The 144,179-nt window shown below is 40.2% G+C and overlaps 1 protein-coding gene across 5 annotated transcripts; it reads right to left on the bottom strand.

Annotated features, from left to right (window-relative positions):
• Positions 1-47,749: 47,749 nt before the first annotated feature.
• zeb2b (zinc finger E-box binding homeobox 2b) lies at positions 47,750-115,281 on the bottom strand. 5 transcript variants are annotated; one of them, XM_056750525.1, is made up of 13 exons: positions 115,195-115,281; positions 114,763-114,873; positions 104,213-104,244; positions 103,856-104,066; positions 102,454-102,617; positions 65,499-65,766; positions 62,071-62,139; positions 60,190-60,384; positions 59,109-59,323; positions 57,048-57,156; positions 54,597-56,590; positions 52,857-53,037; positions 47,750-50,654 (listed from the first exon to the last, which is right to left on the bottom strand). In XM_056750525.1, the coding sequence occupies exons 2-13, from the start codon at positions 114,779-114,781 to the stop codon at positions 50,092-50,094; spliced, it is 4,020 nt and encodes a 1,339-aa protein (XP_056606503.1). In that variant the 5' UTR covers positions 114,782-114,873; positions 115,195-115,281; the 3' UTR covers positions 47,750-50,091. The 5 variants fall into 5 exon arrangements, with proteins under 5 accessions (XP_056606503.1, XP_056606504.1, XP_056606501.1 ...); XM_056750526.1 differs by lacking the exon at positions 115,195-115,281 and having other exon boundaries at positions 114,763-114,975; XM_056750523.1 differs by lacking the exons at positions 114,763-114,873; positions 115,195-115,281 and adding an exon at positions 105,981-107,028 and having other exon boundaries at positions 65,499-65,762; positions 102,453-102,617.
• Positions 115,282-144,179: the final 28,898 nt, after the last annotated feature.

Raw genomic sequence — 144,179 nt, 5'->3', positions numbered from 1 at the left:
TATGAGCCTTAATATGAAAATCCATTCAAATCCGCCCCATTAATGTGAGTGTTTGAATAGATTTAGCCATGATTTTGTTTAGTGAAATCACGGTTCAGCCAGAGAAAGAGAGAGAGAGGGGCTGGCTACTGAACTGAGAAGAGGGACCCTCACTGAAATATATCCGTCATAACAAACACCTTCATTCTACATCAAAAGAGAGAGAAAAACATCTCGTTAGATAAAAATAAGAGAGAAAGTTGCCGTGAGAGCGCGACAGAGGCACATTCAGGAAGGTGATTAACGCAGAACGACTTTAACGCGCACTGCTAATTAAATGGATATGCTAATGTTGTCATACTTAGCAGATGGAATTAGAATTGCTTATTGTAATGCACACGTTATTGTATTATTAAAACAACATGTTTAGGGTTTTTGCGGTGTCATATCGCAGTGTCGCACTGCATGCAGAACGATGTGTCTAACGTCTCTCTCCTTTGCATTTCTTTATTAGGACACGCAAGAGAGAAACACATTTATTCGTTTGGCAGAGGCTTCATGTAGAGAGACCGCCATTCTGTGCATTGTTTTCTGCTTAAAAACCATATAACTGACTTGCAGGTTTCGCATTTTAACAGTTGATTCACAGGAATAATAAACTCTAAATATGTACGCGGTAAGTAATTGCTTTTACTTACATTGTTGTCATTTTATTTTTATGTAAACAGGTTGTTCAGTGCTTAAATCTGATTGGCTGACTACAAGGGCATGGATTTGTTTTGAACTTTGGGGGTTGAAGCTGTACATGTTTTTATTAATCATTTATTAAACTTTTTAGGCGGGTTGTAATATCTAGTTTGGATTATTGGGGGAGGTGTTAACAACCCTTCAGAACCACCTTCAAAACTACGGCCTTAGGTGTGTGGTGTTCCGGAAGTACTGATTTTCAGCACTGCAGAATGTAGTGTGTTAGGTTTTGCCTTTGGATCGACTTTCTGCGACTATACATAAAAATCTAATTGGCAATATATTAAAAGGTATATAGTTGTAAAATAATGAAAGAAACAACATTTTATTTTTTGTTTATCATCAAATATTGTATTTTGTATCCCCTAACTTTCATCTAGCCCTAAATCTAACACTCAAACAAACGTTTCTGTTTTTTTACATTTTCAAATAAGCATGATTTTGTATTTTTATTAACATTTTGGGTTCCGGCTAGTATGAGATTTGGTCCCCACTATGTATAGAAACCTGTACACAAGGGGTTGTCAACCTTTTTGACTCCAAGGCCCCCCATTGTTTTCAACAATATTTAAAGCCCCCCCTCACTCACAATTTCTAGCCAATCAAATATTTTGGAGCTCGTAACTATCTACAAAAACAATAATTAATTACAAAAATGGCCAAATAACAAGAAATATGTTGTTTTTTAGTTTAAAAAATGTATTTTTTGTATTTTGTCAACATTTTCTCATCACGAGTCACCTTAAGGCCCCCTTAGAAGTCAGCTGGGCCCCCTTTTCGACCCCGCCCCCCATGTTGAGAACCACAACTGTACACACACACAGAGAACTAATTCCAGGTTTGTTCTGTATTAACTGCTTTAGTATTTGTACAGTTATGACTGTTCACTGTATAGCAGAAATAATATCTAATAACGTCAGCCCTCCTCTGCGTTAAAATAACTTGTAAAATCCAAGTAGACACTTGAAATGCATCACTATTGGAGACTCCTAAATCCAGTTTATAATTTGCTTTCATAACTAAGCCTAAACCTGCTCTGAATACCACTATCATAACCTATATTGTGCTAAGTGAAACATAAAGTGAAACATTGACAGAGGAGGCGTTGAACATCAGAGCATCAGATCGGAAGTCTGATGTTAAGCACATGCGTGTGACGTTAGGGTGCAGTTTAATGTTCCACACGAGCACCTGTCATCCATCCGCGGGGAAACGCTAGCAGGTTACTGATCGCCGCATGAGGGTCATTTAGCTGATGGTCTTTCTAAATGAACTCACTGTCATTCAGTGCCTGCCTTCCCTCATTTCAGCGTCAGTTAAATGGATATGAGGGGCTGATAATTATGAGACGTCTCGCACAGCATCGGCCCAACTTTTATTTGAAGATAATAACAGTCATTTTTATTCTGTCTTGAATTAGCTCAATATACGTCTGCATTAACTTGAGGAGATGTGGAATTTCATCATAATTTCCAACCTGGGCCGTACCGGATAATAACGTTACATTATTGGTGTGGCCCATTACATTAAGATGTGATGTGTGTCAAATTGAGGGAGTGTTTGTGTGAAGCATCTCAAAATGAGGCAAAATAGCACAAAAATCCATAAGTGTTAGCACTAAACTGTTTCTCATGTCTAAGTAACCTGAGCTTTCTCACTTTTATGTGTTTTTTGACGTGTAAATTTACAATTACATACAATAATAAGCAAAAATGTTACAGCATGCTGGGTGGGCGTGGTTGTTTGAGGGTTGTTTGGGTGGGTGTATACTGAGGCATTTTTAGTTGATGTGATGTATTCAGTGGGTGGGGTTTGATACTGTAAGTGTTTATGTAGGTGGGGTTTGACAAGTGCTCGAGTGGGTGGGTTTGATGAGTGTTTGGACTTTATGTAGGACTGCTCAGAACGATCGGCATGTGATATCACAGTACCACAAGAGAGATGATAGGCTTGTTCGACTTGATGCGCCACCACAAGATCCGACAGGCGGATGATATCAAAGTGCCTGTCAGATCTTCTGCCATCGCATCAAGTCGAACAAGCCTAAGAGCTGACTGCTCTGTATGATGTCATATCCCACCCACTCAAATACTTCTTTAAGTTTAAGTAGGTGTGGTCTGATGAGTGTTTGAGTGGGTGTGGTTTAATAGGTGATTAGAATATGCATGGTTTGATGTGTGTATGAGTGTGTGAGGCTTGATGATTGGTTTGCTAACTTTTCAATAAGCTTGTTTGAATTCATGCGGCGCTACTCAGACCGATCAGCGCATGACATCACATCGCGAAAGGGAGTCGAGTGCATGCTTGTCCTTATGCCTTTAAGTCGCTCTTGCTGTACTGTGATGTCACACGCCACAAGTTGAACAAGCCTAATGAGTGTTTGACTGGGTGTGGTTTGATGAGTGTTTGAGTAGATGTGGTTCAGTCAGTGTTGGAGTGGGTGTGGTTTGATGAGTATTTGAGTAGGTGTGGTTAAATGAGTACTTGAGTGGGTGTGGTTTAAAAACGTTAGAGTGGGTGTGGTTTGATGACTGTTTGAGTAGGTGTGGTTAAATGAGTACTTGAGTGGGTGTGGTTTGAGTGTTGAGGTGGGTGTGGTTAATTTAAGTGTGGTAGTGAGAATGTGTGTGGTTTGGTGAGTTCTTTAGTGCGTGTGGTTTGATGGGTGTGAGTTGGTGTGTTGTTTTGAAGTTGGTGTGGTTTGAGTGTTTGAAAAGGTGTGGTTTGATATTTTCCTATGACGTGTCCTGGTAATTTGAAAAATCAACTATAAATGTAAAGCCAGATAACCAGATTGGATTGTTATTACACGAGCGGCCTGTGACGCCATGTGTATAAGTAGGACTATGGTCAAGGGATTCAATTGTAGTTCTTGGCCTTTTGACCTAGAGCAGATTCAGAGGGAATATGATGAATGAGAGAACATACAGTAATGCAGCTTGCCAGGATCTTTCTGAAGTCTAAAGGAGTTACCCCATAGACAAACCGAGTCACCAGCCCGAGCAGGAACAACCCAAAAGCCCAGTAATTAAACAGAGAGAGATGGGCAGAGAGATTGTTGAGGAGTTATTCACTGGGGATAGTAATCCAATAGCTTCCCTCGACTGCCACCTCCCCAGTGGTCCTCTCCATTTTCCCCTCTCATTTTCCTGTGTGTGTGTTTATGTGTGTTATCACCGGCCTGCTATGATCTTTTGTTTTGTTTGAGAAATGTTCATTCTTTCTCTGCTTCGCTAATTCCTTCTACATTTTTGTCTCTCTCTGTAGTTGTTAATGCTGCCGGACACAACGAGATGAAAAACGGTTAAAATACGATAACGATAGATAATAAAATAAATATGGACAAACTCCCCCAGAGGAAGTGAACAGTGAAACGTATCTCCAATGTCTGCTGATATGAAGTAATTAAGCAAAGTACATGAACAAAAGACTGGAGGGTTCCGCTAATGGAGTATCTCTCGACCTCTGGGTAAACACGGGAATGTTTTAGATAGCGACCGAGGGTCATATCAAACACGCGCTAGCGTTCGGTGAGTCGAAATGGACGCCGAGGCCCGGGAGAAATGTCAGATGTTCGGCATGTAAATGTCGATACCTCTCCAAGAGAAACAACCTTTATGAGACCGAGACGCTTCAACACACCATTACAACGCGGTGGCCCATCGGCTCAGCGGAGATAAACACGACGATGGAAAAACGCCACTAGCACGGGCAGCTAGGCTAATCAACGCTGCCCACCCTGCAAGCATTCACGCGAACCCAGTGAAGGCATCAAGACAAAGAGTTTGTGGACGCATCGGCGACAAAGACTGTGCACGTCAGCGTGAGTGTGTGTGAGGGAAATTGCAGATAGAACGAAATCTTTAACAATTCAATATGTTGCGAACTGATCTTGGATGACAGTGGTGGTTTGTCTGAAGTTCAGGTTAATTAGCTGCTGCTTATTTTTAATGAACTTCATGCAGTTGTTTGCTTGTATAATCAAGGCACAGAGGCAGAACCACAAGCTAAGGTGCCAAAAATAAGCTGACAGAGGCACGGAGAGCTTTTGCTGCCGCCCTGCAAATGGGAAAAGCCAACTGCCTGCTTCATAAAACTCGCTTAGCACACACTCAAACAAAATGAACTGTAAAGTTCGTTAGATGGAAATATTAAAAAAGAATTAAGCTAATGGAGGTAAAATTAAAAGAAATGAGGCAACAAACACATCACACCAAAAATGGTATCACTCTGACAGCTAAGATCTCTAATGACGGAATACATTCGGAAAAATTAAATGGCATTCCGTGCTTAAATTTCTTTGAAAAGTAATGACCCGTGAACGATGCTCACTCCAGGCAGTTTGTCGAGAGAGGAGGGGCGGAGAGCGAGCGAGATGGTAACAAAGAGAAATGTCTTGCAGTCAGGCATAGGTGACAGGAAATGCTGAGCGCAGGGGAACCGCGCCAGAAATGTTGAAGAAAGGGAAAACCGGGAGTTAGATAGAAAGACGAGTACATAGTGAAGAAGCAACCTGCAAAAAAGGTTGTGAATAACCTGAAGACTGTACATATTCATTTGTAACTCACAAAAAATCTATTCTTATCGATTGGTGGGTTGTGACCCCAAAATGTGTTGTAGGTTTGTTCAGATCAAATAGGGGTATTATTAAAAGTGGCATCACAATATACTGGTATTGTCAATAATTGTCATTTAAAAAAATCACAACTACAAATATTGTCGTAGACAAAGTAAAAAGACTCATCCACTTAAGGAATTAAATGTTTCCTATATCTTTTGAAATGAAAACAAATCAGGCTCCTCTGTCACGTGGACGAAGGAACAGGTTGTGTGACGTGCATTTCTCAAAAATTCCAGATTAAAAGAAATAAGGTCTAGTTGAGAATCACTGCATTAGACAGCAAACAGAGCACCAGCATATGGTGCAGTTAAACTTCACAGATTATGGCAGATTTAGGTTGGACGGACAGTGAGCAGACATCAGCCCTGGGTTGTAGGGCCGGATACCTCTTCTTTTTTGTCTCGAAAGTGCTTCGTTTTAGCCAGATCAGAGAAAAGACCCAAATCCTGGATACAGTGAGTTTTTTTGTGCTGACGGTTAATCTGCTCAAGGAGAAAAGCAGATGACAATGGAAAAGCACCTTCGGTAATTGGGTCCAACAGGCTTACCGTATTAACCCAAAATGAGCTCTTCCCTCTTTAAAAGCCCAGATCCATTATTTCAATCTCCTCTAAAATTCAGCTTTTGAAAGCGTTCCGTCTCACACGTTGTACATTTGAAACGTACTCCGCGTGGGAGATTCTCCGTACCTGCTCACATGGACAAATCCCACCAATGACACGCGTTTCCCTCGAACCGTCCACTTCAATGACGACCTTCATCGTGCTCCCTTGAAACGAAACAAATAGAATTTAGGTCTTTTGATTGGACGCAGCTGTCGCCGCCGTACCACGAGCGGATTTTGACTTCACAGCTCTCAAGATTCTTGAAGTTACCATTGAAGTTCTCAGACTTCATACAGACAGTAGGTCTTAAGATGTGCGATCCTTCAGCTTCCCTACAGCAGATATCCAAAAAGCATCCAGAGTCGAGAGTCTTCGTCAATCATGATAGAGAATGTGAGAGATTGTTTATACCTGCTGTTAGGGATTATGTGAGATGATGTGAGAAGATCGGTGCACAGACAAACCAGACATGATCATTCATTAAATACAATTATTTGTTGTCATGGGTTTCAAAGGGATAGTTCACCCAAATATTGAAATTCTATCATCGTTTGTTCTCCTTCATGTCATTCAAAACATGTATATGATATGCAGTGACATGTACTGCAGGTGAAGGGGGCCAGGAACCAACATTCATTAAAATATCTTCTTTTGCGTTTTGCCGAAGAAAGTCACACAGGTTTGAAAAGAAATGATTATAAGTAATGAAATAATTTTCATTGGGTGAACTATCCCATTTATTAAAAATGTAAATAGGTCATTCCTATAATGCAGTCATGTCTTATCATATATGTGTTAATGTATTTTATAGACTCCAGTGAACTGACATCCCTCCTGCAGAGCTATAGAAAATTGTTTTCAGATGTGCCAACTAGGGCTGTCACGATATCAGATTGTTACTTCACGGTTATTGTTGCCAAATTTTTTTGCAATAGCAATACAAACACAAAATCTATATGCACAGCTTTTTATGATTAGAGAATACTATCAGTCTGACAGTCAGTATTAGAGAGTTTGTTACCATCATGGCTCTTAAAGGTCAGTGTGCAATTTTTTGGAGGATCTATTGACAGAAACTATGTTTTCAGAGGTGTAAAAAGACCTTACATAATGAAGCGTAATGTTTTTCTTACCTTAGAATGAACTTTCTATCTACATACAATGCAGGTCACCTTACATGGAACTCGCCATTTTGAGTCTACATTACCCCTAAATGGGACTGCTCTATTTCGTAAAGATGCTATATACTTTGGCAATGAAGCAAAATGAGATGACATCTTAGTTCTGTGCTGCCACCGTGTGCTTTGGAGTGGAGTGAGCCATTGCTTGCAATTTCTTAACCTCTCGCTAGGTGCCACTAAAATCTCCACATTGCTTCTTTAAAGCAAAACTTTAAAGCTATAGTTTGTAAAAATTGCCACTACACGATCAAATCAACAACAATGCCGTAGCTTGATGACGGTGTGAAGGAGCATGGAATGATGGTATCTGTTGTCTTGAGCTCCACTGCTGATGGCCATCAACCAGACGGGAATGAGAAATCATGTTAGCAGATGAGGTATAGTTGAATAAATGTTGCGAATAATTGTGGTCCGTAAATAAGTGACTGCTCGTAAAAAGCTAGTGGCTTGCTACAGTAGATACTAGACACTACTTCCGCATTTGTTCATGACACTATTGTCCTGTGGTTTCTATGTCAGTAAAGGAGGTAACAAAGGGTAACCCAGATATGATGCCATTGACAGGTGACTGCACAGCCCTGTGTCACTGTTTAGATTTGCGAATTTCTCACGATTTAAAAGTAGTTGGAAACATTTGAGATATTGCAAGTACTCAGCTGAACAGAATATGTAACACTAGACTAGTTGTTTTTGGATGTTTTATTGCAAAATTGTTACAAACTGCACCTTTAGATGGATGCTAAATTATTTACAAAATTATCACATGTGTCACATTGGCATGGTATTGTTACAAATAAGTAATCCAGGCAGTCGAAATGCACACGCAAATTAACTAAAAAAATAAATAAACTTAAGATCACACCTCTAACAACGACAGACACCAAAACACAAGGGCTTAAATACACAAGTTAACGAGAGGGCTAACAAGACACACCTGAAATAGATCATGACAAAAGAACTACAAAGAACTACACAGGAACAGGAACAGGAAGTAACATAAGTCCATAACATGAATGGGAAACACAGACAGGGATCATGACAGGTTATCATGGTTTTTAATATCACGGTTATCGACAATACCAGTAAACTGTGAGTATTGCTTTCCTTTAGCGCAGTGGTAAGAGCATTGTGTCCAACATTGCAAGGTTGTGGGTTTGATCCCAGGGGATTGCACATACCTATATATAAATGTGTAAGAAAACACAATGTAAGTTGCTTTGGGTAAAAGCGTCAGTCAAATGCATAAATGTAGTGCCAACAAAACAAAGTCTGAATTTAAAAGTCAGATTTATTTCTATATGTATTTTTCTATTTTTCTCCTAATGGTCTTATTTATCCACGCTTTGTGGTCTACTCTTGGTGTATGGAATCAGTTATTGCAAAGACGCAATAAAGTAAACTGTTACTGTACTACAAAGCAGCGGTTTTGAAGCAATCGCATTTTCCCGTCAATTTCACACACGCGCGGGTTTTGGTACGTCTGCCCCACCTGATGTCCATATCCGTGTGTATCCCCTGACATCACACAGTCTGAAAACATGTATGCGTGTGTGTTATTTTCTCAACAGTGATTAGTTAATGGGCTGTTTGGGAGTGTGTTATTGTGTGTCACTGAACAGTACAGGTAGCGGAAGAGACGCACTCGTGAAGGTAATCAGCCATGATTTCTGCACACAGGCAGAAACAGTTTCCTGTACGCACAGGTGTCTCGCTCGGCTCGCTTGCTATTGCTTAATTGAGCAAATCTCTTATTTTAGTCCCTCCTGCAGCTTGTTAAATGCATGCACACGAGCGCTCACACACAGTGCTGGTTATTACAGACGAGTTACAGCAGCCTGTGATTATTCCACAGATAGTTGGTGAGTTTTTATTCATTAAAGCGAGTAAACAACATTCGCCAACAGACTTCACAGACTACAAAGTTCCTGTGAGGTGAAGGTGGACTGTAGTAGAGTATTACCTCAACATAAAGAGAATTTCATCATAGTTGTTCTCTTAAAAACAACGAGACTGTAATATAGTTTGATCAGGGGAGATGTCTGTCTTAACCATATATTAACCATTTAGATGAAAGTAAAATCCCTTTAACGGTTCCAGGAAGAGATGCGTGCGTACATCTGGCTCTCACCTCAGGAAACTGATCATGTATTAAATATGCATGACAGAATGAGCGTATTATAACATTTAAATTTGGATGGTTCCATCAGAGACCTCACAAGATTTAGAGATGAATTAAATATCAGCGGTTCAATCTGGAAAAGCTCCTGGCAGAGTAGAGAGAAGAACAGCATGGCAGGTATTATTTGGATGGTGTTATTGTGTGTGTGAGAAAGCGAGGTTATCATTAATGGACCATATGAGCTCCTACTGATCATCCTTGACCTTTTTCATTCAAATATTTGTATTTTAATCAAACAAAATGCGCAGAATTTTATACATAAACACACATCACTGGAGTGTTGGATCTTGTTGGGCTTGCTCACCGGAAGCCTGCTAATATCAGGTTTAGGGCTTTATACATGAATATCGCCTTGAACGTATTAGTCAGACTAAAATCGAAACAATTTTTTCCCAGGAATGCTAATCATGCATTCCATTATAATGCTGCAAATTCTCTTTGACTCTTTTTTTTAGTGTTAGACCTGTGTGTGTTCAAATATGTTTTCTTTTGTGATTTCTTGTACAGCTGCTTTAATGCAATTCAAAAAAATAAATGTTGTAAAAATCTTATTGACTCAACACATGAACACACTGAACTGGACTTTACACAGACACATTGTGGCCCACTATAAAATATAAGCATTGTGTTGAAACTGAATGAATACACCAAAATGGTAATAAACAATGATTTGAGAGCAGACTCGGGATATACCATGCAGGCACGGGTTTAGCCTTCACAGCGTTGCCAGGTCTAGTTTAATTGAACATTTTTATGTTGTTTTTCCATCTAATGACATAGAAGGTATTCATTGCAGGTCATTGTAGGTATTTTTTTATGTTTTAAGATCTGGCAACATTGCATCATGTTAAGTCCTAATAGAGCTTGAAATGATAGCTTGCAGGCTAAGAGCTTTGAATAGAACAAGCATGTTGCATTTGTTGTGGGGGGCCTGCAATTTTTTTGCGTATAGGCTCAGGGATGACTGAAACTGCACCAGACTTCACACGTGAACACAGTAAACTGGCGTTAACACAGACACACCGACCTGATCTCACAGGAATTCATAACTATTTTACAATGTGGCTAATTCTAATGAATTTGTGCGTTGTGAATCGTACAAAAACGCATGATTACTGAAAAAAGCCCGGCCCTAAACCTTTTTATTAGAATTGATCCGAATTGGCCAAATGAGACAAGTCTTTGTATGTGGACACACAACGTACTGGACTTTATGCAGAAAGTTACTACACTGAACATGAACACACTGCAAGTGTACAGTACAGTTTTGTACTGTGTGTGTGTGTGTGTGGTCTCTGATCAGGTCTGTAACTGTCACACAGAGACGAGCAGGCCTCTGTCTGTGTCTGATGTTGTTTCTCAGTACGGAACATCATCTCCTTCACTGAGTCTGTCTCCTGAGGGCGGTGTGTGTGTGTGGAACATGGCCTTCCTCTCTAAGCCTCTGTACTGAAGGTCATACTGTGTATGTGCGTACCGATGTTGAAGGTGTTTCCTAATTGTTCTGATTGGCTGGGGCCCTGCCTGCTCTCCTAAGGTGAGGTATTAGCCAAGATTATTTATTTTCATTTCCCAACCTTTTATTCCCGAATCCCCATTTTACTCATCAGACGCTTTCTTTCCATTTTCATCTTTCTTTCTTTCTTTCTTTCTCTCTCTCTTTCTTTCTTTATTTCAGTGTCTCCTCTCCTCCAGAATAATGGATCTTCTTCTCGAGCGAACGGGCTACCGCTGGGATGACGGTAAACTGGCTTCTTTTTTCTTTGCAATTAATTGGTGTACAGCCATGTGAATATATGATAACAGATTTTTTTTCCGCAACCAGGAAAAGGGAGGTTAATTAATGTAAGAGCTGTGTTCATGGAGATGCAGATTTGACTCCACACACACACTCCCCCCCCACCCCTTGTGCTGCCTTAAGAGGCCCGATTCCCTGCTAATGACCTAGTTCTTTTAATGAGCAGTATTAACCCCACGGCTACAGTCGCCCAGGTCTTAATTGTCAACTGAGGCTGAAACAGGAGACCCCCCAACCCCACCCCCCGTCAGCAGGTATGGAACATTACCACATGTCATCACAGGCGACCATAAATAAATGTGTCACCAAGGTAACCGAACCGGTCTCTCCCATCAACAGCAGCTCCGCTGTCTGTTCAGACCTCTCCCCTTTATTGTTATTTTTACAGTCCCGCAGTTTGTCAGAAGGTACAACCCCTAGAGCCCGCCCCCATGATAAAAACGACATGTCAGTTACAGGCGCAGCCAAATAATGCAGTAATTATGAAGTGCATGAGCTCGCAAACCTACAAACTCATTAAAACGTGTTTAAAATGTGTTCTTGCATTTGCAGGAATATGATTAAATATTCTGCTTTATATCATACCCAAGAGGTGTTTTCCAAATTCAGCCATTATTTACAATGAAATGTAAAAAGAATTTAGTAGGCAGATATGGACAACGACTCTGTATAGATGACCACCGTGTCGCACACTCGGATGTGTCAAATGTTTAGGATTTCATACAATTTACAACACACATCTTTAAGCAGCATCTGTGTTTTATTAATCTGAAATTTACTGTGTATTTTTATTTAAGTATTGTTAAGTTGGGTCAGCCAATCATATTATAGTTTACTAGATTGAACAAAGTCTTTTCCGGATCTGTATATGATTCGCCAAAAGACTTCAGAGTTAGATTCCGTGTGATGTCTAAAGTTATAACAATGAGACATCAGGTTGTACAAAACAGTAAGAGGAGGGAAAAAGAGACCGTGAGATGGTCCTTCAGAGCGGAGGAGAGAAGGTGTTGGTCCTAGAGAACAGGAGCAGACAGGGCAGAAGTTTGACTGATGGTTATTTAGTCTAAATGTGACCCGAGAGGGCAAAGATACAGGAAGTGCTTTTAGCGTGTGGCAGTCTGACAGGAGCAGAGCAGCTATCGGGTCACACGCTGTCCTTCATATACTGCCATTCTTGTACATGAAGGTCCTGTCAAACATACAGTCTTCTCCCCTGTCGCTCTACCACCACAGTTCAAATGCACATAACATTTATCTCACACATTCACATCTGAGGATGTCTGCCACTGTAGGGAGACTTTTTAAAATAGGCTTAAAGTTTGGTCTAGTTTGACTGACATGCGACGTAAAGGTCACAGTTCTTTGTGTTTGTAATGTGTGTAAACTTTGTAATCAGAATTGTCAACACAGAAGCATGCGAGTCTCAATTATTTGCTTCTAAAGGCCCTTCACACTAAGAACAATTATGACTATAAATATAATGTTTAGAAAAATGTAAGGGAATAGAAGAGAAACGATACAGAGGAAAAACAATGTTGTGTTTACATTTAGAGTGTTTTTTTGCTCCTGATGAATGCTAAAACATTGACAGCTTACTGACATAAAAAATAATCGCAAACATCCAAATAAACTTTAAAATATAAGTTTAAAACAGCCAAGATATTACAACTGCTTATACATATGGTTTCAGCAGCAATCAACATAAACAAACGTAATGGGGCCCAAACCTCCACAAAGAATCAAAAACTGTTGAGAAGTTTTAATGTTATTTATTACAATAATTTTACACACAAAAAATATTAATATACCATAAATATAAATACAATTGTTTTATCCAAACAAGACCAAAAGATAAACAAAATTTAAAAGTCATATTCTATCGATAAAAAGCTGTGAACCAGTGTTGTATCTGAAAGGACATCTGACTCATATTTTCACAACTGATCTTTGTATTTAATTTTTTGTTATTTAAGACGGTCTGGTTGGACTGTTCACACGCTCCAGTGACACAGGTGAGACTGAATTTGTGCGAATATAAACACACGACGGGTTACAACTCCAGTGACTCTCTTCATCTCATTACACTGTTTAAATAACCTCTGAATTATGCATCACACAGTTCGTTTGAAATCAGGTTAATTAGAGAAGAATATTTTGTGTTATTTATGTTGTTGTCTGAGAGAAAATACTTTTTTCCTGTTCGTAGCCGCTGTAGTTTGCGAGTTCGTGTCTCTTCTGTGAAGCTCCAGATGAGGTTTAAAGGGGAAAATCTCCCACTTGAATTGCACTTCAGAGACGTCACGGTAAATTTACACAGATTCGCTACCTCAGGAACTGTTCACACACACACTCTCGCTACCGCCCCAGGATCTGCTAAATGTTTCTTTGACACAGCTAGTATCTCAAAGGAGAAAAGTTTGTCTCATTTTTGAACGGGTTCACAAATAAAACGGAACTGTGTCAGACCCCCTTCATCACCACCATCATCATCATAATCATCATCTTGGTGTCGATGTGTTGGATCGCTGGTCCTTTCTCTGTCGTTACAAACGCCAGCATCTGACGGTTCTGGAATCACAATGGCTTTGATGTCCTCTCGTCAAGTGTTTTTCTCCATCTTCTTCGTGGTTTCTTTATGCCTGAGGGTCTCACCGACGCTGTGGCGTCCCTGTTTATTCTGGGTAATCTCGCACTCATCTCTGTGTGCCTTTGACAGATGGTTTCAGGCACAATAACATTAAGAGTTTGATTTTTCTGCTGCCTGCAACACAAAAAAAAAACATCAGAGCAGCCATGTGTGTCGTAGGCCAGGTCGTGTGTTTGTGTAGTGTGACATCGACAGACACACACACACACACACACACACGCATCTCCGCTGCTAGATTACACCCCTTTATACTCCCCCTGTGCAAGGTAAACTACATTAACCTTGCTTGCTGTTATTAAAATGATAGATTTGCCAGGTTTACCTTTTTATTCCTGAGACACGCACACACTCGGAGATGCAGCGGAGGCACGGTGTCGTCATTAATATCCGGGCGTGTGGTGGCAGTGGTGTCATTTTTAAAGCGGGTGTCGGGGTGTCAGTGCGGCGCTCAGAAATGATGCATAGAGGTAAATAAGGAGGGTGAAATTAGCCCTCCTGTCACCGCGCTACCTTTCACCCTCGGGCCGGGGGAAATTGACTGCACGCTAGATTTTCAAAATTAGCCCTTAATGTTGGCCTGACAAACGGGGGCTTCATAATGCTTTTCCGTGTCATCCACAAAGAATCCATCATCACCTGCCCCCCCGTCCACCTCCCTCTCTCTCTGTCAGATTTCCGTAATTCAGTAATACGGTGAAGGAGAGCGAGAGAGGTACAATGCAGTATCATTTATATGCAGGGTTTGCACAGGTATTTCCCCATAAGGGATTTGCATTATAATAACGGCTGCCATTTTTATGGTCGGAAATCGGCCAATGAACTGCGGGAGGTTATTGCAGGATGTTTTGGTGGCAGGGTGCTAAATGTGTCTGCTACTACATAAAAACCTCATACCCTGAAAAATTGTTTGCTAATACAGATGATGACCCCTAATGGCACTCGCATAAATAAATCAAGATTTAATATTCTAATGTGCCCTCATTTAAATATTCCGGTTTTATGGATACCTGAAATGGCCATATATCTGATGCTTCGGTTATACGGATCTCGCAGTTTATGTTCGCATTCCAAGGTTAAATATTTTATAACGCAATTTGGCCCAAATTTTGAAATAAAGGAATGCTGCTTCATACCAGGTCGTGAAATACAAATGCTTTTCTGGGATTTTTCTTCTCTGCCACATTCATAAACTCATTCATAATCTCTCTATTCTCATGTCGCCCATTTTAAACACTTTGGTCCGAGTTCAGATTCACAAACTACCTAGGCTCAATACCAGTATACATCCATGACAAGCTATAACTAAATAATTTCAATCCTCATTTAAGAATTTATGTTAACAGTATTGCACTTGATATAACACGGGATGACAATGTCTAAGCTAAATCTTGCAATGCATAATGTACTTTATGGCCTAGTTTCAAAGAGTGCTTGAGCCTATAGTCCCAGACTGCTATGTATATTTGAGCTGTTTTAACTAAAAACAACTTGCATTGATATATCTTAAAATATATCAGAGCTACTGTTTTGTCTCAAGATGCCCACCAGTAAGTTTTTTTTCAAAGCCAAATTTATAAAAGATACTTACTCCAACACCTTTCCTGTCTGAGCATGCTACGCAAGTTCTTGTCCAGGCCCTTGTCTTGTTCAGACTGGAAGATTGCAATGCTCTACTGGCTGGTCTTCCAGCTTGTAGAACCAGACCTCTTCAGATGATCCAGAATGCACCGGCAAGAGTGGTCTTCAATGAGCCGAAGAGAGCACACGTCTCTCCTCTCTTTGTTGGGTTGCACTGGCTCCCTACCATCTCTCGCATCCAATTCAAATCTCTGTTCTTGGCCTACAAAACCACCACTGGTTCGGCACCCCCATGTCTTTACTGGCTAATTCAGATTTATGTACACGCCCGATCCCTGGGATCAGCAATCGAATAAAGTCTTGTGGTGCCGTCCCAGAAATGGAAAAATCCCTCTCATGCACTTTCTCAGGATGTGTTCCACTACTTGGGAACGATCTCCCTCTTGCCACAAGATCAGCGGATTCTATAGTTGTCTAAAAACACATCTCTTCTGTCAACATCTTACCCATTAGTACAGTCTTCTAGTTCTTTTCTACTTTCCCAGCTCCCACCCCAAAAAAGAAAGCAAGTAAATACATGCTTTGTATGCTGTGGTAAGCTAGCTGAGACCAATTTTACTGCACCTCTGCTTTGTTATTCTTTTGTTGCACAAATTGCTTCTATTGTTTGCGTCTGCTAAATGACTAAATGTAAATGTACTCCCGGCTTAATCCAAGCCTTGTCTGAGAAACCACCAAATATTTCGTAACAAGAGATTAATGTAGAATATGTGCAATCGATGGGATCAAAATCATGACCTTAGCGTTGCAACTGAGCTACAGGGAAGAGTTTCAGTCTACAACATACATACATCCACCAGCTCAGTTTGAACTGCAAGTTCACAGATACAAGACAAAATAAATATTTTATGATCAAGAGATCGTTAGTTCTTTTGAAACTCATTTATTTAAAAACTTAAAGCTATGCGTTCATTACCAAGGAGCCAATCCAGATAAGAAAGTTCTTTGCTATCCTGCTAAAGAACCTTTATTTCTTTCATAAGCGAACCCAACTCTGTGCTCACACCCCACACACTCTCATCCTACAAGCTGATGGTCTCCAAGCCATTTATTTGTTATTAATGTCAAAGTCTAAGGAGAAACTCGCTCTTATCCAAAGCTCCTCAGTGCTGACAGACCTGAGAGGGATCAGGAACAGAGGCATTTCCACTCTCCCTGTCCTCTCACAGAGCGTGTGTGTGTGGTGCTGACACAGACCAGAGGCCTCTTCTTAACATTTAGCTTCATTAAATATAGACGCACTTGAAAGTGACATGTGAAATTGTTTGAATGATAAAATGCTCCATTTGATGTTAAGAGTAACTGTGAGTGAATCATTGTTAGTTTCACTATACCTGAAAAATATACTTGATCTGTTTAGTAAACCGACACGTTCCATTCTGATTTAAACGATGGGGCGAGACTTCATGTCTATGAAGTTTTGTGATATGTTTTTGTTACCACTTTTGAGATAGAAGACCATTTGGGTTTTGAAAGACATGAGGGTTAGATGATGTTGAAATGTAATTTCTGGAACTGATAACAGCCATAGAGTTGTGTTGGATGGTAAAGTGTGTTGCCTCTAGTCTAGGAAGAGTAAATCTATGTTTGCTTCTGCAGGTCTGAGCTGATGAAATATGATTTCCATTCATCACATTCCTCTGAGGCTCTTATCATGGCACATAGGTGGTCCACAGATTCTCTTTCAGATTTATTGATACCTCTCGCTGGGGGACTTTGTCTTCTTGTAGAACCTCAGATGTGTAGTAACGCAAAAAGAGGAAAAAAGCACTTGTGCTGACAATGCATTTGTTCCGTCAACACAAGCTGTCACGGTCATTGTGGTTATATCGTGCAGGTGCTGATAACAGCCAGCCGGACAAGAAAATCTGAGCTTTTTATTCAACTGTGCAGGCATAGAAAACGCCTCGGGCTCTTCTGTTCCTCTGTATTCAGCTTAAATAAACTAATTACAATAAGTCATGGTCAACAATTACAAAGGTAGGGCCGCGGCAGATGCGCTAATAACATGAGAGAGAGCCGCTGAAAGACACATAAAGGTAAAACTAATTGTGTCTGATAAGGTTACGGTTAAACAGCACTTTGGGATCGAGAGACTGCGGCCATGAGATTCCCATTAAAACTATTATCTCCATTATACACGTGAAATTCATGGAGCAAAGTGCTGAAAGTGCCTCTCATATTTCATATGCGTTTGAAAAGTAGCAAGTGTAAATGATGAAGGCAAGAAAACGTTACCAAGACTGATTTAATGTGACCTTTAGATAGGCCTACACCGAGAAATATATTAGTTTAAATAAAAAACAACCGCAACATACAAGTGCTGAAGAATCACCAAGAGATAAAAAAGCACGTTTCATATCTCAGAGAATGCGCATGCACAAATATGTACATTCTTAATAACAAATGTAGAATATAATGCAATGTAAGTCGCTTTGGATAAAAGACTCTGCCAAGTGCATAAAAAACAGTAGGCCTTTATAGACACACAGCTAGACAAAATTAGATAATAGATTAAATAAAAAATAAGATTTAAGAAAATAAGTAAAACATTTATGAATATAAAACCAAAGACGGATTATAAATGATAAATAAAAATATAGGAGATTGCCTTCAGTCAGAATCTAATGAAATATGTTAGAGCTGCATAACTGCGTAATTCTGTAAGAAATAAGAAAGGTACACGCTTTCAGGTGTCATTTAAATGATCAGTAACAATAGAATGATGGATAGAAATGATGATTGGTATGAGGAGACTTCTGCGCGTTCATGCGCTACTGATGATTCTGCAGTTAGCCTAAATGAGAGGCGCGGGTTCGAATGCGCGTCTCCTTCAGTCTCTGACCTTATTTGTTTGTGCGGAGGTAATTTCATTAAGCGTGCGATTCCCTGAGCGCCACGCTTTACCGCTAAACGCTGGTGGGGGACGCGCGGCGTGGGATTTGGCACCGGACTGCTGAACGGAGAGGCCGCGCAACAATGCGACTCTTTCATGTTGACAAATTCCATTAGTGAGCAAAAGGTTGAGCTTAAGGAGCGTTTTATTTATGATAATAGCACGCTATAACGTGAAGAAATATCCATCACCTGCCACCTATACAGACAGACACAATGCGCCTCTGCTTTTCTTTCTCCTGTCAGCGAGGACGCGTCAAGCGCGCTTTCTGTCGCCCTGCGTTCAGATAAGCAGCTCTCTCTCTCCATTTATATGTGTGCCTGTGTGAGCTCAGGCAGGTTCCAGGTTAATCGCTACAGGAAGGGTGAACATGTAGAAGATGTTTAACACTCTCATCTCCGATCCTTTGCTCTGACATCCAGCAGAAGAATCAGTGATGCGAGAAACAGAGAACACTGTCCGTAAAACATATACTGTCCAAAAGTTGGGGGCTCTTATTGTTTTTTCCACATTTTAGAATAATGGTAAGCTTATCAACAAATAACACAATTTATGTGTTTCACTAAGCAAATGAAAAAGTAAACTTTTATTTAACGTCTTCAATAGTCATTCATTTCGTATTTTCAGAAATGTTGGTTTGGCATTTTATTAATCAGTTTACGGTTTATTCTGGGCTTCATTATTCAGTAAAAAGTAAGATTTTTTTATGAAAGAAAATGTTTGCACAATTGTATTTGTGTCTACAAAGCTAATTTCAGACATTTAAGGGTACAACTTCTGACTAATAATCCTGTAAAAAGTTGTTTACACTGAATCTTTCCCTCTCTATGTGCCATTCACAATAAAAATGTAAGGGTTTTTAGTAGGAGCAGAATGATGTCATTACCTTGATTTAGTTTTTGGTGCACGTGAGAAACATTATGTTTTGAATGCTTACAGTATAATTCTACATTTGAATTTTGTCATTTTTTCGATGCACACTAGGTTAACCTCAAGCCAACCTAAAAGCTACAATAATACAGTTTAGTTGGATGGGGATTTATGAAGAGCACATCTGTTGTTACAGGGCTGTTCAGACCAAAAGGTAACTGTTACTTTCAGTATATATTATCATGACATTGCATAATGAATAAACTATAAATACACTATCAGCTCCATCGGGTTTAGGGTTGAAAGCAACACAAAGTGTTTTAATGAGACAGAAATGTGCATGGCAGAAAAGCACAACATTGCTACTGACATCTTCAGCTTTGGTCAATTAGAGAGTAGAAACTCAAGTGAGAGAGAGAGAGAGATCGATGTCTGGACCAGCAGAATGGAAAGCACATTTGAATAGTTGGTACAGACACGCTTTTGGGTTTAGATGAAAGTATGACAGATGTTGGAATTATAAGTATTATATGGTGGCTCTTTAGCCTCAGAAACAAAAACAGAAGACCATGAGAGAGGGACCATCACTGGAGCACATGTTGGACCTATTAGAACTGCTTAGTAATTCGAAAAGAAACCATTTAAAGAAGGCAAAAATAGATTCTTTATGGACTTCCCAACAACCAAAATCTCTAAAAAAGATAGATATTGTATCCAAATTCTGCTGTGTGAGTCTTAGTATAACTGCCTCCTGAACATTGAGCCTGTTATTCTTTGTCACGACTGAATTATTCAGAACGGCAAATGTTCTTATTCTTATAAGCTCTTATAAGTTGGTAACTGTTGGTAACCTCAGTGCAGTAGATCATTGCGTGTAACTTGATTTGGGGTGCAGGCGGGTAGGTCTACATTTTTTCCATAGAAAAATTATGTTGCAAGGGTGTCATCTCTGTTTTAAACTTAATACCGAATGCTAGTAATTGATAGTAAAAAAGTGTTTGGATTTTGAAAATAACTGTAAAGAAATATTTTACTAACACATAAATAAAATGACAACACAATAATTTGCTTGTGAAGTCAATAGGAAACTCTGGATTTTCTCTATAAACACTGAAATCATATCTCGGCATAATTATTTCTCCATTCACGCACTTTTGTATGTTCGCCTGTCGACATATTTCCAATAAGAAAAGGTTTGGGCGGAACATACAATATAGAAAGTATTGTCCCAAGACTTTTTTATGAAGCCAATAGGCATTAATTTACATATGGTGTTATTGGGGGCGGGGCATTGCACACAATAGCAAAATGAGTTTATTTTGAATCCATTTTCCTGGAAGGACTGAAACTTTTAAAGCGTGTTAAGTGTTAACTTTTGTTTACGTGAGCACACATATGGCTTTAATGCTAATAGACAGGGACTAAACGGCACAAATTTAGATTGTGCATGGCTTTTAACGGATGAAGGTTTCTCAAGGTAAACCGGCAAGGACAACGCTGCTGCTTATTCCTCAATGCTTTACCGCACTTATAAACACATTTGCATAATTTGGTTACTTGCGCACTAAATCAAAATTCTGTTCTTTATACTTCGAGCTCGGGCTCTTAATTTGCAATCAGGAAATGCTACAAAGGACTTTTGTCAAGTACAGCGAATCAACAGAACGGGAAACGAGTCTTAAAAAATGAGAATGATTTGGATAGCCCACCCTCTCCTCCCACCCAGCCACTTTAGCTGCATAATCTAGTAAAGATTAAAAATAACTATCATAAAACAGGCATCGGCTGTAAGTAATCCACCTCTACGGAAGAGGACGGGCCCCCGTGCCTCTCCTACCCGATCTGTCAGCCTGTATTTTAAACAGTCCTAATCATATACCTTTGTGGACACTTAATTAAAATTACAAAACCAATTTTAATCTGTAGTCCAATTAATATGCAAATATATGCAAATGTAGCGAAACAAGGTGGTGATTAAGTTAAGAACACTCTCCTTTAAGTGTGAAAACAAACCCTGTTTTTTTTCCCTTCCTCTCTGATGGATTGTAATGTTTACGGGGCCCATGCTGAGCAGCAGAAAATAGCCTTAGCGGAATCGTCTTTGAGAATGGGCCAAAGAAACGCACGATTGCCGCGCGTCTAAACGGGGATGCGACGTGACCGACTGTTACGATTCCATATGTCGGAGCGTCATTTACACTCGTCGCAGTCATTCAGTTAAAGGTCGTGCCAAAGTTAGACGTCCGCCGCAGCTTTTTAAAATGCAAGACTTGGTTTATCCTGCTCTAGGTGAGCGCTGACAAAAGGATGGTCGTATTTCTAATTAGGCCTTGGAGATAGTCCTTCAAAGACATCTCTGGAGGGGGCCGCCCAGACCAGGTAATGACTGCAGCTCATCATCAAATCGGTTTTGTCGAGAAAGTGTTTTAGCAAGAGATGAGTGGGTGTAGAAAGGCCACGGAAGCAAACTTTTCTCTTTCTCATCCCAATTATTTTATTTCAGAAGGTTAAAGTGACACTTTCCGCAAACAGCGTCGTTGCCGTCAACAAAGTTTCCACTTGAGGAATCAGATCCTCTTCTTATCACAACACGCCACCTAACGCACTTAAAAAAGATGTCTATAAGTTGCGGTTAATTAGAGCGTTTCTGACGAAACGGCCAAAACAATCGAAGCAACGACATCAGACGACTCCACAATTTACATCCCGCCCGAGTGGCGCGGGGCTGAGGTGTCTGTTGGACTCTAATTAGTTGTGTTTGAGGAAAAAAGGTTCATTTTTCTCTTCCTTAACAAACCACACAGAAACGGCCTCATGCAAATGAAGATCTCCTAACCAAAAACAGAGATGAGTGCAGAACACGTGTCACACAACTAATGAGAAGCCAGAAACCTACTGTACATAACATGATTTTAGGATTAATGGGTGGGCAGGTAAGAGCTATGCAAAGAGTTTAACGGAGGGCTTTCCTGTACTAAACAGAACCAAAAAATGGCTTTAAAAAAATGGTATTTGTTACTTTTATAAGGATAGAAATGTTCACAGACATAGGAGAAAATAGATGATTCTTGGTTGATTAATATGTGATGATAAACTTGGCCGCGAGGGGGTCCGCTTTGAAAAAATCAAAAGATGAGGGAATCTCTGCAGTAGCCCCCATTCATCAAGACACGTGTAGAAAGGTATTACTGATGACACTGTCAGTCCTCTCCGTCGAGACGTTCACTCAATAGTCATTTGAAAATGAAATCAGAAGGTTTGACAGAGTCATAAAACAGATTGTTTGCGGCCAAGCAGTCCACTTAGGATGAACGCCACCAAATATCTCATTTCTGAATCAACAGCAATTTCACTGATGACTTCTGATTGGATTAGAGATCAATTTTAAAGTCAAAAATCATTTGATTTAATTCTCTTTATTGGTAATAATCTGACATCGTCCCAGAGCTCCAACCAATCAAAACTCCCATCGATTTCAGCAGACCAAGCTTCACACGCACTCACGCAAAATTGACATTGTATATCACTGACAAACTTTAACAGATCTGTACCGTTGACCTCATGAGTTCAAAGGTCCTGACATATTTTGAATTTACTGAAATCTCCATCCTCTCAACCATATGATGCCACGAGCCTCTAGTTGGTCACCGGTCACCAGTGTGGAGTTATGGTGGTCCGGTTGGCTCTGAGGCAGTGCAAAGCAATGTGAATGTGTGATTGTTTTAAAAGTCCTTTGAAGTGGTTATTCTTGAGCACTTCTGTTTGGAACAACCCTACAACAGCGCTGCCAAGTTTCTTTGATTCTTACAGATTCTAACATTCCATATGTAATCAACACCTTTAATTATAATCAGTCATATATTTGTATGCGCTATGTATTTTTGTGCTTAATATTTCAGAATCTTAGCAATATGCCAAGGTCAAACATGACCTGAACTATTAACACAATCTGATGGCAACTATTTTACAAAGAGGCTAATTGTTTGAATTTATATAATATTAATCAAATGAGATAGGCGCAGGCTCCCCGTGACCCGAGGTAGTTCGGATAAGCGGTAGAAAATGGATGGATGGATTAATCAAATGGTTTATTATGTTCTGCTTTTGCCCCACTGATGTTAGACTTATGGTGGGGGGGTAAGCGTTGCTTTTTTTTTGTTATAAACGTACACTACATTTTTTAACACAAAACCTTTAACAAATATATTTTTTCCCTATTAGATCAGTTTGGAACTATATGTTGCAGCAACTAATAATCTTCATTCATTTTATTTTAGCATTTATTAATTATTTTATTCGAAAGTATAACTGTTAAGATAAGTTAACTAGTTGAAGTGATAGTTCATTTAAAAACAAATTCTGTCATCATTTACTCCAATATAAATTTCATTGTTCTGTTGAACACAAATAAAAATTTAGAAGAATGTTTGTTACCCAACAGTCCTGGGGCACTATTGGCTACCATAATAGGATAAAACGCTTCTATTGAAGTCAATGATGCGCCAGAACTGTTTGATTTTACACATTCTGTAAAATATTATTATTTCTGTTCGACAGAATAAATATTTTTTTACAGGATTGAAACAACTTGAGGGTGAGTAAATGATGATAAAATTATCTTTTTTTTGCATATTATAATTGTTTTTAGTAGTTTCATCCACAGTGTTTGATATATAACACAAGTTGTTATAACTTTCTGAATAAATCAAATCTGCATTACCTGCTATGCAGTTTGTACACACACAAGTAAGCAGTCGACACACGCAGATCTCTCATCTGAGAATCTAACCACTGCCTGGCAGAGGGAAACCAGATCATCAGACTTATATGAGAATATTCAGCATTCCCCTAGAAGATCAACCGCGCAGACAGAGCCCTATAATAATATCCAATCCTGTTCGTGTCAGTCTCTAGAGGAACAGCACAGGGTGATAAAACATGCATAACATGTTAAATTTTTCACTATGTACATAGTTCGAGTAAGTCAACACCCAGGCGATGTGTACTACAGTAATACCACACTCTGCAGCCTGTGAGATCTGTGTCTATAAACACACAATAACTCTTAACTCTCCCCAAATCATCATTCACACATCAAAGCCTCATATTCACTCCATTATTTCTCCATCCCTTCTTTTTTGCCTTTAATCTGTGCATCATTTGTTTTTTTCTAATAAAAACAGCAATTCCCTTCAAGTATTACAACATGCTTTTTTCATATAAAAGGTTTTTTTAAATTTTAAGTGCAGGATGTCAAGAGAGAATATTCTTGAGACAGAGAGATCATTTCACCCAAATACTCTTTCCCTGCTCAAAGATTTTGTGAAATATCATCACTATTAGGCAAACACACACACAAAGAAATTTACAAAGTAGCGCAGAAAGTAAGAAGCTGCTTTTACTGGTTAAACAGTCCGAAATGTCAAATCATTGTTAATATGTAATCTTTTACAGCTAATGTTTGTGAGACATCACAATAAGAAATGCAAATAAGTATAATGTCCTTTATGAACGTCCTCAAAACTATCTAGAATCCAGTTTTTTTTAAATGGGAGTATTTGTATCAAAAGCCAAAAAAACATTATATGGGTCAAAATGATCTATTTTTATTTTATGCCAAAATACCATTGTTCTATGAAGATAATTTGTACATTTCTGACGAAAATATGTAAAAAAACTTTACTTTTGTGAGTGGATGCAGCAAAATCGCTAACAAAAATGGCCGGAAACATGCTTACAAACTTCACTCGCTGCTGCCTGATCTTTGAGAATTACCCACTCAAGTTCATATCTGTGTAAAGTTTTATTTCAGCTTTCCGGTTCATATACTCTCCAATATCATTGATAAGCCAATAGAGAGCATTAAAACAAACCTGTTTCTTCTTAGCAACGGCCTGCTACAGTCCCTCCTATTAACAACTTCAAAGTTGATTTTCTCAATGTTTTTTGCACCCTCAGATTCTTGAGTTTTAACTAGTTGTATCTCTGCCAAATATTGTCATATCGTAACTAACCATAAATCAATGAAAAGGTTATTCATTCATGTAATACACTTCAGACATGGAAGGAAGGAGGCGGGAACCGGCAAACATTTAAATATTCAATAACAGAAATAATAAAAGCCGGCGGCCCCTCACGGACGACCGCCGGCGAACAAAACAAATACAAAATACAAGAACATAAATACAAACTTAACATAAGTTCGGGCCCGGTCCTCTCTCTTCGACGGTCCGGTCGCTCGTTCCTTTTATATGCTCCCTATCTCCTACGTGATTCAAGCCCGGTGTGCGCACAGCTGGCGCTAATTCACAATTACTCACCGGACTCGAACCACGGTCTCGCCCCGTCCACTCTACTACAATTCAATGTTCAGATGGTGTATAAATCTCAATTTCTAAAAATTGACCCATAAGACTGGTTTTGTTGTCCAGGGTCACATTTCATAACTGTCTCTGGTAAACAAGAGCAAGTCACAGATTTAGCCAATAAAATCAATCTTTATTCTTAATTTCCTTTTTAAATATTTGTCTTTCAAAACAAATGTAAGGATTTCCTATACAGCTTGACTTGGAATAATATAAGGCTTCTTTGCTAATGTCAATAAACCGTTTTATTCTCTGGTCGTTTCCATCCAAACTTGGGTTCTTTCCAGTATGTAGCCCTTTTCTTGATCCAGTTCCCATCAACATTCATCCTAGTTTAATTTCATTTGACATCATTGTATTTCAAACACCACATTTGATTAACTAAAATGTTCAAAAATATTTATTTATGACGGTAACATGATAGTAAGCTGTGGTAGTACGTTTTTTGAGAGATTAGTACAATCTTACACAATAAAGATGCTTAAAAGGTTCTTGACAGCGATGCCAGAGAAGAACCATTTTTGGTGCCTCAAAGAACCATTCACAATAGGTTATTTTAAGGATCATCTCTATCTTGTTTTTTATTATCCGAATAAGCTTTTTTGGCCACAAAGAACAATTTGTGAAGCAGAAAGATTCTACCGGTGTTAAAGGTTCTTTATGGAACCAAAATGTTCATCTATGGCATCGGAGAACCTTTTGAAGCGCCTTTTCATGAAGAGTCTACTAATCTGTTTTTGCAAATGTACTCAATTATTAATGTCATCCTTTTAAAATCTTTCCGTTGAATAACATCATACGTGTGACAGCACCTTTGCTTACCATCATCCCACAAATTCTATTGGAATTCATGGGTTTGTGCTCTGTGATTGGTTCAAAGTCAGACTCGTGCTTGATGTGGCACACGGTTAAGGATAGCACACTTTTCCTTTCTGTCTGTTTCTATCCCATCAGCGCTCTCTGTCTCTCCCGTGGAGAGCTGTTTCGGGGAAGGCTTGGGGAATTGTTCTCAATACCTTCAGTGAAAGCGTTTCTTCTCACTCATGAGCGTTCTATATGTCTGCCTCTCTGTACCAAAATCGCCCCTGGCAAAAGGAAAAATCCTTTGACTTCCTCAGCCTGTAGTTGTCCATGATCAAAGCTTCCGTAAGTCTGTCCTGACAATCCGATATGTGCCGCTCGTGACTCTTTGTTTATGTCCCATTGAATCCATCACACGTCCTGAGAGTCATGAGAGGACAAAAGCCACACAGAAGGAACACAGAGCTTTTCATCTTTTACACCTGAATAGGAAATCAAATTTACTCCCAAACCTGCTAGTGAGAAAATTTATAAGACATTTTCTTACTGGCCATGAAACTACATTTAACTGTATGATTTTTACATGACAATGCAGTTATTAAGGTTGGTCCTTTATCAAAACCAAATGTGACCCTGGTAAACAAAACCTTAGTCTTATGGGTCAATTTTTACGAAATCTTTATTTTACATCATTTGAAAGCTGAATACTTAAGGATATTATAATACTTTATAATTTTTTTAGGGTATTATAATATCTGGCGGAGATAAAACTGTTTAAATCTCTGGAATCTGAGGGTGCAAAGGAATCAAAATATTGAGAAAAGTTGGTAATAAGAGGCCCTGTTACTGGTCATTCACTCAGAAAAATAAAGTTTTGATATATTACAGTAGGAAATTTACAAAATATCTTCATGGAACATGATCTTTACTTAATATCCTAATGATTTTTGGCATAAAAGAAGAGTCTACAATTTTGACCCATACAACGTATTTTTGGCTTTCACAAAAAATGTTCCCCCGCTACTTAAGACTGTTTTTGTGATCCAGGGTCACAAATGTGCTGACTAACTTATTTAGTTTCTCTTCTCCATGAAAGATAAATGTTGTGATGTTTTCTCAGATCCAAAAGATGTGATCAGATCAGATAAGATTGGTTGTTAATGTGTAGACAAGATTTTATCGGCATGGAGACTTTAGATTACAAACACACAAAATGGATCTCTAACTTCCCTCCAGATAGAGTCATGAAAGATCAACTTCGTAAAGCAACACCTGCGAACCGCTCACAGCCCGCCCGCGATCAAGGCAGCGGGGTCACAAACTAAGAGAATGGGACGCACAGCGCTGTATTTGAGCTGTGCTGATGAATGAGTTTGTTTTGTTCGTCTGTGGGGTTTCCTGTCAGACAGGTCAGTCTCTATTAAATTAGCACTTGTCAATGTGGCCGTCGCTGATTGATAAATGGTCGTGTCAGAGAGGCGAGAGAGAGAGAGAAGTGCATTGTTCAACCGGGAAAAACTCTTTGTGTTATGCGGCAAACCACAGCTAATGCCGAAAGCGCTTTAATTTAGTTTAAACCTTTCATTGATCACATTGTTCATCTTTACTCATTCTGTTAAGAATGACATCTTCAAAATCACACACAATTGTGAATGACTTCTTTTAGTTACTCGGAAAATTCTTCTCTGGTATATTTATTTTTGGACACATATATACGTATTTTCAAGAATTTAAACTGAATTTGTAAGTGGTGAAAGGATAGTTGGTCATAGGGTGTGGAACATTAACAGGAAAGTACATTCGTGTAATTTGTGTTTTTACAACATATATATATTTTGAAATATTTATGATGATCCCTTCTGCCATTAGTTGCATTACAATTTAATGCATAATGACAAAAATGAAATTAAAATATATAAAAAAACAAAGGAATAGTATACTCAAAATAAAATTTGTTATCATTTACTCACCCATTATAACCTCTATACATTTCTTTATTGTGCTGAACACAAATGAAAATGAGTTTGTAACTAAGCCATTTTGGGTCACCATTGACTCCCATAGTATTCTCTTGTTCTGCTAAGTTAATGGTGACCCAAAACGGCTTGGTTTTTGCAAACTTTCATTCAAATATCTTCATTTTTGTGCAGTACAACAAAGAAATGTATGCAGGTTTGTAACAACTGGAGTGTGAGCAAATGTTGACACCATTTTTATTTTCACTGAAAAATATGCATTTTCCCCAAATCTACTGAAAATCCAGAAAAGTCTGTTTCCATTTCCCTCTTAAACATGATAATTTGATCAACATTTATTCAACCCTGCATGCTTCTCTTGCCCTATATCATGTCCTGATGCAAATAAGGGTTAAAGATTGCCTGTGTAAGTCTGTGTTTTATGCATGTGTCCAAACACAAACAGACTTCAAAGACACGTGCAATGAAAATCACCTCCGGTTGCTGAAAGCGTCTGTGCGTTTCTCAGCAAGTGAACAGAAAGCCGTCAGTGAGCCACAGGCTGCTGCAGGACTGTCACTCATGCAAATAATCACTTACTGTACACTGGTTGAGTTTGCTTTGGTTAAGGCAAATTACCATCTGAAAATGAGCTGCAAAGGACTCTGGGCGAGAAGCTTCTATCACCAGCTCTCTCTCTCTCTGTCTGTCTCTCTCTCTCTCTTTTTCTCTCTCTCTCCTGTTTTTCTTGTTGAGACGAGAGAGAAAAATAATGGGAAATGTTGCAAATCCTACTCTCCAATATTGCTTCAGCGTAATATAAAATACATTTTGTGCATGATAGAACATCACATCTCCACTTTCTCTAATTTTATGACTTTCAAATCCTTCTTGAAGTTTGCGTCCAAAAATACCTGTTTGAATCCACGATAAACCCAGTGTGTGTTTGTTTGATTTGTTTATTTCATCACTTCAGGAAACTTTGCACTGACAGTATGTTTACATGACGACAGGAAAGATGTCTTTTTTGATACGTTAAAGTTACATTGATAAAATGTTCTGTTTTCACGTGGATCCGCAAATGGAAACACATTTTCTAATTTTGGTCGTATGCCCATTGCGTTATCGATGGAGACATGTGGTACTCTGAATGTAGGCTATTTTTGTTTTGTTTTTTGGGGATGTTTGTGTACAAAAAATTAGAAGACCCTTTGCTCATTATTTTACAGAAGGTAAAAAAAGAAAAAAGCAGTTTGTGACTGCACGTTCTTTGTGTGCCGCTTCAGTGTTTCTCTCTACCTGATTTCAGCAGCTGGCCTGGACGGATTAAACCTGCAGCGATGTTTTTTAATCAAAGTGTGGTGATCCCTAGAAGGCAAATTACTGCTGCAGGGAGGAGAGAGCCAAACCTTCTGATAGCAGCCAATCAGAGAGCAGAGTGAGGTTTTGGCATGACTCTTTGAAGAGACATCCTCAGTCCTGGATCTACAGCCCTGTGGTCTGGCCTGCACACAGTCTCCAGTCAAGCGAGACTTTATCCTAACCTTAAATAGGAAAGAACATCTGTTTCCAAGATGCAGGAGAGAGAATCCAATAAGGATGACAACATATGCCAGTGTTATTTACAGCCGTAAACTTTAAACCTTTACAAACACTCACATGACAAAATCAGCTTTGAATAAAAGACACTTTAGAAGAAATCCTTTTAAAATTTCTAAATAGTATTTATGTAGAACGGTACAGCCAACGTCTTTGAACGTTCTGTGAAATGTCTTTGACACAAACCAAGTTACACCACAAAACATCACAGAATTAATAAGATCTATTGTTTTTTCATCGTCTTCCATCCTCTGAAATGATGCCACTCCCAGGAGGAGGATAATGTCATGAAGGCTTTTGCAAGTTTGAAAAAATACATGAAAAACTTTAAATTCACACACCTAGAATGGTTCTAATAAATCGGCAGGTATGTATATAAGGTGGGATGTATGATGGCTGAAATGACCAAAGCCAGACTCAGAGATTGTTAAAAGAGGTCTTGTGCACTCACGTCCAAACAGATACCGTTAAATTCTTCTCAATGTTTACTATTGATGTATTTTTAAGTTTCTGCTGTGGTAAGGGCAAGGTTTCTGATAACTCAATAGGATCACAGTCTAAAAGTGAAGAGGAAGGTGGAGGAAAATCTTCTAAAGTCGTTTTCATCTGCTCTGGTCAGCCTGGGCTTTCTGAATTAGAATTAAAGACTTGAGGAAATGACGATTCGGGGGGGGAGGTGAGCTTTAAACCTACAGCTAATGCTCGGCATTCACACAGCAGGGGGTTCTGGGTATTTTGTGGAAAAGATTTAGCGGCATCTCTACAAAATCAAAATTATCCTTCAACTATTAATGAGTGTTTCAATGAGAATAAGACGTTTTGTCTGTTTAAAAATATCTGGTGACTGAATGCTTTCTCTTCCCAAAGACAAACAATAAATAACAATAACTCTGGCAAAGATAAAGTTTTGTCTGGTTGATTGTCATGCGTTAATAATCTGTTTCTTGATTTTTTTGTCACAGTGTTGCCGTTCCCAAAAATGGTCAAATAATTAACAGCCCACTGATGAAGATCATTTGGAAAATTAAAAATCATCAACAATAATTTTTGTTTGGAACGCGCATCTTTTGTGCATATTAATTAAGCATTATTGTAAATAATTAGGTGGCTTCTAGTAACAAATCTTCCGCAGGCAGGAGAATTCCGCGGACGCTTTCAGAGCGGTGATTACCTCTGCGTAGTTAACCCTTATGATGCCTGTCAGTCATTTATTTATAATAAATAGTGTGTTATTCTGTCTACCGTAGTGAGAGCTTGTGTGTCCAGGTGAATCTTGTGAAACCCAAAAACATGTTATGCAGTATGTAGGCTCACATTATATAATAATATTATTATTATATTGATACTTATACAAGTATTTAGATAATGCTAGTATTTGTTACCTAAGAATTCAATTAATGCGAATAAAAGTAAAACATAGAGCTGCGCTGGAATGACGAGAAACTCTAACATAGATTGTATTTCTGGTAAAAGAAATGTTCTGATTTAAAAAAATGTGTGTGGGTCAATGTTTACATGTCAAAAAACTGCCATTCTCTACAATTACAATTAATTAAGTATCATTATATGACACGTAGAAGAATATGTTGGACAAACGTCTGGTGATTAAGACAGAGAGAGGGAGAGAGATATGGCTAAATAGCAGCTCATGAATCTGTGGTAATTAGAGCTGTGACAGCCGACAGCTCCCATACACCACACTCACTGCAGAAAGAGCTTCAGATGAATGCTGACAGGTCAAGAGTGAAAGGCCAAAGGTCAACCTGTTCACTTAAAATGAAGAAGGATCTGAGCCGGGCTGAGGTGACCTACATCAAAAGACGAGGAATTACAGGCGAGAGAGAGACTTCCTCAGGGAGCGCTGTATCGCTGCCAGGCTTTAGATGGAGGCGTTTGAAGGAGTCCACTCAAAAGTGTGCATCCCTTTTGAAAGCAGACGGAGCAGTTAAGAGCAGAAATTGAGTGTTATAGGAGAAAAGGCCCTCTTGTTTAGGAAAGGTGAAGGACACTTGCGTGTTGTAGATCCGCTGTATATGTATGTGGTGCACGATGACCAACTCAGTTGCAGAATTCAGTAATTATTTATGCACCCTCATGTTGCTTAAAACACATATTTTTTCTTTCACGAAGCACGTTTGTAGTTTATTGGAGTCGACAGGGGGATTGTTTGGTGTGGTCATTGTTAACTTGTATAAAACATTTCACAAATTCTCTTCTTACAGGTTTGGCTCTTTATAACGAGAAATGAATACGGACAGGTTTTGTTCTTTTTAAAAGCACAGTTGTCCTAAGTGTGTGGTTTGTAACAGCGAAATACAGAGAGCTGTTTTCATGTCGGCCTACGTAGAGATAAGAAGCAGGTCTGTTCATGTGATTCGACGCCGGGGACTCCACGTTTGAGTTTGGAAGTAGAAGAGTTTGTTGTTTCACCGCCTTTGACTGAGGTCATATCAAATTAACAGTCTATCTTCGGCGTAAAAATAGCATACCATTAATTTCTGCCGGGCATAAATCTTAAAGGTTGACCTGATTTTTAATGTTAAACTCTGTGAAGAAATTAAAGAGTGCAGAGTATGTTACAATACGCAGACGGAACTAATTTTAGCTCCATCTCTGTCAGCACGGGTTATAGTCTGTCTGCACAGATTTTAAATTGTCTGTCTGCCTTTATGTCTGTCATGAGAGGTGTTACGGTGATATAACCACAGGTAAGAGCTTTACTGTAGGAAAGTGACGGTAAAGTATTGCCTCCAGTGATTTAATTCTTTGAAAGGCAACAGCAAAATGATCTGAGACACCAGTGTTCTGTAAGCAGTTCTGTTTATTAAATTCAGTAATCTGAATAACCATTTCTTGTATCCAGTGCTATAGATTATTAGTCAATACAGGCAGTTCCCGACTGGCAAGTAATGAGCCGCATTTCACAACGGCTGATCACAGAACAGTTTTATCCGTATTATAATTAGGATTTTAAAATGTGTGTCATTACGCAAAGAACTTGGCAACACTTTATAATAACTTTCATTTAATAAGCCATTAACAAATATCATACAGCGTAATGCTCAGCAGATCGCTAGTGCATGCAGACCCAGCTATGAACACGTATGAAAATATATGAATCAACGTTTCTTGACATTTCTATCTTCCCGAATGTACATTGACTAATGATGTGTTAAGCGTTATATAATGTAATAGCATTTGTTCATTTAACTCGTGGAAGTTATTATGAAGTGCTTCCAAAATCCATAATGGAAACTTCAACTTTGTGGGCAACAAACTCACGCAGTCACAATCATTTTTCAGGTAATGCAATTCAAGTTTAGCAGGCTTAAATTCTTTAATTGTATCCGCAGCAGTTAACAAGCTTTGCGCTGGGCATACAATGTGGTCAGCGTAGTTTAAATAGATCCTAATTATTTCTTGTTAAAGGTTTTAGATTTGTTGCCTCTTGTGCAGCGCCATGATAAACCTTCCCGCTTTCAAAAGCAGCCATTACAAGTGCATTAGCTAAGCATTAGCACCCGCTACTTTATTAGCACGTTCAGCCGCTAGCGCAGATGCTGGCACCGGCGAAAGCAGATTATGCCTCCAAATCAAGGCTGAACTAATGATAAAGTGCCACAACAGAGTCAATTATAGTATTTTCATCAGTCTTTGCGCCGTGCATTTACTGTTTGTTATTTCAATATCACGGAACGCTGGATGTGAAGTGACAGTGGCTGAAGATGAGTCAATCAGACTGCAGACAGCTGGAAGTCTGACAAAAAGATGCTTTTAAAGAAAATAATTTCAGTTAAATCAGGACGGTTTCCAAAAGCTGAGAGCAGAAGGCATTTAAGTGTGTTTCAGTTTAAGACACAAATGTTGGGAAGAGCTTTTAAAACGTGTCGTGCTGCAGGCTACAACATTTTTTTCTGCATTAGGTGATCATATTTTTTAAAGAACCCCTATAGATTTCCTCACTAAGGTCAGGATTGATCTTGCACGACAGAAAAAATGACTTTTTGGTTTCCCATCCTTTGCTGGTTTAAACTGGTTTAGCTGGTTTTTGTCTTTGGGGTCAAACTAATGACAAAAATGTACAGCACTGTTGCTTAAAAAAACATTCATCATTTTCTTAAATGTAACTGTAAAGTTAGAAAAATGACCTTAATTTACATAAAGCTCTCTGAATGAAATGATTTATTGAATCGCTTTAAAACAGTAATGTGGTATTGTATCATTTTTCTCTCATGATCGCTGAAGAAAGCAGTTTGTTACACTGCACTGTTTTGAAAACAATACATCGACTACATGTGTCCAAATATTAAAAAAACTCGTTTTATAAATAAATGTAATTATTTTGCATTATTACAGTAGTGAAACCGCACTACTGGGTTCCAATGTTTAGAAGAAGATCACGTTCTCAGAAAAAAAGCCACGGCATTTTCACATCGAGCTTTATATTTAGAACCGAGAAAGCTCAAAACAATTAAGTGCATTTGTCACAGTTTTTATAATGTGCTACATATCTTCATAACCTCAACCATAAAGCATCTGAAATGAATCTTTGATCAGCAGATGTTAGAGGAGAAAGCTCTTTACTCCAGACAGCTCTTCCAGCTGATGAACAACCTCAAAAAACAGTCGCGATAGAGCTTTAACCTAATTTAAGTCTATACAAGGTTAAGGTCCAAAAATATGCGACGTGTGATGATAACTTCACAAACTTCACCCCACCAGTAAAGCAATAAGAGTCCATTTAAATAGTTTCTCAATAAGAACGACTTGAGTTATAGCGTTTAGGGGCTAACACTTTTTCTCATCAAAACGCGATGCTGTTGAAGGAGAACAATTTAAGAAAAACGCAAGAGCATAAAACAGCAAGAAACGATGAGAGCCATTAATAAAACGCATCTTGCGGCTGGCGACGTGCAGACTGAACCTTTGAGCTTCGGAAAGCGGGCGTGTCTCTTTAACGGTACCCGCTTCCAATCCTTTCATGTGGTTCAGCCCATGGGTCTCCAGCACATCACCGCGCGTCGTCCCATCCAGGAATATTTGCCTTTCCTGCGCTTTCTACGTTTCAATCAAAACTTCAGAACAAAAGCGCTCCCCTCCCAAAGAAGTGCAGATGCCTGAGTTAAACCAGATGAACCCCCTCCTGTTTTTACCCACCGCTGCCAAGAAGAGTCTCAGGGACATCCTGTGCGCCGAACCCCACATTACTTTAACTGCGTTCAGAAACAAAGACATTCCTCAGTTCGAACCATCGGCCTTTGAAAATGATCCTGATTACTTGATTATTTCTGCCTTTTGAAAGGGTGGAACCCAACATGCATTTATCAGAATCCACACCGGCATCTGGGACGATATTATGTGATCAGCTCCAACACTGATTTCACATAACAGATAACAGCCGGTAAAACAGGATACATCTAAACCTCGCTGATCAAACAAAACATTACATAGATCAAATGAAATCCGGGCCGTGTTTACACACACGGGAGCTTCATGTGATCTTCACTACTGTAAATGAGATTTAGTAAATTCAGATATGGTAGCTGAATGGTTTACCACAGGTTCGGTGACTACTGTATTACTCACATATGGACGGATTGTTTAGTGGGCTGTTGGTTGCTGCTGTGGGTTTTTGAGACCACCACAGGTGCCCCACACAGACCCGCCCTAGCGCCACAGCTTCACCCCTAAACCCACCCAATCATATAATTTCACCACACACACTTTCATTGGTCTAATTCTGTAAACACTTCAACGGCACATAATCACACACAGATGATGTGTTACGATCACATTTATCCTCACACAGAACTTATGCATAGCAAAATACACACAACCGTGACCAAAGTACAACCTTTCGTGATTTAAAGGTGAAATTCCTTTCCACCCATCTTCCATTCTTCAGACAAACAGGAAGCCCCTAGTTCTCTTGACTGATCTGGAATTATGTAAACTTGTGAATATGGGACAGTATTGTATGGTGTGTGGTGTTTAATTCTAACCCTTGTGATGTCAGAGCTGCAGCGGCTCATTTCTAATTTAAAAGCAGTAGCTCCTTCATCCTTATTAAAGACATTTGAGGGCATTCGGTAGCCAGAAGGTATGCTTTAAATATATGTCATTTACCGGCTTTTTGAAGAGAAATCTGGTTTTACTGAAAAAAAGTTACCGTAACAAGATGTTCGCTACGAGTACAAATGTACTGAGAACACTATTGGGGTAGAATGTGTTAAAGTATGCAAGAGGAAAGGCAAAAGCATGCAATGTCCAGATTACCTAAAACCTGAACACTATTTGAATAAAACGACAGTTTGACATTTTTTATTCTATGCAAAATGACTAAACCACAAACAGACAATCAGAACACATCATATTATTGATATACAGACATGGGTGGGGTGGGGTGGGTTGGGCTGGGCATGTTGGATGGGCGGGGTGGGGTGGGTTGGGCTGGGCATGTTGCATGGGCAGGGCGGGGCGTCCCAGTGATGCTGAAGAAAAAGCAGAAACCATGAAAAACTGACAGTCATTTGTGCTGTTATCAGGTAGATACAACAATGTCAACTCGAATTAACTGGCACATTAAAATTCTCCTCTGACATTTGCTGACCATAGAAGAGGATGCTAATATAGAGCATGTTTATATTAAATATTTCAGAACGCAAATGCACAAAAGGTCGAATTATTCACCGTCACATACATACATTTGAGATTGAGAGTCTGAACTGGACAGTAGAATACTTTTTTTGTCTAAATGATTCCATAAATAACCTTTAACATTCAAATAATCTTTCTGTTTAAAATAGAGGTCTTCAGATTATAAAAAAGTAACAAAGACATGGTTCTTTAAAGAACCCTTGACTGAATGGTTCTTTGTGGAACCAAAAATGGTTCTTCTATGGCATCTCTGTTAAGAACCTTTAAAGCACCTTTATTTTTAAGAGTAAAAGAATCATCTCATCATTCATGCTGAAGGAAAACTGCGACCTGTATAGAGCCCGGATTGTTGGTGAAGTGTCTAAATCCCCAAAAACGTCCTTAGTTTATAAATGTTCAGTAGAGTTATGCATAAGAATGGTTGAGGATCGTGAATACATTCCTCCAGCTGGAGACTTTTTTACAGATTGTGTTTCCTTCTGAACACGGGTTTTCTTAACATCAGCACAGACTCGACAAATCAAACTTATCCAAACATTATCAAAACAACTCATTTGCACGCAAAAGCAGAAGCAGAGAGGATTCAGTACGTCCATCCTTCAGCCCCTGTAAACAGACATTGTGTTGAGACGACACAGCTGTAATCCTACTTCTCTTACTTCTTTTGTACTTCAAGTTCCTTTTATTAAAAATACTTTATGCAGTAACTGCTAGTGCTAGTATACTTAGAAGTGTACTAAAAACTATTTGGGACTAAACTGGCGCCTATTAGTTTATAAAAGTGTCTTTTTAAGTAGTAAACACTAGTAAATCTTGAGTACACAGCTAGTTTACACAACATTTTGTCTGAGAAGTAGCCAACATAAAACATTGATAGCAAGTCTACTTTCCTTTTTATTCTAAAAGATGTTTATTAATAACGCACTTGAATTTTTTTTCTAAGGGTTACGCAAGAAACACATACAAAACCTGACAAATATGTTAAGAATTTTCGACCATAAGTGCTTAACTTCAACACTGACATTCTATACAGTATATATTGATTTATTTACAGATTATATTGTAAAAGTCTAAACTCAGAACAATAAAACTTAGATTTAACATCTACAGAGCATGGGGGCTGGGGGATCTGTGACCCCCAAATGGCATTATAAGAGGAAAAAATAGACTTCGGATATATTTTGTAAACATTAATAATTATTAGTAATTAAAAATGCAAGCATTTTTGATGATTGTTTCTGTTCAGCCCGCTTGTTTTATTGAGTTTATCTACAGCTGTTGTCAGTGTTTTTGTTTGACAATTGCAGGTATGTGTTAAAAATCAAATTGAAGACTGTTTTCTTTCGATTTCTGGCACTAAACAATACAACAAGATGATATTTTAAACTCCTTATGAAGCCGAAAGTGTGCTGGTTTGTATTTTTCCCTTTGTTTTGCCTCCAGCTAATGCCGTGACATCAGCGTGACGTCGGCCGTAAATGGCATCGGTGTAAAGGACCCTCATCAGCACCTTTATTGTACATGAAGATGCTTCTCACAGTGGAAAACTGTTGAAATGAAACCAGAGGTTGTTTTGCTCTCCAAGCTTTCCGGAGAACCCGTGAACTCTATTAAACTTTGACAGGTCTATTTAAGTTGAACTTAATTGTTTACAAACCTGTTCAGCTGAGGTCTGCAGGAGAGATTTCATTTAGATTAATGATATGGAGCTGCTTTCTAATGAGGCCGTTTGACAGTAGACACTTCCATTCGCTGGGCCTCGGGGAAGTGTCTTTGTAGTTCAGGTAATTACACACAAACCCTTCACAAACTCTAACCTTTAGAGCTTAACACACACACACTTCTGTTAGTGAACAGTAAACGCATTCAACCATTGGACAAAATGGTCTTAGACAGACACGTGCAATTAGCTCGGACTCTTTTTGTGTTGTAAGCAGTGAGGATGCTGTTCTGCCTGCGGTTTATTTGTCGAGTCTGAACTCATATAAATCACTTTAACGTTTCTCCTGGACGGCGTTGAGATCAGATGAAAGGTTTCGCTGGAGTCTAGGGCTTCTCAGATTCTCTGACGCAGACAGCAGTTTGCTCATTTGTTTCCTCTTGTTTCAGAAGTGATGGCATGGATATCTCATTCTCTCAACCATTTGCTCGGTTGAAGTTCTCGCAAAGATCCGAGCTATGTTGCAAATTGCAAAATGACATCTCTTCAGGAATTTCAATAAAATCATTTGAGATTAAGAGACCAATGTGAAGCATAACTGAGATCTCTTAAAAGTATTCAAAGCTTTGTAAAAGCAACAATACAATTTTCTGACAAAATCCGCTGCTTGTAACATTGAAAGCACATTCAAGAAAAAAAAGCCAGAGACGGTTCACTCTCGTAATCGTCCCTCATTTTGACTTTAATTCAGCTTGGCACGCATTCTGCAGAGCTCAAACTAAAATATATGTTTAGCCCTTGTTGTTCGATGCGGTTTTGTGCTGGTAAAGGCAGCAGACAAAAGATCGCGGGCCGGAGACGGGCCGCAGCAGCGGCACTATTGAGAGCCGAGAAAGTGCAGAACAAAGTGATCTGTGTGAAAGGCGAATGGAAGAAAGAGACAGATTATCTTAATTATCATTCAGAGGCAGCGCTCGGCAGCACCTGTGCATGAATAATAACATTTATCAGCGCTCGGAGATGTGCGAACATTCTTTAAATCACCCTCATTACTGCCGAGCCGAGAGATCAGCCCTGAATTATCTGTGTCTACACACAGACGGACGGAAAGCACCTCCCTGTCTCAGGGGATGGGGCGTACACGGGCCGCGCATCAGTGAAAGGCCTCGCCAGGACCCATAGAGTGCCATGGTGGGCATGGGACACAAAGCGCTCCGGGGGGAGATGGCATGGCTTCACCCTGCATTAGCTCACAAACCTCACAGCGCTCGGCTTCAATATTGTCTTGATGTGAAAAGCATTTGATGGGATAAGGCCCGGTGAATGACTGAGGCTCTCTGCTGTCACACGCGATCACTTCGGTTTAATTCAGAGCCTGTCAGGAGACACACGATCATATTTACCAATTGCTGTATGCTGATGGAACGCCATGCAGGATGATATGGGAAAATTAAAACCAAAACAAGTTAGGAACGAGTTCGAACAAGAGAATAGAAAAGCCGATGACCAAGCTTTGAACCGGGTTTTATGTTTTCCGCACAAAACTGTTGTTGCTCTGTTTGAGTTCTTCCAACAATGTTAATTATCATTTTTTTACTCACCGCAATTAAAAATTAGAATTTTCATTTGTGTTTAAGTTACTTACTTGCTATTCTTAACAAACAACCTGAAAGACGCACAATTCATGCTCTCTATATCAGAACTGCTGAAACCATGTCTGCCAAGTTTCCTAAAATATCTGACACTCGGATAATTTGAGAGTTAGTCACTCAGAATTAAAATGTCTTTACTGAAAAAAAAGAAAGACTTAATTATGCTAGTGGTAATGTTCCTCATTCTGTGTTTTAGTCCAGAGACTACAGAGGTTTAAATAAGAATCCATTTCCAGGTCCGGTGAGACGTTACATTCCTCCACGGGCCGCAGCTGGTCACTTTCTGGTGGTTTGTAACTTCTCCAATCACGTCATGGTGAATTGCGAGGATTCCCCGACCGCCCACGTCAACAAGCATGCACTACGTTTGCAAACAATCCCCATCCCCCCCATTTCATGCAAAACTTCAGCACGCCAGTCGCCTACACAAGCAATTGCTATGATCTCTCCCTGCTTTCTAAAGCCTTCGTCGTAGGCGAAGAGGAGACCCTCATTTATCAAATACACGTCATCTGTGAGGGGGACGGAGGTGAATAGTTTTAGAAGTCGTAGGGCAAGGGTCCGAGGTTGAGGAGGGCGCACCATGGGAGGGCTTGAACAAAGACACGCTTAGAAAGGAGCTTCAGTGCAGCAAACACATCGAAATTTGAAAAATTCACCCACTGCAATGCAGCCACCAAAGCAGGAGGAGATGTTGAGTAGTAGGGCTGTCAAAAGTTCAGCGCTATAAGAGTCGCCTTTGTCCACGTCGTCACGTGTGAAGAAGAATAGACTCTTTTATTTGAACTGGTCATTTCTGAGGACGAATTCGGTTGTGTCATTTCCTTCTGACATCAGAAAAATGCTCTGGAGTCTGGACTTGACTCAAACTCCAATGACCAATGCCTGTAGGTTAAAATCCCTGAAGACTTGATCACGAATATTAAACCTCAACAGGGCGACTAAATCTGAAGCGAATGACACACAACGTACAACATTTTCCTGGAAATCAAAATGAGATTTGAGGATGAAGTCTTATAGGTTTGTGTCCTGAGCTGGTTTTAGGGCTCAGGTCTAGAACACGTCCTACTTTGTTTGAAATAAAAATGTCCAAATCATCTCTAATGTTACCTCAGACCACAACAGACCAAGACCTGAATTAAAAACGTTTTATCAATTTGAGCATCTTGTCGAATCACATCATATGAAACGAATAATTTTCACCCTTATATTCACTTCACACTAATGTGATTTCTTCTCTATGCTCTTTAAAGATGAACACTAAATCAGTCTAAATTCACCTCCATCACCGCACATGTGTGTGTGTGTGTGGGTATCACGAAGCACTCCGAGACTTTTATGAAGGTAAATGAGATGATATTTTTCTGCGGTGTGATACGGTCTGTGTGTTGAATCATTTATAGATCTCTAATAGCTCTTCAGAGTTTTGCATGTGTCAACCGGTGAATGTAGTACACTGACCTTCAGACAGCAGATTAAAGACTCGTATGTCATTTCTTATGAATATTCGCAGGTCCTCCTAATATGTGAAAAATTTGCTTTTACTGTCTCCTACTGTTTGATTTATATAAAATATCGCATCGCGATAAATTATTCATGTCAATTAGCTTTTCATCTTCCCGGATACAAACTCATTGATCCTTTTTAACAACTGTTTGTTTCAGCTGGTGAGTGTGTTTCCACAGCAGTGGGGCGTCAGTGGGCCTCGGGCCACATTTCTTTAATAAAAGCATCAGATTTTTGCATACCTATGATTTCCATATTAAAGGCGTGTGTGGCTCTTTAAGTGGATTTGGGCACTCCAAAATTCCCCGGAATTCTGAGGTCCTCAGCGTCTTCCCATCAGAGACTATCTGCAAATTAACAAAATCTTTTCAAACTCTATTATAATCAGGACTGCACTTATTAAAGAAATGCAATACAATGTTTTATATTATAAATTAAAAGACCATATTATATACTACTTTCGGCATGAATTGGGGGCAATTGTGCCCAAAATCTCTATAATCCTGAACATAGAGTTATTATATTAAGACCTTAAAATAAAAATAGATCTCTTAAGCAGCTAATAAAAATCATAAAAGTAATAATATTATTATTAGTGTTGTACGTGTTATTATCAATTGTAATAATAATACTTTTTGGATTTTAGATTTAATATTACAAATAAGCCAAGACTGAATTTATTAAAGAAATGCAATACAATGTTTTTTATATTATAGATTAAAAGACCATTAATTACTAATAATTACAAATTACTATATCCAGTAAGAATTGGGGCAATTGTGCCCAAAATCTCAATAATCCTGAATATGGAGTTACTATATAGAAACGTTTTAAAATAAAACTAGATATTTTAAGCAAATAATAATAATGACAATAATATATTTAATTTTAGATTTAATATTACAAATAAACCAGGAGATGTTATTCCTTTAACCAAAATATTCTACGAGAACTTTTAATAAAGTTATGATAAATCAGGAATGATTATTTTTAAAGGATTCATCTTCTATAATTATAAAGGCATCTTCTTTTAGACTTTTGACATCAGAATGAAGTCTGATTGAGATGACGACCTCCGATGCGATTTCTCCTCAGTTCTGATCGTATTTGATTTCACAGTAGATTAAAAGACATTTTGTCACAGATGAGATAAAATTTAAGAACTTTGGGAAGTAATATTCCAGTTAGATTAATATGGATCAAGGGAAACAGAAATGAGAAGAAACTTTAATCTGTTCTAAATACTATCTTAATCTCTGTTCCTGTCACAGAACATTACACTGTCTCTTCTTCTCGGGTTGGCATGCGTCACGGGTTGAGGTTTACCTCGACGGGACAGAACGATTGTACGCTGGCAGTTTGCGTGTCTTACAGATGTCAGACGGGTCACGGACAGTAATCATAACACATAAACATATATCGGACATGCCCATTGGTCAGGTACAGCGAAACCTCATGTCAGGTCAGGTCAGGTTTATTGAAAGAGCACATGACTAAATAAAGCTTATAAAGGCCCATATGGACACTGGACTGTATTTTCCCTTCGGCTGCACAGGAAGTGACCTGCCACCCGTCAGTATAATGTAACTTTGACTGGTTGTTCCTTCTGGGCATGACCGTTTGAGTCACTATAACCATCTGAAGGAGAAAGACTGAGCAATGCTGAGGTCAACATTTTCATCATCATGTCCCTCATATGTTGTGACCTAGATACGTTCCATTCAAGAACATAGTTTTGTGTTTGCTAGGTTGAAAACGTGTCGCCTATAGTCAGTAAAAAATGGTAGATGCGTGTCTATTCACTTCCACTGTAGAAAAATTAAGCCAAGATGGCGCCGATGACATCATTTGGAGCCAGAGTCTCTAAAGTATAGTGATATAGTTTTATGATCACGCCCATATTCCTCAACCAACTCTGTTGTAAATGAAAAATGTTAACACACCAATTTTTTGTAACATTTTATAACTAACTAAAACGAAACGTACATGTAATAGAAATATGAACATTTGAACATTCATCAGTGTGATAAGAACGAACTATAAGTGACCATCTTTGCTGTCCCATGATTCTTCCTGTTGGTAAAGGGCGGGTTTAAAAGTGAGGACCCCCATTCAAAGCTCATCTCCAAAGATGACGAACCAATCAGCAGCCTAGCAGGATTGGGATTTCATCAACTTCTGAAAGAATTCCGGCATGGAGTTGTATTTTTCTTTGGTTGTTTTTCCTGTGGTGAGAGTTCTCGTGGGCTCTAGTCTCTGCTTTTAATGAAGTAAAAACAACTCCCACACAAGTTCATGAGTGTTTCTGAGCAAATTCTGAGATGATTACAAGTGAGCGAGCCAGAGGGGGTCTCTGACTCCTGAGGAAAAACTGATGTTTTTTTCAGTGTCTCTTTTCCCCTGTTTATTTTTTCACACGCCGATTCTGCCGTTTTAATCACCCTGCCTTTTTCATAATCGATACATGGCTTCTCGCCAAATTGCCGTTTGCACTAAAAAGAAATAATTGAAGAAGTCGACACCACACAAGCACAGATAAACATTTCCAAAACGTGCAGTCCAAGAAATGATTGTCCTGGATTTCATCCAGATCTGAGACATCACATTTCACAGGTCTTCAAAGATCTTCGTGCAGGAGACGGTGAGCTGCATCTTCCAACGAAGCATTTGATGTTCCTCTCTCCAGGAGGTAAACGCAGAATCCGACCGGACTCTTTTACATATCAGGAATGTTTCAACTGATTGCAGCAAATCTAAAAAAACAACATCAAAATGGGATCCTGAACATTTACACAACCATCGCTGCAAGAGAAGGCAGACGCGTGCAGACGGATGCGCAGCTCTCGGCCTCGTTAATGTATTTGCTGGATAATTACCGGTCGAAATTTCTGCCTCACCCTCAAAAATGACATGCAAATGAGACACGCATAAAATTAGGCCGGTGAATAAGTGAGTAATTGAGCCTCCAAACCTTTCCTTTTGTGTGAGGACATTTCACACTTTCTCAAAGCCTTTCTGCTGTTTTCGCTATAATGGACGGGGTTGGAATCGGTTCGCTCTCGGCTCTTTGATCTGGTATTAAAGGATAAAGGAAAGTTGAATTTTTCTAGATTAAGGTTTCAAAGCAACAAAATGGCCGAGGTTCTCCTATTTCAATTGAGCGAGTCGGGAATCTCTTTGACTCTCAAGAGTGGAACTTCATAACCGATGAAGAAAGAGAGAAATCTCACAAAGAGTCTTGAGGTTAATTATAAGACGCAAATGAACTGCTGGACGTTTGTGACGGTTTCACAAATGAAACTGACACGTATAGTTTGCGTCCCAGTTAAAAGTATATGCAACAAATATTGTTTAAGATCATTTTATATTAAACAAATGAAAGAGAAAAGCATGCCCCAATATTTTTCTCTTATAGGTGATATCAGATTCTAACTGGGCGTAAGTTAAGTTAACATAAAATTAACATTCACAACCAACTTAACTTCTATGGTGTGACACATTTTTAAGTGAAACTGGGCAGGGCTTGTACAGTGAACCTTGGGTGGATGGAGTCAGAGGGTTGAAGGGGAGGAGTTGAAAAATTTGAAGCGTTGTTTCAGAGGCTGAGCAAGTTATACGATTTTGATGAAATATTTGAGACAAGCATCTTATTATTGGCAACGTGTATTGAAAAAGTTAACAGTTTTTTTGGGGATATAGTCATTTCTTCAGCATAGTGGATTTTTTTTCTACCTAAATACTAAAATAGATTATTATAATAAGTATTATGAATAATAATTCTACAGTACTGAAAAAATATTTTAATACTACTGACCTTAGAATGTAAATAATTGTTATATTATAACTTCTATTGCTATTAAAAATAAAATTCGAAATATTCACACATTAAAGTCTGAATAAAAGCAATATAAACACTATATTTTACACGATAATCAAAGTGATGTGTAAAATTATTCATCCATATAAATTGTTTTCCACATCTCTTTTTTCTTTGGATCCTTTATTTTTTTTATGTGATATTAAGACGTGTAATTAACATGAAGCGCATTAAAGGGGCTCTTAACTATAATTTGGAGTTCATGAACTGTTTTTAAAAATTACACTTAATATAATTAACTTCTGTCATTAGGCCTAATCCCCAGCGGCTGTGTGTAAATGCTTTGCCTTAAAATATTACATATAGAGAGAAGGATAAAATGAGACGTACTGTAGGTTTCTGTGTCCACAGAACAGCTCTGATATCTTGCAGCGATTTAAATATGTGCGAAACAACAGAAAATCAACAATGGTAAGTTTTTAAGAAACTGACTACTCACAAACACTCAAATACATATTTATTACAACCCTGGAAATAAATCGGCAGCACTGCTTAAGGATCTGCCTGTGAAAAGTTCAAATAAATCCAAATATTGAAAAGTCTTATTTATTATCTGGTAAAACGTTTGACATCATGACAGACAGCTGTGGAGTCCCATGACTGTATCAATGACATCAGTAGTGTTATATGTGTTATAAGCGTGCAGTGGTACAATGGTTTGATGGTTCTGTCCTGAGCTCCCGTGCCGCTTTTACCGTCTGTCTGTGTGTGTGAAGGAAACAGAATGTGTGTGTGTGTGTGTGTGGGGGGGTGGGGGGGGGGTGTAACTGACCGCTAATCTAAACAGATATGATTATAACCTGTACGACAGGCCGCCACACGAGCACAATTCTGCTCCCCTGGAAACACGTAATGAAGGATGTTCCTGGTCCCCAGCTGAGACCCTGCAGTCAGAGCCATGATAAGCCATCTAATCAGAGCTCACACACACACACACACACACACACCACAACCTGCTGCCTGCCGTTCAAATCTGCGTTTCTGCATATCAAAGGCTCCACAAAACGAGCTGGTAAAACCTGTAATTACCTTCCTCCTCTTTTAAACCAATAGCCCCAATAAGCTGTTGCTGTAGGTATGTGTGTGTGGACATTAAAGGCAGATGTGAATGTATGTGTGTGTTGAGCTATAAATAAAGGTTGAAAGGTCATTACAATATTTTCCCAGTAGAAAAAACATAATTAAATTTAATATGCAATAATTTTTATAGGTTGTAGTTTGTGTATTGCTTTTTAGGTTTGTGTAATTATGAACTTGTTCACAGGTTACGAGGATTGTGCAGTGAACCAGTTCTGATGTGTGTGTGTGTGTGTGTGTGTCTCTGATAGTCGCTCTTGGCCTCTCACTGCTGTCTGTCTGTGTCTGACTGTACGACATTGAACTTTCTCTTTGTGACTGCCAGGCTGCACCCGCACACACACACACACACACACACACACAACCACACGCACACAGATTTGTACAGCCAGCATATGGGAGACATGAATAATTGAGTTCGGTCAAAAGTGTGAGACCAGCAAAACTTAGGAACAAATCAGACACTTTAACCTCAGAAATGTGTCTGAATTATCTTTAACAACATTTAATCTATAAACATAGTAACGTATAGTGTAACTTATTGATAATATTACATAATTTGTTGTAAAAATGTAATAAATGTGTAATATTATGACTGCAAAATAATAGACATCATGGAAGTATCTGTAAGTAAACTGAAAACATTTTATATTTTCTTATGTTATCTTAACTTTCATCTTTAAAGAAGCTTAAATCTGAAAAATAATAACTTTCATTCACCCTGCCATAAAAAAACTTGAAGCTTAAAATTTCAGTTTTTGTAAATTATTTATTATTTGTATTAGTAGTATTGGTATAATCAAATTGTATTTATTGTCTAATACAAAATTATATTTTAAACATTTCAAGCAAAGCTTTAAGATCATACTGATAATATTTATATTATAAAACGTTTGGTAGATATTCATGAAACATAATACTGTATATTAAGTTATAGTTCATTACCTATACATTGCCTTTTGTGTGTATGTTTTTTTTAACGAATAAAAGTTTACAACCACGTGACAATTCTGGGCAACAACCGAAACCATGTCAGAATAAATCTGTATTGTTCCACTGTTCTGTCCATTGCACAAAACTATTATAAACTATCACTAATTTTTACTTAAACCTACACAGTTAACTTAATGTGTGTACGTTAATTCTGTCTACACAACATATAGAGCAGGAATGCCCTCAGTATGAGTATGTGAGCAAGAGAGAGAGAGAGATAGTATCTGTGTGAGTGACTTTGTTTTTACTTTGGAAGATTGAAGCCATGCAAAAGAATGATGTTTTAAAAGCACATGGCTGAGCCAACAGCAACACACGCTTATGACAGACAGAGAGAGAGAAAGAGAGAGAGAGAGAAAGAGAGAGAGTGCCTCTTAGTAAGATTGGTGAATGATCTACTGTGAATCGTTTAAAGGGAAAAAACTCAAACACAGCAAAACGTTGCCTTTTGTTTTTTAACTTTTTTGTTTATTAAATATAATGAAAAATATTTTATATATTTATTTGTATGTCTGTACATACGTTTTTAATAAGCTTTGACTGTATGACAAACTATCAAATTCTCTATAGGGAGAATGAATAATGTTTGAATGAATAATTTTTGAATGTAGACAAACCTTCCCTGATTTATTTTAAACACAGACCCTATAGCTGTTAAAAATTCCATACTGTATAATAACCCAATGCACTTTATATGTAGACAAATAAGGCCGGGGCTAGTTTTTACACGTCAATCATTTTGAACCAAAATTGTAGATGCACAAATGCTTTTTTCTATCAGTGCTTGTTGTTTCTCAGTTCAACTTTATTTTCAAACTACAATCTAAAACTGCAATAGTGACATTTTTTTGTATTATCTGTTAAAACAAATAAAACACAATAAAACCACACAGGCAAACATTAAAATCTGTACAATGAATGAAGTTTAATTTACATAATTTTCATACATTAATTATAATATATCTGTTGTCTAACACAAACGGCAAGTACAGTGCAAATGTTTAGTCGTTTTTCTTCATTGCATTAAAAAGTGTGACAACTAGCCCCGGTCCCTTGAGGTAAGTTATAATATGTTTTTATATTTGAATTTTTCCTGTCATAAAATGTCGTACTCTATTTATATGTCATGCTTTGGCAGCATTGTAAGAAACAGTCCGTTGAAATTGAAGAAGATTTGATAAAGGCCATTGTGATGTATCAATAATGAGGCGTCTTTATTTCTAAAGCATCAGTTGATCAGGTGAGGAGGAAAACAGACCGATTCCCGTGTGTGTGAGAGTGTTTGATCTGTCTTTCATATGCATATGCCGTGAGAACTCAAGATACGTTAAGCTTCGCTGTCCTCTCTCTCTCTCTCTCTCTCGCTTTGTTCGACAGGTTCTTTGCTCTTTATTTGAAGAGTTCATTGAAAACCTGCTCGGCCTTTATCGTCTGTGAAGTTGTTGAATATCTAATGATGGAGGCCGTGAATCACCTCTGAAAGGTGAAATATCTGCCGCTCTGAGACTGAAGATTATAATGGTGTGTGTCCTCTAAAACAAAACACATGAATATATGGACGACCTATGATAATTCAAACCGTCTCTTTAAACTAGCACACACACGCTCACATTCACACACTGGCGTTCTCGGAAAACGTTCTTTAATTTGGCTACTTTTATTTGAGCATGGTCATTTCCAAGAGAAATTACAAATTAAAAATTCCATAATACTCTTACAAAGACATTTTCAGGAAAGGTTCTCGTGTAGTCAGTTACGGTATCTTACATTGAATTTCAACTGTCCCTATTCCACTTCAAACATCAAAGTGGAACTTTTTTTAACGCTGTTCAGTTGAAAATACAGTGATCTTACAATATCGTATCAAAACTTCCAAATTTTGGAATTTCCAGTAACTGGAAAATAAAAGAACAGAAAAACGAACCATTTAATTGAAAATTTGTATTTCACAATTAAAGTTTCAAAACACAATAAATGCTCTCATTAACTTCATGTTCCATTTTACTAAAATAGATCTATTTCTTGAAGAACTATAATACTGTACTGTACAGTATGAAATAAATAAAATTAGGAGATACAAAATGGGCCACATAAATAAGATGTCCTTTAAACCTACGAACAAAAGGATGCAGTTCCGTTGTTTGGTGTAATACTGAGAACAAAATTGCACAAACATCATTGTAAACCCAAGAGCTGCTTGGCTGACGGAGAGAACGAGAACTGAGCGTTTGTTTTGGAGAGAGGGTCTCTCTTCTCCTTTTAACACTGAACAGGGTTGGCACTTCAGAAACGTGCTGATTAACAGGTTCGTCTATAAGGCAACACCCTTAAAAAGGCTTCATCTGACCTCGCCTGTTTATTTCCTCATTCTCTCTCCCACAGCCCCTTTAAGACTTCTTCAAAACAAACAGAATACTGTTACGTTCCTTCACATAAATTAGGTGACGAGGCCATAAATTGTGTGTGGTGAGGGCAGAAACACGCATTAAATACTAATCGCCCGCAGATTCTTTTTTAACACTGTATAAATATACATAGGCGAATAATTTTATTATTTCTGTAGTGATTATAGAAGCGGAGTGCAATTTTTTGTACAAGTTACTAGTTTGTGCTATAAATACTATGGAACACAGGATTTTAAGATGGTAGCACCACACATTTTTTAGGCCGTAATACTGTACACTTAAAAAAAAATCATTTTATTCCTTTTCCTTTTTTCATGTTTGCATAATGCAGCTTCTCAAACGTCCCCTGAACAACAGTAGAGGAAAAACGTGGCCTGAGATGGCTACACGGCGTCCTCGTGATCCGACTTGGATTCCGCCTTCCCATCCACGGAGCTCTCGTCCATGGAGTGCTCGCCGTTCTCCTCGTCGTCCCTCATCGTGTCGCCGTCAGTGTCCATGCTTTTGTTCTCGCTCTCTTCCTCCTCCTCTTCGAACTCCTCGTCTCGCCGTCCCATCTTCGCGAACGTTCCTTCCACCTCCTTCAAGCGCTCTCGTATGCTTCCGTTCAGTCCGTCTCTGAGGATAGGCTCTCTCTCCTGGTGCTCCGGGTATCCGGGCGGAGCGATGCCCTGCAAATACGCCCGGTTCAGCAGCAGCTCCGTGGGCTCCAGGTGGCCCTTTTCTCGCGCCTCCCTCTCTGCCGCCTCTCGCTCCTCCGCTTCCCTCTTGCAGTACGAGTATCTGTGGTTCATGTGCTGGGAGTACGAGCCGGAATGCGAGAAGCGTTTGCCGCATTTGTCGCACTGGTAGGGTTTTTCTCCCGAGTGCAGGCGACTGTGTTCGATCAAGTGATGCTTGTGTTTGAAGGCCTTCTTACAGATCTGACACTGGTGCGGTCGTTTACCTGCGGAAACACACGAAAACAGACGAGACGTCATAAGCGAGCGCTCCGGCACGCACCAACGCATCACATTTTTCCACACTAACCAAAATCAACTGCAAATAATAAGGGATACTAAACGGTTCGGATGAAAAACAAGCGAAAACAATCGAATACAGTCGTGTGTTATGAGTGTTTGTCTTCTCTGGTTGCAGTTCTGCTCGGCGTGCCGTCTGTGCGAGCGTTTGTGTATTTACTTTCTAACATTCCCTCACAGAAGTGAAGCGTGAAGCGGTGAGCCAACACAGAGCCTCACCGCTACGACGCTGCAACATAAATAAACCATCGCAAAACCAAACAAACACACAAGAGCTGTAGCGCAGGAACAAACAAATAAAGAGTGAACTGAATGAGTGTTTCCTGCAGCGTAACTCAGACAGACAAAGTCGCGAGCTGCACTACGTGTGACGCGATATCAGAGGATACTGGATGGTGAGAGCTAAAGAAGAGAGAGGGGGTGAGGTAGAAAGCGAATGGGTCAGATTTGAACAGGAGAGAGGGTTTGGAAAGAAAAAGGCACAGAAAGTGACAAAACACACCAGCTATTTAAATGAGGGGATGGAATGAATGTTTTGCATTCAAAGCCACTTTCGATTGTTTGTTGTGTATGATACAACAGTTTAGAGTCACAGCAGGTCATGGCTGTTTTAAAGTTAATTGTTTTATTTAATTTTTGTTCAACCCTTAATGACAATTGTATGTATATTAGAATGATCAAGGTAAATATTACACAGAACAGAAATTTTATATTAGTGCAAATAAAAAGTATGTATGACCAATTTTTTTCTTCTTTTCATGCAATATAAAAATAAAATAAAAATGATATACATTTTGGAGGAAAGACATGAACGGAGTTTATAAAAATATATGATTGTTTTAGCGGTTCTGCTCAGTGCCAGTTTGAACCTCACAGTCATGCTGTGACACACAACTGCAGCTGGCTGAGAGCTCCACGCAAACAAGAGCAGGAATGCACAGCCATAATACACTATAGCCCAATTGCAGGAGAGGGAGAGAGAGAAGAGAGAGAGAGAGAGAGAGACGGGGGGATTCATGTCAGTGAAATCATGTCAGTGGATTTATTCCAGATTGTACGTTGTGATGCAATCAAGAGAAAGATGTGTGTGTGTGTGTGTGTGTGTGCATTAACTGTCTTCTCTTAATTTACTTTACTGTTCCTCACACTGGTAACCATAAAATTCCCACAAAGTACTACTAAATCACCCCACACTGGATGTGTCGACTTGCATCAGTTACCAAATTTCTGTTTTTTGACATGCTGCCATTTAACACAATTGTGATTTTGGGGGGGGTATGAATTATAATCTAATGATTGTCATTATTTGTAAATAAATATTGCACACCACAAGACAAACAGCCTGTTGTTTCTTTGTAATCAAAGTTTTCTCTGGCTGCTTGTATGACTACCTAACATACTTCATACTGTATTATATTAATATGTGATAAGAGTTCATATTAACTTATATATATCATATAATATTTTGTGTATGCAATTAGAAGAACCTTAACGTCTAATTTGAAATCCAAACATTATCATTAACATTCTATCAACATTCCATAAAACCTCTTTTGTCACTGTTGAAAAAATATATATAATACAAAATAGATGTTTTTTTGTAACATAATTTACAAAAATGACTAAATAAATAATTAGGTTTTAAGTTGTTGTTTTATTATATTTTAGTGATAACAGTAAAAATAGCACAGACCCCACAAAACTTACATTTTAATAATAAATAATATTTATTACTACAATAAAAAATGAATAGCAGAGGCTTTGTATAGCGTCTGCTAAATATCTAAATGTAAAAAGATCAAAGTTCATGCATTCTTAAACTTAATCTTCAATTGCGAAGATTATTCAGCCGGACTTTTCTTTTTGTTTGTATATTCCGTTTAACATTTGCTTAATGTTTTTGCAAATTCAGTACAATGTCATTGTTGTGTTTGTTCTATATGAATTAAATTTACAATCCTCTCACTGGCTGTCAACAGTAAGTAACTTAAGAAGGGGGAAAAGAAAAGTTAACATGATTCAGGGAAAAAAATCAAGAGAAAGAGAAACAGCATCAGTGTGAATATCTGACGTGAGTTAGACAGACAGTTATTCAATGATGGTGTCTAGAACAGTATATATATATATACCTGTGTGCTCATATTTGTGTCTGAGGAGGGAACTGCTCTTCTGGAATGTTTTGTCGCAAAGGTCACACGCGTACATACCACTTTCTGTCTTCTTAATCTTCTTCCTGGACAGACAGGCCTCGGGGTCGGCCATATCATCTAGACTGCTCAGATAATCTGCTGTCCCGTCGAGAAGCTCAGTCTGGAGAGAGACGACCATCATTAGCTCTGGTACTGTCAGCACACCACATGAAAATAGCAACAACTAAAAAACTCAAAAATGTGTTTTTGTTATAAACGATTTTACAAATATTGTTTATTTATTACATGATTGTAAAGTTGAACCAGAATATATTTAGACTAAAAATTTTAAACATATTTAAAATGAGATCAATTCTGTTTAGTTAAAAAAATGTTTACCATGACTGATTTTCCGAATGAACTTATTTAAAAAATAAATACTTTGCTTTAATAAATATTTCTTCCAGATCCCCCACACAACTTTGAAGCATTAAAAGAAACATTAATGGCCAAAAATACAAAAACTGACATTCCCAATGTTTGATAAAATTTTAATCTCAGAATTGCTAATATAAGAACTTGCTTGTTTTACCCAACGATGAACAATATTTAATACATGTTTAACTTTTTAACAATTCATTCCATTTGCTAAAAGTGCAGCCTTTTCTCCGAAACGAGAATTGACATTGAAATATTTGCAACCTGAAAAGCCATGTAAAGGCAGGATATTGCAAATGAGGCCTTTCTCTCTGAGGTTTCTTAATCGCACCTTATTCCATATATTTGCATTCAAATTTGGTTTAATTTCATACATGAAAGGGTGTTAGCGCAGTATTTATCTGAGCAGAGATTACCCCGATAGGCTTAAACTTAAATTAATGGGGAAAAAATATTATTACATTAGAAGCTAATAACAATACGAGGAGAGGCTTGGCAGGGCATATTGCCACAGTCCTCTAATTTCGAGCAGTAATGATTAAATCAAGAGAGGCGCGAAAATGGCCGAAACGGCAGTGCCGGTGCCCTCATTAACGACAGTCGCTCTGGACTGACAATACTTGTGCGCGCTCTCTTTCTCAAAGCGATCCGCTATCGTTCCGCTATCAATTTAAGCTAAATGCCCTTAGCTGTATTTTTAAAATCTAATTTAATAACTTAGAATAGGAAACATTATTAATACTTTTTATCAGAATGGTTTCCCCGATGTTAAACAGCCTTCAGCGCTCAGATGTAATGAACATGGGGAGTGTGCATTATTAATCTTAATGCTCAAATTCATTTGAGCTTTTCTTACTGTAGAAATTCACAAAAAAGGGAGCAGAAAGGAAAAGGGCACAGGAATAAAGAGATACGTCTGACTCGCTAGGTCTCGTAATCTTTTTCTCACACCTGAGACAGGAAAGAGAACGGAGGCACCACGGGGCGCTCGTACACGAGCGTTCGGAGCACCTGCCACTTTGAATCTGTTTCCTGCTCTCGTTTCCATGGATGAGCCAATCGAGGGCTGGCAACAGAACCATGGCGCTATAAGAGCGAGTGTACAGCACTAGAGGCGATGACGTCTGCTGCAGGTTCGCTCTCATCAGCCGCTGGGCGTGAGGTGAGCTCCCCTCTCCCACTCTCTGAGTGGCTTTTAATTAGTGTCTCAAAGAGCCGGAGCTCCACTCACACCCACCCACCAACCAGAGGGCTAGAAAAAAACACAAGGCTTTATTAAACAGCGTTTGGTCCGTTATTTACCTGGAACCCTGGTTTCCTCTGGTATTTTCTTCTCTGATGCATCTCGGCGAAGCTGGCCGCCCCCGCCGCGTACGTGTAGGCCATGTGTGGCAAAAAGCTTATCTGGTCGAGGCTCGGGTAAGGTCTAAGCCCTGGGAGACTGGCTTGCACCGGGGGCATAAACGTGGGGGGTGGAAATGCGCTTTGGGGCGGCAGGGAGGTGTACAGGGGTTTAGCAGCAAAGGGGTTCAGACCAAACATGGGGCTTGAGCTTTTCTCCAGATTGTTGTTTGCATTGGGGCTGCCAAACTCCTTCTTCGAGAGATAAGCCAAGTCGAGCGGCTCTTCGGCGTGCTCGCGGGGCGTCGCGACATGGTTGTTTTCAAAGGGGATGCTGTTGAGTTTGAGTCGGCTCTTCATAGTCAAGATATGCTTTGGCTCTTTCATGAGCTTTGGCAAGGAGAGGTCCAGTGGTTCGGCCTGCAGGTCTTCGGAGGTGAAACTGTTGGGCGTGTAAGAACTAGTGTGAGAGTTTTTGGAGGAGGCAGATGACAGGTTAAGAGGGGATGGCGTGTTGCTTCTGGAGTGATCCAGCTTCTCTCCCAGTTGCTTGTGGTTGGAAAACTGAGGTGTTTTTGAAAGCCTGAGTGGAGTGTCACAGTTGTTATTGTGAAGCTCAGGGATGGAGGGGGATGTGATGCGATCAGGACCTTTGATCAGGGACATCGGAGACCGAATGCCTAAAGAGTCTTTAGTGGGCGTGTGCATGGAGATTGCGTGAACCGTCTCCGCGTAGCTCCTGTCTAACGGAGGAGTCCTGGAACTGTTGTACTGAAAGACTTTTCTTTGTTCAAACCACTCTTTCACAAACTCCTGAGGAAGTCCGACTGCTATGGAGATTTTGAGCAGTTCTTCCGAGTTGGGCTCCATGTTCATGGCGAAATAAGCTTTGAGCACTGACATGTGGTCCTTGTAGGGACTGATGAGGCCGTTGATGCCCTTCTCAGGGATGATGGAGGGGTGCAAGAGGCCGTGTTTCTCAGCAAACAAGCCGTTTTTGTTGGTCGTGGCATTTTGAGCGGGTTGAAGCACAGCTTTGATTTCCTCGTTCATCTTGCAAAGGTAACGCTCATGCTGGTGCAGGGGAATAGGACCAGGGAAGGTCTCTTTGCAGTACTGACAGGAGAAGGGTGTAAACATTAGATTACCGTTCTCGTGGGCTTTCTCCTCTGTGACTATATCAAGCATGTGAATTGCCTTCTCTTTCTTGATATTGCTGATTTGTCTCTTAGAGTCCGTGGTCAAGCTCTGAAGGCAGGCTTTGGCTTCGTTGACTTTCTCTAGCGTGTAGTCTATGATGCTTTTAGTCGCACCGTTGTGATTGATGAGCGGAAGAGTGTTCTGGGGTCCACCGGGTGAGGTGAGCCCCTGCTTCTGTTCCTCTATGTGGGCACCCAGCTCCTTCATGTAGGCCTTCAGCTTGGAGATCTCCTCCGGCTTGCAGTCCATCTTTTGACGACAAACGGTGTTATCCACGATCTGCAGGACCTTTTGTACCTCACTAAAGTTGTTTCCCAGGAACGGGAATCCCAGCATCTGCCCCTCCATACCCATGCCCAAATGCTGCAGGGGACTCTGGGAGTTATGAAGGCCCAGCGGGCTCCCTCCCCTCATGCCACCATTCAGGAAGGGGCTACCCGCGCCGTAACCATGAGAAGCCATCATCAGCTTATAGTCGTTGAAGTCCAGTGGTTCAGATTTGATGTTCAGATGGTTTGAGTGGTCCTGCAGGCCGAGGGGTTTTCCATTCTCTAGTTTGTGTCGGAGCTGCGTTATGGCAGTGTTCGTAGGGGAGGAAGACGCAGAGGTCGGAGATGAACCCGTCTTCACGTTGTTCCTCACCCTGCCGTTGATGGCGATCAGTCCGATGCATTTCTTACTGCTTATGTGCGAACTGTATGAGCCAGAGTGAGAGAATCTCTTCTTACAGTTTGGACATTCATATGGCTTCTCACCTAAAGCAGAGAGACAAATAATAGTTAAGAACCCCATTAATTCGATTTTACAAATGTGCACTTTACGTCATCATTCAGATATTGTTTTATTGTTGTTTTGAACTAACGAAAAAATATACAAAATTATGACCTAGTGAGCAAACTAAACGCAACTATGGAAGAAAGTACACAGGGTGCATGAACAGTGGTAGTAAAAAATATTACATTTGCATAATACAGATCTTAAAACAGTTAAAAAATACTTCATTATTAATTACTAATTGTAATGATTCGTTATTATTTTTTATTGTAAATAATAATTAAGTGTCTATGGGATTGTAGCAGAACAGTTAAATTCAAAATAGTATTTAGACAAATATATAGAAAATTCACCATATACAGACCACCTGACTGTTCTCTGATGTAGAAAAATAACCCCAAATAATGTAGTGAGTAAAAGAAATCCTATGCGACGTACCACTGTGTATCCGCAGGTGCTCCTTAAGATGATGTTTGTATTTGAAGGCCTTGCCACATTCAGTGCATTTGAACTTGCGGTTTCCCGACCCCTGGTTTAGCATCTGGTGCTGTGGAGAAGAACATATTCACATGAATATTATTTGCACAAACACACACTCACACAAAAGAGGCAAGATTTCAGCTAATCATTTCATGCAGGCCAAACGGCTCCTAATGCAGAGTGGCATCCTGTGAATAAAAACTGCCTAGATTTACATGTACTACTTTTTTTCTCTCATTACGCAGGCAGACATTTTCCACTTTTACTAATTTAGCATAAACATTCAAATTGAATCCAGCATATTTAAGCAACACGTCCTTCAGATACCTGAGCAAACAGTTCATTACGTAAAAAGGTGGGCTCGCCTAAATGTTGCAATTTCATAATTGGACGGAAATTTGCCGACTGTTTAAAGTCTTCAAACGTCTCTTTAATAAGCCGTGAATGCTGCTCGTAGGCAAGCACTTCATTTGCTGTTCAAAGGTAGAACACGAGAACTGCGCCCCTCGCATTTGCAATTCAAAGCAGAGCCTCGAAAATCAAAATATAATAACAACAACAACAACAATACGGGCGTCGGTGCGGAGAAGCGGAGAGCGCACCAGGCGAACACAATTAATTCAGAGTGGGAGGTGAGCATGTCGAACGGGCAGAGGAACACAAAAGGCCTGTGAGCGCCGCCCATGATCGGCTCCGACAACTGGTGGGGAAGAGAGAGAGGCCGGCGCATTCCGCTGGAGACAGATGGCATAAAGCGCAGGATACAGAGAGAATTGTTCAAACAGCGGCAACCTTCGAACATCAAGCGGGGAGCGCGCGGCCCACGGCGGGAGAGACCCGACCGTTCGCTCATATGCTGCCGAGCAGCATAAACAAACAGCGACAGCTGCTTTAAGCCCCCCACCTTCCCTCCGAGGACCCAGGCAGGTTTAGTCCCACCACCACCCTCGATATGTCACCCCGCCGCCCTAATTGTGACTGGCAGCGGAGAGGAGAGGGATTTGCGCGCCCGCCGCGATACTCTCGCGTCGAGCGTGTTAAGCATGGTGTGGGCGGGGCGTTTGATTGTATATTTGCATGCGATAGGGCTTAGCTGAGCTTCAGCGGTAACGCAGGCTCAAGAATACATGAGGAGTGCTCCATGTTTCCATCTCCAGCACGTTTTGACAATCGTTGTCTGATTTTAACAACTCTCCCATTTTCTGAAAAACAGGGAGTTTTTAACAAGAAAGTCTTTCAACTGAAGCACACAAACAAAGAGCAACAAATAGGAAGTAATTTGTGGATTAGGGAGGTCACGGGTGCAGAATGGGCCATCTGTTCATGTTTTGAGCGGCCCGTGGCGTCAGGTGAAGAAGTTGGCAGCTCGTCGCGTATCGAATCATTCTGTTCTCGTCAGAACGTCATTTCTGAGAGATAAAAGAACTGCTTGTATCTCATCTCGCACGACGACGAGGCTAAAATTCTGATGCTACGATAAGTCTTAAGTGGCTTTGAGAGACCCGGTTGTATCGTTTGATTTTACATAAACCTGCTTTATCGGTCAGGAGAGACTTTGCGTATCCACCTGTGCGTTTAGGGAATCCTTCTATCAGTCCGACAACCACAACAGCCCACATCATGTGTTTAAATATTGGCAGTGGAGACTGTTAAGAAGCAAACGCTAAGCGCTCGGTGTACATGTATCATTTACGCAAATGGAAATCGTGATGTGTTACTCTGTCATCGCGGAGAGTTTTCGAGAACATAAAAAAGAAAACCTAAAGAGCGGATACAATTTCTAAATTGGAAATTAACATAGTCATTGGATCGTGAATATAAGACTGCGGTATCATATCAGAGGAGGCCATCAAAAAACCATTTAGACCTCAATTAAAGCTATAACCATTAAAAGATCTGCATCTTCAAAATGCCATGAAAAATTAATAATGATTGCCAATCAAAACGATATCTTTTCTCTGAGGGAATACAGCACATTAGAGCTCAGGGAAAGAGAGGAACAGAGGAAGTGCAGTTCACCTGATCTCGTCCGGGCTTGTGTGTGGCCATATGTCTCTCCAGCTGAGTGCGGTAAGCGAACGTGTAGCTGCACAGAGGGCAGGCGAAGTTCTCCTCGTTCTTCTCGTGCCTGTACTTGATGTGCTCCTTTAGGGAAGTCAAGCGCTTGTAGCCGCGGTCACAGTAGGGGCAGGTCAACAGTTGGGCGAAGGCATCTGGAGTTCCAGGTGGCAGGTCTGCGGCAGAGGGAGGGGCAGAGAGGTCAGCAAACTGACGGCACAGAGCGGGCGCCGTGCCCGGTGCAGTATGAGGTGGTATCTGTACAATCTGCTCCGCTGTGTGCCATTGCGAAGGTTGGCACTGCCACCCATATGCGTGCTCACACCAATGCATCTACATGCTTACATTCATACCATTTGCCGAGTTTTGCTCATGGGCTTTAGGTGATGAAAGAAATATAACAGATAACAGGTTTTAAAGGCTATTTTTAACAGGATTCTAGTAAACTGTATCATAATTTGGCCCAGCGGGGTTTCATTAGTGGGTCAAAACAATCGTTAGATATACATCATATAAACCAGGGCATTATAAAAAAAATACATATATACAAAATGTAGGGTGGGGAGAACAAGAGCTTTTGGTGACATTAGCAAAATGTAAAATAGTATTAGAGAGAGCAAGTCATTCAATCACAAAGACCGAAAATGTTTTATTTTTATATGATTATTAGTTCTAGCACAAACTTGACAGCATAAGCTTTCAATTGGATCGTGGGCTATCATTGGCTAAAAGCGGCTCTTTGTTGTGCTTTGATATAAACATGGACACTGTTTAGCACAAAAGCTGGTGGCATCTGATGCCAGTTGCGCTCTCGGTTGTAATCGCTCCCAGTGGCTCGCACATCAAATTTTTCACACGTTCTTCATAAGAGAGGTATGCGGCGTAATGCCCCCAACCCCCCCTCCAGAAGAGAAATTTAGAGTTTCTGATTTCACCACTCAGACAGCTGCACCTCGCTCTTAAGGTAAACACTCGGGCATCTGGCCAATCAGACGGCAGCAACAGCTGCCCGTGTTATCGACCGGGCGGGCTGCATTCTCACCGTTCTCCTCGTGTCCGTTGGCTTCGGGCGTGGCGAGGCGGGAACGGGAAAGCTCCTCGGGCGCTTCGGGGTAGATGATGGCGGTGTCGCCCCTCTGGAGGTACTCTGCAATACTGACCACGTGACTTTCGCTGTCCACCAGTTTACGCTTCCCGAAGAAATCCTCAAACGCAGGCACGCAATGCACACCCTTCACTAGAAAGAGAGAAAGCAAGAGAGTTTGAATGAGAACCGGACTCCAGCATGTGAAAAATACGGTGCACTGGAAGGTGACGGAAACGTGTAGCAACAGCTGTGATAAAAGGAACGGAGAAACATTAGAGGAACGTTCTGGGAAGGATATGTCTAAATTACTGCCTTATCTAGCCACCTAATGGCCACTAAAATAAGAAATATGACTTAATCTAACCGGAGAACCATTCGAATCATGGAAAAGCTTTTAACAATAAACCCTTTTTCTACTTTTAACCGTATTACAGGCATTCGGACAAGGAGGAAATGATGTTTGCCGTAACCCCGACATCACTTCATAGTTCTATAATCAAACTCTTGACCAGGCACATTCGGATAATTCCATTACACATTAGACAACATTTTTGATGTGAAGATACATCATGATGGAACTGCACATTTAGTTTAAATATAAAAAAGTCAAATCAATATGAAATGTTTTTTGCAAGACAGTAATGAGATTAAACGGAGAAGTAGATACTCTGTGAGTCTCCAACTGTTTTCGATCAAACAATTTAAATATATCTATCAGGATTATTTTCTATGATTTAATCTGTACAGATCATGTATTTCAACCAAAGGTGTGAATTACAGCACAGCGTTCATTGTGAGTGCGTTGACTCAAAAAGAAAAAAATACACTACAGGCAGAGCCAACATGATGTATAACCGAGGATACAATGTAAGAGTTTATTATCAAACAGAGAATAATGGCCGTCTCCACTTCTAATTCATCAGACAAGTTAAATATTATGGAGGATGGTTTGACTTCACTTTTATAAGCTACCTTTTAATTAGAGGGAGCTTGTGTAAGATATAAACACTGCAGTGAGGTTTGTCTGACAGTAAACATTTTATCGTCTCATTTGTGCAAAGGTCGAGCCGCTGGGCTGTGTCGCTGTCAAAAATGTCTTGAAAATGTCAGAGAGCCACCAGCCCTTTAACATTATTTAACACGGCGAACGATTTGGCTCTCATTACTATACCTGCCTCACGAACCAACGCGTTGCCGCTGTGGTTTCTCCAGCGTACATGATCTAAACAAATCGAGTTTACGTGCAAATTGGATTCGGGCTTGAAATGTGATTTTAGGGAGGTAGAGCTCACGAAAGTCAACGTTCTAATGTTTCTTTCTGTTTCACTCCTGTTGCTCGAAAACGGCCCAGCTGCGAAAGAACATTGTGGGCCGTACCCACAAGAGACAAGCTGTTTATCCCTGAATTGTGTGTCGAACATTAGAAAGCTTTATTAAAACCCTCACAGAGAAACAGTCCTTCAGAACTGTTGAGGGCTAAAACAGGAGCTGACATTACCAGTCATTTTACTTAAATCTACAATAGTTCATTGAAAAGGCAAAATTTTGGCAAACTAATAACGTGCACTTGCACCCCATCCAAACGGAGCGACCGTGCATATAGCAAGTAATGTATGTAGACCTAAATTCTATACAGATGATCACAATCTGAATTATTTCCAGACATAACTCAGAAACAAAACAGAATGCAACACTCATTAATCTAGTTTACATGCTAAAACTCTCCGAGATATCTCGCCACCAGCTTTGTCAATTCCAGTGACTTGATCTAATGAATGGCAAGGTTCATTAACTTTATTAAAAATGTCAAGCAAATAAAATAAACACGTGACTGACCTGTCCCATTCTCAACTGATGGCAAATTGGCATCAGGCCCCATGCTGTCATAGTCACCCTTCAGTTCATCTGTGAACAAGACAGACAGACAGAATGATAGAGAGAGAGAGAGAGAGAGAGAGAGAGAGAAAAGAGCAAAAGGTGAATCTAGTGATACACACAGTTGGACTGAAAACATGCCATTCTGCATCTTATTTACAAAAACACAGCGGAGAAGAGAGGCGAACGCGCTGGGAAACAAACTACAGCAAGCTCAAAGATCAGGGCAAGAATGTTAAGTCCACCTGAACAAGCAAACAGAGAGAGAGAGCGAGAGGGAGCAAGAGAGAGAGAGAGAGAGAGAGAGAAATGTCTTATGTGGATGTCTCTGATCTTTGGTGTTTAATTAGATCCGTTCTGTGTCTTTGGCAGAGAAACGAGAAAAGAAAATCTTTGATTAAATGATTGACAGCACAAGAAACACCAATCAAAAAAAAAAAAAAAAAAAAATCACACACACAACTGCCACACACATACAATCAATTAAAAATCACATGTGAATATAAAACATTTCTCATTGTGGTCTTCATTATAAAACAGCTTGCCGAGTTTAACCACTTCACTCAGAAATGTAGTAAAACAATGTGTGTTGACAACCTATCAACTTTCCCACGTTTTTAAAGTCTACTTTCATTAAATGTGTAGTTGGTAAGGAACGAGCAGACTGAATCGTGTGACTCTCTTCATCTGTCTCCGTGTCTTTTTCATTCTGCTGTTAAACACGTGCTGTGAGATCATAGTTTGGATTCTTCTCTTTTTGCCTCTTTCTTCTTTCTATCAGCTATACTATCAGTGTTTTGCAGGAACACTGGGTAAATATTCCAGTCGGATGAGAGCTAGCTCCACACACACACACACACACACATACTGTACACAATTACACACACAATCTCACTCTCTCTCTCTCTCTCTCTCTCTGTTTGAGCGCTAAGGGAGTCGTGCTCTTGTCTCAGGCTGATAAATCAGTTTTGAGGTGGTGGGTAAGTAAACAGACCTTTAAAGAAAGCCCTCTTGAATCTCTTTCTCCTCACGATTTCACTCCATTCATACAGTTTACTTTCAAAACATTCCCGTCTGTACGGGCCGTTAGCTCGCTCTCTGAAAACACGCGGCTCCCGTCTGAGGAGGAGGGCTCTCCGAGGACCTTGGAGGGGCCCGGGGAAAGTATGAAGAACAACAGCGAGACAAGGGCAGGTGATTCATTTAAAGTCTCTATCGCTGATAACAATGTCACACACTGGTGAAGGGCATTATGGGATACCAGAATGAGTCAAGGACGGTACCGGCAACAAGATCTGAGTGACCGGAGCAAACAGATGAGGAGGAGGGCGTGATGGGCTGATCTCAGGACAGAGTTATGCGCTGAGGTACCAGGACAGACAGGCCGGCACCAAGCGAATGAAAAAGTCCCGAATGTAAAAGAAGAGTGCCCGCGAGTTTGGAAAGAGAGCACAAAAGAAAGAAAGAAAGAAAGAAAGAAAGAAAGAGAGAGAGATTTTGGCTCCTTCCTTCGGAGCTGATGAACCTCACATCAGCAGTGTAGAAACACCCGTGGTTTTTATCACAACACACACACACACACATTGAAGGATTTCAACCGAAGAGTCACAGACATCCAGGCTCCACAAGGTTTTATCAAATTAAAGGAATGTTCCAGGTTCAACAACATTTTTGGTGTAATGTTAATTACAGATTTCTTTTGGCCTATAGCTTTTTATTGGATAAGACAGTTGAGAAACGATCGAGAATCAGACATGGTGAAAGAGAAGGAGACTGAGAAAAGCACCACAAGATTGGACTCGGGTAGAAAAAGCACTATATTTAACATGCAGTCCACTTTAAAATCAGTTTTTTACTAAACTGTAAATTTGGACTTATTACAACATTAGGGAGCTCTGCAAAAACATTCTTAAGAATCGGGTACTTCAACGTGTATTGAGAGTGAAGCAATAGTGAATTCCATCACAAGTGAAAACGGCTCTGTTGGTCATGAGATTCAGAGTTCAAAAACGTTGGACTGAGGCAACAACGCTTGAAATCTCCAAAATGCAGAGATGGGTTGTAAATAATGAATCCAGCTGCTCTCATCCGGGAATATCCGACTTTATAATGTTCCTAATGCTGCACGGTAAACGTGCAGGTTTTTTTTGGTGGCTGTATTAAATTTTTAGACTCCTGAACGCCCTCTCTCTTTCTCGGCTCTGTGCACAGCTAGTTCATTAGCACAAATGAATAGTGAAGAACTGCTCATTTAGAAGGCCTGTCTTCCATGGTCTCTCACTCTGCTATGTTTCTGTCATATGCTTCCAAGAATCATTGACTCTTATTACACATGTAAATGGCTATCATAAAAATAAAAATTTCATTTAAGATTCTTAATGACTTGAGCAGCAGCCTGGCCTCCCTTAATGATTACCTCGCTCCCTCATTAAGAGTATTTATCTCTCCGCGCCTCTGACTGCGCCTCCCGCACCAATGACGCTTGCAGGAGGAAACCGGGTGCCGGGTTTACGCGGACTCGCGTGCGGCGCTTTGCTATTACTGCAATTACCGATGATGCTCTGCAAAACACGCTGAATTCGCCTCAGTCGATTACCGACGAGAGCAGGAAACTGGTCTTATGCGCTAATTAAAAAAGGAAGATTATGCTATGGTTGCATCAAAAGTTGAAGGGAGAGGGTGTGGCTGAGAGGAGATGGGCGTGTCTGAAATTTGGTGGGCGTATTAGATAGTTAAGGGTGTTTTTGAGAGACAAGAGGTGTGTCTAAGTGACGATGAGTGTGCTTTTTGCTCCTTTAAGATATGCGTGTTACCATAAACCATTTCTCAGAAGATCAAATCTGAAAAATGTTAGCATGCAAATAGTTAAAAGTCCAGTTCTAAGTTGTATTTTTTCCGTAGAAAGTTGATTTAAAATAAGGGGGCATGTCTGAGTAAAGCCTGTAGCACACTTCCTTTTTTACAAATACGTTCGCCGAACGCACAGCCTTGCAAAGTATACTGATTTCGATTCATACGGTTTGACGCACGCGCATCATGACATGTTGCAATCTCCGGGCCTACAGGGCTCAGGATTTCTTCTACTACCTTGAATCGATGCTTCCAGGACACGGTTGCCACCTGGTGGTAAAAGTATTTACCACAAGAAATGGAATGCGCACGCGACCTGCCCGCATTTTGTACGCATTGTTTTAAAATTCCAGTGTACTACTCTGATGACGAAATTGGCTTCACGTGAACTGTATGCTGTCCCTCGTGTACGCGTGCACAAGGAACTATACTTTGGCTTTAAAGGGGTTTGTCTAAAAGAAGGGGGCGTGTCTGAGAGAAATGAGGTGTATCTAAGAAAAGGGGGGCGTGTCTTAGTAAAAGGAAAGAGCGAAACTTACCAGTACCGTCAACTGAGGTGCTCAGCAAGTCATTTTCATGCCAAACATTTTCTATCCCGCTATCCTTCATATCATCTTCCTCATCTACGGTCTTCCTCAGCAGGGTGTGATCCAGGTTGGGGGAGGGCGGAGCTAATGACTCATGATTGATGAGGCTGATAGGACTCCTCGCCCCATTCAGCAGGCCGTCCTCCTCTGACACCAGGAGTCTGTCATCGTCTTCCGTCTCTGAGCCGGTTTCTACAACGTTCTCAAAGTCCAAAACTGCAAAACACAGACAGACAATGAATATTAGAGACATCTAATGCACACAATTCACCTGACGTGGTACACTATCGCGTATTATTTGTTTTTTGTCATAGAGAATATTGCCAACCCCCTCCCACCCACACACACACGCACACAACATAGTCTCTCTTAACATTTCCCCGTGGACAAAAAGATTACACTAGGCATATCTGTTCCTAACATGATCTTTGGCTAATCCACTGGTCTGCACTTGCCTCCCGAACAACTGCACAACAGGTGCAAATTAAAATGAAAACAGCGCGTGTGTGTGCGTATGTGACCTGGGCTGAATACCAATTGACAGGGGAAACAAAACCTTTTCAAGAGGTGTGACCACAAGGGTTTAGGCAAGTTCAGACTGAGTAATGCTCTCTTTGAAAGAAAGAGCCAAAGAAAGAAAGAAAGAAAAAGAGGGAGGGAAAAATAAGAATAGAAAAGCCAGAAGAATAAGTGAGACTTTCAGACTCGATGTGAGGTCCATATATACCTTCAACACATTTACATTTAAAATGCCCTACACCCCCGTGCCTCGACCCAGCATTTCTAGATGCTTTTTTACCAAAAGGGTCAACCAGCTCTGTGCGTTCCGGTGGGCTCTGTATCCACAGATGTAAAAACAGTAAATGTAGGAACTCAATAAGTCAAAGTATTTGTGTGATTGAATGAATTACTTTAAAAAATTGCATTTGATTTTAAATGATCAAGACTCATAATTTAAGGCAGTAATGCCGTACGTTTGTTAGCTAAAAGGTAACACCCTTGGTTACATCACCATCTGAAGGAGGACAGAGAGACTCAAGGCGATAAATAGAGAAAGCTCCCACCATGTACAAGTGACATCTCAAAAGTTAAAACGAAATCCATCAACTTTGCACTGGAAGATTTGAAAAGGCCGATAAATAATGATGGGTTGGGCAGAAATTCAGAAGGAGTAAAACTCCAGAGCGGGCGCATTGTTTGGCTGACAGACAGCCTATCACGCGCCGGTATTGTGCTCTTCAACACAATAATTCCAACCTGCTAATGTCACCACTGCCATTACTGTGATTTCTCACCTCATCTCTAATCAGTCTTTTGTGTTTCGGGAGCGGAGACACAATGAAGCGATAATGTTTACTTTCTGGCGAAGTTCTTCTCCGATGACACGCTCTATTCGTCGGCGTCTTCTGCGAGTGTCAAAGGGAACAAAGGCGATTACGGCTGCCATTCTCGCAGCGATGCTACCTGCTACTCTGCTTTTGATTTCAAACAAATAAAAGGAACATCTTTCACTCCCATGGCACAGATAATTAAAATGACATTCCTAATTGCCCCAGTCACCGTTAATGCTGGGCTTAACCTACGCGCCGCCGGCAGATGGGCCTGTCATCCCCCCGCCCGCATATCGCAGGGGCTGCTAGATGGTATTGATTCCGATGGTCGTTTCTTAGCTCACGAGACACGAACGCATGAGAGAAAGTCATTCAGAGAGGGAAAAACTTGGTCAAGACGAGTTATAGAAACGTAGAGGAGAGGGAGCAGTTTTTTAAGAGAACAAACCAGCAAAAGTCCTTAAAGACCCCATACAATCAATTTGGGGATTTAAAGGAATAGGTCACTTTCAAAATAAAAATTCTGTTATCATTAACTCCCCCCGTTGTCATTTTAAATCTGCGATTTTCATTCATCTGCAAAGAAGATATTTAGGAAAATGCAGTAGGCAAAAACCGATTAAATTCTTTTTTTGGGACATAGAACCAATGCAAGTCAATAGGGATCAACGGTTTTTGTTACCAACAAAAGTCCATGTCTGTTGGTTTAAGGCCAACATCTACACACTAAGCGTTGACAGTAAATCAAGAATCCAGCCTTGAATCCCATACTTTCTGTTACAATATAAAACAATTTTAAAGGTTAGCAAACAAACAAAACAAACAAGCTTACAAACAGTAAGTATGTCTCTTTCTGTGGCCTCTGATAGAAGATAATAATCCCACAATCCACACGAATCCGAGGAGTTTATACCTCTCAAAATGCTTCAGGGTTTGGTCCTCGCACACAGCCACACAAATGCAACCTGAGGGCTTCACAGCACAAAACACACGCTTGGGTCCGACACTGTGACACAACCTGTAGCTGAGCCTGTGGGTGTGTGTGTGTGTGTGTGTGTGTGTGTGTGTGTGGAGGTGGAGGTGACAGACTCCCTGCAGGTAAATACACACACTACAGTTGTTTCATCAGGGCTAATGGGGTGGGATGTGAACCGTGCTGCAAGATAACTGCCCTTTACACATGCAGATCACCTGCACGGCCCACAGGGAACTCTGTCTGTGTGTGAGGGAGAGCTCAATGAATTTAAATCGCCACATTTCTCCTTTCACTTTAATATAGAGATTGACTGTAGAAGTCAGTGATAACCCCCCTTTATTTTTTGCTTAATAGAGCAATTTTATTTGAAACTAAAACCAAAGAAACTTGCTTATAATCTCTTGTTTCAAGAAAATCTTGCAAACTATCCTGGTTGCAAATATATTAAAAATCATTGCTCAGAGGTAGAATTTCATAGTTTAAGGGACAAATTGGAGATTTCTGTTATGCATCAACTTTTATCAACAATGTGCCAGTCTCAGTTGTTTCTCCAGATAGCAGAATTAAAGGCATTTTTCTAAAGTATACAGCAAGAAATGTCCCTCAGTTTGGTCTCCATTTAATTTCAGTACTAAGATTAAGAGAATAGTTGCTATATCACATTTTTTTAAATAAACAATTTCCTTTATTATGCCTTCGCAAGTAAAAACGTAATTGTTAATGTGCTCTCTACGAACATATGAGGCTGATATGGGGGTTCTGGGGTGCCCCCCCAAAAAAAACACAGACAGACAGAAAAGGGGAAAGATGAAAAGGGGGTGCTGTGGTGAAGGGAGAGGACAGAAGGGTAACAGCCCTGAGCAAACAAAAGAGTGAAGCAGCTCAGAGGCCAATGAATGGAGAGAACTCACTGATGTGTAAACCAACTCCAGCCTGTATGTGTGTGTGTGAGACCGGATGAACGTGTGTTTGTGTGTGTCAGGAAGGGGGTGGATATGTTCAAACGCTTCTGCGGCCACAGTAGCCGGACTTTAATTGAATTAGAGTCTCATTTATTTTGCGGAGGCAGGAGCAACAGGCTGAAGAGAGCAGGTCTGAAGGTTTAGCTGCTCGGCCCGGCTCGGCCCACTTACACCATCTGTCCCCGCTCCGGGTCGCCCCCCTCGCTCCACGAGCCAAGAAAATACAACACCCAGACAAAAGGGACCGGTGAAACTTAACAGTAATAATAACCCGGCGACACTGAACAGTGCGACAGAGTTTCAGTTTTCTGTCCTGATTATCTACTGGTCTGAATATGATCATATGATCTTGTGTTATTTTTACAACATCAGCATCAGTTAGAAAGTTCAGTTAAAGTGTGTATGAATTTTTAACTGCTATCGGAAGAAATGTAAGCCTTTTTTATACTGGAAAAAGTGTATGTATTAAAAAAATTAGACATTCAGCTATTGAGCTTATTTGAAACCAGGCGGATAGAAATGTTTGCAGGGCAAGTTTTGAGTCCCGCCGCAAAAAGGAATTTGGAAGAGAGTAGAGATGTTGGAGGGAGGACGGGGGGAATGTGTGCAGGTGAGAGCGGGGGTAACAGGGGTATCTCCGGCTCTCACATCCGTCAAGTAAAGGAAAGGTTAAAATTAGAAAATTTAATTTATTTGATAATTTCCCAGAATAATTAGAGTTAATATGGGTTAATTAATATGCAAATCTCTCAGCAGATGTTCGACAGTGAGAGTTGCGCGCGGAGGCAGCCCGCATGCGTTTGGCTGTCAGTTAGTGACCGTAATTGCCGTAACTAACCAAATACACACAAAACCTTTAGCAGGATAAAACGCTTTCTGCCCCAGTCCCGGCACACCGCCACTTCTCTCGCACAAAGACGCACAATTTCTTATTTTCTCTCGCCTGAAAGGGCCTTTTATGCGACGGTCGTTTCGCCGGTGAATGGAGCGAACGTTCAGCGCGCTTCACTTTTCTCTCCTCGCTTTATATTTTCCATAAACGTGTATAAATATAAAAGGCGAACAGAACGACACCTGCTCTCCATGTTGTTGCTGTCTTGTTACCTAAATGTGTTCAGATGGGGACGTTTACGTGGGGCTCCGCTGAATGAACAGGATGAGGGAACGTGAAAATGCTCCTCGACTCTTTTCAACCAGGTTGCTCATCAAATATTTATGCAACTCCAAAAAGTCCTCAGCTGTGATCACTTTAGTGTGTATGTGCCTGCCGTTGATCTCTGAGCAGTTTAAACAGCACATTCACTCAAGTGCACACAGACACGTGTCTTACGCTAATGTTTACCTGATCAAAAACACGGAGCAAGAGCAAAACGCGTCGCACAAAGAAGTGAAGTGGTCGATATCATTTCAAGATGTCACTTTATATGAGGATTTAGAGAGAATATTCTGCTTTTAAAAGGTGTTTCCAGGTGTCACCAAGTAACAGCGGTGGAAAGGCTATTTTAAAATGATGCTAAGATAAAAGTTTGTACTTATTCATTTGTAAGGCTACAAGAAATTTGTAATTTTCAGCAGTTAAACAACAGTCAAGCTGCAACAGCATATTTCACTAAAAATTAAATAAAATAAAAAAATATTTGACTATAGAATGTTGCCATTGACCAATCATAATCCAGTATTCATAAGCATGTAATTAGGTCTGTAAATTCAGTTGACACTCTCTCTCTCTCCCTCTCACTCTCTCTCTCTCGAGGTCTCTTCCAGGGTAAACGCCTCCCTGCCCTCCCCACCCAAATGCTTCTTACACACAGACAGACACAAAGACATTCAGGCGGTGGATGCCTCCTTCCCGGTCCTCTCTGTCTGTCTGTCTCTCTCGGACACGGGCAGGTAGTGGAATGCGCTGACAGCCGCGGTATGTTGTGTTGTTGTGTTGTGTGGGGTGCGGCTGTCACAGTTCAGTGTTATCAGCCCAAACAATCTATTTAATAAGAGTGAGGCATTTCATCTGCTCTGGATCAGACGCACGATTGTCTGGATTAGGACATATCATAGACGTTCACTGTTTCTATACATAGTAAAGTATAATGACTAACCACAAACTCTAACACTAACCCTACAAAAGAGCCGTCCATTGCTGTTCACACACATAGATCTGACTTTAATATGACATATTAAACAAAACCTCCCAGCCTGGTTTTAATTCATCTAAATCCATAGAATAACAACATACCTGGGGATTAACCAAATTCAATCTTTCCTTAACACTCCACACAAGAAAACAAATCGGCTTTCTAACATACCACAAAGACAACGTTTCGTAGCTAAAGGGCCATATGCCCTATGTTGATAAAACTGGAATCCATAAAAATAAATAACTTGCACTAAGTAGATGCAAATTCAAATATATGAAATCGCTGCAAAATTAATTTTGCCAGAGCTGATTAAAACATTAATACATCTGTATGGAGTATTTCCCCTATCTGCTCTGGCAAACGAATTTCACCTCGTGTGAGATTAATAGCAATGCTACAATAACACATAGCTCTGTCAGAGTAGATTACTGTGTGTTTGCAGTAATAATGCCTAAACACAATCTGAGATGTAATTATATTCTGTAACGGGATCATTTGACTGTGATTTGCTTTGTTATAAATAAAGAATGAACATACGGTAGAGAGAGGTAAGATGGGCTCCGTTTATTTAACATGAAAAGCCATTCGCAGCCCATTTTACTCTTTTAATGTGATGGATTTCTGAATAAAACAGGATATTCAATGAGATAAAGTCCAGGGCGGGCCTTGGCTTATATTAATATTAAATGATCGGGTGGCAAAACGTATACATCTCTAAAGGGAGAAAAAACATTTCTTTATGAGCAATGGTTGAAAAAATAGGAAGGCATGTGGATGGGAAAACGTCTTTACCTTTAGATTAATATGCACTGAAAAACATTCACAAAAAGACCAAAAATGGAGAACATCTTAAATGGGTTTGATAGAAAGAAAACACGCTTGGCCGTGTATTCACAAAAACTGTTTATGAACGTCTATTTTCTCTTATTCTGCAGGGCTAAATGCTCAGGCAGACCCTGAGATAAACACGCTGAGAACAGCATTTTGAGCCGATCAAGGTTACGGCGCATTCCTGAGCCGCCATCCAGCGCAGAATAACCTTTATCTCTGCCAACAGAGTCCCACCTGAAGTTCAACATGACTCCACTGTGTCAAACATTTCCAACAAATCAAAACATGTTTAGATGCTCAAACAAACAGATATGCAGGGTTCACAGTGTTTAAACGGCTGGATTAAAATGTGTAAATCCCGACAACGATCGGTGGAATAATACATAACAAATCTGAAAGACAGCTCCGTCTTGTAAGAAAAATGGAAATAAAATCTCTTCAACATCTCATGTTCCTATTTGACAGCGAAAAGCTCAAATCTACACCAAAGTTTTATTTAAATTCTTTAAGACCAAATAATGTGACATTTGATTTAATTTTATGCCTCTATACTCATTTATTCACTATTCTTGTTTCATGTAAGACTGGAATTTTAAGAGAAACGTCTCAGACAAATGCTTTATTTCAAGAAAAAATCCCCAAGAGCCATAAAAGAGCAAACTGTATGTAAACGTTCCTTTGGGTCTGTCAGAACTAAAGAAAAGGAATTGTCATTTATCAACCTGATGCTCCAAAATACGTAGGCGTCATTGTCCGTATGAATAGAAAATTAATAAAATAATAAAATGCGTACGAACGGGGGTGAAAACACTCTCTTGGACGCCTTCCAAGCCTTTTTCAGGGGGGTCACGGGGGGGCATTCATTGTGGGGCCGAATTTTCCTGATGCGTTTCGGGCACAATGAGAGGGTGAAATCCGTGTGAGGGCAGGTTTTGGAAAAAGCATCTGTGTTCAGGTCGATTACTGTCATAAAACTGTGCCAGCACCCAGCTGGAGTTCAGAGAGAGGGGAGCTTTCGGATTCGGAGGGGTCAGGGGGAAAGGAAGGGGAGGCAGAGGTCCTCAGATGGTATAAAGATCAGAGCAGGACTATCCAGGTGAGAGGTAGAACCCCCGGCCAGCCCAATCTGAGCTGCTCATTCAGATGCTAATGAGAGAGGAGAACACATCTGTTCCACCCCTGCCGCTCCGGGTCTTTGTCACCTGAAAGCTCCCCACCAGGTATCAAACAAGCTGCAGGAAACAGCCTCTTTTCATCCTGTTACCTCCGTTCTCCAATCAGCAAATGAGGCCCTGGTGACAACAGGGGCCCCCGAGAGCCCGACGGGGCCACTGATGCCCCACACGCACCTGACACAGTTGCGTACCCCAATTAACCCTTAACACACTGACGAACATCACCAGCAGACTGGTTAACTCAACCAAACACACACTCTTCATATTAAACGCATTTACCGCACACCATTTGCCAACCACAAACTTCCCACACCCGGTATTTGGATGGTCTGGTGTCTATCGATTACCTCCGTGTCATATCCGCGGCCTGTGGGTTAACGGTAAAGGAGACATTTGGGACAATATCTGAAGCGTGCGCGGAAGGAGAGTAAGATTTACACCTAAGGATATTATTAGAAACATCAGTGCCGTGCGTAAACACACATGCAGATGTTTGAATTACAGAATGCGCTTTCACCTGCCTTTTTACTGCCGTCTTGAGAAGCACAATGTGTTTAATTAGAGCGTAATGCTGCGATCGCCCCATGCTCTGTCACACAAGACCTGCGCGCAGCTCAGCCCGAATAACGACCTGAGACAGACAGGCCCGCGGCACACTGGCAGACCCCCCGTCGAGCTTTCTTATGCTAAATGTGTCTCTCTTAAGCCCTAATCTTCAGCTGGGTCGCTTAAACACAACAGCCCGCTGCACCTTTAGTGTGGAACCGAAGCCGTTAGCATGACAAAGATGCTCATATTCATATGCTGAGCATTTCGACATAACACTTTTTTATCTACGTTTGCGATCTAATCAGGTCAGGCTTAAATCAAATGATGTGCATGGTTTATAGTTATTGTATGTGATAACTCCTAAAGTGGTGGGAAATTGTACTACGCAACCCGTGAATAAACGGTTGCACCATGCTAAAAAAACATACTATGAAGCTTTTCGAGATCTGGTGTTTTTTTTTCGCATTACGATCACTATACTTCAGTAGAAATGTTTTTTTAGCCGGAAGCCGTGACAGAGAAACACACTAGCATCAAAGCTCCCCTCTTTCTTTACTTGGCGGCTAGCACAATGTAGACGCGTATCCTTGCACAAGCGGGAGCTTTCTGTTCACGTAAGGTGTGCGCAGGGGCCGTGGAGAGTTGCGCGCTACAGTTCGGTGGGTAAAAAACAGTTTTGATCTCCCGTCCACCTCTTCGGCTTAGTTCTCCGAGCATTTCCCTCTGAGCGGCTCTCTTTTGATCACGGGCATGAGAGCCGTTTCTCGTTTGAGTGCAGGTACCTGGGGTACGGCTAGGTGCTAATTAGCTCAGCGGGATAATTGATGTGTAGATTACACCGCGAACAAATGCCTCGACTTGTTTGTTCTTCTCACTTTTACTCCCCCCCACCTTTGCCCTAATGAACGGTACCTGCCTCGTTAAAATGGGAGCGTCTGCGCGGGGAGGGCTGTCCCCAGGTGATATACCTTTCTGCGCGATGGTGTGCAAACGCGCTCCCGGGCGCGCTCCTGACCCACAGGAACGCCTCTGCTGAGCGAGGGGATTTGTGCAGCCGGCTCAAAGCATTTAAAAAGGAAACAATTTCTAAATGAAAGGCCATGCCATTAGAGCACCAATAGAGTTCTATTGTTATGCCCTGTAATGCCATTTCCTACATCTTTTGTCTCAGAGAGGCTATTATTAGCAGGGCTCTCACAGCTGCGTATCCGTTCAATAGGGTTTGAATTTGGTCATTAACAAGTGAATATCAGCAAACACATTTGTGGAGCCCCTGCCACTGCTAATAAACTAACAATGAGTACAAGTCTAATTGGGAAATGCAATGAAGGAATGGGCGCGAGGTGCCTGAGGTAAGGAAGGGAAGATGAAGAAAGGACAGGTCATTATGAGGACGGATGTAGGGAGAAAAAGGTGAATAGTTGAATTGTCGCCTCTCCGCAGTTTCCGCGGACAGCAGTAATCCGTCTCGCGCTAGTTTACACGTTAAACATGTTATTGTGATTATAGACTCCCATATTATAGTGCAGCTCAGCAGTTAGAGCGCCTACACACTGGAGAAAAGCTACGACTGAGCGTTTGATGGATAGGAATAATGTTCGGAAAGAGCCGGGATATTTAAAAATGAAGCGGGAATATGGATTTTTTGGATTTTTAAAAGGGCCAGACTGACGTTCACAGTGTTCAACTTAATGTTCAAAGTAAGCTGAATTTTCTCAATTATTGGTCGCGTAATGGAGCGTCACGTTTGTAAATAAAATTACGCTTATACCTTCTGTGGGCAGTGAAAACGTAACACTATTGTTAAAAATAACACTTTTGTAACTAATTGTATCAACAAAATTAAAGAAGCAAGCAAAATCAGAGCATTTAGGATTAGGTCAGGTTGATCTCCAGGTGGTTAGTGAATAAAACACCCGTATGCATTTGTTTAGTGAGTTTCGAGAAGAAAGTCCAGCAAAAGTCCATATTGCTTCTCCAAACTAAGCCTAAGGGTTCTAATCCTCCAACAAACTCACAAATGCACTTTCTCCTGCCTTAAGAAAGTGCAAGGGACCATTTTTCCTCTATTTCTGTGCTTAGGCCGCACCATAATCATCTTATACACGCTTTTCTTTGTTTGGGGATTTTCACGTTTCTCCTTCCAGAGAGATAAGCAACACAATAATGAAAGCTTTAATTACCCCACCCTCTGCCCGCTGAAGGACGCGAGACTGTGTCATCGCGGGTAGGGGGGATTGCATGGGAGCTAAGAAAAAACGTATTTGGACTTCTTGCCGAAAAAGGGTAGTCGGGCAAACTGGCAGTTTCCGTCACCAACCTGATAATTCTCCCTCATCCTTCACCCCGGAGGTCTTTTGTTTTCCAACCGCTTCCTGTCACCATCTCGGCATTGAATCAAGTGATGGCAGGGTTTACTTTTCTCTTTCTCAAGAGAGAAAGATCGAGACAGAGCGAGAGCGCGTGTCAGGTTTTGCTAGTCCACAGGAAACCTGCGCTGTGTCGACGTTTAACAAAACCCTTTCATCTTTCTCGGTTTTCCTGAGTTCTAAAAGCTGGAGTCTTTCAAGTACATTGCGGATTATGAAGCCTCTTTCACACGATATGCTCCTCTTGTGGTTAAGGAAGTAAAAACTTGATCACGTATCTATCTAGAGTAATCTAGTAAGAGAGGAATTTCAATTTTTGGTTGACATTGTATTGCTGTTGTAACAGGCCTCAGTCCAGCTCCTATTTTTTAAACAGAATCTTGTAACACCCATTAATACGCGGAGTTCCATCAGTCAACTAACAGATAGGGACGTTCACCTGGAGACTAAGGCCGTGAGGTGAGAGGACCCACAGAAAGGAGCGTCGCTCCTGAAAGCTTTTATTTGTGACGGCCTTGTTTTCTTTCTTTTCCTCTGTGTGTGAGCGTGTTTGTTACCGCGGCTCTTATCGGTGCTGGTGTATGTGTAAGGTGTGAGAGGATGAAAGCCGTGTGGGTGACAGGAACTCAGCTGCGGCGTAGCAGAAAGAAACTAATCAGCCTTTTACAGCTTGAACTGAGGCGGTTAGGTAGCCTCGCACTAACCGCACACGCGCGAGCTCTGTCACAGCTACAAATTGGCTTCATACAGAACACAAGGTGCCAAAAGACCATTAGACATAGAAAAGCAAGAGTTTTCCCAGCTTCTCGTGTGAAAAAGCCTCCACCTCCCCACCGAGTAAAACGCACACAGTTTGGAGCTCTGGAATATTTCTGCTCTGCCAAACCTAAGATGTTTTTCACAGGCTGAACGTTCAAAACACCTTGCCTTTCAGTAGCGTCTCTACCCGAAATGTTCAGATCTATATATTTTACAGGCATTTACTAGACCTAGAAATGAGTATAAATAGCGCAAATCACAAAGGTGATTTTAATTCCCTGTGAACGGGTTGTACATAAAACACACACAAGCACCTGCACAGGCGGTAAACAGGCTGACGGAGAAAGGAAGCTGTCGCCAATTAGCGGCAGTGCTAATCTGGTTGTGTCGAGAGGATTATACTCTGTCCTAGTGGGACGGGGCAGAAATTTCATTTCCTGTGCAGCGTTCGCAGACTCTACCTGAGTCAGCGGAGCTGCGCACGTCAAATCCGCGGCGAGATAACGGTTAATCATCTCTCACCCTGAGAAACTGTTTCCCTCCACTGGGCCGAGAGCACGGCGCTTCATTCCTTCTGAAAAAACATACGAGAAACTGTGACCTCACCAACACAGGAAGCACACAAAGATACGTTCCATCCTAGAATTCCATTTTCCACTGTCTCATTCTGGCCTCTAGCCTCTGGTTCAAAGGACATCGGGCTGCTTTCCTGGGAAGTTCAGTCTTAAAAGTTTGGAAATTGAATGTGATGTGTGTTTAAAGGGATACCATTATGACATTTCAAACCTGTATGTTTTTTCTTCTTCTGCAGAATACAAAAGAAAATATTTTGGAGACTGTCGGTGACCGAACATCGACTGTACCCATTGACTTGGATTGGTTTTGTGTCTGAATGGGTACCGCCGTTGTTCGGTTACCAACATTCATCACAATATCATCTTTTGTGTTCTGCATGTTTGAAATGACAAGAGCGTGTGTAAATGATGAAAGAACTTTTGGAAGAATTATCCCTTTAAGTGATTTGAGTGTAAAAAAAACACTCGACAATGATACTGTAGGCTTGACAAGACTAACACTCATTTTGGAAAATTTTAAGGCTTTTTTCATTAACAATGCACGCAAACACACACACACACACACAAAAGTAAAACTAGATTAGGGTTTTATGCATATCATAAAAACAATTTTCCCTCAACTATAGATGTATATGAATGTCAGTGGATATCAGTGCATCAATAACTTCTGCTATGATGAAAGAGTTTATTACAGAGGGAGTGAGAGAGGCAGAAAGTGTTTGCATGAAAGGGTGCTGGAGTTATTGTATTAAGCATTGAGCTGTATGCGAGAGATAACACTGTAACACAGATTCTGAGCGTGTGTGAGGCCAGAGGGGTTAGAGGTATGAGAGTCTTATCCTCGAGTTTTGTCCCTGGAAAGCCAGGTGGAGTCGTGCATTCATCCATCATACAGAACCCAACATCTGCACTCCATCACTTCGCAGCCAATGCAGTGTGTGCGTGCATGTTTATCCGTATCAGATCATATGCAGATAAATACTCGCAGCTCTAAAGGGTTTCACAGATTCACTGGAGTGAATTCTGACAGTATTTCCCCACACTAGATGTTCGCTGTCGTTCTCTGTCTTTATTTCATTATTTTGAGCTGATAACACACGGGCGGGAGAAAGTGTCCATCTATCTGAAATTTAAGCAGCCCGCACTGACACAAATTCCCAGAGAGAGGAGTGATTTCCTCAGGTTAAACTAAATAATTTATGCTCACCTCACTTTAGCATGATGAAGCAATTTTAGCCCGTACAGCTACACGCTCTCTCTCTTTCCTCTCTCTCTCTCTCTCTCTCTCTCTCGCTCTCTTTCGCTCTAACACACACACACACACACACAAACACTAAAGAGGGTGAAAGATAGAGAACGAGACTTCCCGAACGTCTAAATAATTCAAACATCCAGCAGAAGAGAAATATTTTTACACTTCGAACAAGAGTCAACCCGAATCTGGAAAGTAACTGGGGTCACAATCTCATCCTGCTTCTTCCTTTTTTCCGGTAAATATTACCCACAATTCCTTGCGGCCACTGTTTTAGTATCATTAAAGCAAGGCTGAAAGTGTTTCAACTGAGTGTCAGACAAGTGAATTAAACTCATTCAGTAGATTAGTAGCGTTTAGCTGAATGGACTCGCGTGGCCCGTTTAAGAGAACAAGAGATCGGCCGCAGACAAGAAGCGAGGAAATTGGAGGTGTTGTAACCTTAGAAGGTCAGATTGGTTTTCCTCAGAGTTCTGTACGGCAGGGATTTGTGAGTCAACAGCTACTCTGGCTTCCTGTCAGCGCTCTGAACGAAACCACGAGGGACCGCTGCCTCTCGAACCCGACACGACTAGATCACAGGAGCACAAAAACAATCCTACTTTTGTCAAACCGAAAATTGAAGAAAAGCAAAATGACAAGTCTTGAAGCTTAAAGGAAGACATGCCTTGTAGGTTTTGTTCAACAGGGATGATCAAAATGTTTATCAATGGACAATTCATGAATTATTATTGAAAATGCTAAATTTTAACAGGTATTTACAGTCTATGTATTAGCAGCGCAAAGGTCTGGGTTTGATCCTCAGGGAACACGAATACCGAAAAATGGATAAATGTGTGTGCCAAATTCATAAATCTAATCATTTAATTTTGCTATGTAATGTGCTCAGTCTGCCCACGCATTATTTTTAGTAAAAAAATACAAAAAAAAACATCTATAATTGAAAGAACCTGATGAAAATCAATTCTGGAGAAAATATAACCTCTAAATAAAAAAAGATTTGAAGACGATAAATTTGCTACCAGGTGTGATTTTGAGCCGTACTCGACCTCGCAGAACCTTCTGAAACATGAATTCCTGCCGGAGACACTGGGAAGCGATGGATTATGAGTGGAAGGCGCTTGAACCGCCAGTAACGCAGAGGTCAGCAGAAGTTGCACAGCATTTGGCAGGAACATCTGAACACGCTCTATCCAAATAACAGAAGAACTGCAAAAAACTTGCATCTCAGAAAAAACACTTGGATGTGTGTCTACACCACCAGAACTTGTGGAGATGGAGGGGAGCGAGGGGGAGGAAGAGCGGGTGAATATTAAGAAGAATGTGTGATAACTTTTATGGTGTAGGTTAGCGCTGGATATTTACAGGCCACGTTGGCTAAACAAAGACTGATATGCTGCGAGACCTCAATAAAAATCAATACATCAGTGAACCCCCACCTGCCTCGCCCTCTTGCTGTGTGTGTGAGCATGGATCACGTTTCTGAGGCGGCTGCCTACGCCAGATCGGAGCAAGAGAGCAAAACCCATCGGGATTCTGCACAGGACCAGCCCACACTGAACACACGTGTGTGTGTGTGTGCGTGTGCGTTTGGCCTATAGCCTTCAGAAACAAAGCAAGGTAATATGAACCCTTAATATCATATGCATGTATACAAACGTCTGTTTTATGGTTTATGGAGTTTATTTGGCTCAAGAGAGTGCTCTGCATCTTCTTCGATTTTGCATTCAACCAATAAGACATTGTGAATCAAGCCATGGCAACAGCGTTTTGTTAGGCAAGACATGTAGCCAAGTATGGCATCAAGTGCCTGGTTATTTTCTGAAATCATTTCTGATTAAAAACAGAATGGACACTTATTATTTTAGGTTTCTAACATGAGCTGCTGTGCAGTGACTAGTAAACAGGTGTATGACGTCATAACTGTTACTATATCCCATATTTTAACTTATATGTTAAAATAGAGCATATAGAAAGCTTTAAGGAGTTTGTGAAAAAGAAAGAAGTGCAATAAATACAGCATACTGTACAGATTATCATAGTCACAAACACACAAAGTGTGTGCGTGATGTAGGCGAGGCTCTGTTTTGACCCTGAGGGCTTGTGTGACAGACACAGAGAGAGATTTGGTCAAACAGTGCGGCAGATATGAGCGCCGGGCTCATAAATACAGTGGGCATCATTAATATTTCAGTGTAATGCTTCAGTTCTCTAATTAAACTTGTGGCTGATAGATGCTACTGTCCCATCATTACCTTCATCAGCACGAGCTGAAAAGATTTCATTAGCACTAATGACGAATGATCGGCGCTACACTACGCTGCCGCTATAACAACTATACCTTCTATAAGCATTATTTAACAATAATATCATTACCATATGCATACGTAATAAGAAAATAAAAACATTAAAGATGGCATTAAAGTAAACATTTTTGAAGGCTTAGACGTGTGCATTTCAGACTTGATTTAGATTTAACATTTGCAGTCTGTTCTGGGTATAAGAATATATCATAAATATAAAAATGATGGTTTTAATGGGGCGCATACAATGTTTCATTCGTCAAAATTCTTTAGAATGGGAATCTTCATCTACATGATATCAACTTCAGCCAGCAACAATAATAAAATGACAGGTCTGCTCAACAAAATTATAAATCTAACAATCAAATATCATTTTTAGTAGTAAAAGTTGTAAAAAATGTTTGACATCATTGAACAATGAACAGACCAATATAAATATTACAAAAACAGTTCGCCACCACTACAGAAAAGTGCACAACGTGTTAATATTTATCATTTTGCTGATATATCCGGGTTATTCATGACCATGGGAACCCTGTCTCTTTGTCTCCACATAAAGAGTCAAAGGTCAGTGACCTGCTGTGGGCGTCATATTTGCTCTGATGTTTTCAGACCTCGGCCCCTGTCGGACATACTGACAGCTCCTTAAAGAGCCGATTATTCCAATATAAAAGAAGAACTGAGGAGTTTTCTAAGCAAGATCTTGAAGAGATTTACGGTCTTGCACACAAACAGAAAAAATGTATTCTGACTCTGGGGAGCAACCAAAAAAACTGGACCAGAACGACTTTATTCTTCTGAGTTTCCCCTGATTCTGAGCGCTCGCTCGGGGCTAAGGGTCAGAACAAACCCACCACAGCTGTAAGGGAAAACGCAACACGGAAAAACTTAGAAAACAGGACTCCATCTTTTGATAACTATAGTTTAAATATAGTTGCACTGTAGAATACAAACAGGTGTGCATCCAGGTCATCTTCCAAAAATAGAACCACTGACACACTAAGTACGGAATTAAGCATGCATTTCGATTTAAATCGCTTTATAAATTTCTTAAAAAAGCTAGCATTATCACTCAATAACCACACATTTTTCAAACAGCCTCTTGCCACGCTCTACAAAGCTCTGCACACTAACAAAAAATGAAGACATACACCGAAGAAAAGACAAAAAAGTGCATCCGTGCCCAGAATAAAAGCGAGCGATGTGGAACGAACGAACGACGTGTGGGGAAAAAAGGTATCAGCGCTTGTCAATTTCAGGTATTTACACTTTGGTGGTTCTGGGTGTTTTGTCCTAAGGTGGCACCTTTAGTGCGGCAGATGTGTGAGAGAGTGGCATCCAGAGTCGGGCCCCAGGGGCAGCTGGGTAATTCGGTGATGTCAGGGAAGGGTTGAGGAGAGCCGAGCTGACAGACTCTAGGACCAGAGGGCACAACTTCCACTCAGCTGGATCAGAGGCCTGCAAATCGCTTATGAATAGTCATTAGAGTTTCATTACCTTCTCCTCCTGTCTCTCTCCCTCTCTCTTTTTCTCTCTTTCTCTCTTTCTCTCGTCACCACCAAATGTCTTTTGTCATCCTTGCAAGGTGCAGCATTTAATTGCCAATTGATTTTTGCTTTCTCTCTTTCGCTCTGCCCCAATATGACAACATGTCACATGGTTAAACAGAGGCGGGTTCCCTAGGGGCCGAATGGAGTCTTGATCTCTGAACTTCCTGGATGGCAGTAAACGTTCTGCTTTGGGAACCCTTTCATTCGGACTTCTTCAAATCTCATCTATAATTAATACGGTAACCCTTATATGATTCTGGCTCTAAAGTTAAAACAGCTTCCCGGCACTTCTGATCGCGTACAGTTCATGCAGATGTGTTCATACATGTGCTTTGAACCACATAAAGCAACAAACACGTCTGTTTTTCGCCTCACCGCTCGCAGGAGCCGTCAGTTACGCTCGCACGCGTGTAGAGTGTTAGACACAAAACTGACTGCCCCTATCACCCTCCAGTAAAGCCATCAAAAAGCGCCCCGCTCTGACAGGTAAGCCGGCAGCCCCTCCGCTTCCCCCTCGTCTACCGTTCCTCCTTTAAAATCTCCATCTCCGCGCTCCGTTGTCTGACACGCTTCACGTTCAACTCGAGCAAGCAAGCCAGAAAACAGAACAAAGACGAGCGCCAAAAGAAAATGTGAGTTGTGTGTCATGTTCTCGGTTGTATCTTGTTTCCGCTCGGTGATTTTCTACCTCTTTTTTGTCTCTGTACAATTCATTCAGCCCGCGATTCTCAAGGCCCGTGAATGCCGCCGTGTTTCCCATTGTGCCAACATATCTGAACGCACACGATTATCAGTCAGGTACACACACACTCTCGCACTCTGTGTGTGTGTGTGAATAGCGTCTGCCCTGCTTAATAAAACACAATCCATCCTGTATTTACTAAACAATTTCTCCCGTCGCTGCGGTTCGAGGGTGCGCGCATTGTTGCCGGGATACGTGAAGCGGCGCCGCTCTCCTTTGGCTCGCCGTGAGGGTTGATTACTGACTCACTCCTTTAATACGCCGCATAATGAGCAAATCTCTGAAATGCAGGAGCGGCATTCGAACCCAACAATGTGAGCCGGTAATGCGCGTGTGTGTCGGCGGGGGTAAAGGCTAGTGTGTGTGGGTAATAATGAGAGTTGTGCTGGGTAATGTTCACTCTATTGTAGCGGAGAAAACACAGCGACGCATTTAACGGCTCAGACGTGCGTTTGGAAGAATAGCCGGGCTGCGTCTCTCTCTCCGTCTCTCTTCTGGGGTGATTGGCAGCTCTGGAGGTTGCCAGCACTGTTACTTCAAACCTTTTTCAGTGTAGCAGGTGTGCCGTCCTGGTTAACAAGCGATAATTACACATTCTCTACCGCCCAGACACGGATCAGGTCACTGCCACAATTACTGGCCTTGTTTTAGAACGCTTGACAGAGAGAGAGAACCTTTGCTGTCTGCGACTCTCAGAGCTGATACACACCGACTGTCGCGATGAAATGTGTGCTTTAACAGATAAAAGATACAAAGATTTCTGATTCAACTTCGATCGTGAACAGAGCTTCCTGAAAATGTAAATTCGTAAAAAGTGAAATTGTTTAGTGTGCCAGGTCTAAAGTGTGATTTTTAAAGTCGAGCTGAAATTGAACAACTCAGAAATGGGTTCAGGTCATCTAATATAGACGTGCTCTTTGAAGCATGCGCTACATTTTTGAGACGCATCGAGTGAGTGACAGGGAGGCGGTTGAGATCCGCACGCATCAGAGATCCTGAAATAAAATGAGAGTTGGGACTGTACTGTTAATGCGGACCTATCTCGCTTTCCGAGCTTTTCCTGCGTACAGTGACCTTGATAATTGTGATGGTCATTAAAATAAGAGCTCATTAGTCTTCAAGGTGCTCAGCATTACAATGATCAATGCACGCCTCGCACATGCGCGCGCACACACACGAAGGCCTGTTATTGTGATTGCATCCTGCAGTGTCTAACCCACCAATCAATATTAACGGCTCGTAAAAAACAGCGCTGGAGAGATTAGCCGCAAAAATAGACAGACACTTAAACAAAGAGCATCGAACGCAAGACGAGTTTAAAAGTTGCATGATTTTAGCCTCCTGAGCGGGTGTGTGTGTGTCTCTGCGTGAGTGTTGATGCACATGTGTGTTGTTACAGCTGTGTGTGTTGTTACACCGATGAGTCGGACTGACACCACATGGAGGTGGACACAAAAACACAACCATGGAAACAGCAGATCAACACACATTCCAAAACACACACATTAAGGAAAAAAGTAGACACACTTTATCTACATGAGCTGCTTAATAACTTAGTAAATAGTAAAACAGCAGAAAAGAATTGTGTAAGGGTCAGGTTAAGGGGGGAAGAAAATGATAATATGATAAAAGAACAAACATTTTGTTTCAAGTCTATGTGCCTATTTAGGTAGCCAAGTAAATGTGTGTGTGGCATTCCAGTGAACCGCTGTTGTCAGTTGGACTCTTAAATTAGATACGAGTTTATCTAATTGTAGGAATGACATTCCGGCCGCCACACAGCGAATCCCCATCCATCTAAACTACATTCCCAGGAGTCCAGAGGAAAAACCCTAGACAGACAGCTATCGCTGTTCTGTCAGATCATAACACAACACAGACCGCTCTTTTGAAACACCCCATAAAGTTTTGGAAGAGTCGCACAAGCTATATTTTCGGGAAGATAAACTGCCTGTCTGTTCATCTGTTTCTCGATCTGTCGGTCATTATTTTTGTCTGTCTGTCCGTCTCTCATGGTCTGAAAAACGAACTTCCCTATTCTGGGGTTATGTAGTCTACTTTTTCCTCATTATTTGATCCATTTGTAATATGTTATTACATGTATATTTATTATTTACATATATATATATATATATATATTTCAAACATTCAGACATATGCCTTCAGATCTACATGTGTTTAGAAACACAAGACAAAAATATGTCAAGTGACCCTCAATTTTTAACCAGTAGAATATATGAAAAGAAATTAAATATTTTGGCATCAGTCTCATAACCAAATTTCCATTAACAACAGCCGAAATTCAGTCCGCTTATCACACGAATCCTCATATGACTTCAAAGTTTGCATCACTTGTTTATCACATCACATACGAGTTTGGAACGACATGAAACAATTCCTTTAAACTGTCAACTTCCCTTTAAAAACATCCAGCCTCACCTGCCCGTGTGCATGTAGACAGCAGCGCTGCTCTATTTTGCCCGCAGGGTAAAAATGAACCCGAGGCTGTTGCCCCTGCCCTGTCAGAGGCCCTTTAACGTGAGCGACATCTTTTCAAAGAGCAACAGACACGTACGGGATTCAAAGATGGTGAAGTGGAAGCTAATCGCCTGCTTCTTTCCCACCTCGACAGATGAGACGTGACGCCCAGCAGCTGCTAGATTTCAATCAGGTGAGACGTTGCGGGAAAAAGCGTGTCGCTTTGAAGAGCTCTGGAGAGCAATAAGTGCATAAAAGCTTGTATGTCTGAGCTGTAGTGAAGCTTTAACATAAAAAGCTGATGAGGTCAAAATATCCCCTGCAGTGGCCTGTAGCTCTCTTCTCTGGGTACGAATGGCCGATATATACATGAAGAATGGCTAATAAATATTTCTCAGCCATTTGGTGAGAGTCTATTTCATTTTGAACCTAAACTGAAAAGCATTAAAAGCATCAATTCTAATGCAGTTTTTGCTTAAATCAATTTCAATCAAAGCCCCTCTTAAAACATCCGTCTTAACCCTCTCCATCTCATAGAGTCGCGAGACGAAGAAGGATCACAAAACTAACGGCCAAATAAAACGCCCGTTAAAATAACCGTGACATTCACTATGTTGTTTAGTTTTATATCGCCAACTGAATAGTGTGCATCACGTGAATATTCAATCTGGGTCAGTGATACACACGCTCTTTTCATTTCAACTATACGGCGACACATAAAGAGAACGGGGCATCATAACTCTTATTTATGTCGTTCAATTTGCCCGTACAACTCAGCAATTCATATTCCTGATCAATTACAAAGGCTCCGGGCTTCAGGAATCTATTTTCTGTGACACACAGCAGATATCCACACGCATCCTGTCAGCTCGACTCCATGGGGTAAATCCACACTCATTTTTACATGTCCTGTCTTTCCTGTTTGTTTGTTTGTTTGTTGTCTGCGTGCTGTCACCTGTTTTGGAGCATGTAAGTGGCTTATCGCACGGTTTAAAGGTAAACGGGTGAAAAAGAAGCAAATCAAAAAAACGGTACGCACCGGGGAACATCCATTTGTTCAAACGACGTTTTTAGACACCCCAGTTGTCAGGAGTGATTTCGAAGAAAATAAATAAAGAATAACGCTCGGAGAGAAACGCCGGCTATTCGGCTTTATTGATATTCAAATAGCCGGCGATTGTATATTTGGATTTTTCCGCAGCATTCCTCCCATAAAGCGGGATGTTTTTTCCAATCATTACCCAGCTTTGGAGGAGGAGGAGTATTCCGACAGAAATGCCGCCGTGAACTTCTCTTTGCTCATGGACACGAAAATTCATTTCAATATATTTACCTCTATGAATATTTTTTTCTCTTTCAGTGGGAAATAATAAAGAGTAAAGTCGGCCTGCCCAATGGTGGAAGCTCCACAGACACATTAGAAAGGGAAATTGCACTCAGCAGGAAGAAAAATCATTGTGTTACCCCAGGTGAAAAATATTGTTGCTTTGCTTAAAAGTGCATGCAAGGCAAGCCGCATTATTAGAATGTTTAAATATTAATTCTTCCAGCGGGTAGTAAAGATGATCGAGACACTGTGTCAACTACTTTATTTTTCTTGCAGGGGCCACAGGAACGTACTCTCTCTCTCTCTCTCTCTCTCTCAGCTCAGGTTTTTCTCTCGCAGCAAACAAACAAACAAACAAAGAACGGTTTCATTACAGCAGATTTGGGCCGCGCTTTAAACTCTAATAGCTAAAGCTGCTGGGATGCGAAGATTTCATCATTTTACGGCTGTTTGCGTGCAGATGAAAAGGAATAATTTAAAGACTCCAGTTTGTTCTTGCGAGGTAGATTTAAGTGATGCTAAGAGCCAGGATGTTTCAAATCATATCATCACCGTTTCATCTTCTGCGGTGTGCTTAAACCTCTCCTGAAGCTCTGTGTGTGTGTGTGTGTACGCCTGTGTATTCAACGATCCGAAGAAACGCTAAAGCAAATTACAATTGATCCCATATGTCAGTGCGTACAGGTAACAGTCAATAATCTCTGGAACGCCTGGATCGCGAGCGCACGCTTCAGAGTGACAATCTGTGTTGAGTAATTAAAAAGAACTGTCTCGCTCTCTTTCAGATGTGTTTCTCAAGGGCTTTTCACCCCTCGTTCTTACAAAGGAAGCCCAAATTGAGCAGGATTCTTCAGTTTGCTCGCACAAAGCCAGCTTATTTCTGAGGATCTCGACTGCCTTTCAGGTGAACGCTCAAAAAGTTGGTTGCGTTCCCTGCGTCAAAGCCAGACACCCTACACGTGGAGATCTGAGGCTCCTCTCCGACTCTCTCTCCTGTCAGTCACCACCACTCCGCCAGAATTCGCCACCTGAGACGGATTTCTGCTCACCGTGTTCGGCTCGCTCATGCGGGTGAAGCGCGCTACACAAACGGAGTGTAAAGGCACTTTAAAAGCTCATCAAGCGAGAGCTGCACTTGTAGGAAATACCTTATTCATGACGGAACAGCCCTAGTCGAGGTAATGACTCAAATCAAGGTGGCCTCGCAAATGTTTAAATCTACAAGGACGACGAGACCATGAATAATGCAGAATAATTTGCATCTAAATTTTTTAAGTGTTCTTTATTCAAAAACTAAAATGCGGCTCCGATTAAAGTTTGATGACCGGGAGCTAAGGCGCCACCGCATGCAGGAACCAGAAACCTCCTTATTTGCTGAAATTATTTAGAGGGGCGATAAAACAGGAGCAGCGAGGATGAGCAGGACTTCCAATAAATAGTAATTACATGTGAGGTATTAGTGTCGCTGAACGACACGTGCAACTGTGGATGCGCACGCATAATAAGACGACCCTCGCATCTGTAACGGTGGCACATTTACATGTATCTGGCGCATGCTTTTTTGATTTATACCTGCTTCCCTAGGAATTGACCTGCATGTCTCAAATAGCAACTGTGCTAGAGAAAGTAATACTGAGTGTGTTTGTATGATATCTGCTTACACAAGTGTTCAAGAGTTTGTACATATACAAACAGTTAAAAGATATAAATACAAATAAAAAAAAAGATAACCATAAAGGGCTCACCTGCTGTTGGATGTAACAGGACAGATCCACAGTTCCACGGACAGTCGGCAGCAAGAGGGAAAGAGAGAGAGAGAAACAAAATATTGATTAAATTGGTGTCTTGTGTTATCTATGTTCTTTGTAAAAGCTTGCAGAGAGAGATTTCACAGCCTGATGGCATTTAAGATGTGTGGAACAAACATTCAAAACCCCAGGACAATAAAACTGATATCCAATGAGAATTCATTTCTATTTCTACACTCCACACAGTCAACTACATTTTCTGCAGAAGAACAAGGCCTTCTGGACGGTTGCCAGGGTGTTGCTATGGAGTTACTAAGATGTTCTCTGTGGTTGCTGGGGCGTTGCTATTGTGTACGTCCCACCTAAACGTATTTTTCGTAAATAAAAAATAAAACACATACTGTTTAAAATATTACTAAATATGACCCTAAATAATCTTTGGGAGCAAATGACAGAAAAGTAGCTAAAGCCATTTTTTCCAAATGTGTAACAAATGTTTGGTCGTGTATATACTGCAGGTCAGCAGATAGAGAGAGATAGAGAGAGAGAGAGAGAGAGAGAGTATGTCTCCCTGCAGGCTCTCTTGCTCCACTGACCTCTCGCCACTACATCGTAATTATCGCTGCCTGATTCTCATTCAATTTGCATTTAACCCACATCTGAGTTCAACACGAATCTCCACCCGGAGTCAAAATTACAATACAAACACACGGACGCACACGTCTGTAATCTCGCCTGGCTTATTTTACACACCATACATGATGTAATGATGTTTGTAGTTTGCACTCATTGAGATAACGCAAAGCAATTACACAACGAGCAGCTATTGAATTAGTCTTTGATAGGTGAACGTCAAACACACACACACGTTCTCCTTCCAATTTCAGTTTCAGACAACAGAACTGGCAAATAAACCATAGACAGTTGTACTATAATAACTGTACTGTCTGTACTATCAGTGTGAAATGAGCGCACACACGCATACATTCATTCATCTGCGTGCACACGACGCAGGAGGAGACACACCAGTGTGTGACAGACGTGCAGCTATTCCAACGAGTCAACAGACGATGGGAAGAAAGCGTGCTGGTAAAAAAAGTGTTTCATTTGTACAGCGTGTTGGTGATGACTAAGAGTGCAGCACAGATCCGGCCTACACACTCTAAACCGATGTCTTCAATACATCCCAAAAGGAAAATGCTATTGATCACAGATTTTTCAAATAATTCTTGTATGAAAAAAGACAAATTGGTCTATTGTTGACAAACAGCAAGAATAAGAATAAGTAGCTCTGAAATCTTGGCCAAGTCTTAGACACTGTTGAGATCCGAAGCTTGGACATGGAGAAGACGTCATATTTATTATCTTTCTCTCTGAAACATTCTTCTCAAGGGCTCTGTAAAATAAACGTCCATAATGGGAAGTGCCTCTGAGATACGTTCGGTTCTAAAGAATAATCCATGATAAGGTCTCTGCATTCTTTGAAATAGAGAAAACCAGGGACTGATGGCTATCACAAAAACAGAAAGAGAAAGCAAACAATCAAACGTCAAATATCACCGCCACAAAAGACGCAGACCGAAATATCTTGTGTGTGATCTTTATCGATACCGTCAGGATAAACGGGCGGTGCGTCTTTGTGTTGTGATGCGGGAGGTCAAAAGCAGGTTCATAATGAGGCAGGCCTCAAATATCTGCTCTCATTATCTCAGGTTTGTGGTTCACACGCTTGAAGGTGTGCTGACAGGAGACGAGCGGAGAAGTGACCGCCGCTGATCAACTGGAGTGGGCCGCATGTCGACGTGCTGAAGGCGCGCGAATGAGCGAGACAGTGTCTCTCCTCTGAGAATTCGCTCACCTCTGCTCCCCTCTCGCCGTTTCATCTATGAATGAGAAGACACGCTAACATATGTAATTAATTCAGCAGCCGCATGTATGCGTGCGTGCGCGTGTATGTGTGGATGCAGTAAACGTGTTCGGGCCGAGCAGTCATCCGTTCTGCGACTGAAACAGCTACAGGACGGATAATCGGGCTCGTGGTTGGAGCCCCCGTGCTCCTCGCGCACACACAAACATCTGCTGTGCATTGATAGCAGATGTCAGTCAGTGAACGCGCAACAGAACGCTGAATTAAAAATGCAGGCATCACCAACTCTCGCGTATTTACTTGCCGGAAAATAAACTAGTATAATAGCGAGAGGTGTTCAACAAATGCCAGCACACCGGGCCGAGTAATTACAAGCCTTTCTCTCTCACTCTCTCTCTCTCTTCACCACGGCGCGCATTCTCGCACGGTGTTTAGAGTCCTGCTTTCTTTCTCTGCGCTTTAATTCGACAACACAAAAACGAAACCGCAGTGAGCGCTGCATTTCTGTCTGTTTGCATCAGTTTTTTCCTGCATAATTCATTTAAATTAGAGAAGAAGCTTGGCTGAGTAATAAAACTGAGTTGGGCCGCGCTACCGCGTAAATGAATTGTGAATATTTTACCGACGAAAATGCGGAAATGCTCTTAATCCACTTTCCTGCATTACAAATGGATGGCATGAAGAGAGAGGAATGCTTTATTGTCTTTCCTAGGTGCACTAAAAGGTTGCGTCTAAAGAATCATTCTCGCGCGCCGTCAGCCAACGGTGCTGACAAACATCTTTCCCTGGCGTCGTTTTCTGCAGACGGCCAAACTGGGCGGCGCTCGTTCGGCCCTCCACTCCCGTACGTAATGAAACATCAAACAAACAGCCACCCTGGACCTGTAGAGAAATCGCACGCAGACGGAATATAGGGCTCTTTTAAAACTCATCTACCCTGAAGATGTAATAAAATTGACGTATTGATTCCTTTGAATTTGCGAACGCCTGTTTCATAAACTCCATTTCCAAAGCTTAGAGCTCCGTTATTTTACCCCCAAATGGATCAATTATGTGCCCACGTAATCCCGTTACCTGTGAAATCCACCAATGCTCGCCCATCCCCGCCTCTCAAGGCCTGTCTCTCTCGCTCTCTGTATCTCTCTCCACAGACACACATTATGAATATGTTTTCTTTCTATCACACACAACACACACACTGGTGCGTTTGTGTGATGGCCTATTCCAATGCATCCAACCCTGTTGCATGTTGCTCTTTGCTCAGACTCGGCACTGCTTGTTCACTTTAATCCATGGGACAGATATACTTTTGGGAAGTTGACATGCGGGGGTATACATATAAAATCTAAAAATATGTATAACAGGATTTTACACTTCATTTAGAATCATTATTATAATTATTTAATCATTTTAGTAATATTTGGATCTACATTAATCCACATGAATGACTTCCCAATTTTTTTTTATCATTTTAAATCGTGCCAATACCACATCCCCATCAAATACAAAAACCAAAGCAACACCAAGACAAGGCAGAAGTTTTAAGCAAAAGACCATCCGCACATCCATACAGTTACACGAACCCCTATGCAGAATGTGTGTGTGTGTGACAGCTGAAGTGTGTTAGGGTCACTGCGCTGTGGAAATACCTGTCAGAGCCAGCGTGACCCAGGCAGCTGAGAGAGGAAGAGGATGAAATCATAATAAAGGGAAATGCAGTGTGTGTGTGTGCGTGCTGTGATCGGGATCTTTGGAGATGAGGAGCTGTGTGCGGGCTACATTTGACATGCTTAACACACACGGCACCTTGAGTCTCAGAACACAGCAAACACACGGCACTACAAGCACACCCTGACATGACACACCCACCAAAAAGCAGCAACAATTTGGCACACTGCTTTAAATGTTGGCCGAGCAGAAAAGCACACTATAGAACATGTGTCTGGACTATAACAGTGTTTTTAATATAATGCATACATATCACATTATTAATTATATACACAAGGATGTTTAAGCATTCATCTTCAGCACAGACACATGGATACATACAGCACATATATGTATACATATATACTTATAAACGTATCTATTGTCTCATCATTTCAAAACCATGAATGCCTTGTGTGGACTAAATGTTACTTACATGAAACTTACATTTTGTCTGCACGTGTATCAAACCTCTAACCTCTGCGCTGATAACATAATGCTCTACCAACTAAACTACATCATTTCTATTTTCTCATACAATGACATTCAGGCATTCCTGAATATTCCTTATATTCAGGGTCACTGTAAATACAGTAACTCATACGCAATAGTCAGATACAGTAAATATAGCAACCAGCTCAACACAACTCCACAAATATAAATCTATCAATCTGACATGTACTTGAGCAATTAAAGCAATAAGAGTTCACACAGAAGTCTGTCTATCACACTGCACTCTGATTTTAACATTGAAAAAAAATCTCGGCGGTGGTTTGTATTATGGGATGCATTATTGTCACCTCGCTGTAGACGGCAGATAAACAGATTCTCTCCATTGGCTGTTAAATCCGAGTCTGCAAATGTCTGTCACAGGAGATGAGCTGCGACTTTAAAGCCATCAGCCGCGGTAACTGCGCAGCTCTCTGCCTTAAAACACTTCAAATATTTAGCAAACACATTCACGGTGCATGCTGGGAAACGTGCGGATGAGGCGCGTTATAAATCACCTCATCAGAGAATGAAATTAACACCGATTCTTGCAGGCAATTTCTCAATTTCCAATGCTAATTACGCGTTTTCTCTTTACTTTTAAATTCTGTACCACCTGTTTGGAGAAAGACATCTTAGGCAGCGGGATGGATTTAATCACAATTTTAATTAACTGCCGTGTACATGAGGAAAAGCGGCAATTATAATGCAGATGAAGGATGATTTTTCCACATTAAATTGTTTTGTTTCTTGGTTATGTTGATTGCATAAATACTGACAGAGAGCGGTTTTATGTACAGTAATTTAGTAATTGTTTTGTACGGTAAAAAAGTCTCAGACTGACTGACTTCATCTGTTTGCAAATTATTTAATTTGGTTAACTGTGTGATTGCCAGAACGCCATCGACAGGTTTTGTCCCATGACATGTCTAGCATCTCTGTTAACCGATGAGTGGACACCCGAGGCTTAACGGCCTTGTAAAACATCACTGGCTTTTTAGGGGTTCCTGACCGCGTTCTCCCAGATTTAATTGGCCCGTTCTGTTGGAGTGGGCGGCTTTTATTAATGTCACACTGATAAACCCGGACACTCGCTCTCTACTGCTCGACATTGTCCTTCACGTGTCAAAGTCTAGTTCTGTGTCATGTCTCTGTGGTTAATGTTCAGGTGAGCCGGAGATGATACACCTGACGGGTTGAGTGACACCTCCTCTCAGTATATGCTTGTGGAAGAGAGAGACGGTCATAAAACTCCACACAAAGACATCTCTCTCTCTCTATCTCTCTCTCTCTCTCTCTCTCTCTCTCTGTCTGTCTCTCTTTCCTCTTGGGGGATTTGAGGCATTTTTTGCGATGAACTAGCAGAGCGCTTTGGCTTTGTAGTGCAGCAGAGACAGAACTAGAGCAGATATTCTCTAAAACTTGCAACAATTCTAGACTTATCTGCTCTCTCTACAGCTCTTCTGTGGGAATACTCCAGAAAATAACTGTGCAATATTTCCATGTCAAACACAAACCTGTTCATCTTTCATTTGGCCAAAGCGACCCAATAGGCACTCACCGCCTGCAATGCGTTTCACAAAGGTAAAGCTCAATTTCGATTCTGTGCCGTGCGTGTGTGGGGTTTTGAACTGGACTAGTGCGAAAACTTCACTGAAATACTCTACCAACTATAAAATACACAACAGCAAATATGACTGTTGCTGGAGTTTTGGTGCAGTGTTTATGAGTCTGTGGGTTCAAATCCAGCCTGTTTTATACATTAATCCCATCATCCATCTCTCAACATATTGATGTTTCTTAAAACTAAAATAAAACTAATCAACTAATGTTAAATCCCCCTTCACGCACGCACACACGCACACACACTATCTTAGCTAATGATGATAACTTGCTTTAATATTGTTAGCCTTTTTTTAAATCAATATTTTGTCATAATTTGTTATCTTTGCGGACAATTTTATCTGTAAAGGGTGAAGTTTATCTGAAGTGTGTGACCTGAACGGAAACCTCTCAAGACAGACGGACACGTGTGTGTTCTCTTGACTTTACACCAATGCTGTTGCGACCTAACGTGCTCTCAACTCTCGCACCTCTGACACGCATGACAACACACTCTCTGACCCCAAACACCCCGAACACACACACTACCAGGACTGTCTCTCTCTCGAACTGTCTGTCTCTTTGCTGTCGACTTCTCGTAGCTTGACTGACTTGATTTGATGCAAATACCTCGAGGGGAAATCCTGCGACTGATGAACGCTTACGTCAAGTCGATTTTGCACCGTTGGGAAAAGGTAACCTCTGCGTTGGACGGGGAGCTCACACACATCTACACACACACGCACAAGGTTAAAGAGAGTGGAATTCTGTGTGCGCCCTAATTGCAGATGAGATTGTCTGCTATTGTAAGAGAACTGCCCACTCCTCACAGAAAAGGCAGAAATGAATATTTCATTACTTTAATTACCGATAGAAACGCTTTCACCGGCCGTTCCTTCGCTAATTATGAGCACTGATAACGACTGTGAAGTATGACAGAGCTAAAAAGCAAAGCCGAGCTGAAGAGGCTCCACCGCAGAGAAACGGTCACATGTCAGCTTGCGTTTAGTTTGCAAAGAAAGAAAAATCACAAATGAGATCTCTTTAATTTCTCGATTGTTTCTTTAAGATAAAATGGAGAGCAAATGGAGTTGTCTCCTTGTGTTTCTATAATAAAAAGGACCTCAGAACTGTCAGGTGTCTTCTCAAGACCTTCGGAGAAGTTCTTAAAAGCATTGCATAGCTCTACACTTTGACTGTACTTAAACATTTGACTTATTTGCTCCGTAAAACACACCAACACACTCACATAAGTTAATGATAACAGATATGTGCAGGGAATATTAACAACGCTAGTAACTTCTACGAGAAGCCAAGCGAGACCTCACGCACACAGACGGGCAGGTAATGGCTCTGAAGCACAGCCCCGGGGCTCGTCCTGCGTGCCGGCGTCTGAGAAAGGCTGAGGACACGCTGTCCGTACGATTACCCGCTGCTACCTGAGGAGGTGTTTGTTTGACATTTGTGTGTGACAGCAGCGAGACGTCGCTTTGACGGGCACTGCAGCACAATGCTTCATCCGCAGTCAGACTCTATTAACGACAGCGTGCGCGCCAGCCATTCGGACCAGGAGAAAGTGTGTGTGTGTGTCTCCTTGGCACACTTTTACCTAAGGTTAAAGAAACACTCCGAATGGCAATTTCAACAATTTCCTGCTCCGCTTTGATGGTGAGATTATTAAAGACTAAATACAGAAGCGGCATCAAAATCTCACACGTCAACCGGCTCCACTAAACGGACTTCTCTTTTCTGAGGCCTCATACACAGATGAAGCCTGATATGATGGTGTTATGATCTTCATTTCTGTCTCGTGAAAATAAATGAATTGAAATATCGAAGTGTGCGCATGTGTGTTGATGTCATGATGCGCATATCTACTATTGATTGTTTGAAGCTTTTGACCTTGCCAGAAGAGTTTTGACAATCATCAAAGAGGAGAATTAGTATGTGTGTGTGTACACTGGTAGACAGTAATGACTGTCTACAGAAGTGAATATATTTCTAATAATCTTATGTTTTATGTTTACTATCAAACTATGATCAAGAGGTTTCAAGACTAAAAATAAACATTACAATAGATATATTTATAATGACTACAGACTAACCAAAACCCCAAAAGAACAAAACATGGTTTTATTTATGAATCAATTTCACCCTTTGATGGATCTCGCATACATACCAATTGTAAAGCCACTCAATCTTTACTTCTCACAATTTTCTGTGCAAAGATTAGCCAAGTAAAAATGCACAAACACACACGTAAATCAGCCTTTTAAATCACCTTGAGAGGATAAAAGATGAAAATGTGTTTTTCTCCAACATAATGTGACCATCAAACTCAGCCTGCTAATTTATACAGAACAAACCTGCGCAACATGGCAGCGTGTCCAAATGAAGACATGCGTGTTTTCACACCTGAGCTGCACAAGAGTGGCAGTCACACCAGCCCTTCCTGCAAATTAACATGTTGACACCTGAGAATTTTTTTCTAGTAAAATCTTGCACACAATATTATGATGCAAAAGCAGAGACAATAAGAAATGAACCGTCTGGGAGAGCTGAAACGAGCCGTGATATTTCGTGAGGAGCCGATGCATGAAACGGAGGCCTAAAATCACACAATAGACTGAGTCGAGAAACGCATACAATCACACGGCCGACCGGACCAATGCTCCCGTGCAGATGGTCCAACGATGAGCTTTGTAGGACATGATTTGGCTAAACGTCTCCATTCACAACTTGCGCCGTTTTTTATGTTTCCAAAACAAGGTCTGTCTCGGCTACAAAAAATGTTTTAGGGACGAGATGATGTATAGAATTTGAAAATAAATAGTAGAAAACTATACAGTATTTCCAAATAACGTACCTGCCCTCCATCTGACATAATTAATTCAAGAATAAATATTTTTGTTGCCATAAATGTTCAATGTTATGTTTAACTAAGGCCTGTTAACAAGCTATAAAAACTAAATTAAGCTACATTGGATGTTCACATATATTCAGAGTAAAATTCGTAAACAAACCATGTGATACGTTATGTTGTTTCTGGGCAGGGTATGCGTTAACATTGCTAGTTACATCATCGTCCAGCTGTCAAGTCATTGGAAACGCGAGCTGGTCTGAAATGATCCACCCAATAAAATGAAAGTAAAAAATGAGCTAAAGCCCATACAGGCATTCGGGGCCTGTATAAAATACGTTTGACCCATTACCAACTGAAAAACATATCACATCTTCACACAAGCTGGACCTTAAACAAGCATCTTGTGAGCAACACAGAGACGACTTCATTATAAACACCAGCCAGCTGTTAGGGTGAGAGAGACAATCTCTTTCCTGTTAATGTCGGGCTAAACGTTTAGATTAAACTATCTTAAACATGGGTTACATGCATCAAGAGTTAATCTTAACAGATGAACTACAAAACAACATCAATAACTGTGGAGCGGCCAGTATAAGCACCCCTCAAACTGTGCCCAGATTTGCAAAGTCACCAAAGTTTTTCATTATTTGGTCAATATTTAAGCCAAACTAAAAACTCAGTAGGTCTTAAGAGCTATAAAGAACAAAATCTGAGGAGCCTACAGTGCATTTGAGATATATATTTATATGTACATACATTCCCTCTGAATTAAACGTTGGGATTGCCTGTTAAATCGAGATGGTCAAGTCTCGGCAGACGGTGAAGTCTTTAGTCCTACACCTCTAACAAAGGTCGCTTTTACAAACTAACTCCCACACACAGTAACCAAAGGTGTTTGCTGAAGTAAACCGGGATCAATCCCGCAGGAGATAATCTCTCTGCTCAAAGTTCTGAGGGAGAAAAGAGTTTGTGGAATTCTCATCACATGATGCCCTTGGAGGTGGAGCAGCTCTCTGCTTTTAAACTGCCGTCTCACACTGCGAGAACCTATCCGAATGCAGAACGAGACCCCAAATAATCCTAAAAAGTAAATAATGTCGGATGATCAGAAAAATTTAAACAAATAACAGGCTGTTTATTTACTGTCCAGTTCGAGTGAACTCAACAAACTGCCTCTGTGATGTGATGTGCACTGACATCTATCGTCGACATTGCGTTGACAGATTTCCAGTCGTTGGGCCAATCGCGTGTCTGTTCTTTCAACAGAGTTAAATTGGACTATTTACCCAGAATGATCATTTCAAAGTGTTTCTGTGTTTACAAAATCGATACATGCACAAACCTTAAATTGTCTAAACACACACACACACACCTGTTCCAAACTCTCCTTGCGTCTAAAGCCGAGCCTCAGATGAATTTCTCTTAAGTGTGAAAGTGTGCGGCCATGAATAGAGCTAACATGCCGCTGCGTAACACTATCTGCGTGAGTCTGTGTGGATCTATATAAGGGCTGTAACCAGGGGACGCCCAACAAACATTCACAAACACCTCAGTTATTTTGCTCTCGACACCCACCCTCCTCTGTCTTTATTCTCTCTTTATTTCTGTCGCTCTACCCCCTTTTCATGCACGTTCTCTGAAGCTGAATGCAAATGCTGAGCGCCGGCAGAGAGACAGAGAGAAAGAGAGCGAGAGAGAGAGAGAGAGAGAGAGAGAGGGCTGGGTTGTGATTAAGGAGAAAGGGTCGTGTTCTTTGTTCAGCCCTCGGGGGATGTTTACCGGTGGAGACGCAGTGGATGTGATATGAAAGGCAGTTGGGTCAGCAGTGATGTGAGTAAAAGTGAAGTCACACCTAAGGCATTTCCACTGAGCTCTCGGCCTGGTGAGGAGGGGGTTCCCTTCATAATCTAAAATATCTTCACATGCAAGAACATGGAATAAATTACAACTGGGAGAGCTATTAAACTTTCACTAGTGCATCCAAATGTACATGATATTAAATCATATTTCACATTTTTAAAGCTCATTTTGAGTCTGTGGAATTCTTTTCTGCATTGATTTGGGGGGGAAATATTAGTGTGGAATTCTACTAAATGGATTGAAAAATGCTATAATGTGTTAAATGAAGCTGGCAGTTCTTACAGCTAGCCAAAATACTAACAAATGGACCAGCAAGGTGCGCCGGCATATATGTAATAGAACTTTAATGACAAGACTTCTGTTCTGCAGATTCTGCTTTGACCTGCACTTGAAGTCCAAGTTAAAGTTATCTTACAAAACACAGTGAAGGAAAAAACACATTTAGTAAGTGAAAATGTAAAAAAATATATATATATGAAAGGAAAACTGTATTAATGATTGTATTCCTCAATATTAATGAGACATAAAATGAAAAAAATAATACATGCTAATTTTTCACAACTGCGAAAAGTTCTCTTCGGTGAAATGACCCTGCAAAAATATTAAATTTATAAACACATCGAAAAACAAACCATCCTGAAAAAATATGCCATTACTGGTCATTTTTTACACGGACAACTGGCAACAATCAACTCCTGACCCACAACACAGAATTAGTCCAACGCAACAGCTGTGTACAGTCCGAACATAAACATGAAATAATACAGCAGATACCGAAGCATACATCACACACCAGAGTAAAATCTGAACTCCGAATTTAGCTCAAAAAAACATGTGAAAACACAAGTTCGCAACGAACGCTTAGCAGAGTGATGAAGAGGACTTCCACACTCCTCTTCCTCAAAAACACTGTCCGCTCCACACTCCTTTCCACTTCTGACATTTAACTAACCACGGTGAAACCTGAAGTCTGGAAGCTCAACAGTTTTCTTTCCGTGTGAGAAAGGCGTGAGGGACAAGAGGTACACGCTCTCGCTCCGTTCACCTTACACACATGTAAATGACACACATTACATCTGACAGTCAGCTGTGAGCGGCCCTGCTCCTCCCAAACACAGAAGCAAAGGAGGGGCCGGGACGGGCAGCCAGGGAGCCGTGCAGCATAATGGGGGCACAGAAACAGTTTAGACGGGGCGGAATCTGCCATTGTTGGGGATGAAAGAGCAGCCCGAGCAAAAGAATCACCCCCCTCCTAATTCGGCAAGCAAGGCTCAGCTGCCATAATCAAACACTGAGATTCTCCTCTCGCCACAGAGGAGCTTTTCCAAACCTGAAATGATGTAATCAATCTGCCCGAGCAGAGCGTCGCTCGCTGAATGGAGGGGCACGTCTTTGTGCTGCAGGAAACGTGTGAAAATATGCGTCTCGGGACGACCCACGGCAGTCATCTGCTCAGGGGAAGTGGGTCTTCCTGCCGTTTCAGAGCCCTGAATTTGTGAAAGACTTCCCTTACATACAAGGCGCATGGAAACGGTGACAGAAAACACTTCTTGACCTGTGACATCTGCATATCATATTCAGAGGCACAGAAATGCATGTTTAAATCAACAATCAAAGGAACAAAGAGTAAAAAACACTTAAAAAAGCAGAACAGCCTTATCATAAATCGAGAAAACGTCATAGCAAGACAAAACTTCCACACCTGGACACAAACACAACGGCATCCTTGAACCGATTTCAGCGCTCAAATTCTGATCTGCTCTTATCACATCAAATTCCCTCTACAGTCCATTCAGTAATGTAGATTCAATTCTGTGTGATGGATCAGAAAACTGAAGCAAGATGTTGGCAAAACAGAATTGTAGAAAACGCAGCCAGACCTATTTCAAATCATTTTAGAGAAAACAGCATATTTTAAGATGTACATGTAAATTAAATATTTAGTTATAATTCTTTAATTTCTGTCTAAAGTTTTCAGTTGTTTGCGTGTCTTCCACTACACACCTTAGATTACATGCACACAGATTTTAGCAGGTGTGTGAGCACACACAATTCCCTTTAAAGTGAAAAATCTAAAAGCATTCAACATTCCTGAATATTTCATCTGCGTCCTCATTTCCAAATGACTGTTACCTCTATACCAACACACACTTTTCACTTGTGCATTTTTATTTCAAGCATATTACAATTTTGGTATTATTATGCACACGAAAAAACATCACTTCAAGTTCCCCAAATAAACTCCCAATTTCAGAACCGTTTCAACTCGATTTCCGTGTGAAATACACACGTTGTATCTAAAACAGAAAACGCGCACGCATGGTCTAAAATGAAGCGTAAAAAGCCGACTTTCCTTTTTGAATAAATGTGATGAAATGCATTAACATGCACTATTAGTTTTCACGTGCGCAAAAGTCTCTAAGACAACAGAATGATGCTGCACGGAGGTGCCGTATAAAATTATTTTTTAACTTCAATGCTTAAAGACACTCGTGAGGTTGAAAAGGCTCTTATTGATTTTAACGGATCAATATGAAACATTTCATAAAGGAAAGAGGGAGACAGATCTGAACTGATGTGTGTTCGCAGCGTTTAATCCCCGTGAAACAGAGGCATTAAAAACTCAAATGTACACACATACACTCACACACACACAAATGTGCACCATCAAACCCAAACACGATTTTAATGCAACTCTATAAACCGCTATCGTTTGTTGTTATGCGTGCTCATATGGTGTGCTTAGTTTATATACTGTACTATAGTGTTTATAAATGCGTAAACACGCACAAACAACAACTTGGCATGAATTCAACCTGATTTAACACCACTGAATAAAATAAGTTGATCAAAACTCACAATGCATTCAGCCCCGTACAAAAGCATTAATGCGTGTTTGTAACTGTTTATCAGACTGCATTAGCGTATTATAGTAAGCTGCACTTGTGCGACATTCATTTCGACTAACGGAGCTCTATACACACCCCACACAAAAACACACAACGAGCTCAGCCCCACTATAGAAGAGCACTAATTCACACATTAAGAATGAATGAAAATAATGCACCGCGGCTGACTGTATTCAAGAACCCTGTCGATCTCTTTGGATTGTCAACAGCTTCTTTAACAAATTAAAATGTGCGTGTAACGAATCCACAGGCATCTAACACGAGCAAAAAGATCAGAGCGCGTATAGCGGTCCAGAGAATTTACGCAAAAACTTTTATTTCCAAACTCCTTTTAACTTGCGCACAAATACAAAGCTCCATCTCCTTCGCTACATGGCCTTTGTGTGCAACACACCCGTTAAGTCCAATTTCTAATTCTGCTCTTTTTTGGTTATTTATAAACATTAGGAGGCACAAACAGAGTATGATCTCTCTCTGCCCCTCACATCGCATCCATTTGCGCAGCGTACCCGCTCCGCGCCAGGACACTTTCCCATGCGGCTCTTACCGTTTTTCCTCCGCGGGTTGGCTTGTTTTCGCCTCTTACACCGGGGGCCATCCGCCATGATCAGCTCCCGCATTGATAAACGTGGATCAGATGGCAGTTCGCATGGACTCAAACCCGAACGAACACAGCGACAATGTAGTGGAGGCGCAGGGTGAGACGCTCCCTCTGGCAGTCCATCAGCCCGAACAGACGAAGAGAAAGATAGAGAAACACACAGGCACATGGGTAAGTGAATGTGATTGTTTGAGAGGGTCTGATATCGTTCTGCGAGGGCGCAGCTTGTCTGTGGCCATGCAACTGATCACCGGAGAGCACCGGACCCGAGCACCGACTGTAAAACGAATGCATTTATGGACTTACATGTAAACATGCCGCGCACTGAACAGTCTGTCATGTTGCTGTGATCCCTCATTTAAACGCCAACAAAAAAAAAATGACGTGAAAAAACTGCAAGTATCAAAGGTCAGAGTCTAGATTGATATTTGACTTGTAGTCATGTATAAATGTAAAAATAGTAGAGAGTTTCACTTTAAAAAGATCTTAGCTGCTTGTTTATTTTGGGAGACTGAATTAATTTTACTGACAATTTCAAAGTAACGGTCTGTGTTTATAGAAGGCTATGTCTTTTACAGACAACGCTGAACGTAAATATTTTTAAGATTGCATTTATTTTCATTAAAACATGTATTTAATAAAGGTGCAGCTCAATTTCATTTTTTACCTGAATGGTGTAGTTTATGTTGTTCAATATGATAAAGCTACAGTTTTTTGTGCAGGCATGAAACTTTTATTTCTGTTGAGAAGACGAAATACTGTGGTTCGAATCTATATAATATCTCTCTGTGTAAAGATAACAAGCTACACGCTTGAATAAATGTGCAGATTAAAGCTTAAAAATACGCACAAAGATGTCAACATCTTCTCTGAATCAAATACTATTCTAGGCATCAGGACGCACAAGGCAGATGCACTGTTACAGCTTCTTAACATTTATGTTTACTTTGCATTTGACTGTCATGCAATGTTAAAATACATATTTTGTGATGGCATCTTAACAGATTTCTAGGCGAAATTTGTCAGAAAAGCTCAATCAAATCGAAGCATTTGAACTACAAACTGTAGCGTTTCTAACATATTGTTTTATAATTCTCAAACAGAACAAAATATAGCAAAATAAAATATTTGTGATTTTTTGACTGTGCTAAAACGTTCAGTCAAGTTTTGCTCAAAACAAAATTATAGTTGTAAATAAGTTCACTGTCATTCACTGCACCTGTACAGGTGAACGTGAATCACACGCGCGCATCGTCACCTGTGTTTGAGCATCCTGATTCCAGCACATCAGCTTTATTTCTCTTGAGAAGTATTTTGATATCATATGAAAGCAAAAGAGTGTGTCTTACCGTGTCGTCTCTGCTGCAGGAGTGTGTGTGTGTGTATGGGTCCAGAATAAAGCCAGGGAAACAGACGCGCGTTATTCCTGACGCGCAGGTTTGCAACTGATTCCTTGTGCAGACTCCAGGACTCAAACCTGCGCTCGGACTGACGCGCGTACACGCCTCGAATGACACTTTTCCTCCTTTTCTTTTCGAGAGAGAGAGAAACACACGCCACCTATCAGCACAGGGAGGGATAATGTATCCAAACGCGCGTGTGTTATGAGGACACACACACATGCATGCACACGCACACACACACACACACACACACCGCAGAGCATCAGGCACCTTTAATGTTTGAAGGAAGTTACGCACACTCACTTGCTTACTTTTCATCTCCGACCGCAGATCGACTGTATAGAGAAACAAAAGAGGATGACTCTGTTAGAGAAAAGATTAATAAGATGATCGAGTTTTATTTTTGAAGAAACGCGTCCTGTCAGGTGAGACGTGGGAAGCGCGTCCAGGTTTCCAGAGAGAAGGACGCGCGCGCGCGCGCTCCGGTGTGACAGGTGAGTCTGCAGGTGCGCAGGTTTATTTCAGGATTTTTATTTTAATAAAGCCATTACGCGGTTTATCGAAGGCATTAGATAAACAATATTTAATGTTTTAAACGAATTAAAAATAATAAAAATAATTAAATGCTTTGTCGTCCGGATCTACTAGATGGATTTAAGGGCGTGAACAAGCTCTCTCTGTTATATTCTTTGGTGTACTTTTTCTTTTCTGTTTTGCCTTTTCTGTCTATGCTTTAGTGCTGATGTCTTCAGGGTGCGATTATGGTTTATGTGTGAATAAAATATTTTTACAGCAATTGTCGTATGCATTATGACATCCAATACTGGCGTCAACACTGATTCATGCTTTTATTTCGAGATCATTAGAGTTCAATAATTTTTTATATTTTTATTATTAGATACGCATTTGTTAATAAAAATATAACTTTGATTATTTGACATGATATACTATAAAAAAATTGTAATGCATTTATTATTTATAATTTAAGATTGTTTTCAATATTTTAAATGTTTTGTATATTTAACTGTTTGTATATTTGGAGGATGCGATCGTGATTCATTTATTGGACCCTGCAGTGACAAATCAATCAATCTTTCACGCAACCTATATATTTTTAATTGCAATATTTTTTGATTTTTATAAGTGAATAGTTTTACACGGTGTGTGATTGAACCCTCATCCACAGACCCATGGGTTCATAAATCGGTTTAAGGGAGAAACAGACGCCCCCTCTCTGCGCAAGATTTACTTACACTCTGTCCTTCATTTCTGACCCATCACATATTTTTGCTTTAGGCCTATAATATTTTCTATGGAAAAAGCCCGTTTATTTTTTCTCACATCACTTATCACTAATTTTGCTTCGTAACGTACAGTGTTACATATGCAGTATGAAGAATTATATAAAAATATATTGTTACCCTTTTTTGTATGTTTAACAAATACAAATGCACCAATAAGTTTATAAATAATTGCTGGGGTTTTATTCAAAAATATGTTGAAAAAAGGCAGAAAAAGCTATTAATATATTGGTTATTTAAATATTGAATTGTTACACAAATTCTTTTATTCCTCAGAATTAATGTAATTTTGCTCTAGGTCTCATGCCACGTGTGGATGTTAGGTGGTTCATTTTGAGAGTTGTAAGCCACACCGCACACAACATTACCAGAGATGCAGGCATGTATGTCATTAGCATAATTATCACATCTTCATGTGTGCATGTTCATCACCAGCCCAAAAACCCCGTCCGATTCTTCACAGATCCACCTCTGTGCAAATACAGCAACGCATGCATGCGCATTACATGCGATAGCGATTTCTCATCTGTACTTATTAATTATGCATTTACCCAACAAACCTGTTCAATTCACAGCCAAATGTTAATGTGAGTGACAGCTGTACAGAGCGAGCATGTCACACATGCGCGAGCGTACACACACACACACACACACACACACTCAGTCAAAAGAAAGAAAGAACAAGATGACAGATTGACGGACAATTAGAGAGGAGAGTTAGCAGAGAGAGATTTCAAAGTCTCTCAAACATATGAAATGAGGTCTTTTACCGTAGCCGCAGGCCCTGGGCTCGCCGACGGGCTTCAATCTATTGTATATAACAGCACACTGGACTACGGACTCCTCAAATGCTGTATGCTTCAAATAGTTATTGATTTTCACATGTAGCACTTGTTCTGTATAGAGGAAGAACATGAATGATCTGATTATTAACAGACGCTCTTCATTTGCGCGCATCAAACATGAGACGTTTCAAACACTCTACAAAGACGGTGATGATCCTGGAAAGAGGTCAGGCCTCCAGTGAGGTGAAGAATGGCATTCCAAACCAGCACAAGCTGATATATTTGTAACTATTTTTATGTTCCGGTTTTCCTGAGCAATGAAATGAAAAACATTCACAATTCAATCTGACATTAGGAAAGTTCACACACACTCACATAGAGAGAGAGAGAGAGAGAGAGAGAGAGAAAAGGTAAAGTCCGTTAAAATGGAAAACTGTGCCTACAGAAACATAGCTTATTGTTCCTGTTGAATTAATAATTGACGGTTGTTAAATGAATAATTTATCATGAACTGGAATAATCGTTGTATCTCTAATCTCAACGCACATTTGCATATGAATCTTGTAAAAATCTGCTCCTATGTGCTGTATAAACTTTGCAGGAGTGTGAAATGTAATTTATACTACGAAATAAAATGTGACTTTTTTTCTCTCAGGATTCAGAGCTCTCGTGAAAGTACGGTGGGGCTGCTCTTAAAACAGCCGCCATTCACAGACTGTGTTTCAAACCACTTACCGCACAACCACGAGTGTGACATTCTTCAATTGTCTGTGTTAAAATCTGCACACGTCTGATGAGAAGAACATACAGTTTTAGTCTGCAATTTCAAATCATTTAATACATGTCATGTGTAAACATGTAAACAATAAAACTATTTATTATGCTTAAGAGTTCTGCTGTAGGTTGGTTGATACTGTTCATCAGCTTCTGTTCATGTCACTGTACAGCAACCACAAAGACCAGCTTTAAATTTCAGTGTACTGTACATGTCAGGAATGAAATCTAGTGGAACGACAAGCCTTCATGAATTTTATCAACAAAAGAATATGTATCTGTAGTATCAGTATCTCTAGTAACAGTTTTAGCAATATGGCACTCGAGTATTTAAGATAATCAGCAGCAATCAGTTCTCAGCAAGACACAAAATGAGCAAAACGACAAATATTTATATGCAGACGTGTGATGCAAATAAACAGTCATCGCCGTGGCAACAAACATCACTGTCTTTTTCTGTCTGTCTGTCTCTCTCTTAAGCGGGCAGGACGTGAGTTGATTTGTGTTTGATCTTGCGTGTGTGCGCTGAAGAAAAAAAAACATCTAACACAATTGACAGCGACAATTACTGCCGATCAGAGTGGCTGAGCGGACGATTTACACTTACATTTACACGTCAGTTTGTTGAATAAAAAAGAGAAAGCTGTAGGATATTTTGTATCTGTGTTTGGTGTATAATTTGTTGAGATTTGAGAAAGAGGAGGTATGTAGAGATGCACATTAACATTTGAAAAGGAGGCAATCATGGGCCACTGCTGAGACTATTGTCCACACTCATACAGAGAGAGAGAGAGAGAGAGAGAGAGAGAGAGAGAGGCAGTTAAGTGTTGCGCTACTGAATTTTACCTATTATGCCATGTCTTTCTCTCTCGCTTATACACACAGATTCACTTACGCATCCATTTGGTGCATTCTAACATACTCCAATAAACATGTTTTTTTAATTGCAGGTCAGAGTTGAACATGCTTTTTTATGGAACAGGACATAACATGTGATGTATATCAGTAAGTACATTTACACGGGCACCTACAAACAAGCTGTAAATGAGCTATGGCAGGGTTTTGCGTAGTTGACCTACAATCACATTGTTCACATGGTTATTACTCCAATTTTACCTTAAAACATACTACTGCAATTTGAGTCATCCTGAAACATTTACACAACACTATAAAAATGCAAAATTACTGCTTTAGGCACATATTTAACTGAAATAAGTGTCCTGAGATATGGCACCTGTGTGTGACACCACTAGACTCTTTCAATTGAAGGGTCTACAGTGGCTCTTTGTGACACTTGACAAAGAACCTCTTCTTGTGAAGAACCGTTTTGTCAGAACTGGGCTTTTGAGTTATATGACCCTTCATGTTTAAATACAGGTTAAATATTTTTATCTCTAACAACGTCAACAAAATAAAGCCTTTATCTGTTATACTCTAAACACAAACGCCTTGATTTCTGTGTGCGTGTGTGTGAGAGTAGAAGGGTTGTTGGAGAGGCAAGAGAGAGGGAAGGAGAGAGAGACGGAGTGGCAGGGTTGTTGGAGGGGCAGAAGAAAGATCAGGCAATGAATAAAGGACACATACCGCCAGAGAAAGGAAACAAACGAATGTACAACGACCGTCCTAGATTCCTAAAATCTCGACTTTCTGTGAAGTGACACATTTAGCAGCCGCCCCCTGCCGGCACTTCTACAGTGTGTGCGTGTATATGTGCTGAATCAGTTTTTCGGGATGAGTAGACCGACAAATTCCTGCTATATGAGTAAACTTTGTAATAAAATCCAAAACAATACAAGAAACTGAAATTAAAATAAAAGAGTGAAAGAGGTTGGAAAGTTTTTTTTTGACAGACACGGAGACAAAATGTTGAACATGAACTTAAAGGGAAAGTTCACTTTAAAAATGAAAATCTGTCATCATCAACTCGCCCTCTTATCATTTCTATCCTTTATGACTTTCTTCGGCAGAAGAAAAATATATTTTGAAGAAAGCTGGTAACCGAACAGTACAGGCCCCAATTGACTTCTATTGTGTGGACACAAAACCAATTCAAGTAAATAGGGGCAGTGAACAACATTGTTCAAAATATCTTCTTTTGTGTTCCGTCTATGAATGAAAGTCAAACAGGTTTGACACGACAAAAGGGTGTGTAAATGATAACAGACTTTTTATTTATGGCCGAACTACCACTTTCAGCACCTGTCATGTGACTAATTTCTGAGCGAGACAGGTGGATTTATACATCACAAACTGTTATACGCGCAGACACACAGCTCGTGTCAACCTGGTTAATGTTTTTTGTCTTAAGGCCTTTAACTTAACAACATCTCACTGTGATCTATAAATATATTTTTGTCTACATCATTGAGGACCTCACATAGTCATTACTGCCATGCAATGATGTTTATTACACCCTACACCAAACCAACGCAGACCTGTGGACAGTTTTACATTTAAGCATGATATTAACAACTTATAAGCCTTTGAAAACCTATATTAAGTAAGCCCAGAATTAATGTTTTAGGCTTTACGCATACACCAAAATGAGCACATCCTGACATGTCAAGCAGATTTTAGGTAAGGTGTGAACAGCTCATTGTCCTTATGCCTCTTTAGGCACACACACGCGCAGAGATTCAAGCTCTTCACGCTAAAGAGATTCATGTTATCAGTTCACTGGCTGAAATAAACCTGTATGTGATTTATCAGCACAGACTCCCATACTGCTGAGCTAAACTCTGTCTCAGTGTGACCTCTGACCCCATGATTAGATTTCCAGAGGAACGCTTTAGCGAACAGAGTACTCTGTTTCTGGAGCTGTCAGAATCAACTAAAGTCGACATTATTAAAGATCCGTGCGCTCTCGAGGAACACTCCTTAAGTAACGCACATTAGGACACAGAGGTTGAGAGAGCGCATTTTACACGCTAGCAGGACGGAGGTGCATGAGCATATACGTGGCCTATGCTAACCTGATCAAACGTCTGCGGGACAATCACGCAGACTCAGCGCTCCGTCGGCTCGTTCTGAACCAGCAGAGGCTTTGATTGGTCATTATACCAATGTCACATAGTACAAACGCACACGCTTGATTTGATGTGCGAACGGTCGGAATTTGTTTGCAGAATGGGTTGTAGTGGGGGGAAATAAATACAATTATACAGAACACTTAAAGGGAAAGTTCTCCCAAAAATGAAAATTCCTTCATCCTTTACTCAGCCTCAGGTTGTTACAAAACTGTATAAATGTCATTGTTCTTCTGAAAACAAAGAAGATATTTGGAGGAATGTCAGTAACCAAAGAGATCTCATTCCCCATTGACTCCCATAGTTTTTATTTTCCCTACTATGGCAGTTATTGGGTTATGAGATCTGTTAACTTACTGACATCCTTCAAAATATCTTCCTTTATTTTAAGCAGAACAAAGACATTTTTACAGGTTTGAAACATCCAGGGTGATAAAATGGTGACAGAATTTTCCTTTTTGGTTGAACTATACCTTTAATAAAACGACACTCGATGCTGAAGTAATTGTCCGGATTGTGAAACTTAATAGTTTTATATAGCGCGTTTTTTGTTTTGAATGTATGTTTTAGTAATATCATTGGATCTCAGTTTAGAGCTCTCAGAGATCTCAGAGTCTTTAGTTTCTATGGAGTGGAATATTTGGAATATCGCATCTAGAGTCCAAAATGAGACCCTTCTGGACTAGTAAGCAACTGCCCGAACATCTAGCCAGCTACTAACATCGCCCAAAAGACAAAGAACAGCATGTGTACTGCAAAGAGTAAAGAATATTCCTTCAAGAGAGGAATAATCGTGCTTAGTGAAGGTCGAGTAAATAAGGTCGTCGCTGTCTGACAGAACAGTCACATAGGAGTTTTGCATGAGGGGTATTTAGGGCTGTTGGCAGACCAATGGGGGCAGAAGGACGTTTGCCACCAATGCTTCAGACGGCCCTGTGGTTCTTCTGCTTCTTCTGAGCATTGAGGTTTATGTAGAATTACAGCTGCAGGTCACAGATAACCTCATAAGGATGAAAGAACTGCATTCCCAAAACACAGCACGGGCCAAAGAGTAAGCTCAGGGAACATACACTTTCACTCAAAGTTTGACTTTCGGTCACTGTTTGTGTTCATACTACAGAATAACACTAACAATGTACAACTTTCTTTTCATCCACCCAAACTGAAGTACACTATGAACTGTGTACTACAAGTCTTACAATATGGCAAATGAACACTTCACCCTGCTGGAAAAAGATGAACAGCTACAATACACAGCATTTAAAGACTGTGTGTATTTTCTTTTACGTAAAGCCTCTGAAATATAGAATCTTGCTAAAACAGGCATTTTTCTGACTGGGCCAGTGGAGCCCTAAAGACTCGGTGATATAAGGGTGGAAATGTGTGTAAATGTGCAGAGGAGTGTGTCGGTGGTCTCAGTCAGCCCTGTGTTCGGCTCCTCTGCCCGCCTACCTCATAAAGCATAATTTCTCACATCACCTTTGAATTACTGCCTGCTGAACTCTCGGCATGAGCAGACGGCTGCGTTCAAACAGACCTGCGCTTATTTTAGACACAAGGGTCGACTCGCCCCGTTTGGACTCGTCTCTAATTAAAAACATCAGTGTTGAACATTTACAGACGGCAGTAAAGAGAAGTCCCCCGGAGCAGAATTACTCCTGAACGCATACATCACCTGTCCTCCCGCCCAGGAGACCGCGGTAAAACAATCAACCGATTAGAGTACTTTACAATCGTAATGTATGTTCAAATAAAGACTTTTTTTTTTTAACTGTGACTTGAGACTTGTGGCATCTGAGAACTAAATGGAAACTGAAAATGAACATTCATAAAAAAACTGGTAACACTTTCCTTAAGCATGTATGTATAATGCTTTACTAAAGTAGTTGTAAAGCGTTGTAATGCACCTTTAAATGTATTGTATTGTCCTATAAATAATTGTTATTACAGTTAATACATTATAACACTTAGCAATTCTTTGTTACACAACACATTTTAAATTGGTTAAAAACTACATATCATGCATTACAACACACATTATGAAGAATTATAATTTTACCCTTTAACTCTATATAATGCATTATACATACATGCTTCAAAGAAAGTGTTACCAAAAAAACACTAATATCAAAAACTAATGGTCAAATGGTTTTTACCTATTCAATCGAAATTAAATCCCAGGGCTTAAGCATTGCATGTTTTGAGTTAAGCCACATAAACTATGTGTAGAATTAACATGTCAACATATGAATGTAACAAAGACTATGAGTAGAAGAGCCATCCTCCAGTTTGAGATCCATCAACATTTATTTTGTTAAAATGATGCTTGACCTTTCTTCAAAATGCATTATAATTCAATATTTCATAAAAGTAAGACGTTTCTACAAATGTAACCGTCCATCCAACAAGTCTAAAACAAGTCCTTCCTACACACGCAAACTCTTTCCAGTAATACAGCTGCAGTCAGATCTGCCTACATACAGAATAAACTAACTGAACACATCTTGTTCTACACCGAGATCACCGTCTGTGTGTGGAGGTGAGCCGATCAGTCAGAATGAAGCGCTCACCTCTTTCTCCACCTTGAAACACGTCTTTTAAGCGGTTGCATAATGTTAGAGGAGGGATTTTATAAATATCTGCGGAGCATCAGTGTTGAGCGCTGTGAGAGCGTGCCGGAGTTAAGCGGCTCTCATGTTCCTGTGCTCAGAGCGCCTTTGAAATGCAGATTACGAGTCTATCAGCTGTCACCTGTGCGGAGCAGAGCGCCGGGGAGAGGCAGGTTAGATCGGTATCGTCGCTCTGGCAAATTGCTCCTGATGTCTGTATTGTTCTGTAACGGCGGTTTGATGTCTTTATCCTCAGACGTCTGAGGTAAGAACGCTCACCTTAGAAAAGAATCAATTTTCAGGAAGAAACATCAATCCGACACACTCTGCCTTTTCCTCGACAACGATTCCGTTTTCGTCCAAATGCGATTATGCAAGAAGGTGGTTTGAGGTGCACACAATGTCTCTATTTTCACCTGAGATTAGCCGTTTCACTGCAGAATTGTTCCTTTCAGCCGCTCTCTCGCTGTTTTATTCAACACATCATTGAAGAGTGTGTGAGAATTCTGCTCTGAAGTTTTATCGAGTTGACAAAGGTTAAGCAGTGAATAAAATATCACCATCCCACAGAGGTAGACATTTAACGAATACCTGCGAGACCCCGTTTACACCTGCCGGTACTGCTGCAGGTTTCAGGTGGAATAAAATGACACTTGTAACTCATTGTAGGTTACAAGAAGACTGCCAGTAACGTAAAGGCGTGTACGTTTTTGGAGGATCTATTGATAGAAATGCAACGTTATAAACATAACCATCTCTTTAGATGTGTATAAAGACCTAAAATAATGAAGCGTTATGTTTTTATTACCTTACAATGAGCTATTTCTTTCTCCATACACCTTGCATGGAATTCAACATGATGTTTTTACACTTGCCCTAAACAGACAAACTGCTCTAAAGAGCGCATTGCGTAAATACGTTATCGACATCGGCAAAGAAGCGAAAACTTGACATTTTTGTTCTGTGTCAGCCATCGTAGTGCTTTGAAAAGGAGGGGTGAGAAGTGGAGTGAGCCTTTGGTTGCAATTCACAACCTCACCACTAGATGCTGCTAAATTTCACACACTGGACCTTTAAACTGATTTTTTTATAAAATTGAATGTGATAAAGACCTAATGCCTCTAGTAAAATGTTTGGCTGCACAAAGCACCGTACATTTCTTAATCAATCCAAAGCAAGACCTGACCAATCCAAACTCCTCAGGCTCCTCAAACTCACACAATCCCCTTTGACCTCCTTCCCATTTAGAAACATTACCTGCCCCCCCAAACAAACACAGGACTACCTGCTTGTCTGGGACTGAGGCCAGGACTATGTTCCCAGAATTCTCTTCCCTCGTTCTGGCACACGGGTCATAAAGCTGTCAGTGCTCTTGTAGGCCAGTCACCTCTGCTATTGTTACATGAAGGAACAAGCTACACACACATTCACACAGTCTCTGGTGCTTTGAAAGCGGAGGCTTCTTATTGGATCAGTGTGCAAAATCCTCTCTCCCAACATCCAGTTTATAATAACAGGACTGCTGTACAGTATTATTCCTACGCTTTTACACATCACATCAACACACAGAGATCAGGCCTTTAGACTGACAGTGATTTCATCTCTGGAGGTCAGTGGCGTTCCTATAGCTGGATGCGCTAATGTTATTGTTAGGCTGCACATGGAGCTATAGCTAGAATACGGTCAATTTATGGTAACACTTTTTAAGCAGCTATATATGTGTTTTCATGAAAGTAGTAGTGCAGATTTTCACATCAAGATTATGGGGCCAAAATAATTAAATATATCGGTAATACCATGATATATAAACATTTTTATTAAATAAATAACTTAATAACTCAAAATATGAAGGTATGGAGGTGGAGAGACTGTGTAACCGCTAAGGTCATCCAAAAATGAAAAATCTGTCATCATTTACTCACCCTCCTGTCATTTGAATCTGTCTGACTATTTCTTCTTCAGAACGGAAAGAAGATATTTTGAAAAACGTTGGTAGCCGAACAACGGTGGTACGGATTAACTTGCATCGGTTTTGTGTCTGTACAATAGAAGTGAATGACCGCTGCTGTTCAGTTACCAACAATTTTCAAAATATCTTCTTTTGTGATCTACAAGAAAGAAAGTGACAGTAAAATGACATGAGGGGAAGTAAATAATGACACAATTATATTTAGGGTTGAGTTAACGTTCCCTTTAAGGCAAACTTTTAAATAGGGGCTGATTTATTTACTATATTATCAAAAGTGTAGTATTAACACATTATTGATAATCATGGTTTTTAATATCACGGATATTGAATTTTATTTATATTGTGACCCCTAATAAAAACATTGTAAAAAGAACAGAGAAATCACTTACATCTCATTGCATCCCTCATCTCCAGTATTTCCCAGGTGAGGGATCATATGACCTCCGCCATCCATCTGGGTCACGTCTCACTGGCTGTTGCTCATCAGCACAGACAAACTTCTGATTGGTGATATTTAATAAGCACAAATGACAATTATGATAAAAAAATCTATGACAGACGTAAAACAGTTCAGTTAACAAGCTTTACCCTACCACAATCTACCATAGTACTGCTTCCGGTCTAATGCCATCATTTATATAAAAATATATGAAAAAATATATATAATAGCACAACTAATTTTAACATGAATATCTTCAAACAGTTTGGCCAAAAAGAAGACTCAAAATAATTTTGCATTTAACACCATTTAAAAAGATTTAATGTAACAATGTAATGTAACTATTCTATTAACAGTCTCCGTGGTTATCATGGTAAAGTACCGTGTTCTTTGAAAATCACTGATCCTGTTTCCTTTCCATTAGGAGATTTTAAGTGTGGCTGTTCATACTGCTCAGAAAAAAAACAAAAAGCAGAAAATTACACTTGTCAACAAAACTTAATGTCTATACTCTGCTTGGATGTGTAATGTGCAATGCCACCACCACACACACACACACACACACACACACACACACACACACACACACATACAACGCGTTCTGTTTTATTGCTGTCTTATTACAATACTGGCATTACTATGGTAACGATGTGATTTCTTGGACTCTAATGCAGGTGCTAATGCACACGAGGGGCTTAAATTATGAAATACTATTATGTTCTACTTAAACATCCTGTAGATGTTGCATTTCTCCCCTGGTTGGTGTGCTCTCAGGTTTTATGAGTGGCCGTCAGCGGAGCGTGTCTTATAGTGTTATTCAAGACTTCGTTCGGAGACTGTGATATAACACAACACAATACTCCCCCAGCTCTCACTCACAGATCAGACCAAACACACAGATTCATTTCTGACACGCTGCAAAGTGTAACATGTCAGATTCTTTCCAAGGTAATTGAGCTGAAGGTTCTGGGGTGGAACTTCGGGGCCTGGTCTCATGTTGGCGGACTTCTGACGATGAGCATGATGTCTGGTCTACTTTGGGGGGCGGATTCTGGTCAGGAATGTCCCTGTTAGACAGGAGGAAATGTTTCAAATACAACAAACCCCATGAGAAAGTAACATATCCAAAGTTTTTTTTTTTAATTTAGAAGTTTGTTGCAACTGGGCACAACATTTTTAACCGTCCTTAAGTAGTAAATATTGATGCCGATTCCGAGGATTAAATTAATTTTCTAAATCTTATTAATCCATTTAATGACTATAAATATTAAACATTAAATGGATGATGTTTCTTAACAGGTTACATGTTTGATTGACAGGATACATTGTCCCTGACCCTGATCATCGGCTGTGTGAACATTTGCTTTTATCGACCAATACCGATTATTTGCCGATGTGCCAGGGCATCTTATTATTTCTCATATAGAGAACTAAGCGGTTTATACATTTATGTTCATGAATATCTTCATGTGTTCAAAGCCTCAAACAAAACCGAATCGATCATTTCTTCAATTACTCACATGATCAACCTACAAACAACAACAATATGTTTCCTTATGAACTAAAAAAACATACCAACTAGAAGCTGCAGTGCATTTGAGATGTGAGATTCAAGGTGGCCCCACATCGAGATGATTTCACAACAGATCAGAGGTCAGGAAAAAAACGAACCGCTTCTATAACAGTATTGGGAAACAGCTGTGACCGCTTTTATAGAGCCAAACTAAAGACATCATTTACTATCATAACAACCGCCCGCAACATCAAGCCCAGGGTTCACAAACTAAACTATTTTATTATCCCACATTCAGCAGTTTCACAATAAAAAGCAATTGAAAAAAACAAAAAGGTAAAACACTCAATGGGCGTCATAATTCTGAGCTTGTTACGGGCTGCTGACGGCGATATTGACGGCGTAAACGTGGGCCAGACTTTAAATTGTTACTCAAACACAAGAATGAAGTGAAATGTGTTCTGTTCTCGTGGCAAATAATACGTTATTTATTCCCGGCTTCCACTGGCAGCCGCGCTGTCTTACACCCTCTGTAAAATATAGCGAAGACGCGGTCTCCTGCGGAGCGTCTGGGGATGAGACGGCCTCTTTCTCTCACTGCTCACTGACAGCTCACCTAAATCTCACTCTGAGGGGTATTACTAAAGCAGAGGCCGTACACGCACACAGAGGAGGGAGGAATATTTTCAGCTCTTGTCAGGTTCTTTCAGCATTTTGTAATTCCTTTTTAATTCCAAGAGTAGATGTGATGGATCTGTCAGAGTGGCTGGCAGCACTAACAGGTCTCAGTGCACAGTTTGACATTCTAAGTCTCCATGAGAGACGCTTCAATCTCTGGCAAACTCAGCAACACTGTTCTTTACTACTAAAGATAAATACAAGGCTCCTTCTTATAAATCCATTGTGTTGGGCCGTTGTCTCTTTTAAAGAGACACATTTGGGCTGCACCACGGTTATAGCACCTCAATGCTATATAATGCACATTGGTTCAAACTAGTACATTAACTTTCACAACATTTACCTAAAATTCTAGTTACTTGAGACTTATTTTTAGACACCCATTCATTGATGACCTGATGCAACTACACATAGTAATGCAATAGAGATACACCGATATCATTTTTAGTATGAGAACCGATATTTTTTTCTTGTACTCACCGATACCGATGCCTGTACCTTTTCAAAACACAGTGAGACGAATACAAATAGAATAGCTTCATAGCTAACCAAATTTCTGTCAGATATATCACATGAGGTATCGGTTTTTAATATCAGTGCATTTTTCCGAGGACGAGTACATGATCTTAGTATCGGGCCCCTTCCCTACTAAGCATCCTCACAGGTTTATGATGGTCCATGGGAAAGTAATGTTTACAAGTATCTGTGCTGTTTATAAAGTTGGGTTTACAAGGTTTTTAAGAAATGCTGCAAGTTTTAGGGGACAAACAAGCTAAAGGATCTGCAGTTCCTGGCATCAAATGTTTAAAAGCTATTCAGAGACATGTAAGAGTATGATGCAAAATTCAAAGGCAACTGTAGAGTTCTTTAAAATATGCTAATAAACAGTAATACTGATACACATTCACCTGTAGCTGCAGAAAGAGTTGTCACTCACCGGTCAATGTGAAATGTGTACTGATGTCCGACGCCTGCGAACACAATCCACAAACAGAATTTTTGCAGTCAAAGCCAGATTTAGAATCAGCAACTTTAATTACCTAAATATAACAGACACTGGAAGCTAGTTATAATGAGACTAATGGGAAACGAGAGGAGCCGTCTGTGTGGAACAGTCAGAAAAAGCAACATGGCTCAAACCATCAACCTGTTGGTAATTACCAAATCCTGAGTCTCTGAGGTAAAGAAATGAACACACACAAACATAAACGTAGAGCTTTTAGAAATGTCTAAAATTTTCAGAGTACCATCAGCCTTTCTAACAAACCCCCATACTCCTGAGAGACGGACAGGCATTTAAAAGACACATACCCTCGATCACATTTCACATTCTAGCTGTCCTACATAGTAGTTGAAATAAGAAATAATTCCCTAAATGATAGCACGTTGAAATGAGTATTCTTAACCAGAATAGACTGTAAACCTTAAAGGAATTGTTCAACTTCAAAATGAAAAACTGTCATTATTTACACGTCCTCTTGTCATTACAAACCTGTATGGCTTTCTTTCTTTGCAGAACACACAAGAAGATATTTTGAAAACTGTTGGTCCCATCTGACTTGCACTGGTTTTGTGTACATACAATAGAAGTCAATAAGAACCAACAGTTTTTCAATTTGTCTTACTGTGTGTTCAGACCAAACGCATAGAATATTTGTTTATCGCATCACTCGCAAGTTTAAAAATTTAGAAAATTACGCGATAGGGAATGTCTTCGCGAATCCGGACTTGTTACACCGTTGTATTCAATAAGCTATTAACACGAATATCCTGCTCGAGTTTACTTTTTCAACTTGCGCGGAAGATTAGAATTCATGCCGTCCGACCTCAAATGCAGTAAACGCACGATATTCACTTCAATCAGGCCACCCAGTTCTTGCCATTTTCGTCGCCGGCATGAATTCACGTATTTGCATTAACTTTGTATGTTATTTACTCTTGGTGAGAACACACCATAAGCTTACACAATTAAGTAATTATGACTAAACATTATTAGAAATGTTATGTTTTCCACAAGTGTGTGTGCCCTGCGATGGGTTGGCACTCCATCCAGGGTGTATCCTGCCTTGATGCCCGATGACTCCTGAGATAGGCGCAGGCTCCCCGTGACCCGAGGTAGTTCGGATAAGCGGTAGAAAATGAAATGGAATGTTTTCCACAAAAAAAAAATCTAGTTTATTTCATTTCAACCGACAAAATCCAGGAAATTATTATTTGTTTGTAATGCTTTAATTGTTATACCTGTAAGCCCATGTGAAAATTATGATTATTTGAGTTATGGTCCTGAAATATGAATGGATGGGGCATTTAAATATTTAAAAACAAAGAGATTGTAGTATTTTTTAAGCTGTTCGGTTGTCAAAAATAGTTTAATGATACGTCACCGTTCAGGTAATTAGTGTTTTCTTAGGTGATAATGGACCCTGTTTCTCTCCGAAATTTTCAAAATTCATGTAAAAAATGAAATTTGAATTTGAATGACTTCTCTTGTGTTCTGCAGAAGAAAGAAAGCCATACACTTTGACATGACAAGAGGGTGACCAAATGATGACAAAATCTCATTAACTATCACTTTAAGGTTTCATGCAAATGTGACTTAATGTGACTTAAGAACTACAACGTTTTTAAGGCAACAGTATTCCACACAAACTAGTTAAGTTGAGTTATTCGCAACTCACAACACAATTCTCTGCACATGACATTTACATTTATGCATTTGTGTTTTCAGAAACAATCCTAAAGCTGTATGTACCTTTTATAAATGTGATCAAACTAAATACTCTTCGAAGATACGAAGTATGCAATACTTCTCTATACGTACTCCTGTATAGAAACCCTGTGTGGCACGCATGCTTTAAGTATGCATATCTTTTCGGGATGTATAAATCCTGAGTATCAAACCAATGACCTTTGTGCAGCTTATGCAATGCTATACCAATTGAGCTACGTACACCCTACCTGAACATAAATAAACCTCATCAAAGTCCACCTATCGTTAAACACCTAACCACCCACCCTTAACCAATTAAACATCATTCCACACTCTACACACCGACAGCAGTCAAAAGCCACTTCACCCAGTACACTCATCATCAAGCCTCATAATTTAGCTATATTATAACAGTTGACCAACAGAAAAAAATGCATCTAACAATCAACTGGCCAGCCAAACAAAGGATGCAGCCAATCAAATCAAGCCAACTACGTCACACACACTAAATAGGGCACCTTTACCCATCATTGACAAAACAGCCAAGCAACATCATGACCCGCTGAGACACAGCCGTGGAGAACATTCTTGACAGACCCCCATTACCCATGCTAACACCCCCACACGCACACCGCGCTGTTTACCCCAGCCCGTCTGAGCGTCCATTGTCTCCTAATGAGAACACACAGTCACCTGGCGAGGGAGCGCAGAGGAGCGTGACTCCCTGTGTGCATGGGCCATTGTCTGGGGTCGAGCTCCTCTCCGAGTCTCTCCTCCGCCCTCCCCCTCACGCCTCACGCTTTCTTTTAAAGAAGGCAGTCATTAGCAGAGGAGAACGTGAGGCCCTTGGCGGGACCCGCTCCTTTTCAAAAACACGGCTCGTCTTTTGTTTTTGTGTCCTGTCAAAAACGCTCACCTAATTAAAGAGGAGATCTCGGGCCCACAGAAAAGCCTCGTTAATGACTGTCTGCGAGTTTACTTAATGAGTTTGGATGAGCATTGTGGGACGGCGCTTCTGGAAGAGCGCAGGGGGAAGAGAAAAAACATAATGCGGCAAACAGAGCGACAGGCCGTTGAGTACATGACTGAAGGCCAAAGAGAAAAGGTGTGGAAGATGAATCAAAGCATGTCATTACAGAACTAAAGCGCAGGGAGAGGGAGTGAGCTTTACCTTGATCATTCTGCATCATTGAGGCATTTTCTTGATCCACGGGGCTTGTTTTAGGGCCTCGTCTGTGTTTCTTCTCATTCTGGAGTCGGTGCAGCGAGCTGAGGAATGGGGCTTGTTAGCATGAGCGTCACAACTGACCACAGACACAGTCCTGAAAGACACATTTCAAACATCCTTCTTATCTCAAACTCTTTTGGCACATCACTTTTTTCTAAATAAGAATAACTTTGTTCGGTCATCATTTAATCACCCTCTTGTTGTTTCAAACCTTTATGACTTTTTTTCTTTCAGGGAACACAAAAGAAGATATTTTGAAGAGAGCCGGTAACCAAACAGCACTGGATCCCATTCAGGCGGTTTCATTGGACAGTACCTTTCTTTTTGGTTATCAGTCTGACTAGTGGCTATAGTAACATATCAATTTATTTTATATTTATATTAATACTAATTTAAATTCATATTTTATGGTATATTGATTAAATTAAGTTATAGTCAACAGTTATACATTCTTTCCACATTACTTTTTATCATGTTGTTACCTCTGAAACTGTCTTTTAGTGTATATTTAGAGTCACAATATATGCAAAACCATGCAAGATATGACATCATATTACACTTATTAGTGTAGCTGCCAACACAGGACCAGCATTAGCATCAAGAATCTTTTTTATTTTGTGCTTTCACTGCGTAACTGTTCCCTTTACTGTTCTCTCCTAAGGTAACATTTTTTTAACCTCTTACTGTAAATCCTGCGTTGTTTTTTTTTTAAGTTATCTTAAATTACATTTGTATTTATTTGCAAGCAAAATGTTTAATAAAACCTTTAATGTCATCAACAAGTTTTAGTACACAACAAAAATACATTGTGACTTATCTTGCGTTTAATATTACGATAAATAAACTGTTAAATTACTTGGAGTAGTTTAAAATAAAAATGACATGTCGTACAAGCCGTCCGTGTGTTTATTTCTTCTGTAAAAAAAATTGAGGCTTATAGGAAAGCATTTCAGGGTTCTTCATATAATGGGCTTTAATGGGGTGCCGTTGGTTAAGGTCTAAACGAGACGCGTGCAATCCTTAGCATTTCACAATTATTTGAGGTTTTAATGATTTTAACTACTGTACCCTAACCACATCCTAAATCAAACCACCTCTCAACCATATAAAACACAACCCGTGAATAAAAATACAGTCCCGGGTATTTATTGCACAAACAGACCACAATCAGTGTTAAAGTATTACAAACAACTCATGTCGCAGACCTCTTGCACGGAAGCCGTACTCTAACTCTATATGAAGATGCTGTGTCCATGAATGAACACAGTCGGCTGCTATTCAAAAATTATACCGGTAGCTAGATGCAGTCGATCGCGGGAGCCAATAAAGTTTCACATTCAATGCAAACGAATTGACGAGGTCACAAGACACCGGAGAGCCAATAGCATCGAAGCTGACGTTACCCTACTACTGGTGGGAATTTTTGAACGTCTGTTGTTCATCAGATCTGAGATTTACGGCGGACTGTGATTGCTTTCGCATCTGTTCCTCGTACAATCGATCGCTTCGTGCTGGTAAACTTGGAATATTTTTTTTTTGAATGACATTTTGACTCATCAGTTGTTTAATATTCTAATAAATAAACTGTTAAATTACTTGCTCAAACTGCCTGAAAAACTTTATGAAAAGGTAATTATCCTGGGAGTGAGAATGTGTTTCTTAAATATGTAATCTGCTTTGCCAAAGAAGCGAAAATGTGACGACATCTCAGTCCAATGTCAGACATCATAGTGCTTCGTAAGGGAGGGGTGGAATGAGCCATTGGTTGCAATTATGAACCTCACCGCTAGATGCCGCTAAATTTCATAATGCACCTAGAGTTTACCATAATCTGTATGTAGAAATATTAAAACAGTCTGCACAGATTTACTGAATTCGCATAAATGTTCAATGAAACCTTCAAAGCTTAAAATTCTGTAATAAGCTGTTTTAAAAACCTAATTCGATATTGTTTTAAAATTAAATCTGTTATTTGAATATCGGTTTCATTTTTCAAATTTTCTTTGATACTCTGTTATACCATCAAATCGTAAACCTAGTATCATATCAAGAAACATATAATAACTAGAAACCAGAAGGAAATGAACATTTTGCCGAAAACGGTGTATTGAGAATATGTGGTGATTAGATTCCTCAGAATGACTTGGCAAATGATCTATCATGTTGTTTCTGGATGGTGGCTCGTGTTTGACAGTATGAGGTATACACTGCAGATATTCCTCCATTCAGTAACATACCCAGATTGATGGATGGCATACTACAACCCTGCTCTGTACTGAAGGACATTAACGTGTGAATGATGTCTAGCCGACACATATTTAATATTTCATAACTCTGCAGTGAACAGTATGTCAACATCTATCTGACCCGGCCCAGTACACAGGGCTCATTTCAGAAAGCTGATTACTGACCTCAGAACAGTAATGGGCATGTTATCGATGACAAAATCCTTCCCTGTGGAACACGGTCGCGTGCGCTGCTATACAGAAAACCCAGACAATTCACTAACAACATTTCAACGCAACCGGAGGAAAATTTAATTGCTCAAAGGTTGCCCTCTCATACCTCAAGAGACGTGATGGAGTTTGGTGCTGTGCCGTTCATTCAACTTTGTCTACAATTTCTAAAAATCCTTAGGACACATAAAGCGAAACAAAAAGATGAATTTGAAATAAAAATCAAAGACTGTTAAGATCCCTTCTAGTCTACAGGCCAATAAAACAAAAACTCCAAACGGTGTTAAAAGATATTAAAGAGGTTGTGTTTTCTTTCTTCTGGGTTCACAGACATGGAAACAGAAGCAAAGTCATGTGATAATGGAAGGGAGGAAGAGAGAAGAGAGGCAGACTGCTTCAGATTGATGTGGGCTCTGCAGGAGATGTGCTCTGGTCACAGTTAAAGCTGTTAGATGCTGTTACATCAGCTATTGTGTTGTTTTATGTACTTGGAGCAATTCAATTATTTGTTTGTGTGAGTTAACGGCGATGATTCACATAAATCCAGCGAGTGAATCCCAGCGGATCTCAGACCGGTTTTCTCTGAATGATGCTCTTGTCGGGAACGATGTGTCACAGTGTGTTGAGGAAATGTTTTGATGAATGTGATGCGATAAAAGTGTCGACTGCCAAAATGCCACGGCGGGAGAATTTCATTCATCAGTTTAAACCCTGATTGGTACAATTGATTTTATTTATGTTATGCACGGTCATTCCTGCTTTGCGCTCATGTCCCATCACATATATATATATTCTGTATACATATAATAATATAATGGATCAAATATTAAACTTACATTTTGTTGAAATGGAAATCACTTAATAACAGGGTGTATTTTACATATTTTGAATGTTTACCTTTCAGTGTTTGGGTGCTATTCATGGACTTGCACCGAAGAAAAGGACAACTGTCAAACTGAGATAAAGACATTTTCTTGGGGCAAAATATTGACGACTAATTTATAAGTTGTTTGTTTTGTGGTAAATATTTTATTTTGTATCTTATCTATATAGTCTTGTAAATCCCTTTTGAAGGGATTCACCCCAAAATGAACATCTATTCACCTTGAATATCTGTATGACTTCATTTCTCCTGCAAAACACAAAAGATGATATTATGAAGCGTGTTGGTAACCGAACAGGTTCACTTCTATTTTATGGACACAAAACCAATGCAAGTAAATGGGTGCCATCGCTGTTCGGTTAACGGCACTCTTCAAAATATCTTATTTTTGTGTTCAGCCGAAGAAAGTCATACAGGTTTGAAATGTCAAGAGGGTGAGTAAATGATGACAGAATTTTCCTTTATATGGCAACTGCCAACTTTTGGAGGGAAAGAGTACAAGCAAAAATATTATTAATGCACTTTATGTTTGTGATATTACCTGGTTTGTCTCTAAAAACTTTCATCAAGTCTGACAATTTTTTTTATCATACATCAAGATAATGTAATGTACAAGGCAGTTTGTTTGTTTAAAACCATATCGGAAAAGAAATTACTCACCTGGTGACACGGTTTTGCCTTTTTACCCATTTTGTCTGTTGACATTTTTCGTCTGGTCATCCACGTAGGGTGAATAAATAACATTGGTTCATTTCTGTCAAATTGAAAACACGCATACACTTAGAAAATCTTATATTGCTTTTCTATTCAGTGTGTGTGTTGCTCTGTCTGTCTGAATGTCATGCCTGTGTATAGTGACAGATTAGATCTGAACATTATAGAAACCCGTTGTGAATGCTGTGCTGGTTTTATGTGGCTATTACATTTCTGAATACACGGTTTACTGTGTTTTCTGTGATAACAGAATTTATGCAGCGTGAGACAGACAATGACAGACAGAAAACAGCAAAGAGATGAGACTGTCTTAAAAATCCCCTGCGAGGGCTCTGCACATTCAGTATGTTTAGGTGTATCTGTAAACATGTTCAGTCACACAAGCCCATGTCATACATTATAATAAAACACATTTGTTACATTTCAAACAGCTCACAGTCCAGTAAACACAACGCCGGTCCCACAGAGAGCTGCAGGTCAGAGTCATGTGCTTTCAATTAAGCGAAGAGGACCGGAGTTCCCCAACAAACCAAGCAAAGATGACAGCCAGTGACTTAAACACGCGTGTTTTGCGGAAAAACGCCAGGTTTGACATTTTGAAACTAACCACCTGATGTTTTACGACGAAAGCGTGTTTTGAACCGCTGTGTTTTTCATTTCTCAAATATGATTATTAAGGGCTTTTCAAGAAACTCATGAGCTCAAGTGTTAATAGAATCCTTGAGTGAGATACAGGTAAACACGTCTGGCTAGCCGAAGGCTCTGAATTCTCGGGATTAATTATTCCTCGAGTTGAGTGTTCAGGTCAGATAGTCAATGTGTCAGCAGTTCTTGTCCAGCAGACTTCATCATCGGCACGTCTGTTACACACCTGAGTGAAATGAGCACCTGTGGAAAACATGACAGGTTACTGATGAACAAAGAGAGTGAAATCAGATCTACTAAATTTAGAAAATTGAAGGTTCATATTGCGTAAAGGATGCCCTCTAGATTTTTGGCATACCATATTGTACAAAGAATGACATATTACATTTGAGAAACATCATTGCGTTCGTGTTTTGTAGGAGGCTTGACTATAGAGAGCTCTCTGAAGAGCTCAGTGCTAGCTCGCTATTTTTATGAACATTTAAACACAAAATTGAAAAAGGGTTTAATAAGGGTTGTTTAATAGTAATAGCACATATTATTCATTTATAATAAGAATAAAAAATATCAGGATGCATTCAGTAGTGGGCTAAAGTGACGTCCATTTCCACATATTTGTACAATATTTGCTTTTAATGCCCACCCAGGTTAGATCAAAATATGAGTATGGATTAAAACATAAAAACACTCAATTTTTTAGTAGTTATTGAATTATTTGGCAAAATAGAAATAATTTGGAATAAACTCTTCTCAAAGCTACGCTTCAGTTTCCGCTCCAAACACAACTACACAACACATCAGAACACATTTTTTCAAAGTTGAACATCACTTTAGGGGACACTTTTGGACACTGATGTGAAATTTAAAGGGATGCGTGTCATGACATTATCGTGAAAATAATGACATCAACTTGAAATTCTTTGAATGTCAAGGTAAAAGATGAGCTGGAGATGGTTTTGTGGGGCTCGCAAACTGAAGAAAAAACTGTCAAAGTTCTCACGGGCCAGTTGTTTCTGTACACATTGAGCAACTCACCTTTACAATTTCCACGGCTTATTTGAGGTAAATCATTCTAACTTAACGCCACTAAACATCTGTTTATGTTCTGGTAGGCTTTGTCATTTTTATCCTCTCCGTTGTCAAGCAAACGTGCAATTGGGAAAATCCTGTACACTGTAATTTCTTTGCGCTCTGCGCATTTGAGCGTCAATCGCTCACCTTGATTAACCGCAGGTAGCGAATTAACTGTGAAACGCTACAAACATCCAATTCACCCCAAACACACACATCTGGCTCCACAGCAGCCGCAAAGAAATCCCAGGATGTGCTTCAGGTATTGGAATGTAAATCAAGCGTTTTCCATGTGAACAGCAGAATCACCTGAGCGTATGGTGTGTTTTGGTAAAAGACAGCAGGCGTCTGGGGTTCAGCGACACTTACACGCTCGGTTCATTTCATAGGGCTTGTAAACACGCTGCTGAATTGATGTTATCAATTGTGATGTTGGCAAATAGCAGCGACGCCTCCACCTCTGTGTTTATCTCCTCTCGCACACAACCACCTGCTAAGAGGTGTCACAGTTTAATGAAATTGTTTGAATATCCCTGGCGCGTTGCTAAGAAACAGCGCCGGCGCTCGTACCGCCGTAACGCGCGCAGACTTCTGTCATCAAATAATGATTAGGGACGAGGCGAGGTGCGCGGGCTCCGCGGGAGCTGCCGGGCCCAGCGCTGCAGACGGGGTTCCGCGCGTCATTCTGGCAGCGGTTCTGTAGAATTTCAGAGGAGATTTTAACACTCGCCATGGGAGCTTCGCTCTGATGGCTTTATAATATCTAACTGGATTGGCGCGATCATGTCTGCAAAGCTAGAACTCATGGATTTCTCAGGTTAAAGGATTACGTCAACTGATGTAGGAGGTGGAAATAAATAAACGAAACGTTTGAGCGGCACCCTTTGCTTCGCTCTTTGAGCGCTCTGGTCACATTGAAGTTCAGATAAGCGGGTTTCTGTCATCTCAAGCTTTCATCCGTCAGTTGCAAGGTGTTTGAGATAGGCCCGTGTGGGATGGGCCAGGTATATCCATGGCGGCAATTGTCACACGGTCGGACACCGTTGCTCTTTTGGGGTCTCTTTGTACTGGCCGAACCAAAACGAAGTCCATCTATAATTGTATTTGTAAGGGCTTTTTAAGTGCAAAAAGACAGTTTATGGTCATGCCGGGTTTCTGCGGGTGGCTGGTTGGATTTCGATAACGGTTGGAGCTTCGGAACGCTACCTTACGGAGACGTCCAAACGTCATGGCCGGTTCTCTCGGCAGGGATCCAATAAGGCTGCCGTGGGATGGCAGACACCACGCGGGTACAGACAGACGGTCCACTGGGGGCGTGAACTCGCAGTCTTTTAGAATCAAGATTATCGAGTTTTTCTCCACAGGTTTAGATCAATGCGCTCCTTTTAGCGCCGCAGGCTACACAGCAATGTGCAAAAGGCATAACTCAACATTCACTAACACGTGCACACACTTATTAACATACACACCTGCAGAGTGTTGCGTTTCACTTTATGTTCACTTCCGCCTTAGAAGTTTCTTCAAAAATCCCTGAGGAGAATCAAAATGGAGTCAATTGTTTACAGTTAGGGAGCCAGAGACTAGACAAACATACTGTATAAACTATAACATGTAGACAGCCCAGATCAGAACATTTTGTCTTGGAAAAAAAAATGCTAAGACCTTTGATTTTGACTTGCACACAGTATAAATGAATTGTGAAAATCATTCAGTTACACAGATAGAAAAAAATCACATTAAATAGCAGGAGGGATAGTTCACCCAAAAATCTAAATATATTGATTCATTTATTTTCTGTGCGTTCATTCCAAACCTCTTCTGCAGAACACAAAGGTCTTTCGAATAATGGTGGTAACTAAACAACATTGGCCCCTATTGACTTCCACTGTATGCACTCAAAACCATTGAGACATTTCTTTAAATATCTTATTTTGTGTTCCACAGGCACGGGAAGCAAGTGATCTCATATGTGAGATTCTTGCCAAAGTTCAGAGCAGTACATAAAAAAATGAAAATCTGCTCTGGTGTAAGGGTTAAAGATGCACTTCCTCTAAAGATCAAATACATCAATTACATAGGTTGTATTTTGGAAATCTCAAACACACACATACACACTGTCGGGGGGTACAGGAGGCTGTATTGTAGATACCGTGCAGTTGTTGAAAGGAACAGAAGCGGACAATAATGGAGAGACTGAACTGCTGACTCGAACAGAGTGTTTAACAGGAAGAGATTGAGTAACTCTGACCGCTGCAACCGCAATACATACACCTGTGACCTGTGAGAGAGAGAGAGAGAGAGAGCAAACCACAACCGAATGAGCAGTTACACAGGTTATTGTTCCAAAAGCTCTATGTGTTTTTCTACGTGAATGTGTGTGTGCGTGACAGAAACCTATCTGTACTTCTATATTATTCTCTGAAAAAATGTTGTAAAGGTACTTCTTTGAGTAAATTATATATATATATATATATATATACGTTATAACGTAAGCCGACATGGCTTAATATAATGATTTTATTTTTTCATGAGACACACTGGTTTTCCATTAGGTATGCAAGACCTTATGCGGCACGGAGCAGATCGATTGCGTATTAAAGTATCGCGAGAGCAATTTGACAATATAGAATTCAAAGTGCTCTCAGGATACTATGATGTCATATGCCGATCGGTCTGCACAGTGTCGCATGAAGTCAACAGGTGTCCAGGGTTTACATTTTGAATTTGATGTAATTCAACAGTTCATTCTAACGGTTTCTTTCATATGTAGAAATATATATCAACGCAATCTGTTCGGAATTCATACCTATTTAAGGTGGTTCATTCGTGTATTCCATTCCTAATGGAAGAATGGATGATTAGGTTATACAGTACATACAGTGACCCTGGATCACAAAACCAGTCTTAAGTAGCACGGGAATATTTCTAGCAAATGCCAACAAAACATTGTATTGATAATAATGATTTTTCTTTTATGCCAAAAATAATTAGGATATTAAGTGAAGATCACGTTCCATTGAGATATTTTGTACATTTCCTAACGCTAACCTATATCAAAACCTTATTTTGTGAGTCATATACTATGCTAAGGACTTCATTTGGAAAACTTTAAAGGCGATTGTTTTTCAATATTTGACCTATCCTAAATAATGTCCTATCCTAACAAACCTACATCAATGCAAAGCTTATTTATTCTGCTTTCAGATGATGAAAAAATCAACATTTTGAAAATACTGGTTTTGTTGTCCAGGGTCACATATGAAAATGTACGTACACAGTATTAAAAGTAGTGCTGAGTAACACGAATTAAGGCTGAAATTCATGTCCATGAACACGAATAGATAGATTCCAAATTTCGTATATACCACGAACTGCCTTGAGACTGGGTTGAAATTTGTAGTTCGATGCATCTGTGTGCACAAAAACAATATATATTACGTTTAAATCACAGTTAAAGTGTGTGAAACATGCTTTAAACCAAATATTAAAACATTTATGTTCAAAACCAAATGTTCAAAACCAAAACCAAATAATTTGGTGGCAATAAGGAGCACCAATTTACATTTATGCATTTGGCAGACGCTTTTATCCAAAGTGACTTACATAACATCATCCTATACATATGTTTCTAAGTATGTTCAATCCCCTGGGAACGAACCCACAATCTTGCGTTGTCAACGGAATGCTCTTACCGCTGAGCTACAGAAAAGCTACACAACAACCACAAAACAATCACACAAACATTTACCATTAGTGACTACTCTTATTGCTCCCTGAACTCACTGTGAGTCGCTTTGGATAAAAGCGTCTGCTAAATGACTAAATGTAAATGTATCTGTAAACTTTACCAGATTAGAATTATATACCATACAGTAAGCCACAGGCGGGTAGACTGATTCCACCACAGCATTAATTACTCATCAGATCGGCAGAGTTAGCAGCATTGTTCTTGGCTGATCTCAGTTCAGGCTTTTTCTTAATTAACCTCGAACCTCATGCCTTTCTGCCGGAGGTTCACAACCCCCACCGTCAGCCCAAGTGCTCGCCTGACCACGGACCCCTTTGCTGCAGACGGGCCGATGTCAGAGATACAGTTAGGAATACAAGGTCGGCGTTACACTTAGCCTCGGAATGGAAGAAGTGCTGTCATCTCACGTCTCGGCTACCTGCTGATGGAGGTTAGACGGTAAATCTGAACCTCCCTCAGGTGTCTAGCTGTAGGTGGCTTTCAGAGCGCACGAAAGGAAAAAGGCTTGCGAAACGTCAGTATCCACCGCTGTGTTTACATAAAAAGATCAGAATAAATAAAGCAAACGCATCAGATGCGATGCAGTTACCTGCTCTCACAGGAACGCTCACTCTCACCCCACCAATAACCTTTAATATTTCATATCTCACTCTGATCTGTGGGAGAGCTTCTCTCGCAGCGCTTTCTCAAAGCAGAGGGCACAGGAGATAGATGGAGAAACAGGATTATTTTTGTACCTGTTCAAACACGCCGCATTGAATTATTCAGCGTGTTGATCTCCTCTCGTCTGCTTTTACCTCCGCGTTGAAAATGCACCTACAACCTCAGACAAAAAGGGGACACGTCGAGGAAAGAAATCTCGCCTGAGGGAAGACCAAACAAGAAACAAACGAGAAGAAAACAAGCGGCACTTCTCGCAACCTGCGCGGGCCGCCCGAGCTTCCATCATTTATAATTCATGAGCCGTGCTCTCACAAAATGGATCATGATACAGTGGTGCATGTATCCCGGGCAGATATAACCTGATATGACAAGTCTCTGACCCTCTTCTCTGTAAAGACTGTTATTTTTAGGCAGGATTAAAAAATGCAGAAGCTCTCCTGACGTCAAGCGAGAAGCGGAGAGCCGAGATGACTGCGGCGGCCCTTACCTGCTCCTGAACTATATCCGATCTGAGCCATCAGAAGACTGTTTTACATTTTCTCTACATTAGCCTTTACGTTGAATACAAAAAGACCTAATAAAAAAGGTTTTGTTCCATTACAGTTAACAAACAGTCAACCACAATCTTATAGTTAATATTTATGTTTTCCACAAACTTGATAGAGGTTCTCATACCCAATACATTCCGGAAGGTTTTTTATTATTCAAACGATCTCTGGAAGTTCTTCCATTTCAATGGCAGGGACAAAGCAACTCGTTACATCGAAATTATTAGATTCTATACCTGCATTCTGAATAAATATTGAGCTTCACATAATTTTCATTACATTAGACATTGAAGATAGAACCTTTTTTCCCTATGAAACATTTACACAAAGATACAACATCACATAGTGTAATGTGAAAACGTCACAGAATACAAAGTCAGATAGAACCTTACAATACCAAGGTGATGAACTGCTACTTGGTAGAAACTCTTCTTTTGGATGTAATCTGGAAAGATGAAAGATTATCAGCGAGCGTACACACATTCGAATGAACACCATTACTCTCTCACATTCAATAATCTCACAGTTTTCACCGTCATTACAGCTGTGATCAGCTGAACTTTTCATGTTTCCGCTATAAAGTTCATGACGCTAATGAGAGACATTTCCTCTCCGTAACACTTGTGACCACTGTGTCTTCAGGACAAGGCTGATCTGGAACTGTTATCTGGGACTCAACAGTCAGGACGGCAAAATCTAGAGAAGTTGTATAAAATTGAATGCTGCAGATTGATCGTATCCTATATATTTTTCAAAAGATAATTAGGTGAAAGGTTTAAAACCTCAGCCAAAAACACAACATTGCAATACTAGCAGTAATCATTCACCCTCATTTCATTCAAAACCTGTATGTGACTCTTTCTTCTCACAAAAGAAGATATTTTGAAAAATGTCTCAATGGTTCTGTGTCCATGCAGGGGAAGTCAATAAGGGCCTAAGCTGTTTAGTTACCAACGTTCTTTAAAATATCTACTTTTGTGTAAACTATTTGTAGTAGAGTAGGCGGGGCGAGACCGTGGTTCGAATCACGTAGGAGATGGGAGCATATAAAAGGAACGAGCGACCGGACCGTCGAAGAGAGAGGACCGGGCCCGAACTTATGTTATGTTTGTATTTATATTTATGTTCATGTTTTGTTCGCCGGCGGTCGTCCGTGAGGGGCCGCCGGCTGTTATATTAATTTATTAAATGTATAAAATGTCTTCCGGTTCCCGCCTCCTTCCTTCCATTTTATTGAGATGTGTTACACTATTCCTTTAGGGGTCAGACTCTGAATTAAGTCTCCAAGTTGAACCACAGCCAACATTCACTTTCAACAGTGTTTAAGGTTGTGAACACCAACAAAGTTTAAGGTCGTACATTTTTTTAAGGTGACATAAAATGACAATAAAAACCAACCTGATCTCTTGGTAAATCAGGACTATTTTACAAACTGCATATTACGTACCGATTCATGCAATGCGAATCGCACAAAAAATTTGAAAAACAACGTTCTAAAACGTACGAATGAGAAATGAAATTCCTACAAATTAGCCATGCCGCCTTGAAAAATAGTTTTTAAGCATTCGTAACTGTTAGATTATTTTAGCATGAGATAAGAAGTCAAGACTATATCTTCCCCCATTCCGGTCTGGTTTAAACTGGGACACAGAAATGCCCCCTGGTGCTTTTGGTGTGGATCATCATGCATCAGAATTCTCTTGAACTGCACAGGCGTTTTTCAGACTAATTAAATTAGCCGGGATCAGAGGTACTGAGGAGCTCCGTGCTGGACATGATGTTGAGCCACATGCCTAAAGGACGAATTTGTGCCATTTAAACCCCTGCATGCCCTAAAGCAGCTGCGGGACCGCCCCGCACACACGCAACCTTAATCTGCCTGAGTGAGAGAGAATTATAAACCGATAATAAGTGAGACACAAGCGGAGAGCCATGAGCAACTGAGAGAGAGAAAGTGAGAATAGACTCAAAGCACCTGAAGCGAGAGCAATTGTTATTAATTCCTGCCTAAAACAAGGCATTCAGGAAGAAACTTACTGCAGAACAGACATGAACAATCGCCCAAGTAATTCCTCTCTACAGAAAGTGTGTGTGATCTTTCTTTCTCAAACATAACTGGATAACAGTTCTAATGTATATTGCAGTCCACTGATTCTGCATTTATTCAAACTTCTCTTTAAACAGGTTGATCCTTAATAATATTAGTGAAGAATCAACATGTTTATTTAATTTTGCATATGGATAAGCAATGGAACATGATGGCATTGACAGTATATACACTACAGATCAACGTTTAGGATCATAACATACAGTACATAAACATAAAGCTTCTCGGACATAGTAACCGTGATGAGAGGGGGCGGGATTTTACGAAGGGTTGTGTGCCAATATATTTTACATGGATTATTGCATCATAAATAATAAAAAGCAGCCAATTAAAGTCTAGAACGGATTCCAACAAATATTAATTTAATTCAAGGACAATCAATATTAATGAGTCTCTTAAAATGGTTTGTATTAGATGCTGTCAATACATTGTTTATGTATGATCCACACTAGATGCACATGTACATCATGTTAAAGGGATAGTTCAACCAAAAATGGAAATTCTGTCATGAATTACTCACCCTCTAATTGTTATAAACCTGTATAAATTGTGTTGTTCGGTTGAACACAAACAAAGATTGTTAACTTAAAAGATAATAAAAAGCAATAGCATTCACACCAATAGAATATTGATTGGCTAACAATGTTTTACTGTTCATCAGCTTGAAAGTAAACTCTAAAATAAAACGCTAAAAAGTTAAACTATATTTGTAACCCTGGCAAATCGCCTTTAAAGTTGTCCATCAGAGGTGCTATAGCAGGCCATTGCTGAGAAGAAACTGGTTTGTTTTAACGCTCTCTATTAGCCTACCATTGTAAAGAGCAGATAAACACCAAAAATGCATGGCATGGTTTACATAGATGCTAAACTTGAGTGGGTAATTCCTAAAGACCAGGCAGCACCAAGCGAAGTGTGTAGGCATGTTTCCGGCCATTTTTTTTGCGATTTTGATGCATCCACTCACAGACATACAGTTTTGATATATTTAAGATAGGAAATGAACAAAATATCTTCATGCAACTTTATATTTTACTTAATATCCTAATGATTTTAGGCATCAAATTTTGACCCATACAATGTATTTTTGCCTATTAATTTAAAAAACCTGTGCTACAGATTGGCAGGTTTCCTCAAAATAGTCTGTTTGCAGCCAGCAGAAAGCCGTCTGCATGCAAGGCGCATACAGTAAACCCAAACAGTATTTAGTCTGCTGGGCATAATATCACAAAATTAATAAAAACACAATATATTGATCCGTGGTCGGTTTTCTGTCATGCACAGTGCACATTTTTGATGACGTAAGACGAACGCAAATGCACCAGAGTTCAATAGAATCAAGTTGAGTCTGAAACCAAACTAACGCTAGGGGGGGCGCCGGGAACAATCGCACTCAAGTTCGGACCGCAGCTAACTAGCCCAATCTGAAAACGCCCGTACAATGTCAGTAGGCTGAAACGCATGCACATTTAAGGTGAGAACATTATTACAGAAGGTCAGCAATTCTTAAGCAGCATATTTTAAATGAGCCAAGCACTGCTCCATGTGCTAACCACCCGTAAAAGCAGTTTACCTTTGTCTCGCTTACAGAGACATCTGTTCGTTTACCTGTGTCAGATCCACAGAGGTTTCGTCTGCACACACCTGCTGAAACATCTGTTTCACCACGCTCACTACACACGGCTCAATAGATCTCTCACTCTCTCTTTCTCTGTCTCGCTCTCAGATGTATATTTGATCTGATAGTTGTTCACATCAGAGTTGAGCTGCTCTGAGCAGTTCGGATCAAGGAAACGTCTTAAAAACCTTCTTAACGTTCTAAAAGCTCTTATTCAGGGATATAAATCCTACATGTTGACTTTCTGTGGACTACAATTACAGAAGGGATTAAGGAACTATTAGCATAAAGTCACACACACAGCGAAGGTGCAACTTTCTCTGCTTATTTCAAAGCTCAGAATGGTAATACAGCAGAATTTAAATCTGACAGAGAAATATTCACATAAAGCACTTGATTCTGCCATAATTTACACGCACTTGTGTCTTTCCAAACCAACTTGAGTTCCTTTCTTCTCTGGAACACACACAAAAACTTTACAACAATACAATGACAGTTTCATCTTTCATTTTGGTCTGACACAACCACATCTTATAACTGACTACATGAATATTTTGCACCGTTCTGACACATTGATGACATGCTTTATCAGTAGCTACAAACTGTCCATGTATGGAAAAGAGCTGCTAAAGGCTTACAAAACCAATGTGAGAGACAGTAAATAATGACAGACATTAGTCAAACTGCGTGCAGATGAATGCAGTGAAACATACATGGACTCAATTTCACGGCACATGGCAGGTGAAAGTCTCATTGAGCAGAGTTGTGTAAAGTGATGTATGCCGGGGCATTAGCAGGACATCTGGCTCTCTGTGAGCGCCTGGTGTTTAATACTGATGCTTGTGATCACAAAATTATACAGACGAACTAGTTGCAGTTTCACCTGTCGCAAAAATGCACAAATGACGTCTTTAATATCTCCAGACATCAGCGTTGAAAAACACAAATACTACACAAATGAACACTTTTGCAAAGATTTAAAGGGATACTTAAAAAATGAAGAAATTTTGTTTCTTGGCTGAAGTATGCCTTTACATGCTTATCAAATGAGATAAAGACCTTGTCGTCTTATCTAGGTATTGTCCAAGGGATCCTTCACAATGCCCCATACTGCTGATCTTGGTAAAAAAAGATCTGGTAAAAAAAAACTACGTTTCTCATCAGATTCTCACCTGTAGCCCCGCCCTGCCCCCTTTCTCTACATCAACCCATGATTGGCTCATACTTAGTTGTTTTTAGATTAAATTAATCACAATATGATTTGGAGTGGGATAAACACCGTTGTCAAGATTTCAGATTTTAAAGGTAGGATGCGTTAAAATACTAAAGCTGTCAGAGTGAGTAGCAGAAGCTGACAATGGGCCAACACTTGACACATTCTCCACAACAAAGACTTTTTTATTGCTTCACATTAAACAGTACAATAATTATAAACATTTGGATCGAAAGTCCAAGGGATACATTTCAATATTATATTTTACAACATTAGATATGTAATCATAATTCATAAAATTAGAGGGGGAAAAATATAAAATCATAGACTTTAATAATACATGCAAAAATAATGATAATCATGAAAAATAGGAAGGAATCAATGGAACAGGGTATTTCTGTTCACGGGTGATCCAATTATCATTTTAATATCTGGTGTGTTTTAATTCATTTTTAGTTTTTCTTCAATTAAAAAATATTTTCAGCGGACAAAAACAAAAATATTAAGTTTAGAACCTGTAACTTTACATTTATGGATATAACTTTTTCCAAGCAAGCACAGGATTGTCTAATGTGTGAATCCAGTGTTGGAAAAGCAACACAGGGCCATTTCTTCCTTGATATCAATCCATTCCATTCCATTTTCTACCGCTTATCCGAACTACCTCGGGTCACGGGTTGATATCAATCCATCCATCCATCCATTTTCTACCGCTTATCCGAACTACCTCGGGTCACGGGTTGATATCAATCATATAGTTAAATTAATTAAAAATCAACACTGAAACCTCAGTCCAAAATGACATGTACATCTGTACAAGTGATTTATGACTCGTTTTCATTTCCACAAAATAAACAATCTGGTTGATTATCCATAAACTTTTACAAAAAACATTTACAGGGGTAAAAGTTATGGCACAACAAAGGATAAATAAAGATGTTTAAAGGAAAGGCGGTGTCATTGTAAGATTAACTTAAAGTGATAATGTCACATTATTATTATATTCCCTGAGGACACTCATATTTTAACGTTTCATGGCCATGTTCGCTATTCCTCTGACAAATAGAATTATATAAGATGTGTTTTGCTTCTTCGCGGTGGGAATGGTTGGTCCAGCGGGGCTGTTGTCTCTGCATAGAATTTACACCATAGGACTGACATGTGTGTTTGTATTTTTTGCTCTGTGTTGGTGTGTCTAACAGTTCAAAATGCAGTTTTTAGTTTTAATATAGTTTTAATATATCCACCAGCCTTAGTCACATGTTTCCGATAGTGAAACTAAAGTTGTAATCAATATTACATGTAGTTCAAATTACTTACTAATCCAGTTTGGTTTATTATGCTTTTGACGTCACTTAAGGGCTTTTATAGTATAATTGCTACATTTTCACATCAATTCAGCTACTGTACACACATAAATCAATGCATACAGTATGTAGAATGACCCAAACACTGTAGGAATGTAAAAGAAAAAAGTATCCTGTTTTGATTTAGTAATGGAGTAGTTCACCTTCAAATTGAGAATTCAGTCATCATTTACTCACCCTCTTGTCCTTTCAAACCTTTGTGACTTTCTCCCACGGAACACCAAAGAAAATATTTTGAAGAATATTGTTAACAATCAATATCATAATATCATCTTTTGTGTCCTGCAGAAGAAAGAAAATCGAGAGGGCGTGTAAATTATAACAGAATTTTTATTTCGAAGGGGAACTACTTCTTAAAGTAATTTTTCCATAATTTTAAACTATATATGTATATCAGTTCACAGGTAGAGTAAATGCTGGAGATATCCCATCATGCATCTATCCAGTACACATCAGCTCTCACTTGATAAACACCGACATGCTTGCATGTCGGCACAAACATGCAACAACATGCCAAATATGTTTGCAGAATATTTTTATGAAGACAGAGGGTTTTGCTTTAAAGATTAGGCCGACTGCTGACTTCTTGTGGCTATGATTTTAATGGCTGGGTTAACAAAAGTGTGTTAAATTGACACTGTTAATACACCCCGGGTAAATTTGCAACTGCCCAACTGTAATCGTGAGATTATCTGATGACTTTATTGACTCTATTAGGAGCATTCATACATCATACTGAGGACAAACACACACTGCTGTATATGTAAATTTGACAGAATGTCAGATCCGAAGACCTCTGGCGTCATATTGAGTAGATTTCTTCCACACCAGTGGACACGTGCTGTAAGTCTCTATGAATGAAAGGTTTCTGTTACCAAACTGCAGTCATCTTCTCACCTACTAACATGCCATGCTGTGTGTCCTGTTGAAAATTCAGGTGATAGAAACTTATCCGCCCACCCACTCCACCAGCACCCGGAGAGACAAATTTCCTGCCATCTACTGCATGCGCCCGATTGGCCGGCTGGAGGATCGTTGTCATGGTGCTGTCTCTAGGTTCTGAGCAGTGATATGAGATTGGTCATCAAATTAATCACATGGCGTGTTTGAGAGGACACATCAGCGCGCTGATTACGGCGATGTGGAAGCGTCTAAACACGCTGTCAGAGAGAGAGACAGGCCGCCTCTCATGCACCAATCATTCTCATTGAGGCGGAGAATCAAATGAACCGAGCGGATGATGATGATGAACTCTTCAGGTCAACAGAAGAGAGACAGAGGCCACAAAACATCCTTGGGTGAATCGTAACGTTGAGTTTACATCACCCTTTAATAAAAAATGTTTAAAAAAAAATCCAAAAATGAAATGATGTCTATTTTAAGGTCCATTGTAAGAAATGAGAAGATCGCTCATCGGTAAACCTTAAAAAAATGTTGGTCCTAAAATAGGCTTGATATAATTTAATATGTTTGTCATTTGATTTTGGGGTGAAGTGCAATCTGTTCACGTTCCTGAGAGTGTTCATGAGATTCACTTTCTTGTTTTTCATTCTGTTCATCCCACGTTATTGTACACAGACGTCCGTCCCTCTGAACTGTACTGTAATCATTCGAAAAACCCCATCACACTGCCAGCCGCTCGCAGACAGAAATGAAGGAGAGAGAAAGTTACACGAGATGCGTGTTCAGGTTGAATATTTATTAGAATGAGCCATCTGGCGTCAGACTGTCTGTATATGAGCGAGAGTCCAAGAATAGATCCTCTCTCTCTCTCTCTCTCTCTCTCTCTCTCTCCAGCACACTCTGGCTCCTGGTATGATTGTAATATAATTATATCATTAAAGGTGGGACGTATTGAAGTGGAGAGCGAGTGATTAATGTCGGACTTCAGAGAGAAATGATCACCGCTCACTTCAACCACTTAAGAATATCTTTATCATTACCTGCAAGAGCATTACCCATCATCCTCTGCAGGAGCAGACACCTGCTGTCCAAGTCGCTGTCCAATGTGCTAAAGGTAACTTTTACCTACAAAGTATAAGGCGTCTTCCAAATGCGTAAATGTACATCTTCACTCTGTCTTGACAGCTCCTGTGGATCATGGGAATGTTCTGGGGTCTTTCTTTTGGGAATCTTAAATGGATCAACTCCTACCTCATTTGTACCTTGTTAAATGTGATGCTCATTAATCACTGATGTTGTTAAGATAATAAAAATCCACTAAGCACATTTCTACAATGTTTATTCATGAATAAGTAAACAGCGCTGAGGCCTAGACGTAAAAAAGTGTGCGTTATAGGGAAAGCTGAAGGGAACAGCTGTATCACACTCAAAATCCCTGCGGAATGTTGCGTATTCCCGTCGGGAGAACGATGAAGCTGGATTTCTTCCTCTGAGATTCCGGAAAGCAACACTTACATTCCGAACACAGTCAAACACACACATTGGTTTGTTTGGACTGTACTCATTGATTGTCATTGATTTACTGTAAAAGGTCTTTATTTCCCAGGAATCTGCCGGTGGAAAAGCCGAGCTCACTCACAACAATGTGTTTTTATATCACCCTTTGACGGAATGTATGTTATGGTGTATGTGTGTGTTAAAAATAAAATCCGTGAGGGCAAAACTTTTCTGTCAACATTTTCCGTCTGTCAACGGCTAAAGTTTTCCCTTCACAGACGGGATGGATGTTGTTTTCTCACACAGGTCCACAGAAGTCAGCCCAGATGTGTGTGTGTGCCGTGTGATGTGCTGAGGGACGTATTAACGGACAAACTGCTTGCGGTAATTACATCAACACATCCGACACACGCTCGCGCACACACAAGGTGTTTACATAATCAGGGTTTATTTTAGGAGTTTGTTAGGTTACACTGAGTTATACTGTAATCATCTTTCTCTTTCAGAGATACACTTTAATGTCTTTGAGCTAAACTTCCCGCAGGTTTTAGATGTTTGTGAGACAAACCTGGTAATTGGAGGAGCATGTGAACCGCTAAGACATTCCATCTCACACAAACACACACGATGCACACACACTAGCTCAACCAGCTGGGCATTAGCCGTGTCTCTGATCACGGCATCACACATATATTTTCTGTGTGATACATATTGGACACAAAAATGTGATGCCTGGACTTACCAGGCTTGATTGACAGCACGCGTAGTATTTGGGGAGCACTAGTCCACCTGGAAATGTAATTCTGTCTAGAACAGTGGTTCTTGAACTGGGGGGCACCAAGATGGATCTTGGGGGCTCACAGATTTTGTAGCTTTTTTTGAAACAGAAATGTATTATAAATTGTATGCAATCAAACATTAAAAATAAGACCACCAACCAAAAGAACTGATATACCAGGATTAAAAATGAATATATTTTTGGTCAAATTAACGTAATAAGTCTTTATTGGGGGGGGTTCTGTGGCGCAAAGCGATGTTCCCTTCTAAGGGGGGTTGCTTACAACGAAAAAGTTTGAGAGCCACTGGTTTAGAAAATATCAGACTGAATATATATTTTACATTATAAAGTAGAATTAATTTGGAGTTGAAGTTTGTTTAAGGTATATGAGCAGATCTATGCAGTACCTTCAGAGACCTTTTACTTTGATCATAAAGTATTAACACGTTTCTTTGATGATAATGAATCGCTTTAGATGTTTATGGCTAAAATAGATTGCAAAATGGACAAGACTTCTGCTGACAGTAGGGCATTTGCCATAGTGGTGTGAGCGATTCGGGGGTCTCACTGGTCCAATGGGGCTACCATAACAATTTTTACATTTGATTCTTGAAAAGAGAAGAGGCCTTGAGCCGTTTACAGTCAGGGGGTCCTGGCTGACATCCAGCAGTCTGGCAATGCAAGACTAGTTCCTTCCACCTCTTACAGACAAACATTATGTTTGAGAATCAACTCAGTATTTCCCCATTACGACCCACGCCACAGGCAGTCATGATTAGAAGTTTTTAAAAAATGCATCGTTCATACCCTTATGTATTGTTTGTGAGCTTCTGAGATGTCCAAACCAATTTCAATAAGATTTAAGTTTTAAATATTAAAACGAACAGGTTTATTCTGCATATAGTTTATAGCTGCAGACGGCCGCCTCGCGTTTCTGCACCCCGTTCAAACCGCAATATCTCGCCGCTCTGCTCTGAATTAAATTCATTTAAAAGCCTTAAAGTCCCATTAAATCACTAATTACTGAAATGAACCCGAGTTAAACACATTAGTAGGTTATGTTTATAAAATCCTTTTTTCATTCTCTACCACAACATGCATTTCAATGACAGGAAGATGAAAGAAAATTACATTTTCATCTGTGCTCGGTTGCAAAATGTGTGTTTTTTATGAACAGAGGTTAGCTGAATGAAAATAAGACCAATTAAACTGTAAATTGCTTGTTTTCTCATAACGTTATATTGAAATTAAATAATTGCTTCATGTTAGGTTTAATAACGCAGAAGGAGCTTTAGGGGGAGGAGATTGAATATTGTAACGGATCTTTTTATTTTCTGGCTGGCAAGAACCACTGGGAATTTCTAAAACACACAGAACGGCAAAGATCTGTAAACAAACTTCTGCAGAAAGTTCAGCATCATCGATTCTTCATGTGTTTGTGTGTGTGGTAGGAGGTGCCGGAAAATGCAGATGTGGTTATTTCTGATTGAACACCAGCGGCTGTAGGCTGTTCTCTCACAGATTGTAGAGCGAGCTGGGCTCCGCTGGACTGCGTCACATTGCCTGAAGGGGATCGCGGCACTCTTTATATGAGATATTAACAAGACTTCAGAAAATTCACTTATCAATTCTCATCCTGAGTTTAAACTACCGTGAAAATGTTTTAACAAGCTGTGCGAGTAGAAGGAAAAGTTCAAACTACATTTTGGACCACATCACAAGTCTGTGTTTTACATTTGGCAGTTTAGCTATTTGGGTCCTGTGTGTGTACTGCTGTGCTCTGGGGAATTATCCCTACACTCAAAAACATGCTGTGTGGTTTTAACCTATGGTTGTTTAAAATAGACCTGTGAAGAAAACCAACTGCTGAGTTTAAATTGACCTTTTCTGGGTTGTTTTAACTCCAAATGCTGGATTGCTTCAACCTATGTTTGAGTCAAATATCAACATCAACACTAACCCACACTTTAAAAGGTGCTTTAGATGTTCTTCACAGTGATGCCATAAAATAAAAACAATTTAGTTCCGAGAAGAACCATCTCCTTTTCATAATCTTAAGAACCTTTGTGAAACAGAAAGGTTCTTCTGATGTTAAAGGTTCTTTACGGAACCATCTAGACCATAAAGTTATTTTATCGTATTGTGAAGCATCTTTTTTTTTAAGAGTACAGGTTTATCCATAATTAACACAACCATACAACAATGCAGCATTTTTCAGATTGTAGCCTTTAGCTAAATCTGAAAAAGGTACAGAGAATTAAAATGAAAAAATTAAAATTAAACTTTGCTCCTCATATGCAAAAGTGACAATACTCTTCAGTCTATTGCCGCAGTTATAATATTGTATATTGTTTGAATGCATTTTATTGTGATTTAAAAAAATCAAGGTTAGTTTTGATACCGGGTCTTCACTTGATGTTTAATGTAAATTCTGAGGCCTGCTGCAAAGCCAGTTTAAAGTAACCACTGTATCTGCATATTGTCTCTGTTGAATAGGGAGACACTCATTGTATTTGTTATTTCTTGTGGATAAAGATTCTGCTGGGTGTTGGTGATGTCAGAGGAACTTCCTCATATTCACTCTCATCATTTTCACGCGATTCTCTGTCAAGACTCATATTTAAAATAATGACTGTTGCTACACACACAAGCATGCAAGCACACACAGGCATGCACGATAACACACAAACACATGGAAACACACACGCACGCACAATCATACGCACACACATATGTTTTATGGGGACACTCCATAGACTGTTTATACTTAACAAACTGCATATCATTTTCCGTTCCTGTAAACCTAGCAATCACACAAAACTTTCTGCTCTTTTAGATTTTTTAGCTTGGTTCCTCCTGGGGATAAAAAATTTACCCATAAGGACAAGGATTTTAGATTTTGCCATCTTTGTGGGGACATTTTGTCCCAGTACAGTAAGGTTTACCAGGTACACACATACACACACACACACACACACACACCGTGAGTGCTGATGGGGGGGTTCTGCAATCACACCAACTCTTTACGCC

This window comes from Triplophysa dalaica, chromosome 6, assembly GCF_015846415.1.
Source record: "Triplophysa dalaica isolate WHDGS20190420 chromosome 6, ASM1584641v1, whole genome shotgun sequence".
In the NCBI taxonomy this organism is placed as follows: domain Eukaryota; kingdom Metazoa; phylum Chordata; class Actinopteri; order Cypriniformes; family Nemacheilidae; genus Triplophysa; species Triplophysa dalaica.
The sequence above is the reverse complement of the archived record's forward strand: the minus strand, read 5'-3'. Positions and strand labels throughout refer to the sequence as shown.

What these genes read in the sequence shown, in the direction of transcription:
- zeb2b (XM_056750522.1), bottom strand. Translation starts at nt 106,167, where the DNA reads ATGCGCGCAAATGAAGAGCGTCTGTTAATAATCAGATCATTCATGTTC. An exon ending in CGGAGATGAAAAGTAAGCAA is followed by an intron (nt 104,067 to 104,212) that starts GTGAGTGTGCGT and finishes CTGTGCTGATAG; the next exon opens with GTGGCGTGTGTTTCTCTCTC. An exon ending in ACAAGCCCGGACGAGATCAG is followed by an intron (nt 57,157 to 59,108) that starts GTGAACTGCACT and finishes TCTTCTCCACAG; the next exon opens with CACCAGATGCTAAACCAGGG.